This window comes from Mustela lutreola, chromosome 2, assembly GCF_030435805.1.
Source record: "Mustela lutreola isolate mMusLut2 chromosome 2, mMusLut2.pri, whole genome shotgun sequence".
NCBI lineage: Eukaryota > Metazoa > Chordata > Mammalia > Carnivora > Mustelidae > Mustela > Mustela lutreola.
Window position 1 is genome coordinate 132,293,841 of NC_081291.1, and position 144,179 is coordinate 132,438,019.

At 40.2% G+C, this 144,179-nt stretch overlaps 1 protein-coding gene and 1 long non-coding RNA gene across 7 annotated transcripts; one reads left to right on the forward strand and one right to left on the reverse strand.

The window, feature by feature from the left end:
* Window positions 1–16,969: 16,969 nt before the first annotated feature.
* LOC131824896 (uncharacterized) lies at window positions 16,970–24,918 on the reverse strand. The gene is made up of 4 exons (XR_009351030.1): window positions 24,891–24,918; window positions 22,618–22,670; window positions 19,611–19,739; window positions 16,970–17,260 (listed from the first exon to the last, which is right to left on the reverse strand). It is a non-coding gene; the product is annotated as an uncharacterized LOC131824896 (long non-coding RNA).
* Window positions 24,919–25,922: 1,004 nt separating this feature from the next.
* GOLIM4 (golgi integral membrane protein 4) lies at window positions 25,923–111,675 on the forward strand. Of its 6 annotated transcripts, none has more exons than XM_059163541.1 (16): window positions 25,923–26,111; window positions 78,133–78,207; window positions 79,381–79,430; window positions 80,727–80,780; window positions 82,114–82,264; window positions 86,186–86,268; window positions 86,776–86,859; window positions 90,452–90,610; window positions 92,934–93,266; window positions 94,954–95,222; window positions 95,930–96,012; window positions 97,386–97,495; window positions 100,848–101,015; window positions 101,346–101,414; window positions 109,561–109,641; window positions 109,949–111,675. In XM_059163541.1, the coding sequence occupies exons 1-16, from the start codon at window positions 25,925–25,927 to the stop codon at window positions 110,096–110,098; spliced, it is 2,106 nt and encodes a 701-aa protein (XP_059019524.1). In that variant the 5' UTR covers window positions 25,923–25,924; the 3' UTR covers window positions 110,099–111,675. The 6 variants fall into 6 exon arrangements, with proteins under 6 accessions (XP_059019524.1, XP_059019525.1, XP_059019527.1 ...); XM_059163542.1 differs by having other exon boundaries at window positions 95,930–96,009; XM_059163544.1 differs by lacking the exon at window positions 86,776–86,859.
* The last annotated feature ends 32,504 nt before the right edge of the window (window positions 111,676–144,179 follow it).

Here is a 144,179-nt window from a genome sequence, read left to right on the forward strand (position 1 = left end):
CTTAGGATTCCTTTTGAGCAGCTGTGCATCCTCCTCCCAGATTTCTTACTATGTGAGTAAAAAGAAACCCTTTGTGTTCAAAGAAGAATTGGCCGGGATCTGTGACATGTGGCTGAAAGTACTCCTAACTGATAAACCACTGAGTCCAGGGCCGCTGTGCCACACGAGTGCAGGGGTTGTCATTTGCTTGTATCCTGCACAACCACGGGGCCCTACAGCTGCCAGATGTGAAGCGAGTTGTGGAGATCCAAATATCTGCAAAGTATGGATTGTGCGTATCAGGAGGGTTCAACCTAATGAGACAAATTGGTAGACAGACAGTTCCAGAGTAATGTTATCCCTGAAGCTAGGGTTTCATAAAGGATGCACCCTAGAATGGCACTCAAGCTAAAAAATGTTCTGCTGTCATGTAAGTTTGGGAAACTTATTCTATTTTCAAATGCATTTCGGCATATTAAAGACTCCAAGGAGCCTTGTAACAAAAAGACTACTAACTTCCTTTGACCTACTGTGCCTTAAAACTAATAATTAAACCTTTTTTCTCTCCCTAGGCAGTACTTCTTAATAGCCTTCAGACTAGTGTTCAAAAAACACACTTGAGGAAATGCTGTACTAAATGATTTAACAAAGTTATAACCTTAGTACTGGGGCAAGTGTTACCCGTGGAAATAATTCAGCTTACTTAAATTATTTATATATGAGTCTCTTAAAAAAAAAAAAAAAAAAAGACACACATGTCTGTATGGTTTGAATTAGGTCCGCCTAAAAGATATGTAGATGTCCTAATAATAAAACCTGTGCATGTGCCCTCATTTGGAAATAGGATCTTCTTCAGAGATGTAATTAAGATGTAAATTAAGACAAGGTCATACTAGATTAGGGGGAACTCTTAAACCAAATCCCTAGTGTCCTTATAAGGAGAACAAAGGATACCTAGACAAAAAAGGCAGAAAGCCAGAGAAGACAAATAGACACTGCAGGGCTGCCTTGGCAAAGAAGGAATACCAAGGATGGCCGGCGACCACTATGAGCTCGGAGAAGCCCATAGGGCAGATTTTCCCCTGAATCCGAGAAAGAATCAACCCTGCTGACACCTTGGTTTTTGACTTACAGTCTCCAGAACTCTGAGAGAGAGAGAAAAAAAAAACCAACTTTGGTTTTTTGTTTGTTTTTTTCCTTAAGCCTCCTAGTTTGTGGTAATTTGTTATCTGAATCCAAGGAAACTAGCATGCCATCATGCTTCCTACTGGGCTTCCTTCAAGTCTGTTTGTACTTGAAATTTTTCTTCGTACTTTGTCTCTAGCCTAGCAGCTGTGGAATGGAAAAGAAGGGCTCCACATCCAGAAGAGTTTATGCCCTGACTCAGCCTATTTTTAACTCTTTTTAATTTAGGCAGGTCGCTGAGATGTCCTGAGTCTCAATTCTCTCACCTATAAAATAAGGACAGAAACTTGTATTCATTCATCAAGCCATCTCTTTGACGAGGCCTAATTGGCCAGTAACTGTGTGCCAAGTACTATGCAAGGCACAGGAACAGATAGCCCATAAGCCATTACTAAATCTAAGAGAAGGCGTAACCTGACTGCATAGGCTTCTGTCGGAGGTGGTGAGAAGTATGTGAATGTACCTTAAGTTCTGTACCTGAAAATACAGACAAAGGTATTATTATAAGTAGGACCAGAGGGATTAATGAGAAAGAATGTCCTTGTTCCCTCTGGTCCAACTGGTAAATATTAGGTAAAAATAAATGAATAAAAGCTCTGCTGGGGTTTCAGAGGACTGCCAAGAGAAACTGTTGGAGGATCCTAAGAGGGAATATGGAGCTCTAAGACATTTAAGCATTTATTGATCACTTATTCAAAAGCAGACTCTGTCATGCTTCTCTCGGAGTTTAGCCAAAACTTACCTATCATGTATTATAATTAAGTGAGATGGTTGATAATTATTCCTTTTTTTCTCCAAAGGAGGTAAAATGGATATTTGTGTTGACTTATCAACTGGTTCATTTAAGAAATATCAATATATCAGGGCCCCTTGGTGGCTCAGTCAGTTAAGTGACCAACTGATTTCACCGCAGGTTATGATCTCAGGTCCGGGGATCCAGCCCCACATCGGGCTCCACACTCAGCACAGAGAGTCTCCCTGTCCCTCTCCCTCTGCTTTTCCTCCTGCTCTCTCTCAAATAAATAAATACAATCTTTTTTTTAAAAGGAAATATCAATATATCAATAACAGAAAGGTAAAGTAACTATTGGTGTTACACCAGCAAAATGAGTAATAGAACAAGAGAATAAGTTGTCTCAAATATCTCTGAAATCACGCAGCTGAATATTTGAAAGTTCAAGCCACTGGTATCTGCATGATAAAATACAAAAAATCCTCCTCTGTAAACCTCAGAGGTCATCAACTAATTCCTCTGGAACCACCCAGCCATTTGAAAGACCCCTTCCTTGGCATTCAGAAGGCTTGACTTTTCCAGTTTCATAATGTAAGCAGCCAAGAGTTTTCCATGCAAGGGTAAGCACTTTCCTAGGAAAACTTTACAAAGTGACATAATAGAACCCTCTTCTTTCAGAAACCAATCATGCACTATATGTTAAACCACTCTATATTGAAATTCCCCACACAAAGGTTTATTCTGTAAAAGGACTATACTGGAGTACAGAAAGGGTTAGAGATGAAGCTCTGGATATGTGCAATGAGCAGCTCATTCTCCTGGCCCAAGCCAGGCTTCCCAGTTTCATGGGTCAATAGCTTACACTCTCATTTTTTCTTCTCAAAAGCTAAAACAGAACAAAACAAAACAAACAAACAAACAAACAAACAAAAAAATCATAGGAATAAATACAGAAATAATGATAATATGTGTTTTTATAAATAAATATAAAAAAAACACATTTCCTTGCTCACTTAAAAAAAAAAAAAAGCCAAAAACAGGTTTGGGGGCTCCTGAGTGGCTCAGTCAGTTAAATGTCTGTCTTCCACTCAGGTCACCATCCCATGGGTCCTGGGATCCAGCCCTGCCTAGGGCTCATTGCTTAGCAGGAAGCCTGCTTCTCCCTCTGCCCCTCACCCGGGCTTGTGCACACCCATGTGCGTGCTCTCTCTCTCTCTCTCGGTGTCAAATAAATAAATAAAATCTCCTAAAAGATATAAAAAAGGATTTGGGGCTACTTTTAAAAATACTGTTATTTTTAAGTATATTAAGTTTTAATATCACATATTAAGGTTTTAATACCACAACTAACATTCTCATGGCATAAATTTCATTTAAAAAACTCTTAAGTTGTATTTCTTAAGTCCATTCAAGATTCAAAGAAAAGTAATCATAGCTCCAAAGCTTGCCAGCAGTAATTCAAAATAAACTACCTAATCAGCAAAAGGAGATTTATTTCATGCACTCTGAGGCAATTCTGGCAAACAAGGTTCATATGTTTAATGAGCATCAAAAAATTATGGGGAAAAGATAGTGGCATGAATAATATTTGAGTTATAATTATATTTACCTAAGTCATGTCAATTATAATCTTGAGTTGTTCTAAGGTCATCTATATTTCTGAAGCTTTTCTGGGGCCATATCCTCATCTCTAGATTCTTTTCTTGAATACCTTCAAGGCAGCTCTCATAGGGTTAACTAGTCCAGCTGAAATTAAAGTGGGCTAATGTGTTTTGAATATGGGAAAGATATGATTGAATAATAAGAGACTATTTTAGGAGCGCCTGGGTGGCTCAGTAGGTTAAGCATCTACTTTTGGCTCATGACATGATCCCAGATGCTGGGATCAATCCCCACATCTGGCTCCTTGCCCTAGGGAGCCCGCCTCCCCCTCTGCCTGCTGCTCCCCCTGCTTGTGCTAATTGGCTCGCTTGCTCTCTCAAATAAATAAATAAAATGTTTAAAAATAAATAAATAAATAAATAAGAGACAATTTGAGAGCCAATCCATTCTACTTAGAGATGGAGAGGTATGGAGGAGAATATGGACATTTGGAATCATGAGGAATCACAACAGGATTTAGAAGGATCTAGGGACACACACACACACACATCATTCAGCTAAGAAGAGATGTAAATATGATGTCTGATCATTTATTTCAAACCTACGATTTCAAATATAAAATGTTAGTGATGAAAAGGGCAGAGAAGATTACCACATTTTTCTCATATTTTGCAGTCGTCTCCATCATTTGGGGACGCTATAACAAACTACCATAAATGGAGTGGCTTAAACAGCAAATGTATCTTAGTCCTAGAAGCTGGGATGTCCGAGAGCAAGGTGCTGGCAGATTCATTCCTGATGAGGGCCCACACTGATTTGTAGATGGCCATCTCCCGTGTCCTCACATGGCAGAAAGGGAGGTCTCTCGTGTATCTTCCTCTACTAAGGGCACCAATGCTACCGATTCAGGTCCCCACTCCTAAGACATCATTTAACCTCCTCATCAGCCTTATCTCTAAATACAACCATGGGGTGGGGGCACAGGCACACACATTCAGTTCCTAACAATAGGTATTTAACCAAGGACAGGAGAGGCAAAACTGCTTATTCAGGGTCAGGGAGTGTGCTGACGCCGTTGGGGATGGGCAAGCCAAAACCTGAAGAGCCCAAGGTTAGGACAGGAGCCTAATGGTGGGTAAGCTTAGAGAGGAAACTGAGCTGGGAAGACTGAGCCCCCAGGGAACCTCCCCCACTCCCTTTCCTTCTCTCCCCTTGTGAACCAAGGTCCCTTCCTTCCACTCCACAGGGCTCTTATGGACATCCCCAGGGGTCGTGTTTGCTTTTTCACTGGCAACCAGCATGTCAGCTAACAGCAAATCCCAGCAATCCTTCACTCATCTGTGTACATCAACAACTACAAAGACATGCTCATTTTATTTCTTTGATTGCATGATGAAGAGCCTTTTCACTCAGTTTTTCCTCCCCCCCTGTACATTAAAATTCCACATTCTTCAAGGGGAAATGTAAATGAAAAATGTAGATGAGGGGTGCCTGGGTGGCTCAGGTGGTTAAGCATCTGCCTTTAGCTCAATCATGATCCCAGGGTCCTGGAAACCAGTACAGAATTAGGCTCTCTGTTCAGCGGGGAGACTGCACTCTCTCTCCCACTGCCGCGCTCTCTGTTCATTCTCTCTCTCTCAAATAAATAAAATCTTACAAAAGGAAAGAAAGAAAATGTAGATAAAATAAATTTTTGATTTTAAGGCCACAATTAAGGTTTTTTCTATCCACTACCCATCTTTTTAAATTTTTTTAAAGGAAGGAATTTTTGACCTTCATATCATTAATATAATAAATTAAAGACACAGGGACAGCGTGTGCTGTTGCTCCCTGATCTGCGAAGAGCCTTGTCCTCTTGTTCTCCTGAGGTTGGCGCTTTGAAGAGAACAAAGTAGTTCTGGAGTTTTCTCCTCCTTCCCCAGAGTCATTATTATCTGAAGAGCAAAGAAAATACAGCTGAATGTTGCTTCACCCCAGCACTTCTCAATCTTGCGTGCCTGTTTCATCTTGTGGTAGTGATGGCATCGTTCCCGGCTATGGGGAGTATCAGCTTTTACCTGGAGTGCTTAAGCAAAGAGTAATTATTAATACTCTCAGAGGAGTCCATAGGAATGAAAAGAAGTAAACAAAAGGAAGAAGCCCTTTAGGCATGCTCACAACAATAAAGTCACTATTCTCTGTAAGGGCCACCCAAGGAAACGGCCTTCTCTCTCAGGCCCCTCCCACTCCTGACCAGCACCCCACCCTCAACTCCACTCCCATCTCTAAAGTGTCACACCTTCTACAGCTTTTTTCACAGTTCCAGTTTCCCCTGGGGTGAACTAGCCTGTCTCTGGTCAGTCACACAGAAGATTAGAATCAGTACTATAGGGTATGTCGTTTACTAAACTGTAATCAAATATGATGACTCCCTGGAGATGATCAAATGTGAAACTGGTTAAGATTTTCTGTTTGCAATGTAAATTCAGTACAGAATTGCCTATCTGGTGGTTTGTATCTGGTCACTCACCAAGAAGCTATTTTTTCCTCAGGTCTCAATTATTCTTTCCGCATAAAATTTTTTATTTTGACACATTTTATGTGGAAATCCTTCTAAAGTGAATAACAAGTTTTCATGACTCCACCAGTAGGGCAAACAAAATATAATTTAATTCGTTACCAATCTCAGGATTATTAGAGTGTATCCTGGTTTGTGGATCAGGACTTTTCCTCACCGAAGAGCTGCCCTGCCTCTCCGCCTCTCCTGAGTGAATTGTGGCAAGCCCAGCAGCTACTAGGTAGAGAGGACTCCTGAGTCAAAGGCTGTTGGTTGTCAGATACTTGGCCTCAGGACCTTCAGCTGGGGTCCCGACATAATACGTTCTCAGACATTCTGGGAAAGAGTTCTATCCAACTCCTCAGGAGCAAAGACTTGGCACACGACTGTAGCTACACCCAGAATTACAGATGGGGCTCTCTCGTGATTCTGTGGGAAGTTTGCTACTTAACTTGGCTTGTGCTGCACAGTATGTCATTTTCTGTCCACAACTTGGTGAAAGAGAACTTTTCTGAGCTCCTCTCCAAGCATACGTGTGCAATGCAAAGCAAGCTTTGTGTAACTTGATAAATGACAAAGGAGTAAGATTATCCATTCTCCAAAAATACCTTGAGCAATACAACCCAAAGAATGATACCTTCAAGCCTACGCCTATTTCAAGTAGATATAATCATCACCACACTTGAATTAAGTGGATAATAGAAGCTTCTAAACATCCTGCTTTAAAGTCTTAAAAAAGAATTCGAACTCAGTCGTAGTGATGACTGTTGTATAATTTGAACAAAGAGTTAATCTTTGAAGACAACAGATACCATAACTAATTAAAATATCTAGAAGAGAGATACTAACTGAACCCATTCACTTACTTGGATATAGTTTGCTAGAAGGATGTTTTATTGCCAGATGTTGATAATGATATTTAAGAAAACATTATGAACAAAAAGAGATTTACAAAGGTTACAGTTCATACCATCAAACCCTCTTTTGTCAACTTTCTGCATTGCAGACGGACTTCACTTTTCTTTTTTGGATACTAGGTATATTTTACAACACTTTGATCCTGTTCAAAATACCATCCAGGATTTTGGCTCTCCCTTTTTCCTAATGAAGCCCATATTCATTGTCTTAGCATTTTTGACTCTTTGACTCTTTAACCCCAATTTGTCTTTCCAGTTTAGTTTCTAACCCTCCTTATACAAACCTATACTCTCACATTATTAGACATTTCTTCATTCCTTAAGAAAACCTTGCACTGATCTTGTACCATTTCTAATGTCATCTTCTCTGTGAAGCCTCTGTGATCCCTCCAACTAAGAGATTGGTCCTTTATCTGCACTTCTGTAGTCCTTTGTACTTCCCATGTGGCATCCGTCACATACGGTGTTGCATTGTTATCTGGATCCATCTTATCTCTCTTACTACATTGTAAAGTACCTTAAAAGCAGAATGGGAGTTAATTTCTCCTAGGACTATCACTCACAATACCTAACATGGTGTTTTACATATACAAAATGCAAGATGATCAAGTGATATTCCCTGTGTATGCAGCAGGTCACTTTCAGTGGCAAAATAACAGAAACCTAATGCACACAGGCTTAGTTTCTAAAAGAGGAATGTATTGACTCATATAAATGGCCAATCCAAGGGATGCAGCTGACTTCATGTATAAAAGGATTGAGGGGCTCAAAGAATGTCATTACTGTTATCTCTCCTCAACTCTCTGCTTTTTTCTATATCTCTTTGTCTTCATTTTTCAAGGAGATATTTTCCACATGGTTTTCAGGAAAGGCACATACAACCTCAGGTCACACACCCCAGGGAAGAGAACTATTGGCTCTTCCTGGGTTTCATAAAGTTACACCAGATATAGAATGAAAGCATAGTTTAGTTACACCAGATATAGAATGAAAGCATAGTTTTTAATGGAACTCAAAGACAAATGATAAGAAAGCATGCTGGACAGTAAAAAACTATAAAATTACATTAAAAAATTACAAATCAACTTGCTAAGAGTCTTACAGAGTAATGTAAAGGTTAGCCTTACCATTTTTAAATTTTAGTGGAAATATCAAATCAGCAAGCATATATTATACAACTGTGTATTGTGCTCAATAGACACATATGATATAAAAGCCAAACTCAACCACTGAAGAAATGTAGTCTAGTTGGTGGCTAAAAAAAATTGATGCATGACAAATAAATGAATATAAGACATGGTATTAGCCAAATGTTAAAAATTGCAGCACCGGTGGCACCTGGGTGGCTCAGTTGGTTAAACATCTACTTTCGGCTCAGGTCATGATCTCAAGGACCGAGGATCAAGCCCAGCATGCAGCTCTCTGCTCAGAAGGGAATCTGCTTCTCCCTCACTCTCTCCCTCTGTGTTCTCTCTCTCTCACTCAAATAAATAAATAAAATCTTTTTAAAAAATTGCAGCACAGATGATAATTTTAATAATAACTCAGAGGGGCACCTGGGTGGCTCAGTCTGTTAATTTCCAACTTTGGTTTTGGCTCAGGTCGTGATTCTGGGGTTGTGAGATTGAGCCCCTCATGGGGCTCTTCACTGAGTGTGGAGTTGGCTTGAAGATTCTCTCCTTCTACCCCTCCCCCAACTCAAGCACCCACTCTCTCGATCTCTCAAATAAATAAAATCTTAATGGTAATAATAATAATAGCAACTCTGGAAAGACAGGGTGATTGTTGAATAGAATGCTCTTTGAAGGTTTTATAGAGGTTGGGAAAACTGTTTTGTTCAGTGAAAGATGGATTGTTTTTGAATTGTTGGAAGAGGGTAGGAAGAAATTAGGGTGGAAGGAAAGAAAATTAAATGGTCCAGAGGTAGGCATTCTATTTGGGGAGTCATAATTGTAGACAACAACTCAGATGGAAAATTTGTGTCTAGAATGAGGTGAAATGGTTATAGTGAAGTTAATTTAAAGCAGACTTTGTATAGTGGGAGTCTGAGTTTGAATTTGACCTAGTTCTAATTTCCACTATATGCAGGTTCGAAGAAGAGCTTAGAGGGAAATCCAGCTACAGGTCATAATAAAATTGGAGTTCAGTCTTTGGAATAATATTTCTACTGTGAAATAGGGGTCAACATTTCCATTTATGCAGGTTGTGAGCTGCACAGCACTAGTGGGCACCAATCACATTGCAGTCTCTTGCGGTTGTGCAGTGCACTACACTTATAACCGTGTATGGTTATTAAAAATAAACCCACAAGCCCAAGATTGAGTTATTTGACCCCAGAACAGCGAATGAGGACTTAACTGCAATTTCAACATCTCCAGGAGTAGAATTTTAAGCCAGTCAATTTAGAATTTTGTGGTCAGCACCAATGAGGTAATTCTGTTACATGGGCCCTCTCTATCCCCCAAAGGAAGATGAGGTAATGCACCTAATAAATCCCCCTGGCCTTCCCTGTAAGGGAAGGTGACCTTGCCTAGAACACTTCCTTCTTTTCTTTTGCTAATAACTTATTGTCCCACCCTCTTTCCTATAAAAACCTTCCATTTTGTACAATTCCCCTCAGCTCCTCTACTTGCTAGGTGGAATGCCTTCTGATAAAAGAATCAATTAATAAAGTCAATTAGATCTTTAAATTTCTCCATTGAATTTTTTTTTTAACTTGTCCAATCTGGATGACTTTCAAGAAACAAAAGAATATATCAGTTCGACATTGGTGGAACACAGGTAGGTGTTAAGTAGAACTTGAAGAGAAGGAAAAGTGGGGACTAGATTATGGATTGCCTCAAATTCCAGACTAAGAAATATGGACTTTGTTCTATTATTAATGCAGAGGAGGGATTGGGGAAGCCATTGAAGGATTCTGGATGGAATAGTATTTTAGGTGAATTAAATTTAGGTTACAGGTTGGGGATATATACAAGGAGCAGAAATTAGCAAATAGTGAACAATTAAAAGGTCATTCATGTAGTGCAAAGAAAGTGGACCATGAGATAGAAACCAAAGGAGATATTTGGGAGGTGTTTTGGTTTGGTTTGGTTTGGTTTGGTTTTTAAAGAAAAAGAAGGAAAGGCAAGAAAGAGGGATTTTATAAATCTTTTATGAAAGAAATATGTGCCCTGGAACCTATTATTATTATTTAAGTAGAGAATGAAGGATAAAAATTACATTTCTTTCAGATCACTCCCAGTGACTTTACTGCTGGCAGTTGTATAGGTTTTTAAAGTAATTTCAGATATATTATTCCATATGGATATAGATACTTCTTGAAATCATAAAATTAAACAATGTCCTAAGCTTATATAAAAAAATCACATCTAAAATATAGAAATTGTGATTCATAACCTACAATAGAGTGCAATGTAGAATTTTAGTGACAACTCTGTTTATTTGGACCAGAAAAGAATGAATGGGCAGTGGCACCAACATGTCAAAATCAGACTGTTCAAGTGTTTCGGATCCCATTATTTTTCTGGATCCCATTCTTCTTCAGGGACCTTGTTCCCTATCTTTCCTCTTCCCATCATTGAATTTGCTTTTAGCATTTTAGAAAAACATTCTTTAACCATCCTGGGTCATCTCCTTGCTGTCCATCAGTCCATGCTGCAGGCAGAGCAAGGGTACATTTCATGTCTCTGTCTCTTTCGCACTCGGTCACTTCTCGGTCCATCCCACCTCTGCAACTTTGCTCTCTAAAGATAACACAAACCTCCTATTTGTTATTTCTGTTGGACAGTTTTCAGTATTTACCATCTTTGACCTCTCTATAGTAGATAATAGTTTTCCTTTCCTTCATTCTTGAAATGGGTTCCTGGTCCCATTCTGTCTACACCCTTGACTTTCTCCTATCCCTTCATGTTAGTAATCCTCCAAGGTTCCATCCTTCACACACTACTCTTTCTCATTATACCCACTTTATCTGGGGAATTTCATTCACTCCTTCTAAAGCATATACACTGAGAGCTGTCAATTCTATATCTCTAATCCAGATCTAAAGTCATGTATTTACAATTGGATGTTCCATACACGCTCCACAAAACATGCCCAGCACTGAACTTCTTACTAGTACCTCAGTTCCATTCTTCTTTCCCTATTCTCTTCCAAATGTATGGAACCACCATTTATGCAAGGAACTATGATAGAAAACAGCTATCCTTGATTCTTTTCTTCTCCAACCTCCACGTGATTGTTAATTTTAGGTGCCAACATGATTGGGCCACAGGGTCCACAGATATTTGATTGATCATTTCTGGTCGTGTCTATGAGGGTGCTTCTGGATGAAAATAACATATAAATTGGTAGACGTAATAAAACATATTGCCCTCCTACTCCCCTTATCTAATCCATGAAAGGCTTGAATAGAATAAAAGGCTGAATAAGAAAGAGGTCTTACTTTTTGCCTTAAGGTCTTTAACTTGAAACATCAGTCTTCTACCTTTGGACTCAAAGTCGGGTTGAGACATATATCAGCTGCTCTCCTGGTTCACAGGCCTTTTAACTTCAATTGGAAAATTGCCCTCAGCTCTTCTGGGTCTCCAGCTTGCTGACCACAGATCTTGAACTTCTCAGTCTCCCTAAGCACATGAGACAATTCTTTGTGGTACAACTCTTTCTATAGAAAAGTGTGTGAATACACACACACACACACACACGCACACACACACTTTTGGTTTTCTTTCTCTGGAGAACCCTGACCAGTTCAGATTTTGGTACCAAGAGTGGATCTAGAGGACCACAATTTTAAGGATGAGTTTTCTGAATTAGTTCTGAGGTTTCAGAAATTGGCTCTCTAATCTCATTAGATTGGTAGATGGTAATGACCCTATTTCCAATAGTGAAGAGAGCACTGATAGTCCCCAACAAGATCTGGAATCAGAGATATGCAAAATATCTTCATTAGATATTCTAATCAACCACTTAAAAGAAGTAAGGAACTTGGTGCCTAGAGTTGCGATACTTTCAGACATTTTGGAAATCTAATGAATCTAATGAGGCTGGTTGGTTGATCATGTTGCTGGACAAAGTGATGAAAGAAAGGATGAGCTCAGGGAACTGAATTTTCAGTTCAAGTGTCACATAAATGACCTAAACACTTCTGTGTATGCCCTAAAGGTGACCCTTATCTCCTGCAGCCTCAGGGCTGAGATTCTTGAAAATCAAACACAATTTCATCCTGCAGTTGGCTGAATTACAGCACTAGTTGCACTCCCAGCTCCACAGGGTGATCACTGTTCAAATGAGGGCATCGATTGGGAAAGAATAGAATCTGGCCAATTGGAATGAGGACCTCTAAGAAGAGCCTGATGAGGCTGGGGACATTGAGCCTCTAAATTCTGGCCAGTCTTCTTTCCCAGTGGAAGTGGACTCCTTACTCCCAGTAGTATTGGCTTCTCCAATTCCCCCTACTTCCCTTTGGAGGGAATTAATTGTGCATTGCCCAAGGAAACTGTAATGCTCTGCAAGACAAAGCTGATTTTCCTTAGGACCCACATCTACTGCTCCTCTTTACTTCTAGACATGTAATTAGACTCAAATTCCAGAAGGTCCCAAGGATGAGATACAAAGCATGACCTATGAGGAGGTGTGCTACACTCAGAATTATGTGAATTTTCTAATTTATATAGACTAAAATATGGAAAATATGTATGGGAATGAATAATGAGGGTGTGGGATAATGATGGAAGAAGCAGAGTTGGATCTGGCTGATATTATCAATATGGGCTTACTAAGCAGAGATCCTGGATTTAAAATTGTAGCTCAGGGAGTTGGGAAGGGTTTAACAGTTTTAGTTGATTGGGTAAAACAAGGACCAAAATGGCCTACCATGAGGAAACTAGAAACACTTGACCTACCTTGCTTAAACGTAGAGGAAGGGATTCAAACTCTTATGAAGTTTGGAATGCGAATTTGTCAAATTAGTGGATTTTTCAGTTAAGACTTACCTACTCTGAGAGTCCAGGTGATATACCAGAGTCCAGAAGACACCTTTCACCACAACTCAGAAAAAAAATTGTGAATAGTGCCCTAGCATCCTTAAAGAGCTCTTCTGTAATCACTCTTCTTTGTAGGCTACTCTTTACAGTGGGGACTACAGTCACTGAATCAGGAAACCTAAATGCAGTGGGAGTAATTGGATCCTGGGTTAGCAAGAGCCAAGTGGTAGCACTCAACCTTCAAAGGCAATGGGCATGGTTACCATAATGGATAGCAGTCAAGCGGTAATCAGAATAGTCTGAGTTGCACAAAACTATGGCATTGGATGGTTCACCATGGTGTTACAAAAAATGGGATAGATAGGAAGTCTGCTAAATTCTCACTTGATCTAGCACAACAGAAAAGTTTTAGATCAAGTAGCAAAAGTCTAATCTGAATCATAAAAATGAGTCATGGCTTCTCAACCAATTCCTGCACTTGATCAGTTTTTAGACCTAGACCCCTTGAGTAGAGAAGACACTGAGCCCCCTTGAGACAGAGTCCCTGTACACCACCAAAAATTTATAATCTTTCTCCAAGCCTTCACCCAAGGGACCTCCAGGCTTTTACCAGGGAAACTGTGCATTGAGAAAATAATGAAAACTTTTAGAGACTATGAGACACTGGCTCTGAACTGACACACTAATTCTAGAAGACCTGAAATATTACTGTGATTCACCAGTTGGAGGAGAGGTTTAGGGAGGTCATGTACTCTGGGGGCTTTACCTCAGTTCCCTCTTATAGTGGGTCCGTGGGTCCTTAAACCCATCTGGTGGCTGTTTTTCTAGTTCTGGGATGCATAATCGGAATAGCTATAATTACCAGCAGGCAGACTCCCCACACTGGCTCCTTGACCTGTGGTGTAAGGATTATTATGGTGGGAAAGGCCAAGTGGGAGCCTCTGAAACTGCCTCTAACTAGGAAAATAGTAAACCAAAGCAATATTGCATTCATGAAGGGACTACAGAGATTGTGCCAATATCAAGGATACAGGTATGACAACCCCATGACATTTCCATTCAACTCACCTATTGGGTCTATGCTGAAGACAGATGGATACTAGAGCATAATGGTTGATTTTGTAGCCTTTAACCAGGTGGTGACTAACTGCAGCTGTTATACCAGCTAAGGGTTCATTTATTTATTTATTTATTTGACAGAGAGAAATCACAAGTAGGCAGAGAGGCAGGCAGAGAGAGAGAGAGGAGGAAGCAGGCTCTCCGCCGAGCAGAGAGCCCGATGCGGGACTAGATCCCGGACCCCGAGATCATGACCTGAGCCGAAGGCAGCGGCTTAACCCACTGAGCCACCCAGGTGCCCACCAGCTAAGGGTTCAAACTGCTTTGAGCAAATTAACACATCCTCTGATATCAGATATGCAGCTGTTGATTTGCAAATGATTTTTCTCCATATCTGTTAGTAGGAACAAGCAGAAGCTACCCGTCATGAACTGGATATTATCTGACCCACCAAGTCGTAAGGTTAGCATGTAAAACAGCTCTCCACCAACAAAGAGAAATGGTACGTATGTGGTGTGCTTTAAAATGTACTGAGGCTCATTTATATCTCAGAATATGGTCCACTTTGGTAAATGGTCCATAAGCACTTAAAAAGAACATGATTCTGTTGTTGAGTGGAATGTTCTCTACATGTCAATTAGGTCTTGTTGGTTCATAATGTTGCTCAGGTCTTTCATATGTTTACAGATTTTCTGGCCACCAGGAGAAAAGTATTGAAGGCTCCAACTGTAGTTGTAGATTGGTCTATTTCTCCTTGTTCCATTAGTTTTTGCTTCATGTTTTTAGAAGGTCTACTATTAGGCACATAGTCATTTTGGATTTTTAGGTCTTCTTGATAAATGAACCCCTTTTCATTATGAAATTATCATCTTTCTTCTTGATAATATTTTTTCTCTGAAACTTTCTCTAAAAAATTAGAAAGTAAAATAAAATCTCCTTTCTCTATTATTAACATAGCCACTCCATCTTTATTTTGATTAACATTCTCATGGTCTATATTTTCCCTTTTTGGGATTTTTAACACTTTTTTAAAATTTTGAAGTAATTTTAGACTAACAGAAAAATTGCAAAAATTGTTCTCGTGTACCCTTAACCAACTTTTCCTAACACAGAATGTCTCTTCAGTCTCCCGGGGTTGTCTCCTGTTGGGGACATGGCTGCACTTGCCTGGGCTCTTCCTTCTCTGTGTGGCAGCTTTCTGGCCAGACAGTAGTTAGAGCAGTCATGCCTCTTTTGTTTCCTCTCTCTCTGGAAGCACTCTTTCTGGATGCCTTATGGCTGAGCCATTGTGTCATATATTTTTGTTCAGTTTTTTAGTTACCTCAGGCTCTGGTGTAAATCTGGACCCCTTATATAGTATTTTGTACCCTGTTTTTGTTTTTTCATTTAGCATTCATCATATCATGGTACAAATACCATGGTACAAATACCACTTTAGTTACAAATACCACTTTTGTTACTGCCCCACGCATATAGGCTGGGAAACTTGCCATTTTCCTTCCCCTGGACTTCTGGTGTGCCTCACTGCCATCGTAGCTAGTACCTGGGCCTCTGGCTGCTGTGGCCACTTGGCTGTTGCACAGAGGACAGAGAAATTTCTGGGACTTTACACCCTTCAACCAAGCCCTGAATTAATGACTATATGGAGCAGTAATATGAATATAGCAGCTCTCTTGCTCCTTAGGGGAACAACTCTGAGTATGATCTACACTTTTTCCAGAGCTCTTCTGAGTGCACAAAAAAGTTCCTTTGGGATTGCTCATTTGCCATCTTTCCTGCTATCCTGATTTTTCATGAGAATTCTTCCTAATAACCTTCATCCACGTGAAAGCTTTCTTCAGGGTCTCTTTCTGAGGATTCCAAGCTAAACAACTAGCTTTAATGTCTGCTTACTATTTCTTTTAGAGATTCTGGACCCAATTCCATCATGGGACTGTGTTCTTCCCACCCACGACACCAAGCAATTCTTGGACACCAGCAGGCAGTCTGAAAATTCAGCTCAAGTCCAGTCCTATCTAGGGGAGCCTGGGTGGCTCAGTCATTTGGGTGTCTGCCTTGGCTCAGGTCATGATCCCAGAGTCCTGAGATCCAGTGCCGTGACGGGTTCCTTGCTCAGCAGGAAGCCTGCTTCTCTCTCTGCCTGCCACTCCCGATGCTTGTGTGCTCTATCTCTCTAACAAATAAATTAAATCTTTAAAAAATATTTTTAAAGCCAATCTTAATGTAAAATTTTTAAAAAACATTGCTATTGTCACTTGTTATGAGATTATTAGTATTGGTTTCATTTCTTTGATTACTGAGATTGAATACTTCTCACATATTTGCTGGCTGTTCATCTACTTATGAACTATCCATTTATGAACACTTTATGAACTATTATCTGTTTATGAACTTTGCAACTTTTTATTATCTTTGTTTTAACAATATACATACAATTATATAAAGTTGTTAGATCTATGTAATTTATGCAGTCTATTTAATCTATGCAAATATTCTCTATGCATCTGCTTTTAAACTTTTTAGAATTGTTTGAACTATGACGATTTTGAATTTCAAGTAATCCAATGTATTTATTTCTTTTCATTTGTTTTTCCTAAGGCTTCCCTACTTAGAAATTTCACTACATTTAAAATCAGATAAATTTCATTCTACCTTTTTCCCCAGATTTTTTTCTTTCTTTTCTATCTCGCTATCTTGTAAATTCCCATTATTTATTTTGGTCTTTGTCAGGGAACAAAAATAGATTTCATTGAGTGTTGTTTATTCACTCACTCAATTAAATTGTGTTCAGTGTTTATTAGGTACTAGATAGAGTGCTAGAGACCTTGTTGGTAAAGGCAGATATTGAGTGGGTCACATCTGAAGTTGATGCAGGCTGGCTGGGTCCGAGGACCGAGAGAGGTACCACAAGACCAGTCAAGAGGGTCCTTGGCTTCTCACACGCAGGACAGAAATCATACGGGAGCTGAGAGGAAGTGAGAGCAGAATTTATTTAACATATAGAGTGAGTGTAGAGACAGAGCATCTGAGAACCTCAGAAAGGAAAGAAGAGTGAATTTTGTCTTTGCTTGGGGCCTGGGATTTTTATTGATGGTTGTGTTCCAATGCACAGTGTCTTCTCAGGCATCTAGAAACTAAGATGAGGGTCTAGATGCTCTCCATAAGTCACTTATGCCCTGCAGCCAAGCGTCTTGATGAGTCTGAGATCTCAGGAAACATTCATGATGACCCAACCTAGTCACTCCTTAGATGTGCTGGAAGACTGCAAAAACAAAAAAAAAAAAAAAAAAGAAGAAGAAGAAGAAGAAGACAAAGAAGATGAAGATGAAGACGACGAAGAAGAAGAAATAAAGAAAGAAAAAAAAAAAGAAAAATCATTAAATCCTTGACTTTTACGAAGAGGACATACACCATCTGTTTTTTTTTTTTTTTTTTTTTTTCATTATATGAAAGATTCTATTTATTTGTCAGAGAGAGGGAGAGCATGCGCGTGCCAGCAAGGGGAGCTGCAGGCAGAGGGAGAAGCAGGCTCCCCTCTGAGCAAGGAGCCCAATGTGGGACTGGATCCCAGGTCTCTGGGATCATGACCTGAGCTGAAGGCAGATGCTTAACTGGCTGAGCCACCTAGATGTTTCACACTTTTTTTTTTTTATAAGGTAGATGTAATGTAAGGGTGAAGGTCCTAGCAAGAATAGAAGCAAGAAAAGGAGGATAAACAGTTTTTCATAGGGTTGCTTTAGTTTTCCCTGTCCCAAAGTCACTCAGTGAAACAGTTCACTTAATTCACTGCTGTTAGTGGAAGAGAGAGAGTGGGAAGATGTGTGTGAAATGGCTGCCCCAAGCTAGGTAGTCTACCCTCCTGTTCCATGTGTGATACCAACTCACTCTTTATAGAAAAACAGATCTTAGGATCAGGGATATGTTCAACAATGTTAAAACCAACATATGAGTAGAAAGCATCATTATTCTGAAGAGAATAGATTTTCATGAGTTATTGAAAATATCCACATTTTCCCCCTCTTTATCTAATTACTTAAAAGTAGCAGTATACAACAAATTATTTTTCTTTAAGCATTTTAACATGATTGCAATAATATCATTTGTGCAATTTCACATTCTCCTTTTTGCATTTAATGTTATGAAACATTTGTAAAAGTCATAAACTGCTTAGTAAACATATCTAACAGTTATACACAAAGTCTTTTATATACATAGAAGGTTTTATTTATTTATTTTTAAATATTTTTATTTATTTATTTGACAGACAGAGATCACAAGTAGGCAGAGAGGCAGGCAGAGAGAGAGGAGGAAGCAGGCTCCCTGCAGAATAGAGAGCCTGATGTGGGGCTCGATCCCAGGACCCTAGGATCATGACCTGAGCCGAAGGCAAAGGCTTTAGCCCACTGAGCCACCCAGGCACCCACATAAAAGGTTTTAAATGGGCCAATTACTGTTACTCAAAGCAGAGTCTGTTTTTCTTCTTAAATAAATACATACCGTTTTACAGATTCTCTATTTGGGATATTATCATACAATCATGCCCATTTTGGAGAGTGTGCACATTTAATCAGAGTGAATTAATACAAGTACACACAACCTTAGGCCTCTCAAACAAATTTCTTTTTCAGTTAGCCAGGTAGTCTTTTCAATTTTCTTCTTCTTAGTGACTCTTAAGACCATTCATTCCATAATTTATTGAGCCTCTAAAATGGAAAATGAACTATAATAGAACATTGCCTTAAGAAGTAACATTCCAGACATTCCAGTGTATTTAATGTGGCCCTTCAAATCTTTGACCTATCCCTCTCCACGAGCTCCTTGAAGAAATTCTTGTGTGTGCTAATCCAAAAATAAAAGCCCCCACAGCAAACTTTCCCTCAACCTCATCGCCTTTTCAAGCTCCACTCAATCTATCTTCTTTTGCAGGCAAATTATCAAAAGCAGAGTTAACCCTACTACTCCTCTTCCTTTACTTGTCCGTTGCCCATTTATTCCCTAGCGCACTGTAATCTTCCACTCCACCCCAGTCAGATCCTTCCAGGCCTCCTTGAAGGCTTTATCTCAACTTCCTTTGAGTTCTATCAACAAAGCTCCAAGTTCTCTTCTTAATACTTTCAGTTTCCCTGTTACTCCTCTTACACACCTTTTCTTGATCACCAGTTCCTCCTTTTACCTCACTAGTCATTTCTGTGTATGGTAGAATCCCTTAACTCGGCTGAACCAACTCACTGGATAATGGGAGGCTCTCTCCTCTGTCAGTGAGTCCCTTCCCTGTGCACTTCAGGGCTGAGGACTCCTGGCACTTAAACTAATCTCCGCTTGGCCTGTGTCTGCCTACCGAACTGAATGCCTCACAGAAACCAGTGGGTTGTTATAAAAGCCGCTTATGCAATTGCACTTGCTATTTTAATTATGTAATTTAATCAACTGTTATGTAAACTAATGAAATAGGAGAGTGAAAAAAATAAGAGTTGTTTCTATGAAAATCGAGATAAGTGATTTGGAAAAGCTCCATAATGGCTGGTATATGAAAGAAAAATTGTGGTCAACTTAGGTGAAAAAACCAAGAAAAGCTCCTTCCAACTAGACATATTTGCATTGAATGACCTTACCATACAAATATCCTGAAGATCTTGCCCCACTCAGTGAAGCAGAGACTGGAATCTGAACGATGTTCTTTGGCTTCAGCGGCTCAGCAGAGTTCCCACCAACAGATCTGCACACAAAACAAAGGCTTTGCCCTGCACCAAAAGAGAATGGAAGCAAAGTGATGTTTCTTTGTTTTGAGGGGTCTTTGCATCACTTTTCTTTTTCCCAGCTTGAACTGCCTCTGCTGATTAACCGATCCCATTGCCTGGTCTAACAGGAAATCATGGTTACATCATGAGGCCTCTTTTTCTCTTGCTTTGTTCTCTCCTTGAGTAATTTAATTTCCAGCCAGAGTTTTGATTTGGCCTTTAAATCAACAAGTACCAAATCCACAAGCTCTTCACTGGAAGGGTCCATGGTTCATTCATCATTATTTCCTCCACCTTTCATTTCGCTCCCCGCATTATGCCTTGCACACAATAACTACTTGAGAAAATTGTTGACATAGAAAACATAATGAAAACCTTAGTCCGTAAATTATAACCAAGGAATTAGAAATCTAGCTTGAATAAGTGGATTACAAAAGTCCCTTGGTTTAAGGCCATAATTCATCCATTCTCAACTATTAAAGAAGTTCAATTAATAAATATGATTGGAAAATTATCATTTTAAACTGGGTAGCTGATTTTTTTTTTTTTAATCAACTGTTAGTTTTCCAGAAAAGTATAAATAAATTTAGGTCGACAATGACAAGTATCACTACAAATTCAATTTTATCTAAATGAAATCTAAAGTTTATCTTCTTTCTTGAATCCTGTGGGTTCATTCTCTCTGAAATGAGGCAGCACAGATAGGATCATCCCTTGCATTTTACAGAGAGAGAATTAAGGTCCTAACTGTTCCTGACTTACTGTTGACTTCATAGATAGTTTGTAACTTAAACGGGATTTGTATCCTCCCAGTAGGCATCTTGAGTCACCTTTTGAATATTCCTGAAGCCCTTTACAATTGGGCAAGAGAATCAGGATCAAAGAAGCAAAAAGTGAAACTCTCTGTCCTTTATTATGACTCATCTACTTACCAGCCTATCTAGGATTATGCCATTAGGGTTCAGTCCTTTGGCTTACCCTATTTTCTCACAAAATTCTTGAGAACAATAATAAGCTAATAATTCATTCGTTAATATCTTCCTGTTAATTAATGGATCTAATTTGCTTTCCTTGGAATAACTGATTACTTGTAGGACAGTAATAGATGTTTTGAGGAAAATTATATTAGATTTTGTCCTTTGTCTTCAAGAAGGGAAAGACAGTGTGTGTATGTGGGTGGGTGATAGGGAGTGAAGGGCATAGTCCTAGACAAGGATCCTGGGAATCAAAAGATTCCTAGGATGTTGGATGCCAAGATTTAAAGAGCTGCACTAGAGAACAGAATGAGAAGGAGCAGAGCGAGGGAAGACATGTGTTTTTACTTCTCAGTTTTAACATGAGTAGAACTTAATGCTGAGGTAACTTGACTCTTAGGATCTTTTTCTTTTTTTTGAAAGTTTGGTCTATTTTATCTCTAAGTAAAACCATTGATAGTCCCTTTGTTTTGACTCAAAATATTCCTGAAACTAGAGCATAAAAAACATTTATGGAGCAGATTATGATTCCCTTAGGAATAGTTCTGAAATTGAATGTTAAATTTCTGACCAAGGACTTAGCATTGGATACGTCGTAAGTACGAAGAGCCATGTCCCATGACAATTAAGAAATTACTACATGTATCTATCATATAATACTAAAATTCTAATACCGATTCTATAAAATGGTCATGGATAAACCAAGCATGTCTTTTATACAAAGCAATCAACAAACTACACATTTTGGGGGGAACATTAAAAATGTCATATTTCATTGGCTACTGATCTTCCCACAGTCTATTTGTCTGAAGTCTCTGAAGACAGTGAGCTGGTGAAAAGCTGCCTGAATGAGCCAATAGAAGATTTGGGAAGTCCGCCTCACCTGAGTCTCACATACGGTCCTTTCCCATATATTCTAATATTCTATGAAACTAACTCTTTCCTAAAAGTGATATGTTAGCTATAATAAACATTAAGCAACAAATTCAAAATATTTCTTATGCCACCTTAGAATCTGGAAGAGTTTATGGTATGCTAGACTGTCCTGCTTTAGAAAGATGTTAAAGACATTTGAAATAATAGTTCTTATTTCTTTAGTCTAGCTACACATCTACAGATTTAGGGCCTCCTAAATATTTTTCATTTTTTAATTATGAAAAAATTTTCATACCTTTTTAATCTGCTAACAATTACCACCAGGTCATTAGCAAAATTTTGTGGAAAATGAGTTTCAAAATACCTCTTACAGAGTCCTCAAAAAAACAGAATACCTTAACTGTAGCTTTCTTTACTTCTCAAAACAGTACATGTAAGTGGCAAGCAGGAAGCCATGTGTTAATTAGGTGATAGCAAATGGGTGAAGTGGCAAAAAGGCAGAGATGGTAAGTATAGTTTTCTACAGAGGAAAAATGATAGTTGATTTCTGCAAAATTTACATGAAAAGGCTGAAGCTGTGCTTTATTAAATAACTGAGAAGTACTGAAACACCATTTACAATTTTATTTTTTAATTGCTATATAGTTGACATGTAACACATTAGTTTCAGGTGTATGACATAATGATTCAATTTAAATATTTATTGCAAAATGATCACCATAATTAGCATCCATCACCACACAGTTACAAATGTTTTTAAAAACAATTGTTTAATATTCATCACCTTTTCTTAGGTAGATGTCTCTTGCAAACTGTTGAATTCAATTTGTAGTAAAGAGATTTAATTCAAAAATTTCACAGACAATGGAAACTACTTAGTCTAGGATGGGTCATCTATTTTTACAAATTATACACCTGCTGTATCCCTCAACTATATATTCTTGCTTTTCCCTATTTTGAAAATGAACAAATTTTATTGAAATGACAAATTTAGTAAAACTAGAAAGAATGCTAAGATTTCCAAATATTACCTTAGTCCTTCTCAAATGTAAGGCCTTGAATCTTGAAGTTAATTTCTTCCTCCCTTAGAAATAAAATATTAAACTGATGAAATATCTCAGGATATATAACTTTTAAAATTTTATATATTGTTAAAAATATAGCATATAGAAATGTAATTATATAATACCATTTTAAAAATGATAAATAAAAATAAAATAGAACTAGCAACGGACCTCACAAGACCATTAGAAATAGTTCATCTGTTACAAGTTCTACCCAAAGGCAATGTTATGTAAATTCAATTTATAGACCCTGGATAGTTTCCCCATGTTGGCCTCTCAAAGGCTTTATACTGATATTTTTAAGAAACTAGCAGCATACTTCACCTTGGAAAAGTAATCTTATAAAGACACTGCCATTAGTGATTTTATATACTTCTACATACCCTTCCTGAATTTGAAATAATGGGTAAGTCCAGGTAATAATTTTTGTCCTCTTACAAATTTTATGACTAAAATATTGAGTTGTGTTTTATGGCCTACATTTATTATATTCTGTACAGTCAGCCAGCAGCTTTAGGCAAAGAATACCTTTGGAGTCTGAAATCAGATGCAAAGGAATCAGGGGTTTCAAATGAGTAATCATGTATTCCAGAAGCATAAGAATGTTCCAAAGATTCTGAAATACAACTAAATACTGCATACTGTGTAATGTGTGAGTAATAATTTCCCAATCCTCTGTACAATTTCTTCCTTCCTTTCTCTGTCTCTTTCCCTTCCTCCTTCCCTTTCTTTTCAGTTAAGATAATTTTGTCTCCTAGTATGGGCCAGGATTATTGCTATAAAACTTCATTTCCTCCAGAATAGTTTTGGTAGTACTTCTGGAGGAAGAGTTTATTTAGCAAATCATACTCTGATAATGGTAAGGACTTTTCATAAGGAATTTTAACAAGGTGGCAGGAATTACCCAGTCTCAATTTTTAAGAATAAATCTGAAAGAGGGAAATTGAAACAGTGGTAGATTGAGTAACAATTAAGACTATGGAGTATCTGTACGACAGAACAAAATTCTAAAACTTCCTTAAATAATTTTCTTTTTAAACCAGGTTCTCATTTTAACGGACCAGACACAGTTTGTTAATATTATTTGTTAAAAAAGAATGAGAATTTGGCTTCCACAGGAGAACAGCAGGATTCTAACCTAGATCCCCTTCTGCTGAACTCCTACATTTCTGCATGTTGTGGGTCCTAGAGCTATCACAGTCCCTTCAATAAACTTTGGTTTCTTTACCAAACTGTGAGGCTGATACTTAATCTGGGTATGATAAGTGAGATAGTGTTAATTGTAAATGAAAGCATTTGAACAATATAATTACTGTTATAACATTATTTATTAGGGAAAAGTAGATGCCTGGCAAACTTAGGTTTCATTAGGCTAGCATTTGTAATGAGGGTTATTTTATGGTTTTAGCATTTCAGAGTCTACCTAAAAAAGTTCTGCACCAGGGACCGACCATCTTTATGTTTAATGTGGCTACGCAGATCTACCCTCATTTTGAGCACTCGTCTATTATTGGTAGTGATAACTAAAGCCTGGTTAGAGTATCATAAAAACTATGCAGCATGAAATAAATTCCATGACACTTCTGAGGCATTTGAGAAATAATTTACTTTCTTAGAAGTTAGGTCAAGAGCAGAAACAAAATTATCATTCACGCCTAACCTGTATTCCCCCTCCTCAAGTACATAAAAAGAACAAAAGCACTGTTTTCTTTGAATTTGATTTTCTTTGAAGAGGTTTGTGATTATTACGTTTTACTTTGTTTTGCATAGGGAACCTTTGTTAGCCTTCAAAATGTAATTTAGCAAAAGTATGTACTTTTGCAACCAATCAAGCAAATACATATGACAAAATGTATGCATATTTATTTCAGCCTCTGAGATTTGTTTTCAAATTACTCTGTTTGGAGCCCGGGGAAGAGTATGAGATCATTCATTTCCCGTCTGCCAAAGGCAAGCTGATTTCCCCAACCCACATGGACAGTTGAGCAGTAAGTCTATCGTGTTAGCGTGCTTCAGTCTCCCGACTCGTGTCCTGCCATCCGTACACAGGCATTCATGCTAGCACGCGGATGGGGCAAGAGTCCACTGGCAAGACCTCTCCCGTGCGGCTACGCAAATTATGGGGACCGTATAGCCATCCCGTGTATCTGCTGCACCTGCCCTTTGGCTGGGGAAAGAAAGAAAGGGTATTCGGTAGAGTCTAAGCAGCGGCTTCCACCCATTCTCTCCCACTTACATACACGGTACTTTCTCCCCACGTGCATTCCGAGGGCTGGATCACACACATTCACTTGCACTCTCACACACGTGCGCACCATACCTCGCCCAGCCGCAAGCCGGGACACGTCGCCCGCGCACCCCAACCTCCCCGCTCCAGGCTCGGCGGGCTCTCCCCACCCACCCGCGCTCCACGTGGGCGCACCCCGGCGCCAGGCGGCCGCGCTGCCCACGGAGCCCCTCGCGGGCCCTCGCGGTGGGAGGGAAGGCGCGGCCCCGGGGTCGGACGGACAAAGCGGGCGTCCAATCGAGCCCCGCACTGCCTCCCCGAAGGGAGGGAGCGGCGGCTCTGACGGGCCCAATGAGCGGGGAGCCCGAGTGGGACTTCCTCCCGGAATCCCGTTGGCCAGAATAGCGGGGCCGTGGGTGACACGTAAGTTGGGTGGGAGGCGGCGGCGGCCGAGGTTCGGCAGCCCCGTCAGTGACACCGGCCCGTCGTCCCCCACACCCGGCCGGGCCAGCCGGTCCCCGCCCATCCACTACCCCGGCCGGCCGCGCGCGGAGGCGCCGCCTCGAGTCGGGTCTCTTTGTTGGGCGCGCACCCCCTCCTTTTGGTGGCAACAAAGTCGCGCAGTGGGAGCCGCCGCGAGGGGGCGGGGAGCGGCCGGGGCGGGACTCCGAGCGCCGCCGGGGGCAGCCGAGCCAAAAAGTGGGGAGGAGGAAAAGAGGCAGACGGCGTCTGGGGACCGGCGCGGGCACAGCCCGCTCGGAAGTATGCGGAGGGCCCCCTCCCGGGCCCGGGCACTCGCGGAGAGCCAGCCTCGCAAAAGTTTGCCGGCCGCTGCCCAGGCGGCGTCGATGGCTGCGCGCCCCGCGGCGCGCGGGGGCTGAGCGGGCGCCACTTCCCCTCGGGCCCCGCTTTTGTGTCTCGCGTCTCCTCCTCATGCTGCGTCCGGCCACCTCTTGCGGCGGCCGCTGCTGAGGCGCTCGCTCCGGCGGAGGGGAGGAAGGGACCGCGGCGGCGGGGGCGGCCGCGGCGCGGGGTCCAGGCGGGACTATGGGAAACGGGATGTGCTCCCGAAAGCAAAAGCGGATTTTCCAGACGCTGCTGCTGCTGACCGTGGTGTTCGGCTTTCTCTACGGCGCGATGCTCTACTACGAGCTGCAAACGCAGCTGCGGAAAGCCGAGGCGGTGGCGCTCAAGTACCAGCAGCACCAGGAGTCCCTTTCCGCCCAGTTACAAGGTACGGTTAACGGGACGCGCGCGGCCGGTGGCCAACTTCGCCCGGCGCCTGCCGCCCGGACTGGAAAAGTGGCTTTGGTGAAACGTTAGCGCAGCGGGTGCCACCTCTGACCATCGCGGACATCAGAGGCGAGCCCTGCTGGGCCGCCGGGTCCCCGAAGTGCCAAGGGAGATGACATCTCCACCTCCCACTTCCTCCGGCGGTTACGTTTGAAATTGGTGGCACCAGCCGCGGGTCCCGCGGGGCGTTGGATGGGCCGGCGCCCACTGAGCCTTTTACCCCATCACTTGTCAGTGGCCCAGCTCCAGTCTGCGCGGGCCGAACAGTAGCCTTTCCTCGGTTTCTGCCAACCCATCTCGGAGGGGCATGGTCTCGGTTGCTGTGTATTCGCTGTGCAGTTGACTTTGTCAGTAACATAAGAAATGGAGAGTTTGGCAGTGATTTCTCAAACCTTGCTGGGTTTTTTTCCCCCCAGGAGAAATTTAGCCGTGACCTAGCTGCCCAAACTAATGGCCCATTAGTTTCTGTTAACTTCATAGGATGACTTTAACGATGTTGGGAGTGTTGGAAAAGTCCACACTGCTACTGTTCACCATCCTGCTGGTGTGTTTTGGGAGGGGGGTGGTAAAAAAAAAAAGTTTATCTTGCTGAGTAACTTTTAGTTTGTCATAGAGGTGGGAGTGTATGTGTGTTGTGTTTTTTACAGTCAGCCTTGAGAAGCCCAAGAGAAGAAACACAGTTTTTCATTCTATCAGATACAGTGAACACAACTTGAGCCAGACCTGCGAAAGATTTAAAGTTCCTATCCTTCTATTTTAGAATCTCGTTTAATGTAAATTTCAGAAACATAAATGATGCATGACTGCAAAGTAAGCACCGTGTGGTCTTAAGAGCATAGTCACCCTATACATATTTTTTGAAAGCTTTTACTTGTGTCTAGTTTTCAACACTCATGCAGTCCTCTCCCCAACCAAAAATAAAAAAATAATACTAGAAAGCTGTGAGTAGTGAAATGTTGACACTCTTTGCTGATAATGCAAATATAGCTTATTTCATATTACTGGGAAGATACAAGCTGGATGGATGTTTGTGTCAGTGTATGTGTATACAAATAGAAAACAGATGCCTTTTCGTTGCTTCAGCTATTTTGAGTGTTTTCTAGTAAAAAAAAAAAAAAAAAGAAAATGACATGCTGCTGATTGCTTGGTCTTATTTTCTCTTCCCAACTTAGAAGAAAGGGAAGTATTTTTAGCTTACTGAAGCTGCATAGCCACAGGCAGTAAAAATATGTGAACTGGGTTTTTTTCTAAAGGCAAACCTGTTTTGATACAGACCTGGGTTAAGAACATTTTTCTTTAAACTTGTTGAAATTTACCCATGGCTTATCGTTGTTATTCAAATTCTGGATATTTATGTATTTACCTATTTACATAGAAGGCATTAGTGGTTTCCCTATGAAGTTCAGTACAGTTAGACAAAAGGAAAATTTTGTCATCTAATACTGCAAGGGCAGGACTGAATTTTCACACATATGGCTAGAAGGGGCATGTATGGTGGATTATGTGAGGTTGGTGCCTTAGTGTCTTAGTTTAGGGGACCCATGCAAACAGACACTGTCAAGTTTACCAGTACATCCTCAGCACTGCACAGTGCCTCACACTCATGAGGGAATCAATATATATTTATTCACTCAACAAATGAGCTGTTATCCTGAACTGTGGTGAGAAAATAAATCCTGCAGGCTATTGTCTGCTCTCTCAGGTTTCCCTTTCCTGTCTCTGCTTTTTGAAACAAAACAAAACAAAGTAACAGCAAAATATTTTGCCCAAGTAGAGCTTCTGCCTCAGCAGCCAATGCTGGAACTGTTTGACTGAGGCCCTGATTTCTGAGTCACCGCCTGTATTTGCAGTATGCTTGCTTGCTTGCTTTCAAATTTAATTTTTTCCCAGTGTTCCAATATTTGTGGTATTTCATTTTGAAAATCAATCTCAATTTTTTTTCTCCTTTGATTTGCCGCCTTTTGGTGGTGATGGTGGGGCGAACGTGGTGGTAAGTGACAATACAAGGCCATTAAAATCTTCAACATTTGTTTTGTTGCAGATGAAAAAATGTAGCTAGTTCAAGTGGTTGCTAGTTCAAGGCCTTAATGTCAGTTTCTTAAAGTATTTTGCCATTTCCTCTTGAGTTGTGGTGCTGCAACAATTATAACATGGTTATGCATAAAGAATTATTTCCTAAGCAGGCTGTAGTTTCTTCTTATTTTTTAATGGATTGATGATTGACTTCTGTAGCATTTATTTTGGATTTCACATCTGCATGCCATTTAATGAGGATTTTTCTGACAGTATGCCGCTTTTGCTTCCCTTTCCAATGACAAATGACATTTTACTCAGCAGCGCTGTGTTGTACCACCTGCATAGATTTGTTTTGAAGGCATTAGGCTCTCCATTCTTAGGACTTGTTTAGTTAAGGGAGATCTCTTGACCTGGCTTGGATTAAAATCAGAGTTAATTATGAGTGGCCTTTTTTAGAAAAAAAAAAAAATATGTTACTCTTGAAATGTTTACATTTTGGCCCCGTAATCTGAAGGTATACATTTGTTAAGTGAGCATTTTTAGGTCATCTTCAGTTTAAGGATGGGTTGTACTCCAGAGATTATTTTGAAAGTAGGTTATGTCTAACTCCAAGTGCCTTTTGCAGTAGACCTGTGCCATAAATAGGAGACAGTAAAGGGTGACCTGGGGAAAGTTCCAAGACTAAGCAGCCCCCTTTCCAGGAAAAACAAATGTCTATGTCTGCCAGGCAATATATCTGTTTACTTCTCTATCTCCCACTTCTGCCACATGGAAATTACACTGAGCAGTGGGGCAGAGATTATATATTGGTGGCAGAGGCAGTAGTTACAATCTTTGACCAGCACAGTGTTTCCTTAATCTCTTAAATTTTTTTAAAACTGCTTTCAGGTGGGCCATACCCCACTCCTGGTCATACACAGTGTTTCTTAGCTCCCATTGCCCATTAGAATCAGTGGGCAGATGCCAAACCAAATCAGTCACCATCTGGGGGGGTTGAAACCCACATGGTGCCCTCCCCAGGTGATTACAACATGCAGCCAAGGTTGAAAAGTGCAACCCTGTAATCTTAAAACTGAGCCACTTGACACATTTACTTTACTTGGCCGCAGAGACATCTGAGGGTTTTGTTGTTGCTTTTCCCCTAGCATGTGATTCAAATTCTAGCCCTGCAACTTTTTGTGTGAACTTGGCCCTCATTTTTCTTCTTTATAAGATGGAGATTAGAATGATCTATTTCACAGGGATAACGAGAGGATAAAATAATGAATGTGTAGAAGCTCCTAGCACATCCCTGGCACATAGTAGGTACTGCTCCTTAAAGATGATCTGTTACTATCATCATGGTCCCTGTGTGAGGTAAGGTATTTCACAACTTTCTCTTCCCACGTTTATTATGGGTAAATGTTTTAAAATTGACAAAATTTGTTTTTATAATTAGCTACCTCCTTTTATTTTACCTGATTGGACATCAAATGAAATGGGTAAATGGACATAAATCCAGATACTTTCCTCCAGAGAAAGGACCTTCAGTGACAATTTAAACTTAAAAAATTAAAGTAGGGTTACTGATTAACTCTCTTTGTCATACCTGATAAGAAGAGGGTGTATCTCCTAGTGGTAGGCAATAACCTTGTGTAACAGGATCTGGAATAGAGATGGAACTATTTACATTTTTTAAAAGTAGGGGCGAATAGCCCCTCATTTCTGAAACATTTTTGCAGTGCTTTTCGTCTTCCCAGTGATGGCCAGAAACCATTAAGAAAAGGTTTATTTAATGTTTCCTATGCTCCTGTTCCAGATCAATATCCTAGAACTATTTGAAGTAAAAAAAAAGGTGGGGGGCCCTGGGTGGCTCAGTGGGTTAAGCATCTGCCTTTGGCTCAGGTCATGATCCCAGGATCCTGGGATAAGATTACCGCTTTGAGCTCTTTGCTCCTCGGGGAGTCTGCTTCTCCTTTTGCCCCTCCCCCTGCTCATGCGCTTAAGTTCTCTTAAAAACCTTTTTGAAAAAGTTTGTTGCTTCTAAGGCTCATACTGTTATTTAAGTTAGTTGTCCCTTACATTGTGTTTTCCTAACACGGGATGGCACACTAGCCTGTGCATGAACATATCACATTGGAACTGGCGGCTTCTTTGTTTTCAGCCTCCCCTGAATCTGCTTAAAAAAGAATAAAAGTCTCCTTCAGCTCAGGGCCAGGCTTTCTTTCATCTCCAGCGCCTGGTGCCTGGCATATAGTCAGTGCTCAGTAGAGAGTAGGTCTATACCTCTGTGGTGTTTTCTGTCTGCTTATGAATGTACTTCGTACAGTGGGCAGGGAAATGTGGTGGATACAGGCTGAGGAGTCAGAGCACTTAGGTTTCAAGGCTTTCTGTCTTTTTTTTTTTTTTTTTTTTAAACCAGCTGTATGATCTTGGGCAAGTCACTTCTCTGGGACCCACTTTTATCGTAGGTTATAATCAGAATAATAATGCTTATAATAGGTTGTCATGAGGATCAATCATGTTAGCTGGCATACAGTGCTTAGAAGTATAAGGCTTACATTTTGGACTATACAACAGAGTGGTTCACAGAACTCAGTGATTTTAGATCCATGAGCAATGGCTGTGTGTGGTATTAGGTATTCTCATTTTCAAGTGCAAAATTAGGCCTTATAGACATCAATGAGATACCGTTCATTAGATGAACACTTTCATTTAAAAACCAGAACAGAATTTAAGTTCTATAGTTTTATTTGTAAATAAATCCCTTGCCCTAAAATGCATTCCTTGAATAAAAGATGAAAGCTTCTAGGTACTTTGTGAAAATCTGACTCATTTAAGCATTCTGTTAAATATATATGATTTGCACAGATTTGTATGATTCTACATATTGTGTCTGCCTTAGTCATTCCAGTAAATTGGAATGTGCCCATATTGGTTGACCATATAAGAGAATTTCTCATTATTTGTGAGCCTTTGGTTTAGGTCCCGGATAAATTGGAAGCTTTACTTTGACTTTATTCTCTTCTGCCTTTCTAAGGAGATTTTCTTTTTTTTTTTTTTTTTTTTTTTGACATTTTTTTTTTTTAATTTTTATTTTTTATAAACATATATTTTTATCCCCAGGGGTACAGGTCTGTGAATCACCAGGTTTACACACTTCACAGCACACACCAAATCACATACCCTCCCCAATGTCCATAATCCCACCCCCTTCTTCTAAGGAGATTTTCTTATAGGGCTGGGGCACCGGACAATTTCAGGGACTTAAGGAATGGGTGACTTGGAGTTGGAGAACTGATATGCAACAGATTGGAGAGAAACTAAAAGAGGGAAGAGAGGAACAGGGGACTGCTACCATTTTATGACTTTAAAAAACATTGAGGAATATTCTTGCTCACATGTTTATGTCTCAAAAAAGAGAAACAGGGACTAGCGAAGGGAGATTGGTTTTGGCATCAAATACTGTTTGAATACAGCTCTGGTGCTCATGGGTGGAGACCTTGAACAGGCAAGTAATACCTCCGGGCTTGAGTTTCTTTATGTTGAACTGGGGATAACAATGTCTATTTTGTGCACTTGTGTAGATTGTAAATAATACACCCAAAATGACGAGCATGGATCTTGGAACACATTACTACTGCATTTAAGTAACCAGGATTTCTGGGTTAGCATTGGGCTACTTTTTATTTTGCTCACTGTTTACTGCATCTAGAAGGTACTAGTGTTATTAGTTGTGGCCTAAATATGGCTCTTTTCAGAGCTAAGTCCCTAACTTGGTTGAAACTTTCATTTAAGACATTCTCACTCTGTCTTTTCTACTGTATTGACCCTTTCTTTTTTTTTTTTTTTTTTTTTTTTTTAAGAAAGAAAAGGCCTGCATACACTTAGGTGGTATCAACTAAGAGTTGCTGTTTTTCATTTTGACAAATAAGTGTTTCTATTTTGTCATTGAGGACAAAATGTTTTTGCTACTTTTGCCAGTCAGTGCTTTGTGGAGTTTGTAGCTTTGGAAGTAAAAGTTATATTATATATAATACAACTTTATTATAAGAGAATAGTGGCAAGCTGTTTTTCCTTTCAAGCCACTGTTATTTAAAGTGAATGTATTTTGATAGAATTTTGAAAATTTATTTGAAGAAACTAAATTATTTTAAATACATAACATTTGTTGAATGTCTGCCAGGTTCAAGGGCCCTGTTAAGCACGTTACGTGCATTTTTTTCTTCTAACAGTGACATAAGCTTGTTAATGTGAGTGAAAGATCTGAGGCTCAGAGGGGTTAATTAACTTGCTAGTGTCAAGGTCAGATCTAATGAAATTGAGCTTAGAACCCTAAAGTAACTTCCCAGCTGTGTTCTTTCCACAGCACTCCATTGCCCTCAAAATTATTTTAGCATGTCTCATGACAATATTGACGGTTCTGAGAAAGTAGGTTAGGTGGGTTGTATGAAGAGTCAAGATAAAATTTAGAATCAGAAGTAACAGGGTGATTATTTGATGAGGCATGTCCAGTGTGTAGGACATTTGCTGCTGTTACAAAAGGTAATTTTGGTTGATACAGAGTTGATTTTAGGTGGTACGTAGGTGCTGCATTAAATAACATTGAATCATATCTAATAAGAACCTTAAGCCCTTTTGAATTCACTTTCAGAGTTTTCTTGACAAGTAGAAACTCTCAGTTTGATGTTAGAATCTCTCAGCTATAGTTACTCGTTTGTTTTCTCTCAGAGAACTGAATAAGGGCAACCAACAGTTTGACAGTTAGAATTTAATAATTGTCGTTTATTGCATTTAAAATTAACAGTCACTATATCCATGAATACCATGTAAGTTACATTTTTCATTTACAAGGTAGTAGTGTACAGAAGTTTTGTAGAAGTTTATTTTAGGGAAAAAAATGAAATTTGGCAACTCATAGTACCTGTACAGTTCAAGTATGAGTACCTGCATGTCTGTAGTTCATGAATGCATTAACTGATTGAATCTGCTACAGACAATGAATTTTACAGTTAAAGAAACAATCCTGAAGCGGAATCATTTATCATTTATCTCAAGTCCACATATCCTGACTTCCAGTACAACATAGCATTCCTCTACTGTGCTCTGCTGTCCCTGGAGATCAGCACCCTCTTCTCAGTTTCAGCAGAAACTATTGCTATTTTTAAACAATGCTTTGTATTTCTGAATGGCATATCTGTGTTCTTGTTTTTATTGGCCAGTGAGTGCTTATTCAGGGGACATGCCAGTCATTGCCCTTCACTAATAAACCTCACTAAATAGGCTTTAGCCTGGAGGGATGTAGGCATGAAATAAATTGCTCTTTAAAATAGTATGACATTTTAAAAAATATTGCCTTAACTATTTTTTCATATATAAAATGTCACACTATGATAGATTGTGAATAGAAAAGTAAAAGATGGGCTGTCATTCTGAAAGATAAGGTATCACATTTGAATGACAGTTTCCTTTCTGTTGAGAGTGCATTTAAGAAAAATATATAATCATTTTAGAAGAGTCGAACATTTCCATTTCACATATCCATTTAAACCCCTTCTTTAAGTGGAGTTTTTGTTATAAACAACAACAAAAATTCTGCAAATCAGGATATTTTAAGCTTTGACATTGCTTGTATGATCTCGATAATAGTGATGATGTTGTATAATAGATACTGTGAGCAGATTAAAATTGCGCAGCTGTTAATTACTTATTTACTTAACTTGGTTAGTGTAGGATAGTTTATTAAGTTTTACATTAATGAGATTTAATCTATAATCTCTCAACCTATTAACACACATTGATTTTAAAAAGGATTTCATATCCTTTTTTAAAGGTTTGATGCTATAAAACATGTTAATTTGCACTGATGTCAAGCATCGCTTTCATGAGAAGATGAAAAATAGCTTGTCTTCACTATGTAGGTGAGCATCAGCTCTAAATCCAGAAGTCATCTAAGTTTGATCTGGGTATGGGTGAGGCTCCTTGGGTATAGTTCCTTAAGTATAGTTCCTTGTCATCTGTGAAACTAGAGTCAAGATAATGACCTCAAAACAACCAATGTACAGCAATGAAGCCGACATAAGATACCTACATGTTCTTGTTCAAAAAAGGGTAAGATGCATAGTATGTAGGAGTCACTGGTCCATAGCTGTTCTGAAATCCAGCTAGGCAGAAATTCCTTGACTAGGTTTCCAGACCTGGGGATAATTCTCCCATGTCTCTTGATTCTACTCCTTGGGCTATTGGCTCCACTCTCTGAGTCATTTTTCCTTTTTTCATGAAAGGTAGCATGTGTTTTGCAGCTGAGTTTTCTCAGCCTGCTTCCTGATAATAGAATATTAGGGGGATGTATGGCCTTTTTTCATTTATTACAGTCTCTGGTCCTTTCATTTTCTAAACTGGAAGGGTTTCTGCTCATAAAATCCTCTCAAAACTTTTGTCAGTCTCCTGTGAAACTTGGGGATTTAGTCTATTAGACAAAAAGCACACCCACATATTTCCTGGAGATAAATTCTTCTCTGACTTGGGGCTTCTGCTAAGGGATAGGGAGTGGCCTTTCACTTTCCAAAAGCCTTTTGATAGGATCTCTGTGTCATACCCTTATGTTTTTAGGAGACCTATGGTCTGACTGAATAGCTCTTTAAGAGGCCATATTTTGGGGACCCCTGGGTGGGTCAGTTGGTTATACCTCTGACTCTTAATTTCACGTAGGTCATGATCTCAGGGTACTGAAATCAAGCCCTGTGTCAGGCTCCCTGCTGGGTGTGGAGTCTGCTTGGAATTCTCTCTCTCCCTTTGTACCTCCTCCCAACCCCGCTTGCACATGTGTGTGTTCTCTCTCTCAGTAAAAGGGGGGGGGGAGTGGGCAACATTTCTAAGGTCTTAACAAGGATTTCTGAACAACATCTTTTGTCTCATCTTTAGACCGTGCATTCTCTGATAATTTTCTGGAATTAATCTTTGCATGGAAGCTGTTTCCTAACTTAGCATTGTTTGCGGTCTAGAGACGCTGAGAATTTTCAAAACTATCAAGTCCTTCCTCCTTTTTGTTTAGCAGTCCTTCCCTCAGTTTATCTTCTCACAGTTTACTATAATCAGCAGGAAGAAACCAGGTAGCATCCTCAGCACTTTGCTGGAAGATCTCAGCTCAATTACCCAGTTCATTCAGCACTTTTTTTTTTTTTTTTCACTTCTCATGTAACTGCAAGTGAGTGCAGGTCATGTAACTGTACATAAATGTGGGTTTTGTTAAACCTCTTGCCACTACCTAATTTCCAGTTTCCAAAAAAAATTTCCTCATTTTTATTTATGCCCTTCCTAGCGATCTCTTCAAAGTCCCAAACTCTGTGAACAATATGTTTCAGGTGCTTTGCACATTGACTCACACTCTTCTTCTTCTTCTTCTTTTTTTTTTTTAAAAGATATTATTTATTTATTTGACAGCACAGCAGGGGGAGCAGCAGGCAGAGGGAGAGGGAGAAGCAGGCTCGCAGAGCAGGGAGCCTGATGTAGGGCTCAATCCCGGGACCCTGGGATTATGACCTGTGCAGAAGGCAGATGCTTAACAACTGAGGCACCCAGGTGCCCAGACTCACACTCTTCTGAAGGCCCATTACACAGTTCCAAAGCTCTTCACCTTTCAGATTTTTGAGATGGCAGCACCCTACTCCAAAATCTATATTGGTTATCCTATTGCATAGCAAATTATCCCCAAACAACAAATGTTATCTTACAGTCACTATGAGAAAGGAATCTGGGCTTGGCTGGGTGATTTATTTTTCACGATCTCTCATGATGTTTCAGTCAGGCTGCTGAACAGGGTAGTACTAATCTGAAAACTTGCCTGGGATTGAATGATCTGCTTCAGAATTCACTGATGTGCTTGTTGGCAGCCTCAGAAGATCCGCTTTTAATCTCACTCATCTGGGCCTTTCCCTAGGATTTTCTACAGTTCTACCATGGAACTTAAAAAATGATAGCTGGCTTCCCTCAGGGCAAGAGATCCAAGGGAGAGCTAAAGAGAGAGTGTGCAAGAACCTAAGATGAAAGTGAAAGTATTTTAATAACCTCAGTTTTGAAAGTGATACCCCATCACTTCTGCCATGTTGTGTTCATTAGAATTGAATCCCTAAGTTCAGTCGATCCTTAAGGGAAGGGGTTTATGAGAGCATGAATAACAGAAGGTGGGGGCATTGGAGTCATCTTAGTAGCTGCCTACCACAAAGTGGTAGGTAATAATGTCATTACTGTCATTGTTGGCAGTATTATTACCAAGGTTGTCATAAACTCACATTCATTGCGCTTGCTCTGTAGCAGGCACTGTTCTGAATTATTTTCTTTGATGACCCAACATAATACTTTTTTAATAAAATGCGCTACTACATATTTTAATGTGATTTATTATTTCATTTGAGATATATTAGCAAGAAATGGCATTTGAAATCGTGGCACTTTAGAGAGAAATTATCTGGTATTTAAACCATTTGATCTCTAAGGATTGAAATTAAGAGTGTCAGGTAATTCTCTGAAATATAAACCCAACTAGTAAGCTGCCAAAGGAAATCCCACAGCAGACAGCATATGTCCTTGAGGAGTTTCAAAATCCATTGGCAATATGTGAAAAGTTCTCACTCATACAGTTGACTGTATTTCTTTGCCAAATACATAGGAATGCAGTGCACGGTGTTTGTTCATATAATATTTTTACTTCTGATTTTATGGACTGCAGTCCTTGGTAAACACCTTATTTGATGGTCACAAGATAAATTTTGAGGGGAATGAGGTTTACTGGTCTTAGAAAGATAATATCTTTGATTTAAAGAAAGAACATTAATTGCATCCCTGGTGATTTCAACTTGTTCATTGGTCTCTTTGAAAATCAAGTTTAAAACATTGCAATGAAAGAGTACACTTTCATGATATTAATAAAAATAGAGGGACGCCTGGGTGGCTCAGTTGGTTAAGCAGCTGCCTTCAGCTCAGGTCATGATCCCAGCGTCCTGGGATCGAGTCTCACATCGGGCTCCTTGCTCCGCAGGAAGCCTGCTTCTCCCTCTGACTCTGCCTTCCACTGTCTGCCTGTGCTCTCTCTCTCTCTCTGACAAATAAATAAATAAAATCTTAAAAAAAAAAAAAATAGATTATAAGAGAATATTATGAAAAAGTCATTAAATGTTTTCTAAACAATTATTATTCCAAATTCATAGTATGACCTCACTCTTCTTAACTCTTCTTAACTATGACCTCACTATTCATATTTTAGTAATTAGAAATACGAGATCAGTATTTCTCACAACTCTGAGATCAAGACCTGAGCTATGATCAAGAGTCAGACGATTAAGCAACTGAGCCAGCCAGATGCCCCAAATATTTCTATTTTCCATTTGTCTTCTGTTATACCTTCCTAAGTGAATTTCTATAAGAGATAGGATTGGGAAGTGGATAGAGAATATCTTGTCAAAATGTGTTTGAGGCCATGTTCCACTCAAGAATCAGGCAAGTTCTCTCTTTGTCAGTGAAATGTTGCTGTTGAATTTCTGTGAAATTCTGTGAATTGCTTCCTTCTGTGAAGGAGGGTGATTCTCTTCCGCTCCACTGCTACCTGTGTGGGTGCCAGATTGCTGCCATGAATCTCACTGATACTCTGGGTTCCTGTGGACATCTTTTCCTTTGTGATATTCACATGGATACCATTTAGTCCTTTGTGAAACGTTGTCGTGTTACAGGATTTCTTTTCCTTTAGTGCCCACCATTCTTGGTCATGCCACTTTGAAGAATGAGGAGGTAGACCAGACAGTGGTGGGCACCAAAGCTAAGTTTATTGAGTGATAGTATGATGCTCCGAAAAAGGGAAGGACCCCAAGAGGGTTGCCACTGGAATTTCTAAGTCTAGCAGGTTGTTATTGTTGTTGTTTTTAAGACTTTATTTATTTGAGAGAGAATGAGTGAGAGAACACAAGCAGGGGCAGAGGGAGAGAGGGAGAAGCTGGCTTTCCACTTTCCACTGAGCAGGGAGCCTGATGCTGGGCTGGATCCCAGGATTCTGGGATCATGACCCGTGCCAAAGGCAGATGTTTAACTGAACCACCTAGGTATCCCAGTCTTGGGGCTTTTATAGGCTTGTTGTCGGGCTGTTTTAATCTGATTAACCCTCCAGGATCCTGTTACCAATGAGGTTTTTATCATTTATCTGTCACATGGGAAAGGGTGGATTTCTTCTTCCAGGGTGTTGTAAAATCCTTTTAAGCATGGTTTCCTTTTAGAGTTGAGGTGGGGCTAGGAAGGGCCTTGTTCCTACCTGCCTTTCTTCCATCTGTCCTCATTAGTCTTCGTTCTATGTCCCAAAAACCGAAATATAAAAAAAAAAAAATTCTCTACATGTTCTACAGTGTAATGTTACCATGTACAGTGTGGTTCTTAGGGAGACTTAATAGGCTGCATAGTTTTTTTCCTCATATATCTTTTGCTCTCGGTTGATTATTATTCATTTGGATTAAGGTAGAGGATGTACTGTGTTGTTAAACTGTCTAAGGAAGCAATAGCTCCTAACCCAGTTAGCTAGAATGTTGCTTTTGTGAGTGATTATCAGACTCCTTTAGACCCCAAGAAGTCTTCATCTGAGGGTCCCATGGTAGCAGTACTTTGAGTAGAGGGTGAGTCTTTAAAGAAAGACTACTTTGTTTTATTGTAGACCTCCAGCTGTTCTCAAAACTGCCTCCTACCCAGCAACAACTAATTCCTAAGGCCACATTGTGTATCTCATCTGTGACCCTCTCTTCTTTAAGGATGGCATTTTCTATTTGAGATCCATGGGGGTCCATGAACTTCCTGAAAATATATGTCAGTTCCATATATGTGTCTTTTTCCAAGACGGAACCCATAGCTTTTTTTATCAGATTCTCAAAGCATCAGTGACCTAAAAAAGGTTATAGCTTAGGGCAAATTCCTTCTTCTGAGGTCTTTTTAAGTCCATCTTGGAATTTGACCTCCCTTGGTTCTACCCCATGAATCCTCTAGAAAGTGGCTGCATTTGTAATGGGGTAGTCAGTGCTCAGTGCTATTTCCCAAAAGCCCTAACCCATTCCACCCCTTTCAAATTTGAGATTTCTGATTAGGGACTTAAATGGCACTTTATAAACTGCATTCCTAGAATCCACTAGTAATTGCTTAGTAAATAATAAAAAATACCTTGTAATTACATGAGGAACTTATACCTTCCAAATTTATATTCATGATAGCATTTGGTCCTGGAAGTAAATACAGAGAAAAGCAATATGCTATATCATTACAATTTTAAATTTAAGGAAACAGAAGTCACACAGCGTGACAGTGACACACTTGGGATTGATATTCTTATTGTTTGAATCCTAACTCAGAGATCTTAGTTATCGTCCGTTTCCAAGGTCCCCTCACCCTGGAAATAAAATGAGGTTTTAACAATATTCACAAAACAGAGTTTCTGACTTCACCTTCTCAGAGGGAACTCTTATCCTTTTTAGATTCTGGCAAGCAGTGAAGAATATTCCCAGATGGTGACTCACCTGGACTTGAGAGCTGGTCTCCTTGGAGTCCACCTGTGACCGTAAATGAACCAATGAGAGTCTGTCCACCTGATACACAGCAAGCCCGTACAGACGGACTCAGGGCTTCTGCAGTGAAGAAAGGCTGTTTATTGGTGTGGCCCCACCCAGGAGAATGGGTAGCTAATGCTCAAAAGCCTGGAACTCCCTAATTGCTTGTGTGTGAGGGTTTTTGAGGACAAAATTGGGGACAGAGGTCTTCTGAGAAGGTGCATGTTGTTGAGTGAAGGCCCATGGAGTAATGGTAGCAGATGTTACTTGATAACTTAAGGCCCCACTTCATGTGGTTCCCCCATGGTCTGTTCCATCTCTGGAGACTTGGACTCTGAAAAATACCTTTGTTCTAATATGTGAAAGCTTTCATTAGTGCTGATTAATTACATATCCTACAGGTTCCTTTGAATGATAAGCAAGCATTCCTATCCCTGGAGCCTAGGCCTGTGTGTTTCTTGGTTGTCAGGTCCTTCCTGGGGGTGATATGACCCCTAGTGCTTATTCTTACCTCTGAACTGATACATTCTAGCTCCACTCCCTGCCCCTACTTTCCTTTTTGTCCACAGAAGGTACGACTGTCTGCCCAACCTGCTGCTTCCTGCTTCATCACTGCAGCTTTCTGCTGTCTGGCCAGTTAACCTTTTTCCAGTTTGGATCCTACATGCCCTGGAGGATCCAAGCAGGTTCCATAGGGCCTGGGCCCCAGGGTGAGAGGAATGATACTCACTGTGATACACTTGGCTTCATTACCCTTTCCAACCATCTCTGGTACATTGTCCTTGATCCAAAATTAGAGTGTTAGGGGATCCCTTACCTTAATAATAATAATAATAATAATAATAATAATAAAGTAATTATTTTTTTAGATTCCTCTGAATCTTGGGCTGTAGACAGAGCTTAAGCTCACTCTGGGATCCTGCTGACTTTTACCAGAGGCTGTCACCTCCTGATAGCATCTGTAGCTTCACCTTTACTTCACAGGGGGGCTTTGAATCTCACCACTCAACTGATTCTCCAGCTGTGCTTTTTAGCTTCCAGATGTAGAAGTCAAATCACTGCTAAATAAATCATAGATTAGTAGGGCAGGAAAGAATGTTTATAGAACCCAGGTTGCAAAGAGTAGCATATGGATATGTTTTGGTTTAGCCCACACAGCGCTCTGAAAAATTTCACGGTAGTTGTCTACATGAAAAAAGAAAGATATTTTATGTAAACATCCAGATTTCTGACTTTATTTTAAAAGCCCAAAAATGCCTGGACACTGTTCTGCATTCCTGCATGGTGAGTGGCACACATCTTGATTGGGTCATGTGGGCTTCAGTTGGCAGAAATTCTCCCTGGGATTTCTGTATCTTAAATAATAACTTTTTAGTTTATCAAGGAAGAAAGTGAAACTTCAAGAGATGGAAAGACTGACACCTGTGCTGTCCAACATGGTAGCCCCTGGTCACAGGTGGCAGAAGCATTAAAATGCAACTGGTATGACTGAGGAACTGAATTTCAAATTTTAACTAAAATTTGTTCAGAAGTTAAAAGTTCAGAAGTTAAAACTAAAGCATAGTTGGGGAGCCTGGGTGACTCAGTTGGTTAAGCATTGGGCTCTTGATTTCTGCTCAGATCATGATGATCTCAGTCCTGAGATCAAACGCTGGATCAGGCTCTACTCTCAGTGTGGAATCAGCCTGAGATTCTCTCTCCTCTGCCTGTCCCCCCTCCCCTGCTTGTGTTTGCTCATGTGCACTCGCTCTCGCTCTGAATAAATAAATAATTTTTAAGAAAATCACAAAACTAAAGCACTGTGAACTATTTTTCTGGAGAACACTGCTTTGTTCTGGTGGCACTACGTTTTGGTGACGTGCTATGTTGTATTAGATGTGATTGGTATATTGCAGTGCACATATACTTCTTTTTAAACTGTGGCTACTAGAAATTTAAAAGTCACAAATGTGATTCACAGTGTGCTTCTGTTGGACAGTGCTGATCTGACCGAGTTCACGTAGCTTGCTGGTGGCAGGTCTGGAATTTGTCAGCAGATATCCACAGCTCTAACTGTATTTTTTCTCCATTACTAAGGTAGTGTCCATTTTTTTTTTTCTAATTCTCAAAACCTTTTTTCATTATAATATATTCTCTCACAAATTCCTATGGGAATTTGTTTTTTCCTAATTTTTACGTGGTACATAATACAGAAGTAATTTTATTATTTATTTACTTATTTATTTATTAAATACTTTATTTGAGAGAGAGAGAGAGAGCATGAGAAAGAGAGAGCATGAGCGGGGGTGGAGGGAGAGGCAGAGGCAGAGGGAGAAGCAGACATGGAGCAAGGAGTCCATATGGGCCTGAATCCCAGGACCCTGGGATCATGACCTGAGCCAAAGGCAAATGCTTAACTGACTGAGCCACCCAGGTGCTCCAGAAGTGATTTTATATAAAAGAAAATTTAGCTCTGTGTATTCTCAGCAATTTAATAATAAGCCAACTTTAAATTAAATTAATATAATATATAGGCTATTTTTAATTTTTTTCTCATTGTTAGTGACAGTGACATTTTCTCTGAATTATTTGTGTTAGAAAGCATTTTTAAAAATACGTCTAGGGCGCCTGGGTGGCTCAGTGGGTTGGGCCGCTGCCTTCGGCTCAGGTCATGATCTCAGGGTCCTGGGATCGAGTCCCGCATCGGGCTCTCTGCTCAGCAGGGAGCCTGCTTCCTCCTCTCTCTCTCTCTCTCTGCCTGCCTCTCTGCCTACTTGTGATCTCTCTCTGTCAAATAAATAAATAAAATCTTAAAAAAAAAATAAATAAAAAATAATAAAATAAAAATACATCTAAAATAACATTGTATTTAATTTTGGCACAGATGTATATTAAAAAGTAGTCTAAATTAGTTACCTATTTTAACTTTAAAAGTAGGCAAAATTACTTTTAGAGGTTTATCTTTTCTTATATCCAACATGGTAAGAAAGAATCAAATGCTTTGCACATAAAACATTGGACATATAAATAACTCAGTCAAATCTAACACTTTTTTTTTGACATTTTATTGAACTGTGAATTGTAACTTACATACATAAAAGTGCACAGATTGTAAGTGTGTGGTTTCACAAACATGTTTGTGTCACCAGCGACCAGATCAAAACACATAACAGTATCAGCAGCCTGTGGTTTTGTTGAGCCCCTTCAAGTTGACAACTGCCCCTCCCTCTGTGGATAATCACTACGGATTAATTTGCCCATTTTTTTACTGTGCAACATGAACGAAATCAAACAATATATATTCTTTTTTTTTAAAAGATTTATTTATTTGAGAGAGAGATCACAAGTATATACTCAAACAGTATATACTCTTGTGTCTGGCTTCTTTTATTTAACATGGCTTGGGAGATTCTCCAAGCTGTTACATGTAGTTACAGATGGTTCATTTCTATTAGTATGCCATTAGAATTTATTCATTCCTCCACTGATGAACATTTGGGTAGTATCAATTCCGGCTGCTAGGAGTGTTCTGGTTCTTTTGCCTTTTTTAGGACTATCAGCTTCTTGATGTGCGTGCTGACTATTTTGAATAAGATATGCCACTTAAGGACTATTTTGAGTGTATTTATAAAATCATTACTGCTGCCCCTCTACTAGTGCTGATTTAATATTCTTATGCATTTTGTCTACAAGTGCTGGCCTATTATCAGTATACACTTAAAACTATGACCCAAGTAAGAGCTACTATAACTTAATATTCAAGACACAAGCAGTTGTACATTGTTCCGCCAAGTATACACTGCCCATGAGACTGCCTGGAATTGGCTTATCGTTTCTTGTGTTAACCATCATTCATGCTCATTTGGTACCTTTTTTTCCCATTTGTATTCTGTAAAAGGTCATTTAAATGTAATTAATTTTTTTTTAAAGTAGAAATTACAACAGGCCCAGTTACTGTCTTTTGCCAAATTAATTTACTGAAACACAGTAGCAGTCGCACTACTTTGGAAACACTGCCTTTCACTGGAGAGGGCCAGAATATAACCAAGCATTCCGGAGGGAGTTAACTCAGATATCTGGTGCGTTATTGAACTAGCCTTAAGATTCCGTCTAAGCTAAAATTCTGTGATTTTTAAATCCTGAGATGCTAGCTTAAGTGAGTAATAATGAAAATAAGAATTACCTGTAGTGACTTCTCCTTATCAACTTATTAACACACAGTTTTCACAGTATAGCTTTGCTTTATTACGTATAAGTGGCAGAAAGGGCAATGACATTCTTGGAATTGATCCATGAAAATCGTGTTACTTTTACAGTGTGATAACTGAACTTGGGTTAGGTTATACTTTACCTTTGTTCAAATTATGACAAAAAATTAGTAAGATAGCCGTGTAAACAAAAATCTGTCCCATTTTTTAAAACAACAGATTTCTAAATCCTGTAGGAATAGGAAAATATACTCTCTTAATCCAAGAAGTAACAGATCATTGATTCCATCCTAGTTTCAGGAAGGCCCCGAAAGTGTTAGTCCTCAAAAGTAATAAAATTGCACATATCAAAAACTTCTTCAAGACTTTGCTAATTCATACTGGCTTCTCCCAGCATGAGTTAGTTCACACGTGAGGTTTTGATGAGAAGCTATTCAGAAACTGCTCAAACAAAACAAAACAAGAACTAAGCAGAAAACTTCTACAGTATATCAGACATTCAAGGAGGTGCTTTATGTTCAGTCACTTGGAGGACTGCTTGTAAATTATAGAAACATCCGAGGTTACAAAATTATAACTTGGATGTCTTAAAGTACAGTTTATTTCATATATTATAGTTTATTTCTGGAAATTACACTTCAGTTATAGAACAAATGTCTTTCTGTGATGATCTTTTTCTTAAAAAATTCCTATATTTAAAAAAAAATCTGATTTTCTGAAATGGAAGAGAGCTCAAAAAAAATGACTATTTGTTTAGAGTAGGTAAATCAGGAAGGTCTGGTTCAATGCAGCTAATGTTATGTGAGTTGCCATATAAAGATACTGAGAGTCAGTACACTGGTTTTTGTTTTGTACTGATTTCAAAATCTCAGTGTCTTATAATAACAAACATACTCATGTTCAAGTTCTGCAATTTGGCTGTGGTTTGGCCATTGGGGACTGGGCTTGGCTGGGCCTGACTTGCCTGAACCTAGGCCTGGGCAACAGGTTTTTGGTTTGTTTCAAGTAGACTCTGAATGTCTCCTTTCTACAACCCGCTGAAAGGATTCCATCTACCTGGGGGTTCCCTTCTCAGTGCATTACAGGAGCACAAGAGGGTGAGTGTTAACATACAATGCCTCTTAAAGCCTGGGCTAGGCACTGGCCGGCTGTCAGTTTTGTCTACTTCACATTGGCCAGATAAGTCACATGGTCAATCCCAGCGTGAGTGGATTGGGATGCAGAAGAATCCTCTCCCTGTGGCAGAAAGCAGTAAGTACATAGGAGGGTGTGGCTGTAAAGCCAGAGTAAGGGATGATGGATTTAGGCTAATGACTCCATCTACCCCCATCCATCAATTTCAAAATTGATACAAAGTGAGATAAAGGAAGAAAGCTGCTTTTATTTGAAGAATCATTTTTGCAGTGATTTGTTGTGGACTTTTTAAAAGAGTAACATTAAATAACAATTTTAGTTAAAGGGATATGTTTATAATGAATAAGCACTTAGCAGAAATTCTAAAAATGCAGTAAGTAACTATATTCTTTAAGCAGCAAACTTCCTGAAGCACCTACTGTCCACAGGCTTTCTTGGGAGATATAAATTGGATTATACAGGTACTGCCATCAAGAGATAGAATATAAATGAAGTGTACAGTCAAGTTAAAGCCTTTTCTATTGGATTTTATGACTCTGCTCTTTCATTGACATAGAGTAAGTAGAACTTCTCTACCAAAGCATTTCAACATTTAATATAATGATTTTAGCAGCAAAAGCAGGTATGATAAAATATTGAATTATTTTTATATACTAATTTATGTGGGTTTAAAAACTAAAGCAATTTAGAACATGGGCCCATGAATAGGATTGGGCATTTTAATTCTTTTCATATACTTCTTATGAACATATATGTAATACTTTAAAAAAAATTTTTTTTTGTTGCATAGTCACTGAGATTCTTTTGTTAAAAAAATGAAAAATACTAAGTTAGTATTTATTTAAAGGTTCTAGCATCCACTATGGTAATTATATATGTTTATACCCAAGGCCTTGGGAAAAAAGTATGGAAAATTCATGCATACAGATGTTCTTTTTATCTGTCTGTCTGTCTTTTAAAGAACTTACCTGGTTTTAAACATTTCTTTTAAAAAGTTGCATATTCATGAGGTTCTTGGGTGGCTCAGTCAGTTGTGTCCAACTCCTGCTTCTGGCTTAGGTGGTGATCTCAGGGTCGAGATCAAGCCCTGAGCACTGTGGGGAGCTGTGGGGAGCCCTGTGTCAGGCTCTGTGCTGGGCATCGATCCTGCCTAAGGTTTTCTCTCTCCCTTTGCCCCTCCCCCTGCTCTGCTGGCATTTGAGCTCTCCAACTCTCTCTTAAAAAAAAAAAAAAAAAAGTTGCACATTCTTTCCATTTAGTGTGAGATTGTGTGTGTGTATATGATTGTATACGTATGTGTGTGCAATTATTATATTGGCCTCTTCAGTAAGCTAATCCTAATAGAAATTTGTTTAGCTTTTAACTTTTTAAAGCTTGATTTTTCATGTCTCAGCTTAAGAATATCAGAACTCTGTACTCAGAAAGGTAAGCTGAAGGTTGGTCCCTAGGTACACAAATGTGGCCTTGATTGGAAATGGATATTTCCTGTGAGTCGTCCTGACATGCTTTTTGTGCACATAATAGAAGAAGCAGTAAGAAAAGGCAAGGTTTTATCTGACAAGTTCATTTATGTATTTTTTGTGAACATTGCCCATTCAGAAAATTTGCAGAGTAGGAACATGTAGATTCTTGTTAAGCTCTAATAAGTGAAGCTCTAAAGTTCTATGAAACCACTGAATAGTCTCAAAGTTACTAATGTAAGTATTCTCTAACTTAAATACTTTTCATCATTAACTTTGTTCCTTTGGAACTACATTGATGTGGAAGGAAAATCAGGCTTTATTTTTGATCTTCATCATCTCTGTTATTACTTTTTTCTTTTTAACCTCACTAGCTGATTGCTTAAACAACTTTTTTTTTTTTTAACGGTCTGGTTGGTACCAATCAGAATAGACACTGAAAAGAGCATTTCGATTGACTGCTTAATTCTTTCCATTCCTCACTGAATTTTAACTCCCAAGAGATTAGCTTTTAACTACCCCACCTAAAATTATTTCTTGAATTTTCAGTTGTATTTCAAGTGGATCATATCTCATTGCCCCTCTTTTTGGAGTTATTCTGTTTTATCCAGGTCACTCAAAAAACCAGAACCTATTGACATAGTGTAATCTACATGGAGAAGTTTTTCATATAGTTGTGCTGACTCTTCTTTCAACATATGCATCCTACATTTTGGGGCAGCTGGGTGTCTCAGTCAGTTGAGCATCCATCTCTTGGTTTCAGCTCATGTCATGATCTCAGGGGTTGTGGGATCGAGCCCAGCATCGGGCTCTGTGCTCAGTGTGGAGTCAGCTTCAGATTCTCTCTCTTCCTCTGCCCCTTTCTCCTTGTCCCCTCTCTCTCTCTCTAAAATGAATAAATAAAATCTTTATGTATATATCCTGAATTTTACCAATCTAGAGTATTTCCAGCATCCTAATCTGACCACCATGTCTTGACTGGACTAGTTGTAGTAGGCTTCCACCTGGTTTTCTTTCCCCACCCTATGTCCCACATAGTGGTCCAGGAGTTTGCAAAGGTTATTCTTTATAAAATATAAATTAGGTATTACTATCTTCCATTTCTCTTTAGAGGAAAATTCACATCTTCTTTTACTACTTTATTGTACTTTAGTAATAAAATTCCAGCCACATGGGCCTTTTAGCTGTTTCAGGTGACACTGCAAGCTCACATTCTAATTCTTTGCGTCCTTATATTTGCTGTTTTCTCTGTCTGGATCATTCTTCCCTGAGATCTCCTCACTAACTCCTTTTTAATCAGGCCCCTGCTCAGATTTCAACTACTAGAAGGGTAGCTGTATTATCTGTTGCTGCATGACAAATTACCCCCAAATTTAGCACCTTCAAGCAACAAACATACAAATATTAACGATTTCACACAGTTGGCCGAGGCCGTGAATGCAGGAGCAGCTTTGCTGGATTTTTCTAGCTCAGGGTCTCTCATGAACCTGTGACTAGGCTGTTGGCTGGGCTTCAGTCATCTAAGAATCAGCTAGGGGAGGATCTCCTTCCTGGCTCACTCGAGTGGTTGTTGGTGGGTCTCAGTTTCTCCCTATGGAATACCCTTCTGTAGGGAATATCCTTGCACAGGATTGCCTGAGGGATCTTGTGACCCAGCAGCCGGCATCTCACAGGGTGAGGGGATCTAAGAGAGGAAGAGCCCAACATGAAAGCCATGCTCTTTCCTAGCCTAATCTTGGAGAACACGGCTTGTGCTGGATGCTCTTAGTCACACAGACCGACACATGACAGTGTTAGAAGGGAGTACACATGGTTTGAGTACCAGGAGGTAGGGAATCACAGGGAACAGTCTGAAAGGCCAGCAACTACTGCAACCCTGCCACCCATTGAGATTTCACTGGTTACTTTTCAGGAAGGCCGCACCTTTCATATTTCTTGCCTCTGAGCAATCTATAGAAGTAGTAACTACATCTCCTCCTTGATATAAGGTAGTACCCCACATAAGCAGAAAAATGGTAATAGTTCTGCCCAAGTACTCTATCCCATGGTCCTCCGTGATTTTCATATTTATCCTGAAATGTTGTATCTCGGAGTTGTCTGTCTTCCTATCTGTGAGATCATAGGACCTTGAATTCAGAAAACTGGTATTTCATGTCTGCTGTTTGAATCCTTGAGCTTAGAACAGTGTCTGAAATGTAATATTTGATACATGGATTTGCCTTTTCAAGCCCTAGTAAGTTTTTTTTTTTTTTTTTTAGATTTCATTCCTTTATTTGAGAGTGGAAGAGTGAGAGAACGAGCACAAGCGGGGGGAGGGGCGGAAGGATAAGCAGTCTCCCCACCGAACATGGAGCCTGAGGAGGGACTTGGTCCCAGGACCTGATCTGAAGTCCGATGCTGAACTGTCTGTTCCCCCAGAAGTCCCTGAAGCTCTAGAAGTTGTATGTTAACCATTTTACATGGAAGTATTTTTCCATGCCTCCTTATATTATAAAATTGAGTATATTGTGCATAAATTTACTTAGTTTAATATTTGCTGTGTTTATCTTATGTAGAAGACACTGTGTTAGAAACTCTGAAGTTACAAACACAAGTAGACATGGTCCCTGCCCCTACAAGAGTCGCATTAGGAAGGAAGGGCAGACTGTGGTGTGGGTCATACACAGAGGAGAGGGAAGAGTTCTAGGGTTCTGGGAACACCACTTGGAGGACGCTACAGAGTGGAGTGCCCTCTACAGATCTCAGGGTCAGTACAGTTATTTTACATTGTAATACTGTGGTCCTTTTAGCACATTCAGAAGGTAGGAAGCAAAGAGACCATATGTTTTAAACAGCAACAACAATGACAGATCAGGAAAATGGAATACCTAGAAATGGCAGGTTTATTTAGTTAAATATTTGTAACAGTCCTCTTGCGGAAATGACTAAAAGTTTATGGAATTTTGTTTCATTGTCTGTGGCCGTATGTAGAGCAGTGTGCCAGTGCATCTGGCCGCTCAGGGCCAGGGTGTCTGTGGAATTTGTTCTCTGGGTAATGATTATTTTGACAGTGTTCTTTGCTCTTAGCGTGTTCCAGTTGTCCTTCTGTCTCCCTCTTCTTAAAGTTGCTCCACCTCATTGCTGTGGATTTGAAAGCCCAGTGACCAAACTTGGTAGAATTATATAGAAGAAGAATAAATAAGGGTCTTAAAGTTTTCTCTTCAAGTAAGTTTTCAGGTGGTTTTATTTTTAGTTTAACCATTTGCGGCACACTTTTACATCTTTCTAGTACTCACCTATCTGAGTGCCACGTCCCCTTATAGACAGGAGGTTATTTTACCTAAGGTTTTTATTAAACTTTTTGTCTCATGCAATATATCAGAATTGGCTTTAAAGTCAGGTCTGCCAGATTTTAGTTTATGTCCTTAAATGAGTGTTGGATCTTTCTGAGTCTCATTAAAAAAAAAGAAAGAAAAAAAAAAAAGAGAGAGAGAAATAAAAAGGAAAAAAGTCAGATCTTCCTCAGAGGGTGAGTGAGAAGAGTAAAAGAATAGGGCCAGGCCCAGGAATGTGACTTGGCAGTCAGTTTCCTGCTTTCCTCCTTTGCCAGTTACTTCCCAGCAGGTTGAATGGGCTTCATGCTCTGTCACCTAGTGCCTGGTGACAGAGACCTTGGTAAGAGCTCCATAATGCATGATCCTTTTGACAGGGATGTCCTGGCTTATCTCTGGCAGCGTAGGGCTGGCCCGGAAGACCAAGCCTGCGGGTAGATCCCTTTGTTTCCTAAGATTGGCAGCGTAAGTCGGAGTGACCCAAGGTTGGGTTTCACTGCAGAGTGGTACCAGTGATTTGGCTGTGTAGAAAATACAGGCCAAGACTGGCCATAAATGTAAACACACTCTTTAGGTATCCAGCAGAGATTTGATGCCCACAAGCAGGTTTGACTGCTGTGTCGTTTTCATTCCCTGTCCTAGGTTTATAGCAGTGGAACCCAGAGGCAGCTTAGCCTTCGAGAGGATAAGACTATGGAAGTTTCATGGGAGAATGAATCACTCCTTGTACATACTCAAAGTTAACAAAGCTTTCAAGAGCAAGGAATTTTTTAATTAAAGTGAGTTCTACAGTATCCTTGTAGTTACTTACATTTTTCTACTCCCTCGCATGTTTTCTCAGCTTACCCACCCTTGTGACTCATACAGTAGCAAAACCAGTGAAATCAGCATTCTCTTCTAGTCATCAAGCAAAAGTGGGTCATCTCCCTGGCCTACTGGGTTGTCGGGTATGCCTCAGAGAATCTCATCTGGGCCTCTCCTTGCTTCCACGTTTCCTTGCTTTCCACTTGGACTGGATTCCACTGACCATCAAGAACTTCTCAACATGGCCAGCTCCTTCACTTCCAGATTGCTCTTGCCTGAGTGTTGCATGTCCTGTATTCACTTACCTCCATGCCCTGAGAAAACTGCTAAGATTTAGCTTTTTTCTTGTTGTAAATTCAGCTGAAGTTCACTGAGTACCTGTTAGGCGCCACACACTGAATTAGGTCCTGATACTTACATTATGGATTAGAAGGATGAGGTTCTGAAAGGTTATGTGTCCTGAATGACAAAGGTGATAAATGGTAGAAGGAATCTGAATGCAAATCTGCTGACTCCAAATGCAGTTTTACTTCTGCTTGAGCACAAGCCCCCTTTCCTTCAGGCCAGTGTTGAGAAACACTGATGATGGGAGCTAGAAGCTTTCATTAGGTCGTGCTTCAGTCTGTACCACAGAAGAGGGCCATTCCCTCTTCTCCAGCTTGGGGGACTGCTGTAAGCAGCCTGTGTCAGATATCCAGGGGCTAGGTCTGTAGAATGAGGAGAAAGATAACTTCACCACTGATTAAAAAATAATAATAATAAAGATTGGTATTAAAAGTAGATTTAGTAATTCAAGATAGAAAACCTCCTTTCACTAAGGAGAGTAAATTTACCAGATGTAAAGAAGTTGTGAGAACACCTTGACTTCAGTTTATTTAGAATATGGATTTAATCTTCAATTAGAAAAGTAGAAAGGTGTTACCTGTTACACTGAGTAAGCATTCCAAATTTTAAAGCTATATGCCTCTGTCTAGACTGGTCACAGAGATTGTTTTTTCTTGTTCTTTTTTTTGACTTCTTACATAACCTTAATGAAAGTGGTTTCTGTGAGTGGAAAAACAGATAGTTATTGATTAGTTGTATTACTGGAGGGTAGTATTAAAAATAATATATTTTGGGTTTCATAATGTGATTTTAGAGTTTCCTTAGAATCTGTATTTGGTGACATGGAACATTACCTCGGAGACTTTAATGAAGCCACAATGTGAACACCCAACTCAGGAAGATGAGTAAACTATACACTTCCCCAACATTTGGAATGAATGTAAACCTGGGTGGAAATTTGGACTCCATAATTAAATGCTTGGATGACCTTTGGCAAGTTACCTAGCCACTTAGCCTGTTTCATTTACATGTTCAAATAAGAGCTACACTTGCCTGCTTTCTGGAGTTAGGGGTCTGATGAAGACATCTGTCTTGTGCCTAGCACATGGTAGACATATTGCAAAAGTCCACCGTTTTGATAAGTTGATAAATTACAATTACAAGAAAAACAAAGTGTTTGCCTTACTAATTGTGAATTGGTTAATTTCATCTTGAAGGAAATGCTTCATAGTTCAAAATTTGCTACATTATATTAAAGGTTTTATATAATACTAACTGAGAAAGTGAAAATAGAGCTGGCCTAAAGCTCTGACACCCCCTTTTTTTTTGTTTTAAAGATTTTATTTATTTTATTTGACAGAGAGAGATGACAAGCAGGCAGAGAGGCAGGCAGAGAGAGAGGAGGAAGCAGGCTCCCTGCTGAGCAGAGAGCCCGATTCGGGGCTAGATCCCAGGACCCTGAGATCATGATCTGAGCCGAAGGCAGTGGCTTAACCCACTGAGCCACCCAGGCGCCCCTAAGACATGATGTTTTTAACAGGCATTTTTATTTTTCTCAGGATTTTTGTGTTTTGGAATGATCTTTGAAGGGCTTCCATTTTAATTGTTAATTCATTTTACTCAGAGACTTTGAAAATCAAAGCAGCAAAACTCAATTAAGTGAAATAGTCAGGAAATAGAATATTCTGGTGAATTTAGTTGTCAGTGTTAAATAGGAAACTTAATTACGTTCTCCACTCATGGTTTCTGGTCTCTGTATTTCAATCTGAGTTTATACTGAAAGGACTGTGCCAAATTTGTTTGCTTGTTTGTTTTTCTGGACAAAGGAAGGGAAATCAAAGAAAATCATTTTTGCTTAAATTATATTACTGAAAAGCATTCCAAAATGCTTTTTTTGGAAAAGTTTAGTGCTTTACTGCTTTACTTCATTGGTAAGAAACATCAATTTTCTGCCAGTGCCAGAAATGTAGGTTAGATATAAAGAAGATTCAACTTAAACCAGCATAGCTGACTTATCAGTGGATTTTGATCTTTCCTTTTCTTCTGGAACTCGAGTACAAAAAAAAGAAAGAGGGGGGAGGAGTCAAGATGGCGGAGAAGTAGCAAGTAGCCCAAGATCAGCTAGATAGCTTATCTAAAGATTGCAAACACCTGAAAATCCATCGGCAGATCGAAGAGAACAGCAGCAATTCTGGAAACAGAAAAACAACCACTTTCTGAAAGGTAGGACTGGCGGAAAAGTGAATCCAAAGCGACGGGAAGATAGACCCCGGGGGAGGGGCCGGCTCCCGGCAAGCGGCGGAGCAACAGAGCACAAAATCAGGACTTTTAAAAGTCTGTTCCACTGAGGGACATCGCTCCAGAGGCTAAACCGGGGCGAAGCCCACGCGGGGTCAGCGTTGCCTCAGGTCCCGCAGGGTCACAGAAGGATCGGGGGTGTCTGAATGTCGCAGAGCTTGCGGGTATTGGAACAGGAAAGCCGGCTATAGAGACAGCCGACAGTAAGCTCACAGATCGGTGTTACCTTGAACCGGTCGCAGGCTCGGTGAGCTCCGAGCGCGGCCGGAGGTCAGGCAGACGGGAGTAACTGGGCGCTGTTCTCTGAGGGCGCACTTAGGAGTGGGGCCCTGGGCTCTCGGCTCCTCCGGGCTGGAGACCAGGAGGCCGCCATTTGTATTCCCGTCCTCCGGAACTGTACGGAAAGCGCTCAGGGAACAAAAGCTCCTGAAAGCAAACCCGAGCAGATTACTCACCCCGGCCCCTAGTAAAGACTTTGCAATTCCACCTGGGGCAAAGACACTTGAGAATCACTACACCAGGCCCCTCCCCCAGAAGGTCAACAAGAAATCCAGCCAAGACCAAGTTCACCTACCAAGGAGTGGGGTTTCAATACCAAGGAGAGCAGCAGAATTCCAGAGGAGGAGAAAGCAAAGCACGGAACTCATGGCTTTTTCCCTGTGATTTTTTTTAGTCTTGCAATCAATTTAATTTTTTTTTCTTTTTGATGTTTTTTTTTTTTCTCGCCTTCTGTTAAAATTTTTTTTTAACTTTTACTTTTTTCTTTTTTAACGTTTTTTTAACTAGTTTATCAAATATATATATTTTTTCTTTTTTATATTTTTCTTATTTGTTTTCTTTTTTTAAAATTCTTTTCTTTTTTTTTTTTCTTCTTTCTTCCTTTTTGAACCTCTTTTTATCCCCTTTCTCCCCCCTCACGATTTGGGATCTCTTCTAATTTGGTTAAAGCATATTTTCCTGGGGTTGTTGCCACCCTTTTAGTATTTTACTTGCTCCTTCATATACTCTTATCTGGACAAAATGACAAGACGGAAAAATTCAACACACAAAAAAGAATAAGAGGCAGTACCGAAAGCTAGGGACCTAATCAATACAGACATTGGTAATATGTCAGATCTAGAGTTCAGAATGACAATTCTCAAGGTTCTAGCTGGGCTCGAAAAAGGCATGGAAGATATTAGAGAAACCCTCTCAAGAGATATAAAAGCCCTTTTTGGAGAAATAAAAGAAATAAAATCTAATCAAGTTGAAATCAAAAAAGCTATTAATGAGGTGCAATAAAAAATGGAGGCTCTCACTGCTAGGGTAAATGAGGCAGAAGAAAGAATTAGCGATATAGAAGACCAAATGACAGAGAATAAAGAAGCTGAGCAAAAGAGGGACAAACAGCTATTGGACCATGAGGGGAGAATTCGAGAGATAAGTGACACCATAAGATAAAACAACATTAGAATAATGGGGATTCCAGAAGAAGAAGAAAGAGAGAGGGGAGCAGAAGGTATACTGGAGAGAATTATTGGGGAGAATTTCCCCAATATGGCAAAGGGAACGAGCATCAAAATTCAGGAGGTTCAGAGAACGCCCCTCAAAATCAATAAGAATAGGCCCACACTCCGTCAACTAATAGTAAAATTTACAAGTCTCAGTGACAAAGAGAAAATCCTGAAAGCAGCCCGGGAAAAGAAGTCTGTAACATACAATGGTAAAAATATTAGATGGGCAGCTGACTTATCCACAGAGACCTGGCAGGCCAGAAAGAGCTGGCATGATATTTTCAGAGCACTAAACGAGAAAACATGCAGGCAAGAATACTATATCCAGCTAGGCTATCATTGAAAATAGAAGGAGAGATTAAAAGCTTCCAGGACAAACAAAAACTGAAAGAATTTGCAAACACCAAACCAGCTCTACAGGAAATATTGAAAGGGGTCCTCTAAGCAAAGAGAGAGCCTACAAGTGGTAGATCAGAAAGGAACAGAGATCATATACAGTAACAGTCACCTTACAGGCAATACAATGGCAGTAAATTCATATCTCTCAATAGTTACCCTGAATGTTAATGGGCTAAATGCCCCTGTCAAAAGACACAGGGTATCAGAATGGATAAAAAAACAAAACCCATCTATATGTTGCCTCCAAGAAACTCATTTTAAGCCCGAAGAAACCTCCAGATTTAAAGTGAGGGGGTGGAAAAGAATTTACCATGCTAATGGACATCAGAAGAAAGCAGGAGTGGCAATCCTTATATCAGATCAATTAGATTTTAAGCCAAAGACTATAATAAGAGATGAGGAAGGACACTATATCATACTCAAAGGGTCTGTCCAACAAGAAGATTTAACAATTTTAAATATCTATGCCCCCAACGTGGGAGCAGCCAACTATATAAACCAATTAATAACAAAATCAAAGAAGCACATAAACAATAATATAATAATAGTAGGGGACTTTAACACTCCCCTCACTGAAATGGACAGATCATCCAAGCAAAAGATCAGCAAGGAAATAAAGGCCTTAAACGACACACTGGACCAGATGGACATCACAGATATATTCAGAACATTTCATCCCAAAGCAACAGAATACACATTCTTCTCTAGTGCACATGGAACATTTTCCAGAATAGATCACATCCTCGGTCCTAAATCAGGACTCAACCGGTATCAAAAGATTGGGATCATTCCCTGCATATTTTCAGACCACAATGCTCTAAAGCTAGAACTCAACCACAAAAGGAAGTTTGGAAAGAACCCAAATACATGGAGACTAAACAGCATCCTTCTAAAGAATGAATGGGTCAACCGGGAAATTAAAGAAGAATTGAAAAAAATCATGGAAACAAATGATAATGAAAATACAACGGTTCAAAATCTGTGGGACACAACAAAGGCAGTCCTGAGAGGAAAATATATAGCGGTACAAGCCTTTCTCAAGAAACAAGAAAGGTCTCAGGTACACAACCTAACCCTACACCTAAAGGAGCTGGATAAAGAACAAGAAAGAAACCCTAAGCCCAGCAGGAGAAGAGAAATCATAAAGATCAGAGCAGAAATCAATGAAATAGAAACCAAAAAAACAATAGAACAAATCAACGAAACTAGGAGCTGGTTCTTTGAAAGAATTAATAAAATTGATAAACCCCTGGCCCGACTTATCAAAAAGAAAAGAGAAAGGACCCAAATAAATAAAATCATGAATGAAAGAGGAGAGATCACAACTAACACCAAAGAAATACAAACTATTATTAGAACATACTATGATCAACTCTACGCCAATAAATTTGACAATCTGGAAGAAATGGATGCATTCCTAGAAACATATAAACTACCACAACTGAACCAGGAAGAAATAGAAAGCCTGAACATACCCATAACCAATAAGGAGATTGAAACAGTCATTAAAAATCTCCAAACGAACAAAAGCCCAGGGCCAGACGGCTTCCCGGGGGAATTCTACCAAACATTTAAAGAAGAACTAAATCCTGTTCTCCTGAAACTGTTCCAAAAAATAGAAATGGAAGGAAAACTTCCAAACTCATTTTATGAGGCCAGCATCACCTTGATCCCAAAACCAGACAAGGATCCCATCAAAAAAGAGAGCTATAGACCAATATCCTTGATGAACACAGATGCAAAAATACTCAACAAAATACTAGCCAATAGGATTCAACAGTACATTAAAAGGATTATTCACCACGACCAAGTGGGATTTATTCCAGGGCTGCAAGGTTGGTTCAACATCCGCAAATCAGTCAATGTGATACAACACATCAATAAAAGAAAGAACAAGAACCATATGATACTCTCAATAGATGCTGAAAAAGCATTTGACAAAGTACAGCATCCCTTCCTGATCAAAACTCTTCAAGTGTAGGGATAGAGGGCACATACCTCAATATCATCAAAGCCATCTATGAAAAACCCACCGCAAATATCATTCTCAATGGAGAAAAACTGAAAGCTTTTCCGCTAAGGTCAGGAACACGGCAGGGATGTCCATTATCATCACTGCTATTCAACATAGTACTAGAGGTCCTAGCCTCAGCAATCAGACAACAAAAGGAAATTAAAGGCATCCAAATTGGCAAAGAAGAAGTCAAATTATCACTCTTCGCAGATGATATGATACTATATGTGGAAAACCCAAAAGACTCCACTCCAAAACTGCTAGAACTTACACAGGAATTCAGTAAAGTGTCAGGATATAAAATCAATGCACAGAAATCAGTTGCATTTCTCTACACCAACAGCAAGACAGAAGAAAGAGAAATTAAGGAGTCAATCCCATTTACAATTGCACTCAAAACCATAAGATACCTAGGAATAAACCTAGCCAAAGAGGCACAGAATCTATAATCAGAAAACTATAAAGTACTCATGAAAGAAATTGAGGAAGACACAAAGGTATGGAAAACTGTTCCATGCTCCTGGATTGGAAGAATAAATATTGTGAAAATGTCTATGCTACCTAAAGCAATCTACACATTTAATGCAATTCCTATCAAAGTACCATCCATCTTTTTCAAGTAAATGGAACAAATAACTCTAAAATTTATATGGAACCAGAAAAGACCTCGAATAGCCAAAGGGATATTGAAAAAGAAAGCCAACGTTGGTGGCATCACAATTCCGGACTTCAAGCTCTATTACAACGTTGTCATCATCAAGACAGCTTGGTACTGGCACAAAAACAGACACATAAATCAATGGAACAGAATAGAAAGCCCAGAAATAGACCCTCAACTCTACAGTCAACTAATCTTCGACAAAGCAGGAAAAAATGTCCAATGGAAAAAAGACAGCCTCTTCAATAAATGGTGCTGGGAAAATTGGACAGCCACATGCAGAAAAATGAAATTGGACCATTTCCTTATACCACACACGAAAATAGACTCAAAATGGATGAAGGACATCAATGTGCGAAAGGAATCCATCAAAATCCTTGAGGAGAACACAGGCAGCAACCTCTTCGACCTCAGCCGCAGCAACATCTTCCTAGGAACAACGCCAAAGGCAAGGGAAGCAAGGGCAAAAATGAACTATTGGGATTTCATCAAGATCAAAAGCTTTTGCACAGCAAAGGAAACAGTTAACAAAATCAAAAGACAACTGACAGAATGGGAGAAGATATTTGCAAACGACATATCAGATAAAGGACTAGTGTCCAGAATCTATAACGAACTTAGCAAACTCAACACCCAAAGAACAAATAATCCAATCAACAAATGGGCAGAGGACATGAACAGACATTTCTGCAAAGAAGACATCCAGATGGCCAACAGACACTTGAAAAAGTGCTCCATATCACTCGGCATCAGGGAAATACAAATCAAAACCACAATGAGATATCACCTCACACCAGTCAGAATGGCTAAAATCAACAAGTCAGGAAATGACAGATGCTGGCGAGGATGCGGAGAAAGGGGAACCCTCCTACATTGTTGGTGGGAATACAAGCTGGTGCAGCCACTCTGGAAAACAGCATGGAGGTTCCTCAAAATGTTGAGATTAGAACTGCCCTATGACCCAGCAATTGCACTATTGGGTATTTACCCTAAAGATACAAACTTAGTGATCCAAAGGGGCACGTGTACTCGAATGTTTATAGCAGCAATGTCCACAATAGCCAAACTATGGAAAGAACCTAGATGTCCATCAACAGATGAATGGATCAAGAAGATGTGGTATATATACACAATGGAATACTATGCAGCCATCAAAAGAAATGAAATCTTGCCATTTGCGACAACATGGATGGAACTAGAGCGTATCATGCTTAGTGAAATAAGTCAGGCAGAGAAAGACAACTATCATATGATCTCCCTGATATGAGGAAGTGATGATGCAACATGGGGGCTTAAGTGGGTAGGAGAAGAATAAATGAAACAAGATGGGATTGGGAGGGAGACAAACCATAAGTGACTCTTAATCTCACAAAACAAACTGAGGGTTGCTGGGGGGAGGGGGTTTGGGAGAAGGGGGTGGGATTATGGACATTGGGGAGGGTATGTGCTTTGGTGAGTGCTGTGAAGTGTGTAAACCTGGTGATTCACAGACCTGTGCCTCTGGGGATAAAAATATATGTTTATAAAAAATTTAAAAAAAAAGAAAGAAAGAAAGAAAGGAAGAAATCCACTCAGTTAAGTTATGGTGAAGTGAGCATCAGCATAATTAACTGATAGGGTTTCAACTTGGAAGAGTAGCTTATGTTTGTGTAGAAATTTGGAAAGTGCAGAAAATTTTTAAGAGGCAAAAGAAAGAAGTCCTTGATAATCTGAACAACCAGAGCGATCTTGATACACTGCAGTGTTTAGTTGGTTTTGGTTTATTTGTTTTGTTTTTAGATTTTATTTATTTACTTGAGAGAGAGAGAGCAATAGAGAAAGAGGACATGAGAACAGCATAAGGGGCAGAAGGAGAAAGAAAAGCAGACTCCCTCTTGAGAGGGAAAAGCAGACTCTCTCTGGAGCCTGATCCTGGGATCATGACCTGAGTCAAAGGCAGGTACTTAACAGACTGAGCCACCCACGCACTCCCAGTATTTAGGCTTTATAGAATCAAAGGTAAATGGATATACAGGTTTTTTTTTTTTTTAAACAAGTTTAAGTTCTTTTAAGTCAGCTTAAGTTGGCATTTTGCTTTATGTATTCTTATTTCTGAGTTTTAGAGAAATTGTAAGAAAACATGGATGAAAAGAGCAGAAATAAAGCTCTCCTTTTCATGCTTTAAACAAACAAACAAACAAACAAAAGAAAATAACTTTCCTGAGTCAACACTGCTGTATTTTAGTGGGTATACAGAAAAAGATAAATTACTTTCAAAAATTTTTTGTTCCTGGGCAGCTGAGCGGCTCAGTCAGTTAAATGCCGGGCTCTCGTTTCAGCGCAGGTCCTGATCTCAGGATCATGAAATCAAGCCCTGTATCAGCTCTGAGCTCAGCAGGGATCCTGCTTGAGATTCTCTGTCTCCCTCTTCCTCGTCCCTCCTGCTCATGCGCACTCTCAAACAAATAAATAAATGTAAAAAAAAAAAAAAAGGTTTTTTGTTCTACAGAAAGTGGTATGTAAGAAGTAAATCACATGCGCCTTTCAGAATTTAGTAGGAAAAAAAGGTTCTAAAAAATAGTAGCATTCAGAACCCAAATTTTGAGTTTGTTTTTCTGGGGCTTTTTTTGTTGGTGTTTTTTTTTGCCTTATGTTCTTCCTCAGTGTGTTGAATGAGTACTTTCATCATAGCAGTATTTTTTTGGCTTACTTCCAAGTGTTATTTTTTAATGATAGTTGGAAATGTAAGTTTAACAGGAAAATGAATCCATGAATTATCAATATATACTAACAGATTAATTCTTGATCTTTGGCTTTGTGAGGAAAATTTTGTGAAAGTTATTCTATAATTCTGTAATGCAGTGTTATCAGATATGTATTTTCACCAGATACATATATATATACAGTGATATTTTATAAACTGATTAGGTTTAGAATAGAAATTAAGCTCATGGCATCCTTTATTTCTTAGTTCTATAGTTAAGAAATTATAAAATTATTTTTGTATATTCCTAGTGAAATAGCAGGCCAGAAAATCATATGCTCTGTAAGATTTCATCTGTATTCTTTTCAGATTCATGGAACTCTGGAAGACAAGATGATAGAAATACTCACTTTCTGATGAATATCATGTATATTTCCATATTGATAATACAGAATTGTCCTTTCTGCCTTAAAGGGACCTTCCCCCCCCAAGTCCTGGCCCTTTTGTTACTTCTCAGATAGCTGTGTTGTATTCTCTGTTGCATTTAGCATGGGGATGATTTACCGAATTCTGTCAATACCTTGGAAACTATGTTTCAGATCTGAGGCTGTTTGGTTTTGGTTTTGCTGTGTTACTGTGAGAGCGTGTGTGTGTGTGTGTGTGTGTGTGCGCGCGCGCACGTGTGTTTGGCAGCCTTGGAGGAAAATCTAGTAACTATTACATTTTTTTGTTTGCCTACGTATACTACTAATATATATATTTAGGTAACAGCTTAATGTGTATTCCTAGTTTTATTGCTTTGGATCAAGGGCTAGAGTTCTTATTTAATAAATTTGTGGTGCCAAAGGGATAGACTACTTATAAGTACTGTAGTTCTTACCCTGCCGTTGAGTAATAAAGCAGGCACACAATTATCCTCATTGAAAGTAGCCCTCAGAAGTGGGTTCTTTAAAATGGTAAGCAAAAAAATTTACCTAGTGTGGTATCAAAATTCTAAAGCAAAGATGAGAGAACCAAGCATGACTCTTAAGTACAAATTGTCCTCATTTTTCTATGGTGATTCATACTCAGCAGTAATTACAAAATTTTTATTTTCTCTGTATACTTCTATTTGTACAGCTTGATGGGGGGCTATGTTGTATAAATGATTTTAAGGTAAATTTATATATAATAGTCCCTTTTCTTTCTCACAGTCTCTTGAATAACACCCACAGAATTACCACAGTAAGTGGATTCTTTTTCTAATGAAGTAACTCTTAAGGAATTCAGAATAATGGAAGAAGACTATTCTAAATCACCAAAAAGCTTAGTGCTTTTTAAGTAAATGCATTTTTAAATATTGTGGATGCAAGATGAACTAATGGCTAAAGAAAGGTCACTGTAACTTCTAATGAATAAATGGAAGTAATTTCTAATTAGCACATTGTTCCCTCACAAATTACATATGAATTGGAAGTAAAAGCTCTGTATATAAACTGTAAAGGACTATAAAAACATAATTTATTATGATTGCTGTGCAAGTAGGTTTTATTAAGGGACCTTTTCCCTCCTGAAGATACGAACCGTCATCTACCAATATTTTTAACCTCTTAGTAACAGGTTTATTCACAGGATGATAAAGAATAGAACTGAGATCTTCAGTGAAATAACTGTTTGCTCTTCCTGAGTAATTCTGATTTACACTTTGTCAATGGAGAAATAACATAAAAATCAAAGGCAAAGTGTCTAGTATGCTAATGAATCTTATATTAAGGGCTGTGGTTATAATTAGTTTTGTTCTCTGATGCTTGAAAAAAACTATGCAACATAATAATAAATGTCAGTTACTTAAGTCCAAATTATTACAAATATTGAATTGGATGAATCTGGAACTAGTGAGGTTATTCTGTGCCTGCACTTCCTGTTTCCACCTACCTCCCAATTACTTGCAGCTGTCAAAATAATTTTAATCATTTTCAGATACTTTGTAAAAGAAAAGGGCCTTGAGCCCTTCAGCCAAAAAGGTGTTGCCCCTAGTCTTCTCATCTTCCTTTGTAGCCCTGCTGGGTCTCTCTGTTGTAGTCTGGCCAGCATTCTTTCTGAACATCACCATTATGCTCTAAGATCTTAAACATTTATCCAGGTCATTCCACAATTCTGATCCCATGTCCTTGCCTGCTCAACTACATCAGGGAATCGGAATCTTAGAGCTAGGAGAGGCCTTAGTAATCAGTTGGTAAGCCCTCTCATTTTACCAATCATGGAACATATGACATTTAAATAAATACTTCTCAGATTAAAAATTAAACTGAAATCTCTGGACTTCTAGCCTTTGACCCCTTGCCCCATCACACGTTGCTTGCAGATACATGTAAGTAGGCATGAGCAGAGGAACACCTAACACTTGCATTCTCCCAGCGCTGTGTCCAGGCTGTCAACCAGATATTCCTGTTTATGTCCCAGTGTGTAAGAATTATTACGGGGATTTTAAAAACATTATTATGGGGAGAGCACATTGAAGCATAAATTGGGCAGGGGGAAAAGGAGCAAGCACACTTAGAGTAGCATTTGTACTTTGCTGCTTTTATTATTCATTCAGTGTCAGAAAAGGGTAACTTGTTTGTATTTTTTTACAGCCAAACCTGTAGAAAAGGAGAACCCCACTAGAGGACACCTTAAGTATGGTACAGGGGCTTAGCTTATATATGCGTTTTCAACTTTTTTGAAAATCATGGGAGACAAATCTGCAATCGTCTTCTTCTGTCAAGAGCTTTTTCCTGAAAAAATCAGAGCCTTTCTCAACATACTGCTAAACTGGGTCCTTTCTCACTGTGTTTAATGCATTGAAAATATGCATTACCAGTTTGAAATGATTTATGTATTGTCAGTGTCACCACTCTTGTAGTAATTACTGCAAATACACATGGTTAGAATTTTAGCACTGGAAGGATCTTGGCCACTCAGCTGTTCAACTGCATTTTATTGCTGAGGAAACAGACGCAGAAAGGTGAAACTTCTTGGTTGTGAGCAAAGAACTGGTTAGTGTCAGACAGCATGGATCTCAGGAATCTTGGCTCAGGCCAGTGGTATTTTCCCTAAATTATTTGAAAAATCCTCTTTAAATTATCTCTTGTCTCCATCTAATTCTGTTTGTCAGCCTGTCTCCTTTTTCTTTGTTGCTTTTTTCTTTCAGTAGAATTCACCTCAGTCCTACTTAAGTTATTTTCAATAGATTTAATCTGAATTCTGACTATGGAATGAGGTTGAGAAGAAAAATCGGAAGTCTGACTCTAATTAGAATGCTGATACCATCAAAGATTTTGTCTTTTTTTTTCTTTCAGCATCCATTCCTGCTCCTTTGTACAGATCAGGGCTGTTTATTGATTTTTCTGTGCTTTCAAAAGTCCCTATGTACTTTGTTAATTTAAACAGTATAGTTATATTGTCTCTACCTTTGATAGAGAAACTTTAGAAGTTGCCAGTGTGGGGCGCCTGTGTGGCTAAGTCGGTTGAGCCTCTACCTTCAGCTCAGGTCATGGTCCCAGGTCCTGGGATCAAGCCCCACATCGGGCTCTCTGCAGAGCAGAGAGCCTGTTTACTCCTCTCTCTCTCTCTGCCTGCCTCTCTGCCCACTTGTGATTTCTATCTGTCAAATAAATAAATAAATAAATATTTAAAAAAAGGAAAAGAAGTTGCTGGTGAATTCCCATGCTTCTTTTGGTGCAAGTTGGCTGTATCAAATTTGAAGTGTCTTAAAAGAGGATCCTTGGAAGTCCACCATGATATGTAACCATTAAGACTTTGCATACATACATTTTATGGAACAGTTGATACGCAGAGTCCTTCGGCTCAGGTCATGGTCCCAGGGTCCTGGGATCGAGCTCTGCGTTGGGCTCTCTGCTCAGCAGGGAGCCTGTGCTTCCTCCTTTCTCTCTCTGCCTACCTGTGATCTCTATCTGTCAAATAAATAGATAAAATCTTAAAAAAAAAAATCTCTCACCATCACCCTCAAGCCCACAGTGTGCCCTTTCTTAAAGGATGAAGAAAGGATAACACTTATATTTGACCTTTGAGGGTCTCACCCAGTGGTCCCAGACTTCTAGTTTAAGGACTTCTACATTATATGCCATGATCATTGACTAAAAGGTAAGCCCCCTGCCCTGAGCTGGGCAGTGTCCAACATCTCCGTGCAGGAGATAACATCTGATTAGAGCCACATGTGTTCTTCTTAAACCATTAGGAAGGTATTCATTTTCTGTAGCAGAAAGTATAAAGAATATACTTAACTATATTTTATCCCAAAGGAAGGCTTAAAAATGAATGGCCTCAAGTGCAAAGAGAATTGAGGCTATCAGCAAGAGTTCCAGTGAAACTGGTGAAGTAACTTTTAGACGTTCTGTGCTGACTTAATTCCCACAGTCTCTCATTTTATTTTATTATTATTTTTTTAAGTTCCCTTCAGTTGTAACCGTGAGTATTCAGGCAGTTTGGTGACGGTAGGACGAAGATATGTCAGGAAGAGTACGAATGGCTGTGGGGAATAGGCTGAGGGTCCCCTCAGAGGGTCCTTATGTTGGTCTTAGTCCTGGAAGAGGTGGTGAAGGGGCCCATCCCAGCAAGGATCTTCTTGCTGCCAGCAACACAGGTGTTTCTTAGATTACTCTTTAAGTTTCTCTGTGCTATCTGGATATCCCTGTCAAACATTAAACATGTCCAACAGGGGACACATGATTTGCCCCACCCCAGGCGTCCTTGATCCTGGATCCGTCTTTCACACGGTAGCCTAGGTCAAAAATATTTGTACCATCCTTGAATCCACTCTCATGGTGTACTTTGAATCAGTCACTTGGGCATTTTGATTTGATTTCCTTAAATGTATTTGGTTTCTGGGCATTCTTCTCCCTGTGTTAATGATTATTGCATATGCTTGAATATTCTAATGCAAGGTTCCCTTCATCCTGCAAAATTACTCCTCAGAAAAAGAGGGAGACTTGTATTGGAGGCAGCACAAAGTCTCTGCTATTTCTGGGTGCTTTCCCAACTGCTTTATTTTAAACAGCAGAGTACTGTGTGAGGAAGATACATTAGCCCCAAATGACCTTGTTTGATGTGGTTAGGTATTTATGGAAGGCACCTGACCAAAAAAAGTTGTTTTTGTTTTTGTTTTTGTTTTTTTAAGGATGAAATAGCACTTAGAATAGTGTATTTATTCCCAGGACTGTGTCCTCCAATTGCAAATGCAGAATGTTTTTATAGACTAGCCTTTTTACCACTGGCCCTCCAATGGAACCCCAGTATATTCGAGTTAGTGATACACGAAGCATGAATATACATACACCTACAGGACAAATGAAACTGGCAGCTTTCCTGATTTTTACCAGATGTCTGCAGCTCAGGACATTAACATTGATAGCCTCAGACAGAGATTTTGCAAATGCTGCATTTCCAGTGAAGATGGGTACCCTTCGGAAAACTCAAGAGGACAAAAATTCTGACTTGTGGTACTGTAGACACGGTCGTCAGACACACTGGTAAAGGGTTTGAGTCATGGTGTTTGGAGAGAAGTGGGTTGAAAAAAAAGTGACATATCTAAATGTCTTTTATATTTCACTATGACTTGAACTGAAAACAACAAATACCCTTAACTTTATAAACAAGTATACATTCGGAACGATAGAGGAATCCTAAGTATAGAGGTCAGTGGATTTTTCACAAAGCAGACAGTGTATCCAGCAGTCAGACCAAGAACCGGAGCATTTCCCTCACCCAAAAATGCTGCCTCTTGTTCTCTCCCCGTCACTGGCTGCCCGCCTCCTACTGCCATATGCAAGCTGTGAGCAGCATCCCATCTCTGGCGCCACGGCTTCGCTTTGCTTCTGTTTGAACTGCTCATAAGTAGAATTATTTAGTAAGTACCACTTTGCTGTCTGGCTTCTTTCCTCAGCCTTAGGTCTGTGAAATTCATCTGTGTTCTTACAGTCAGTTTGTTCACATGGCTGAGCGAAACTCAATTTCTTTGAACAACTGCAGCCCATTCGTTCTCCTACGTTAGATGACTGTGTTATTTCCAGTTTGGGACTATTGTTTCCAGTTGAGACTTGCTCTTAAGACTCTCTTTTGTGACTTCTGGTAACTAAATTAATATACTTGGTTGGGTACATGCCTAGGCGTGGGATTTATTGGTCCCAAGGTCTGCGTTCGTCAGCTCTGGTGGGCACTGCCAAACAGTTTTCTAAAATGGTTGCACTGACTCACACATCCATCAGCAATTCCTGCCAACCTTTGGTATTGTCTGTCTTTTAAAATTTTAGCCATTTTGAGGGGAGAATGGTAGTATCACATTATGATTTTAATTTGATTTCCCTGATGATGAATTTAGTTGATCACTTTTTCATGCATTTAATCACTGTTAGAATATCTTTAAGTGTCTGTTCATCTTCTTTTTCACTTCCTACTCCTGTTCACGGCTCTAAAATTTTGTATATTCCAGTTGGGAAAGCAATCAACTTTTTAAAATTGGATTGTCTTATTGGCATAACTGGAGATCATCTTAAATTGGGGCAATATGGAATTTTAACCTTCATGTTCCTTTATTTTAGGTCGTTGCAATGACCTCCTGACTAATCCATCAACCTCTACACTCTCTTTGATTCTCTGTCTTATGCACCACCCATAAATCTTATTTTCCGGCAACCGTGCAGATCTGACCAAGTCAGTTGCATCCCTGTCTGACTCTTTCTCTCCCCACCCTGCTCACTTTCCTATCATCCCTTTGCTTAACAGTGTTTCCAGAACTCTCTATAAAAGCACGGGGGGGGGGGGAGCAGGTGGGTGCACACTTGCTAAATATTCAGATTCTCAGGTATCTTCTGAGAAAGAAGGAAATTTTGATTCAGTAGATGCAGGTTGGGCCCCCATCTGTGCTATTAACAAAGTTAACTCTTACTCAGTTTGAGTCATAGAATAAACAGAATTTTTTTTAGATTTTATTTATTTGAGAGAGAGAGAGAAAGCACAAGCCAGGGTAATAGCAGATGGAGAAGATGAAGCAGGCTCTCCACTGAGCAGGGAGCCCCGTGTGGGACTCAATCCTAGGACCCTGGGATCATGACCTGAGCCGAAGTCAGAGGCTTAACCAGCTGAGCCACCTAGGCCTTGGTGCCCCCAGATTTTTTGATTTTGCCTCAGTGCTCTTGCATGGTCTTTCTCCACTGTCTGTATTTTTCTGTGTTGTTTCCTCCATCATCATCTCTCAGCATCCACACAAGATGTTACCTGTAGGAGTCTGTCTTGATTCCTGCAGGCTGAGCAGATCACTCAGTCATCACTAAATTACTTATTCCAGATCTTCCTCACAAACCGATTCCACTGGTAGCCTTCCCCATCTCAGCTGATAAACATGCACTGGTTTTATCCTCAATATAAATGCAGAATTTCCCGTAGCCTGCACCTTGGTCCTATTCTCCTGTACCTCATGCCTGGATTACTGCAGAAACTTGCTAATAACTGCTCACATCTTACACCTCTGCAGGCAGAGTGATCATTATTTTAAGATCTAAGTCATCACTCTGTATTCCTGCTCAAACCCTCCAAAAGGTTTTGGAGTAAAAGCTAGAGTCTTCACTAGGTTTCCGAGGCCCAGCCCAGTTTGTGGGAAGGTGCCCCTTCCCTACCTTCACCCTCTGATCTTCCAGCTCACTCTATCTCAGCTACACTGACTTCCCTGCTTTTCTTAGAACATTCCAAGTATACTTTCCCCGTAGAGCTTTTGCATTGCCCACTCCTTATATCTGGAACATTTTCCCTAGATGTTGGTAGTAGTAACTCTTGCATTTTTTTCAAGTCTTGGCTCAGATGTCTTCTCCTCAGTGAGTCCTGCCTTGAATAACCAATTTAGAAATGTGACGCATCCTTCCCATACCTCCAGTCTCTTTTACCCTGTCCCTCTGCGCCCTTCTGACACTTGTTAGCTCCCAGTCATTTATGTATCTGCCAGAATATGAGCTCCCCAAAGGCAATTTTTTTTTTTTTAACTGTTGTGCTCATAACGTATTCCCAAATATCAGAACCAGTGCCTGGCACCTAGTAAGTGTTCACTGAATACTTGTTTGATTTGTTGGATGAAGCATTTAGGATATAATACATATGTACCCTTAGATAATATCTCTGTATAAGCCAGATTTTTATGAAACCTTTTCCAGGATATATTGCATGTTTTCACATCTTGAGGTGGAAACATGACAAAGGGAGTTTGGATGAAGATGGGGTTGCTTGTGTCCTGCTATGTTGATTTGAAAGAGAAGTCACTTGTGGCCTGGCTCATTCTGCCCTTCTTTGGTTACGTTCTGTGATGCAGGTTTATACAAAGTGGACACCTCTTAGTGGTTGGTACTTGAGTACTTGAAGTGGTTTGTTTCCTCTTTGGTGGAAGTGTCCGTGGAGACAGGTTCCCATGATGAAATCAGATCACTTAAGAAAAGGAAATCTCTTTTCTGGTTGGTTCGGGCACATCGGTTTTGAAAAGTATATGCATAAATGCACAGTCCTTTATAAAACCAATGTGCTTTTGCATATTCTAGCCCATCTGAAGGTCATTCTTTTACATCCTTGCATCAGTTTGGGGTGACCAGAAGCCTCTCTCCCTCTTTCTCTTTCTCTCATGCATTATTTCTTAAAACACCACGATGCTGTTTGCTAAACTCTGACTGCTCGATAAGAAGAATATTACTGTACAGGGTCTATTTATATACATCTAATTTTAGAATAATTTTGCTTCTATTAACTATGAGTCCTTAAGTTTATAATATATATGCATATGTGTATGTAATTTACATATATAATTTTTGCTTTGTAGAGTACAGCATTTTCATGGGACAGGAGGATATTTTTCTTCTGCTTTTATAAAAAGAGTCTGTTTAAAAATCTGCTGGCTCAGCAAGTCATTATGTCAGCTCACCTAGCCTTTGGTGAGCTCTGATTGTCTTCTTACTATTTTACCTGACTTTGCCTCTTCTCACAGCCCAAATTTATTTATTATAAACTTTTTATAAGAGTCAGTCCTACACTTTTGTGTTTTCCAAGGTGCCTGGAACATTGCTGGGCTATAATATAAGTCTGAGGGGCTAAGAGAAGAATCCTTTCATGAGAAGTGAATAGATTTCATCTAATAATAAGAATGATTATTAGTAGCTCACCACTTGAAAGAAGACTCGTATAAAGAAATATATCTTAAGTCAGCTAATGTAATACTTATTTGAAAAAGCCGACTCTCCGAGAGTGTCATGAGGGAAAGCCTGGGGTATAGTTTTATCCAAAATAGAAAAGGCAGTTAAGCACCATTCAAATCACGGTTAAAATTTCCATTTAAACAACTTCATAAACTGTATGCATTAGCAAACTTAAAAATAGACACTTGTGTGAGCTATTAGAGGAACTTTATTGTGCAGCCAAAAAAAGGAAAAACTTCAATTGCCATGCAGTAGAAAAATACCTAATCAGACTGTCCTTTTTTTCTCTCAGCATCCTGAAAGCATCTATATTCCAGGGCCATGATTTAACTTATGCTAATCTTATGAGCCTGCACATCAACAGATAAATTTATATTTAATCTCTATTCTGTTACTTCTCTCTTCTCTGCGATATGCAAACCCTAATGAGCCAACAAATGTAGAAATTTAGTTTAAAAGTGCCCGGACATAAAGGATGACAGACAAATGAGCCAAAGTGTGAAATATCTTCTAAATGTACTCATTCATTTAACGGCTATGGAATACCACTAGATATTAGGAACTGGGGTATTGAGACGGAAATAGTAATGAAGGTTTGGGATATAGGCAAGGAATATTAAGGAACTAGTCAATCCCAGCCTTCAAGGCACATATAGTTCATTCATTCATTCATTTATTCATTTATTACCTATCGAATGTCTGCAATCTAATGTGCCAGAGATACAGGAGTGAAAGACGGCAAACCGGAAATTCTTGCCCTGACTAAACTTATATTCTAGTGGCATAGATAGGCAATAAATAAGACAAACAAGTAAAAAAATATATATACATATATGTAATATTTATTAGAGTGTTATAATATATAACACATATATAATATATAAAATATATATTTTATATAAGTATATAAAATATAATACATATAAAAATATATAAAATATACATATATGTTAGAGTGTTACATGCTAAGGAGAAAAATTAAGTAGGAATGGAGACCAAAAGTATTGAGGATGGGGACAAGGTTGCAATTTTCACTGGGTTGTCCAGGGAAGGACTTGGTGAAGAGGCACCTTTTTCGTAAAGATCTGCAGGAGATGAAGGAGTCAGTCATGCAGGTACCTGGAGAGGGAGCAGCAGAGGCCCCAGCAAGAGGCAGTACAAGGTGCCAAGGTGAGAGGGTTCCTGGCTCATTCAAGGAAGGACAGGCCGGAGCAGGACAAACAGTCGGGTAAAACCTTGAGGTGGATTGGGTTTCACTCAGAGCGTGATAGGAAGCCACTGCATGGTTTTGCCCCCCCCCCGCCCCCCCCCCCGGGACCTGGAATGTGAATATGTAATTTAGTAAAGGGAGCTAACCATAGGAAAAGGTTAATTCATAATTGAATTCAGCTATAAATTGTCAAGCAGACTGGAAAGGTTAAATTGTACTAGAAGACGTAAAATTAGGATGAGTGAGAAGTACAAGTTGGATATAACTGTGAGGTCATAGCGGAGTTAGGAAGATGGTGCAGGATTCGGAGAGACTTTGTTGAAGGAGCTGGGCTGAGACGGAGATGCTGACTACAGCCTTAGGGTGCCCTTGCCTCCCCTGGGGTCTGGAGGGAGGATCCAGGGAGATCCTCAAAATGTCGCCACGTTTGTGCTTTTACTTAGTTGTTTTATGTGGGTCATTTTCCAAGGAGAGTTCCTCTGTTCTTTCTCAGACTCCTTATAAGGTAAAATTATGAAGGAAGGAAAGGTAATTGGGAAACTGTATCTATGATGTTGTCTTTGTATTAATTACCAAGTCCTTGTTTTATGGTAGAGGGGGTAGCTGTCCTCCACCCCACATCTGGGGAGTTAGAACCACAACAGAAAACTGTTCTTAAGACCATAATAAATATCTGCTATTTTAGGCCTAAAAACAAAGACAAAACAAATCTTTGAAAGTATTCTGTTCTGGGAACTAAAGTGATTTCAATATATCTTCCTTTTTGTCATCTCTTTTGCTGTTCTACTTAAAAATCTTTAACCACAGGGGCACCTGGCTGGGTCAGTCAGTTAAGTGGATGAGTCTTGATTTTCTGATCAATATGATCATGATCTTGGTGTTGTGAGATCGAGCCCCACGTCCAGCCCCTCATTCAGCACGAAGTCTGAGTTTCCCTCTCCCTTTCCCTCTTCCCTTCATTCTCTCTGTCTCTCTCTCTCTCTCAAATAAATAAATAAAACCTTAAAAAAAAAAAAGACCTTCAACCACAATTGTCAAAAGCACAGATTTGTTCATTTTAATCTTTATAATCTGTAAAGTGATAAAGGTACTTGCAATTCTCAATGTTTTCACAAGTTGAATTGTGTGACTTTCATACAATTGTTTGTTTTTTTTATAAAGTTAAAACCTTATGTTATCGTCAAGACTGAAAGCAAAATTTTATGGGCTGTTGCTTCTGGCGAAGAAACATTGCCCTCCCTTGGTTTAAGGTGTTAAAACACTTAGCAGTGTTTTCTGTCTAATTTTGGAGTGTTGTTTTTTAATTCTGCATTGGAGCAGTCCTGCCTTGTCATGGATATGTATTTTGCCCAAAGTGGATGGATACAGCTAATTTCTCTTGTGACTTTCAGAGGAAGTCAGAGTTAAAATGGAAAATTGCTGTAGGAAGTTAGCATGATTTTAAACTCTAGAGTGCTTGAAGGAGGAGTAAAACCTCTTTCCATTCTCCACTGCATGGAAAATATTAAACTCCTTTTCAGAAAGCAGGGGAGATGATGAGTATTATGCATTCTCATCTTTTTCTCATGGGTTCTTGTGATTCAAATCCTATCTCCATTGCAGTGTTATTCTGTATTTAAAATCTTGAATGCCAAGATTAAATCATTATTTCTGTCCTTATTTTTCCTTTAACTTATCTGGTGCTTTGAGAATATTCATTATGTACCTTTTTTGTTGTAGAGGTTCTAGCAGTATTAGTTTATCTTGACTGATGCCCTTGACTTCAGAATATAAATAGAAAAATAGAGATAGGTGACAAGGATTGATTAGCGATCTTCGATCTTCGTTCTAAGTGAAACAGTAAACCTATCTAGATAAATCACTAGCTCAAAAGCCTGGAGAATGCGTGGTAAAAGAATTAAGGGTAGTGTGGGTGTATGTATGCGTGTATTTAGTTGATAGGGAAATTTTCTAGAAGAGCTATAGGGATACAAAAATTCTCTCTGGTCCGTTTTACTGTCTTCCAGTTTTTATTTAAAAAAAAAAAAGGTTTATGAGTTTCAGAGCTGTGGGACTGATTATTTACTTCTTTTTTTTTTTTTTAAGAAAAATTTATTTTAAGTAAAAGGGAAGCGGGATTAATGTTTTATTACTTTTTCGAGTCCCCTACCCTCTCTCCATATATAACTGTGTGTGTGTGTGTGTGTATCCATCTATCTATCTATAATATATATAATTACTTCATTATTATTAGGCTTTAATTGTAGAGTTGAAAGGGCTCTGGGAATCCTCTGATTCCTTCTCTGGCAATTTTAAGCCACCACAGATAGGAGAAAACAGTATTTTCGGACTTTCGAGCATTTACTCGAAATAATATGTGCCAGCACTTGGCACATATTAACTCATTTAACCCTGACATCCACCCAGAGAGAAAGATACTGTCATTATTCCCACATACCATGTCAGGAGACTGAGGTACAGAGACGTTCAGCGTACCCCATATGGAGTAGATGTGGAATTTGAATCTAGACGCCAGAGTCTGTGCTCTCAAGCATTGTTACTGCCCGCCTCTTTCCCTCTCCCTTTCTTTCTTGAATTTGCAATTCCAAGGGTGAATTTTCACTCTCACCTTCTCTGATGTGGTGTCCTCAGCTTATCTTCTAAGGCTCCTTTTGGCCTGGTTTTCCTTTTTCTGTACTTGCGGTAGGAACGGCACTTCTCCCACATCCCACCTTGGTCAGTCGCTGCCACTACCTTTTCTCAACTCCCCCTTGCTCATGTTCTTCCACCCTGAAACTCCATTCCTGCATTCTTCGGTTGTTTTACGTCAGGACCAGGAACTGGTGCTGTAATAATGGCTTGACCAGTTCTGAGGAAGAGAACATTCATAGTACAGTTACCTCATGGTGTGTATGTATAACCTCTATTCCCGTTTACCACATCTTTTTTTCACTGTCTTTGCAAAACCACATTCTTCATGCCTTAGATCTTGCTATTAGTGATGCCTTCTTATTCATCCGTGAATATCTCAGATTTCTCAAGAACTTTGAATTTTGACTGTAATCCACGAACATGTCTGTCTCTTTGTAGATACCGTGTAGCATCTGTTTAGGTTACTTTACGAAAGTTTATAACTGTGTATCCTAGGATTTTCTGGCTCTTGAGACAACACTGCTATTAATGTGTTGAGTGTGTAAATTCCCAAGGAGCATAAAACTGTCAAAGACAGTTGTGTGATTCAGTATGATAAATGGGTACTTTGGACTGGCTGTTGGCACATTATTTACCTGACTGCATTGCAGGGAAGAGGCTAGAGAATGGAGCACGGTCTCCCACCCTCTCATCCCATCCGCTGTAGTCCCTCTCTCTACTTGGTGTAATCAAGTGGACCCTCCACTTTTACTGAAGGTGAAATAATACTGATGAGTTTTCTGCTTCCCAGTGCAAAGACAATCATTACCTGATTACCAAGTCCCATACACGACTGACTTTGCAACAGCAAGTTTGCAGTGATTACTGCTGTATATTAAGTAAAGAATTTCACCAGATTGTAATGTGCAGACGTAGCGTTCCCCCTCTGTTATTTCCCATCTGTCATTACCATTCCATAATAAGGTTGAACCGCTCGGAGTCTGAGGTGGCTGGCGATGGTTGGTGAGCAGCCCTGTCCTGTTTGTCTTGTTGACTGTGCTGCTGTCTTTTAAAATCATGGATGTTTCTAGGCTGGAATCATTTCTCTAGTGGTCCTGAACTCCTTGGAGCCACTAAACTTGGGCCCACCCCACCCCCCACTGCCACTTCAGTTCCATTGGAAAAAAGATCTTGACTGTTCTTCCTGTTCCTTTCTTTGAGTGATGATATACGTGCTTGCTGAAATCATCTGTGGTGTATCCACTTCGTGCACTAAAATTCCATTTTAACTGGCCTATTTATGTTTCCATGACCCTCCACCCAGACCTGGGAGCTTTGGCCAGTGGATTAGAGGACAGGGAGTGTATTTCCTCCCAGCAGGAGGGCTCAGGTGTCCCTGTGGCATCTTGTTGTTGCCTCTGGAATATCAGGATGGCATTGTAATATACCTGTTTCCCTGTACATTTTTCCCACCCGACTGAAATTCTCAGAGACTGTAAGCATCAAGTTTTGAGCTTGGCTTAGTGAGATCCTTATAGTGCTAATCTTTTTTTTCCTCCACCTTGTTCCAAACATCATTCCAGATGATACTGTTAGTACCAATTCAAGGAACTCCTTGGTTTTAATAGGCTTTTAGAAATTGGCAGAGGGACTTATATACCATATAGATTTATTTAGAAAAAAGTGTAATTTCTCATCAGTGGACTTACAGCTTTTTGGAGTTCGGCTACCTTCAGCCCAATTTCAGACCTCTGTGCCTTTGCCCTGTTATGTCTTCCAGAAATGCCTTTCTCCCGTGGCACCCTTTTCTACAAAATTGCTCTTCATTCTCTGGCTAAAATTAACAAGTCAGAAAATGACAGATGCTGGCGAGGATGTGGAGAAAGGGGAACCGTTCCTCCTACACTGTTGGTGGGAATGCAAGCTGGTGCAGCCACTCTGCAAAACAGCATGGAGGTTCCTCAAAAAATTGAAAATAGAACTGCCCTATGACCCAGCAATTGCACTACTGGGTATTTACCCTAAAGATACAAACGTAGTGATCCGAAGGGACACATGCACCTGAATGTTTATAGCAGCAATGTCCACAATAGCCAAACTATGGAAAGAACCTAGATGTCCATCAACAGGTGAATGGATCAAGAAGATGTGGTATATATACACAATGGAATACTATGCAGCCATCAAAAGAAATGAAATCTTGCCATTTGCGACAACATGGATGGAACTAGAGCGTGTCATGCTTAGCGAAATAAGTCAAGCAGAGAAAGACAACTATCATATGATCTCCCTGATATGAGGAAGTGATGATGCAACATGGGGGCTTAAGTGGGTAGGAGAAGAATAAATGAAACAAGATGGGATTGGGAGTGAGACAAACCATAAGTGACTCTTAATCTCACAAAACAAACTGAGGGTTGCTCGGGGGAGGGGGGTTGGGAAAGGGGGGTGGGGTTACGGACATTGGGGAGGGTATGTGCTATGGTGAGTGCTGTGAAGTGTGTAAATCTGCGATTCACAGACCTGTACCCCTGGGGCTAATAATATATGTTTATTTAGAAAAAGTATTAAAAAATTTTCTCTTCATTCTCAAAGCCAGCCGAGAGTTGATGACCTCTGATGTTTACCTCACTGCTCTCCCACCCAGAGCTCATCCTTGTCTTTCCTTGGGCTTAAATATACTTTTATTATTCTAAATGTATTCAGCTCTAATTATACAAAAAAATTACCTTACCTATCTACTGTGTTAAACTTGAACTGCTTGTGGCCAAGGCCCGCGTCTCTTTTCCCATTTCGGCTCAATAAACACAGAGTTGCATTGGATCCTTTAAAGTATCAGCACTGGCAGGGAAAGAGGTCATCTGGCAAAGAAAATAGAACCCAGGTGGAAAAGGGACTGGGGCAGGGATTGTTGGGTTCACTAAGTGGGAGGCTAAGGCTGGTGGGGAAGCCGCTGCCGGCGGATGACACCGTGCCAGTCTGGGTGGTGGCAGCATTCTGAGGGGTGTGCACAGAGGTGTTAGCAGAAGTGTGAGTAGGGGGTCGGGGCTGTGGTAGCTGTAGAGGGAACCCGGGAAACATAAGGTTTCTGTGGCTTGACAAGATGAGACATGAAGCGTGGGGAAAAGGTGGGGGACGCAGGAGATGCTGGAAGATGCAGGAGATGTTGGAAGGAGGACAGCAGTAGCTGGTCACTGGCAGCTGTGACCCTGGAGAAAGGGCCAGAGGGACAGGGCATCCCTTCGAGCAGCAAGGGGTTATAGCAGGTGTGAGGGAGGGGAATGGCTATGACCGTGGCACTTTGGGAAGGCCAGTAGTGTTAGGCAATTGGGTGTGTTGTGCCTGGTGAGTGAGTGAGTGATGTTTGAATTTTGTCTTAGGTAGCTAAAGGCAGCTGAAGACTGGTAGGAGAACCAATTGACAGCTTTGGCTTAGTTTGGCCAGGAATGAGATCATATGTGACCATAATGCTGCACAAACAGGACTCAAAGCGTGCATCAGAAATTCAGGGTTTTCCCCCCTTCTTCGCCTTTTACAAACCACTCTGTGAGGCTGGGTTTTCTGTCCTGGAATGAAATATTTACAGTCTTGGATACTTCTCGACTTCTCTCAGATTAGGAAAAAAAAAAAAGTATTAATAACTTTTATCCATAAACACAGTCTCGATCTAGTAAGTATTACATCTGGTTTAGTCCATATTCATACATTTTATTATATAAATAAAATGCCCATCTTATTATTTTATTCTTTCAAAGGCAGAGCTTTTCCTACTCTTCCAGCTCCTGTTTGCTGTAGATGTGCAGCCTGAGGTGGGAAGGAGAGATCTGATAAGCTCCTCCTCCTCCGTTTTCCCCCATGACATCCATACTTCCTCTCTGCTCACCAGGCAACACTGGCTTCTTCAGTGTAGACAGGGCAGGTGAGGATAACTGAGGACAGGAAAGTCTGACAGCATGGCATCAGTTTGCCACTGGCAGATGTGAACCTGACCTTCATAGGTTCTCTTTTGAGTCCCTCCCCACTTCATTCTGTGGCTCTCTCATGGTGTTTTCCTTCATGTGGAATGCACCATCTCTTTCATGCCAGTAGGGTTGCTGAGGTTTACTCACGGGTCCAGCAGCCTTAGTTCCGGCTCGGATCATGTGGACTTGGCAGTACTCATGGGATAAGTAGGTGGAAAAACCCCGGAGTCTTTAGGAAATGCTGTTCTAATACCTAAGAGAGAGGTGGGAGTTAGAAATATGGATGTGGGGCTGACTGCGGTGCAAACGGTGGTAGAAGTCAAGAAAGTAGACACATTTGCCCAACAAAAGACAGGGAACCTCACAGAGAAGGTTTTGAGAAGGAGCCGGCAAAGAAGGTGGAAGGAGGGAGCATTCTTTCAGAGTATTGCTTCTATGAAGGAGTGGACTGTGCAGAAGTCAGCTCAGACTTGTCATTTGTGGCTGTTTTTACCCAGAATATGGAACTTACAAATGCACGCCTTTTATTTTATTTGTGAAGACTCTATCAAGTGTTGTTTCCCCTCCGTGTTGAAAATTGATATACTAGTTTTACTTTGGAATTTCTAATTATTTGCAGACAAATTTTAACTTTTTTCTTTCAGTTGTCTATGAACACAGATCAAGATTAGAGAAATCCTTGCAAAAGGAAAGACTTGAACATAAGAAAGCAAAGGAAGGTAAATATAAATGCAGTTTGTGTTCTTTGTTTTTTTATCATACTTCCCTTTGAAACATTGTGTGCTAGCTTTACTGTTTTGTTGTTGTTGTTGTTAACAAATTTCTCAAATCAAATCTAAGTCACTTTTATAGGTAGACAGAGAAAGTCAAGCACTATATTATGCATCATACAGCACAGTAATTTCTGCTCAAGACTGGATTCCGAGTCTTTCATTCAGTGTGTGCCGCCTTGAGGCAGTTCACGTTACTGGTTACACATATTGTATCAGAAGTAAACAGCTTTTCACCTGAATATTACACACATTATGTTACTCATGCCTGAAAGTTCTGTCCATAAAGAACCAGGAAGTAACAGCATGTGTTTCTGGAATAGGACAGATTTTATATGTTCATATACACACACACATAGATACATACATACATACAGATATGTGCATTTACAACATAATAAATTGATCACATTGTATGGCGTCTCTCTCTCTCTCGCTCTTTTTTTTTTTTTTCTTTTTGCTGTTGGTATGGTATCTTTTAAGTTACGCACTTGTTTTCATCTTGTGAAGGCTTTTATTGGCATAGCTGATTGGTTCCGTGTGAAAAATTAGTATCTAGCATAGGCTTTATGCAGCATGTGATTTGAGATGATCCATATTCTTACTTTTATTTATTTACTCATGTTTTGTGAAATCATGTGAGGAAATATTAATTGGGTATTCTGTTTAATTATGTTGGTGTGGGGTAGAGGGAGGGAAAAGAGGAGGGCAGTATGGGTTAGGATGTTTTACTGACCTTTGGCTTAAACCTGTAGGAAGAATAGGAGTTTAACATCATTAAAATACTTTGATAGGATTTGGACTGTTCTTGTCTTGAAATGCAGAGTGATTTTATAGAGCCATCTAGTGGATAATAAAGCTTTAAGAGCATTAAGATGGTTTTCATGGTTTGAGGTCTCTTTCAAAGTCCTGAGTGATTTTAGCGTGCCATCTAGTGGAGAGCAATAAATCATCTCTGTCTTTAGATGCGCCTTTTTTTTTCTCCCCTCAATTTCAAGGAGAGTTAATCACAGAGTGCACGTTCTAAATTCGTTTTTAATTATTTTTTTAAAATGCATATTTTCTTTATTCAAGATATGAATGAGTTAATTACACTCAATTTTCTCCACTTTTTATTTTCAGATTTTCTTGTTTATAAGTTAGAAGCCCAAGAAACACTAAATAAAGGAAGGGTAAGTTTTCGATTTTTTCCTCAATTATTTTATGAAAAGGAGAGGGAAGTAATAGTTGTAAAATCTTTTTGTTGTAAAAAAAAAAAAAAACTATGTTGATCATTGGGGCTGTAGGGCTGAAATACACACACATACATACACACACATATATTATTTATTGCTGCCCAAAAATCTTGCAGTGTTACTCTCACAGTCCAAATTAACTGGATAAAAGCAAATTTTTCTCTTACTCTAAGAAAATATATAACCATTCGTTCAATGAAACACTGACATTTTGGGGGTATTAAAACTGAGAAGAGTCAGTCCCTCTGAGAGCTGGGAGGCTGACAGCTTTCAGCTCTTCCCTCCTCCGAAAGCCCCAGCTAAAACTGTATGCTTTCTGTTTGCATTTCATAATATAGCTTCTTTGTATTAGCAATAAAACAAAGCAACAGAGCAAAAATGCAGTTCATTTTAGAAATGGTAAAAAAAATGGAAGAAACAACTGGTTGTGGGTATGCTTGTATTAAAGCCAAAGCAGGGGTTATGGCACATCAGGTAGATGACCCAGCGAGGGGAGAAGATGGTTGGGTGTCTTGTGCACAGACTACTTATGGCTTGCCCAGGACTATGGATGTGTGTAGGGTCCGTGGAGTCCACATGTCAGGATGTTCAGCTGGGACTCTCACCTATACCACCGGAGCATGGCTTAGGCTCGCTTCAGCCCTGGCTCTGCTACTAAAGGAAATGTTTGCCCTTGGCTTATTCTTCATCCTTTCTCCATCTCTTCACACTGTGAAATGGGAGTCTCATTTGGGTAAAGTAATATGTGGAGAATCCCTTATCCACTGAAGCACAGGGAAGAGAAAGCACCTTTTCTCTCCACTTTCTTAAGCCTTGCAAAGCTTATAGGGCCTGGACCTAGTCAGTTTACCCCCACGTCCCCTCGGAGCACTGGGCACAGTATATCAGCCGTGCACAGTGACTGTCTCAGGACAAGTTCCTTGTGCAAAGAACCTTAGCTCTGCTCAAGAGGGGAAGTAAATCATTTCCAGGGCCCCTGCTACAGCGCTGTTTTATGATCCCATGTCTTGCTATTTCTTTATTAATCTCTAGCAAGCTTACAGGAATGTTAAGGCTTCATTCCTGCCATTAAATAAAGAGATGGCCCCAGAGACATCGTGGTTCAAGCATAGAGTTCATTGTAGCTTATATAAGTGAAATAAATGGAATTCTTCTGTTAAGTGCTTTAAGATATGTTTAGCAGAGAGCTAGATTCGTTATCTTTATGTTAACTATTTTCTTTTCCATTTACAGCAAGATTCCAATAGTAGATACAGTGCGTTGAATGTGCAACATCAGATGTTGAAAGTGAGTAATTAATTTAAAGTTGTTCTCTATGAATGAATGAGTGAATGAAAGAGTTAAGTAACTCAGGTGATTAAGGAAAGCTTACAGAAAATTGATTTGTGTGGTAGGATGGTACATTAAAGTTATATTTCACTAAAAATGACATAGAATTGTAATGTTCCCTCATCTTACCACCCAATTTCAACAATTTTAGTTAGCTTGTTTTACATTTTCTTGTAAATCAGTCTCTCTGGTCACAGAATTTTTAATTTTATTCTTCTCTTTATCCTTTAAGGCTTTTTTGTTCGTGTTTGCTTGCTCAGTTTCTCACAGTGGTTTTCCTTAGATGTTTCTTTTATCTTAGGCACACTGGAGGCAGTAGAATGATTAAACGCCTCCTTCACGTTACTAATATTGAATGTGTCCTTTTACCTACCAAAGGAACACGATTTATATTTAAAGATTCTCCTTCCTTGGTTCTTGGGTAAAACTCATTATTGTGTGTCAAGAAGACTTAGAAAGAGAGGGAGAGTGGAAGGGAGAGATTCATGATTTCCGTCAGGATAGCAGAGGGGAGTGGATGCCATCAAGTGTGTTGCACAGCAGGCCAACCCTGCCATGATCTCCATGCCTCCAGCCTCCCTCCCTTGCCCGCCTCGCTTTTTGTCTGGTGTTGTCTTTCCTCCTGTATCAGGAGAGCGAATGCTTTTCATTGACTCCAGAAGTTTTCGTGGTATCAAGAAAGCAGTGCATGGATTAAAACAGACCATCCTTTAACATTAGCATTTGGGGACTGTGGGATATACCTAGATTGTCAGTTCAGTGTCATATTATGACTAGGAGTAAAGTAAATAGGAATCATTCCATAAACAATGTGTATTACTTGCCCCAAAGGGAAAGAAATCTTTTTCTTTTTTTTAAAACTAGATTACCAGGAAGCCTGAAAATTAAAGAAAGGAAATAAAAAGTGTTGCTGGGAAAACATCAGATTGAAAGAGGAAGTCTGGAATAGCTGTGGAGGGGTAATTTTTCTGATAGCTTTACCTTGTCTCCACAGCAATTTGAGCTGCTGGGAGTCTCCCCATTCCTTCCCCTTTCCATCTCCCATGGCTAAGTTCTAACTTCTTGTTGTTTTTGCCGACAATCAAAATGAAGGGGAAAATTGTTTTTGGCCATGATCCCAAACCCTTGATTTGAAATGTAAGGGAAATGGAGGGGAGCTGCCCCAATTAAAAGCAACCCAAGGAAAACAGAGCCTCCTGCTTCATCTGTTCTTTCTTGAGAGAGAAAGGCTGTAGATTCTGTGGTATAATTTAGAGAATGTACATCTCTGCTCAGGTTCTCATCTTTGCAGAGTCAACACGAGGAGCTGAAGAAACAGCACAGTGACTTGGAGGAGGAACATCGCAAACAAGGAGAAGACTTCAGTAGGACGTTTAATGACCATAAGCAGAAGTACCTGCAGCTACAGCAAGAGAAAGAACAAGAGCTTTCTAAGCTAAAAGGTACTTGGAAGTCGGATTAGCTAGTTTATATGAAACTAACTCCTCAGTTTAATGTTTCAGAAAAGCAGTAGAATTGGGTTTGTTTGCACCACATTTCCAAAGTGGTGCTTTACCCGCCACTCACTTATTTGTAACATTTCACAATTATCCTTATCCCTTGGGGTTTGTTTAGGAAACAGAATAGAATACTTGGTGTTTCTCAATGGGGCACATTGGCCACACCAGGCAAGACAGTTCTCATTTTACATGTGTTGTAAGATCTTTAGATTTCTGACCCCAACTCACAAAATGCCCTCAGTGCTCCACATTCAGTGTGATGAGTGATCAAGGTCATCCCATGCATTTCCTGATCTCCAAGGAGCCAAAGAAACTAGTAGTAGCTCTGAAAAGCTCAGAATCCACAGTCAGAGCCTGGTGACCCCTGGCCTCTTCAGTTAGTAGTTATATGACATGGACAAATGGTATGATCACCACAGGTCATCATCTGTAGAACTGGGATACTCATAAAAAGTTATCAACTCTATGGTGAGTTCTGTGAAGTGTGTAAACCTGGCGATTCACAGACATGTACCTCTGGAGCTAATAATACAATATATGTTAATAAAAAAATAAAAAGTTATTTTAAAAATAAATAAATACCCCCCCCAAAAGTTATCAACTTCATAGGGTTGGTGCGAGGGTTATGTAAAACAGCTAGAACAGTTACTGACATAGGATCAGTGTAAGCTTGAGGTATTTTCATAGTTTTTTTTTTTTAAAGATTTTTTTTTTAATTTTTTTTTAAAGTTTTTTTTATTTTTTTTTTATTCGACAGAGATCACAAGTAGGCAGAGAGGCAAGCAGAGAGAGAGGAAGGAGGAAGCAGGCTCCCTGCCGAGCAGAGAGCCCGATGCGGGACTCAATCCCAGAACCCTGAGATCATGACCTGAGCTGAAGGCAGAGGCTTAACCCACTGAGCCACCCAGGCGCCCCATAGTATTTTTTTAATAAAGATTTTTATTTATTTATTTGACAGAGGTCACAAGTAGGCAGAGAGGCAGGCAGAGAGAGGGGGGGAAGCAGGCTCCCCATGGAGCAGAGAGCCTGATGTGGGGCTCCAACCCAGGACCCGGGGATCATGACCTGAGCCGAAGGCTGAGGCTTTAACCCACTGAGCCACCCAGGTGCCCTGAGGTGTTTTCATAGTATTAGGTAACAAATTGTATCACTCTGAGTGTATGCAAATTCTGAAAAAGGAAAATATTGTGCAGTCACCTATTCAGGTGCTAAATAGGTTTGAAGTGTGAGAATTGGTTTAAAAAGTCACATGGTGCTTGTGAAAACAACGGTGGAATCCAAGGAAGGTCTGTGGTCCAGTTAATTCTACTGCGCCAAACAATATTTTGATTTTATATAAGATACCATCATGGAAGAAAGCTGAGTGACAAGAACTTTGATCTTCTCTGTACTTTCACGTGCAGTTTTGTCTATAAGTATTTTCAAATAATAAGTTATAACAAAAAGGCACACAAGAGTTGAGTAGCCATTGAGGCAGATTATGAAAGGTTAAGGTGGTCTTGAGTGAGTTGGGCCATGTCTACGCAAGAGCTATAGACATGCAGGGACGTTGGTTGGCTGTTGGTGATCTGGCAGACGGTAGGGGTCATTAAGATAACAAACAGAGAAACGTCGTCACAAAGGAAGTAATAAAGCATGTTTTCTAATGTCTACTCTATAGTCCTTTCTTTGAAACAAAGTGCATTTAGAGTAAAATTTTAACAAATTATGTGTAGAAGTTATAAATCAGAACCATGGAAAATAGGAGGACACAAGTATGTGAGTTCTGCATACTAAAATAATTTAAGCCTCATAACCTGGTCTGAACTTTCTGGCCACCAGGACAGAAAGGGAAAGGCAGTAAGTTATGGGGCTTTTATCATCAGAAAGGGAACATACCTACCCTGTGTGGAGGGAGAAACAGACAAAGGGGAAGAAAGAGAAGAGGCGAGAGAGAAGAGTATTTCTGGTCTCAGTTGATTTTTGGAAGAAATTTCTCAGAGGCCTTAACAGGGTGTGACAGTGCTTTTGATGACAATTTTATGAGCAGTTTCTCCGTCGGCACTTGTGCTTGATTCTGATCTTTGATGAAAGCTTCGGACGGTAAGTTAAACGTATGGTGATAGATGCAGGTCAGTGGTGGCAACTCAGACATATAATCCAGGTAGTCTCTGGTCAAGTTTAATGTGATACCAGGGGAGAACTTAGAATTCCTGGGAGAGAAACTGGTCGCATGGAAGCTTAGATAATTATTCTTTTCATTTCTGTTATAATAATAGCAGACACTCAACAAATGTTTACCATGTGCTAGTATCAGGTGAAACTCTTCATGTAGTTACTTTATTTTAATTCTCATAAGAACGTATAAGCTAGGCATTGTGCTTAGCCTAATTTAACAAAGGGAGAAACTGAGGCTTTATAAACTTAAATAACTTACTCAGGGCAATACAGTTAAGGCACAGAAGCAACTGCCATTAGGTTTATGATCTGAAACTCTTTTAGAAGCTAGCAGTTTGGGTATTTGTGTGTACATACATGTGTATGTGTGTATGTGTATGCCCGTGTGTGTATGCGTGTGTGGTGTGTGTGTGCGCGCGTGTGTGTGAAAAGCCCTATCCGGTCAACAGTACACTGACAGTCCCCTTGGATTGCCAGTGGTGTCCTATTTTGACCTTTGAGATAGAACCTTCCCCACCTTATTCTTGACCTCTCCCCTACACCCAGTTAGCCACCCAGAACTCAGGGGTGAGGCAGAGACAATAAAGGCATAAAAATGGGCAGGAAATGTGATGAGAGACGGCGATGGGCACTTCGCTTCAGTGCTGAGTGCCGCACTGGAGAGCTAGTGTTTTGTCTGCAGTTAGTGACTGCCACTCAGGGACAGCTTGCCCAGCACAGCGCAGACTCAGACCTGCTGTCTCAGCATCATTATTAACAGCCACTGAAAAATGAATTATGTTGTCACCTGCCACCATTCACCTTCTGCTGAGTCATGTCACCTGAGAATAGCCTCATGTTGCCAGGTCTTAGTAAGCCCAGATTTTTGATTTTTAAATGGTGCCAACTCTTCATATGTGGAAAACTCCTCATAGGCCAACACTGCAGGGGTCGGGGGGGAAAAAATGTGAATTGGATTCAGACTGTCAGTTTATAACAGCAAAAGTAAGAAATTCACCAAGAGGGTAGGAGAGGTGGGCCTGGAATCAAGGTTCCAAGTCACTGAGGCTGTTCCCTGAACAGTAGGCTTGAGATTAAAGAGATTATAGGACTTTTCTGAGACAGCTACAACCTCACATTGCTGCCCTGGAAGGAACTGTCCTATTGCTGTTGGGAGAGGAATTTGTATCAGGCAAGAACTCACTGGTAGGAGAAGGAAAATATACTGAGAATTTTTAAGCAGGTAAATGAGGTTTCTTTCTGTCTCTTTGTTTCTTGAGTTCTCTTTGTAATTAAAATACTTTTGGGGTCTCTGGAAATTATTCATGCTATGAGAAATAGGATTTGTACTTTTTGTTAACTTTCTTTTTAATTTGTGGAGAAACTCAAATCTTACTCCATCCTTGCCCGTTACATTTTATTCCTGAAGACTTGCTTACAGAAATACTTCATTTTTAACTCCTGAGTAACTAGAAATCATTGCTTCTGCACTGTGTGTAGCTTCCTTAAAAGTATTTAAACTGCCGAACCAGATTGCATTAGAATGGCAAGCTGAATCCATGTCACATCCCAAAATAATAGAATTTTTCTTGATTTGGCATACAATACTGTCAGAGTTAAAAACAAATCCTAAAAATAGTTGTGTGAAGGTTTAGATATGAAAATAATGGAATCAGAAGCCAGAAAAATCTCAAGGCTTTATGCATGATTTTTTCCCCCCACAAATAGAAACCGTGTACAATTTGAGAGAAGAGAACAGACAACTCCGAAAGGCACACCAGGACATCCATACACAGCTCCAAGACGTCAAGGTAAAACAAAACCTGGCATCTGACTGCTTAGTATTGCCCTGCTTTACCTTGTAGAACAGTTTTACGTGTCTTTCCCTAATTGACCTCCATTACAAACCCACGTTGTTATTTTGGGCTTTGCGTAAATCTGGGAGTGTGCCCACTGCGTTAGAAGCTAAAAGATGGTCTGAAAATCCAAACATTTTCATTAGTACCAAAGTGATTCTTTGGCTAGATGGTTGGATTTTAATAAGCTTTTTATTTACAAAGGTTTATTAATAATGAAGTATTTGTTCCTTTAGTTTTGATTTCATTGTAAGGGATTATGATACTTAGAAAGCTGTTTTAGATTTCAGAATACTACCTTATCGTATTCTCTCTACAATGATTTTTACACTTAGCAAGTGCTTCAAGAACAGCGAACAAGCAGGCAAGCAAACTACGTTTGGGTGCTCATACCACTGTCAGCCGAAGAAGAATCTGTCTTAGAATGTTAAATCTCAACATGTAAAATTCTTTTTTGTGTAGCAACAGCATAAGAATTTACTCTCCGAGCATGAACAACTTGTAGTGACTTTGGAAGACCACAAGAGTGCGCTAGCTGCTGCACAGGTTAGAAGGGTAGCAGCCTCTATGGGTTCTCGTTACAATCTGCTTAACACTTCCAAATTTCTCCATGCATGTAGTCTCTTACAAGCCAGTCTTCAATGAGTTCTTAGGACAAAGCTCTCCTGATCCTGAGGATCATGCATGCTTTCAAAATTCAATCAAGAGACTATAAAATAAGGTTTTGATTATTTTTTTTGCACTGGTCGTATGGTACCCATGACGGTTTGTACCCTCCACCAGCTTCCACATGCCATGGTCAAATGCTTGTTTAAATCACAGATATCAATCCATATGTATGGTCTTCTGCCCCTCTCTGACCTGTGGTGATTCTTACAGGATCTATAGGATTTTATGATGCTAGCTACCAAACAAATTATTGTCAGACTTTTTCTCCCATTCCCTCCCTCCCTTGCTTCCATATCCCAACCTACACGGACTCTTTTTAGGACTAGCCTTATGTGTTCTTGGCCAAATTACAGAAAATAAGAGCTCTCATGTCAGTGGAGAAGGGAAAAATGAGTCGTAAATTCCGTTTTTCAAAGCCTAGAACACTCCCTGGCACAGAGCAGGCCCTCAGGAGTTATTTATTGAATGTACAAATGAACGATACCATACTGTGTTTTACAGCTTTCTAGAAGAAGTAAACAAACAGGAATGGCTAGCTTAGTCACTAGGTTTGTGCTTTTTTTCAGTGGGAGGAATTAAGAGGAAAACCAGCTATCTGTCTTATCAGAAGACTATGTGTAATTTTTTTGTCTTTGTAAAATTATAAAAAGTAGAACACGCTGGGCCCTGACCCATCTCACAAACTATAGAATCTTTGTTCGTGGGACTCCTTTTCAAGGTAGCCATTGAGTATCCCTATGAAACTGTAGCTGTGTGGTAATTTTTTACAGGTGTACAAATTAAATTGTCTTTAAGAGATCATTTCATTTAAAACCTTCTTTATAAAATTTTTACCAAATATTATTTTATTTGAGGCTGTTTTTCATGCTGAAAAATGCGACAAACCAATTTGAATATTCTGTGTGCTGTCATGGCCTCAAATATTAGACTAAGCAACAGTGTGAAAATCAGAGAAATGTAAGTAAAATTGTGCATTTAATGACCAAAACCAAATTCTGTAGTAAGCACATTGGCAGTTTTACAGACAAGATTTTGTAATAGAAAAAGATTTTATTAATGTAACTGATGTGTAGTATTCTATTTCTTTAAAAATATTTTCTGCTTCTTTGAGAAGGGGCTCAAGTTGGCCTGACCACCACCCCCTTTAAATCATTCTGCCAGAACTAGGTGTAGTACTTAATAGTCCCACTTCAGATCCCCATATTAATACCTTTCCCTGGATCTCCTTAGAAAAGAAATGCTGCTTCAAGTGCCTTTACATAAGAAAGGTAAATCATCTTATGAGACTGTGACTTGACATCCTGATGTTTTTTTTAAAGATTTATTTATTTATTTGAGAGAGAGTGAGAGAGTGCACGTGCATGGCGGAAGGGGCAGAAGGAGAGGGAGAGAGACAATCTCTAGAAGACTCTGAGCTGAGCACGGAGCCTGATGTGGGGCACAACCTCACGACCCCGAGATCGTGACCTGAGCCGAAACCAAGAGTTGGATGTTCAACTGACTGAGCCACCCAGGTGCCTGACAACCCAGCTGAGTGAGGGGACGGCAGGAACAGAATAGAGGGACGCCTGGGTGGCTCAGTTGGTTAAGTGTCTGCCTTCAACTTAGGTCATGATCCCAAGGTTCTCAGATGGAGTGCTACATCTGGATCCTTGCTCCTGGGGAGCCTGCTTCTCCCTCTGCCTGCCCCTTGCCTTGCTTGTCCTCTCTCTCTGACAAATAAATAAAATCTTAAAGAAAAAAAAAGAACAGAATACAATTTGAGTTTATAGTGTGTCAGGGATCATCATAAGAACTTTTTATACAGAATTTTATTTAATGTTCACAGTCTACTGAGTTATATTACATTGTGTTCTTTTTATAACTAAATAAAAGGAGGTCGAGGGGAAATAAAATAGCTGGCCCAAGATCAGCGACCAGAACGGAGCTTAGAGTTTAAGTCCTCTTGACATCCTGGTCATGTGTACCTCTTCAGCTGGTGTTTTTGGAGACTTTCCTGTATCACCGTTACCTGTGTAACTGTGTGGCCTTGCCCCACACCTACTGAGTGATCATTTCTGGGGTGGGGGCCCAGGAGATTGCACTTTTAACACGATCCTTCTGGGATTCTCAGGGCACACTAATATTTGAGTACTGCAGCATAACTGCTTTCAAATATATATCTAGGAGGAGGGAAAAGAAGAAATATTCCTTAAAAGTATCACTATGTGGATGTCTTTTTAAAAAAATTTTCTTTGACCACCAAAGTTGGTTTGCAGATGTTTTGATAGATTTCTGGGATAAGGGCCATTATTAGCCATATGACATACCTTTATACAAATTGCAAGGATGAATTCCTCTGAGACAGATTTAGCAAGAAAATTACTGCACCTTTGTGTGAATTGGATACAAAAGTGCCCCCCCTTTGCTGGGGTGGAAGAGTGCACGACTGGGGCGGTGGGAGTACCAGCTGGATTTTAGCCTCCACTCACCGCTCTGCTGTGCCCACTGGCTGGGAAACTTGTCCAGAAGAGATTTCTGTGTTTTTCATATGCGTTTATGTAGGTGTGTCTTTACACACACAGCATTTCTGTTTTAGGATAACAGTGTTGGTGAATGTGATGAGCTAAGTATGAGCAGTGTCTATTGATTTTCTTAGTTAAGGTATTTGATTTTTTTTTTCCTGTCTTTCTAGCTCCTTGTATTAAAGATACTGTGCATGCACACACACATACATACCACCACCGCACAGACACAACTGGATGAGTTAATTGTACTTCAATACTGACATCAGTGACTTTATCACCTGAGAAGAAAGGAGGTTCACAGTGGAGGAATAAAAATCTAGGCTTGTTTCATACCAATGCTGTTGCTTTCCTAAATCTGCAGAACACAATACCAGAAGGGTTCTGGAAAGTTAGGGAACCCTATTTGAGCACAGATTGGTGGGGATTGGGGGCATGGCCCAAGTGGTTTTATAAATAAATAACTAAATATACATAAAGATTTACTTAGTTGCTTATTTTAAACTTGTGATTCCTTTTCACTGAAAAACGTTACTCAGACCATATTGGTAAAAGATACCTGCACTTGTATTTATATAATTATGTGAATTTTTAAACAGACTTTTTTTTAATGCTATAAAACTGATGGCAAACTATCTTTTAATAATGATATTTATACCAGAAAATTATTTATAAAAATTCTGACTGTTTAACATAGCATGAGAAACTAACATCTGTCTTAGATCTTTTTTTTCCCTCCGTTCCCTTTATATCTAATTCTCATTTGCATGTGCTTAAAAATGGTTAAGCGTGTCCAAGTGAGAATAGCTAATGCATGGAAATAATCTGCATCTTTTTCCTAATTTGTACTTGGGTATAATATTTTAGACTTGTCTTCCAGTGAACCCTAATGTCCATCCATGAACGATATCTCTTTCCCTCCTCAAATTGTACAATTTGCGTCCAATTGTGCAATTTACACACAGACACAAGTTGCAGAATATAAACAGTTGAGAGAGACTCTGAATAGGATCCCAAGCCTCCGAAACCCAGAGCAAGCAGAGCAGCAGAATGTTACTCAGGTGACACATTCTCCACAAGGTGACAACACAGTGAGGGAGAACGCAGCCGGGGAGCCACGGGAGGTAAGAGGCGTGAACTGGTGTTCTGTGATGGGGTCACTTTCCCTGCCAAGCTGTCATCAGGTGAACTGCTCTAAATATTGCCAACTCTTCCTTCAGAACAGTGGTTCTCAAATTTCGGCGTATATCAGAGTCCCCAGCAGAGCTGTTAGAACGCAGAGAGTTGGGCCCTAGCCCAGAATTTCCAGTTCAGTTATTTTGGGATGAAGCCTGAAGATTTGCATTTCTAACTGATGCAGCTGGTCTGGGGAGGACAATCGGAGCTACTGCTACAGTATTTTCTGGGAAAGACTTCACTGGCTTTATTTGTTCATGTGGGTTTATTTATTTATTTATTTATTTATTTTTGAAGGGGCTGTTGTGTCTGAATTTTTAAATTTTCTTTTTGTTCCTGTTCTTTGGTTTTTTGGGGGGTAGAGTAAGAAGATTAAATGATCATGAGGCTGTTCTATAAAAGCCCATTCAAGAATTAAAGTTGGTAGTATAGTTGAACTTGGTGCAGTGCTAGGTCCACACAGAACAAGCCAAAAATTGTATTTAAGAGGACTTTATAAAACTGTCAAAAGATATGAGTGCTAGTCTCTTAATCCACTTTTGTTTGTTTGTTTGTTATTCCTGCTTTCATATAAGTTGAGCCTTGCTTAAGAGTGTCTTCTAAGTGGGACATCAAAAGTAGGGTCACCCCTGTCCTCAATTCTAAAGAAGTTGTTTTAATCACATGCGTAATACAAATGACAAATATGGCTATCTTTCTCCCGGAGAAAGTTGTTTTTAACAATGAATGTTTGAGAAGCTGTGTCCTGAGTTACCATCTTAGGGGAATAATTAAGTCTCCACAAGTGGACTTCATAGAAGTCTTCAGTCTGGCAGAGCGCTCCTTCACAGGCAAGACCGTCTCCGTCTTCATGGATCCTTCTTTGTTACTATTAGGAAAACATGACCAGATCCCTGGCCTGGGAATTGGTTCGATTCCCTGTCTGAGTCTAACTACCCATTTACTGAATTAATTAATCTTTTAATGACTTAGACCTTTAGTTTTTCATCTGTGAGGTGGAGATAGTAGTTATCTTCTATAACCTTTCTCACGGTAATGCTGTGGAGATAAATGGCAGGTATTTGAAAGCACTTAAGGCCCTCTGGAGAAATATTTCATATAAAGCCAGAGCAGTATTATGTCAAACCTGACAGGTGTGTGAGGATGTTGGTAAGCCATACATCTCCAGAAGTTGTCCTCAGATGTCTGAGAGAGGACTTTTCTTCCTCCGTTTGTTTTTCATTCATTCTTTCATTCATTTATTCATTCTAATTTCTCAGTTATAGTTCTGCTAATTTAAGAGGGCTTCACATTTATTTCAATTTGGAGGAACAATCTGACCAAAAATTTTTTCCAGTGAATAAGGTTGCAGTGGGGGAAAGAATGATAAACTTTCTTATGATATTATGTCATCTTTTTTTTTTTTAACCTCTCTTTTCTAATCAATGAAGGTCACATGGTAATCTCTGAAACTTTAAATCCAGGAAAACCAATTTAAACCAGTCAGTTTAGAAGAGGAGTTCTCTGTAAAAAGACATGTCTTATGTTGAATTTTATGTGTTACCAATACAGAATATTTACCAAGGATTTCCTCTAATTTGAAGAAATATGACTCTAATACGTCTTTAAAAATATTTTATTGTATCTGGCTTAATGGACACTACTTTTAGCTAACATGGATGCCTGTTAGTAATGGCATTCTTTTCTCTGGGTCAGTAGGAAATAAACCCAACTCATCATCAATTTGATCTCATCCTTCTTTTTTCAAATCATATTTTTTTCAAGTTCCATTCATTTAAGTAAGCTCTCCACCCCTCCTGCACCTGTGGGGCTTGAACTCATAACCTGGAGATGAAGTCGCATACTTTGTGACTGAGCCAGCCCAGTGTCCCCCTTTCCAAATCCTTGTTGAAAACAAAATTTACATTGAAAAAAATTACATAAACTCTTCATCACTTGAAGATTGAGGGGGTTTTCCTTTTTGTCTTAAGGGAAAACAGAAGTTAGATGGCTTTCCCTACTGAGATGTGGTCACATACAGGCTTTACTCTTGGGTTACATACTGTGTTCTTGCCGGGATGAAATCGTGCTTATGTTATCTCTATTTTATAAGTGAGATTACAGAGTGAGAAGAGTTAAGTGACTCCACTGCAGCCATACTTTTCAGTCAGGACTGTATTTCTAGACTCCAGGATTTTGCTTATGTTGTAACCCCTAGATGTGGTAATAAAGAGCTTTTATCACTGCTTTGAAAATTGAAGAGTGTCATTTCCAGTGATGTGCTTGGCCTAGGTGTCTCGAAATAGGGACAGGTGGCAGACGCATGAAGCAGTTCCTCGAAGAATGGAAGAAACAAAACTTGACCCTCCCACCCAGAAGGAGGCAGAGTTTCAGGCTCCAGCAGAGCTGAAGCCCCGTGGAGCCGAAGCCAGAGAGCCGGAGGAGCGGCAGGTGGAAGAGGAGCACAGGAGGGCCCTGGAGGAGGAAGCGATGGAGCAGGTCGGGCAGGCCGAGCGTCTGGAGGAGGAGCACGACCCGTCCCCCGAGGAACCGGGTCGGGAGTGGAGAAAACAGCATGAGCCTGGAGAGGAAGCCAACCTTCTGGGAGGGCATGCTCCCGCCCAGGTACAAGGTCATCTGCTTCCTGTCCACCAGGGTTATGTTTGGGTGGCTGGGACAGGGAGCATGGCTTGGCTTGTCAATATTGAAAAAGCCTCCCCAGAGCTGATAGTCCCTCAGACAAAATCTGAGTGAGTTCACTAAATGTTACATGCTCCTAGCATAGCTGATCAGGGTAGCTCAGAAAGATGCCTGCGGGAAGAGAGGGAGGGCAGTTGGTGAGTGTATTTTCATTGTCAGTAGCCTCACACGGGGGTGGGGGGGTGGAGGGGTCAGGGGGGTGGGGGGGTGCTCTGTGCTGCCCTCCATTGAGCAGTGAGAGGAGAGAGGAGTGCCTGACTGGGCACTTCCTGGCGCTCAAGTCCCATGGGCCTCGTGAGGCTGAGAAAGGTCTCATTTTCTATGATCAAAAGTCTACTTATCCCCGTTCATTTACTATCAAATGGTAGGTTGGCTTTTGCACATTCATTTCAAGGTGGTTATTAAGTTGTCACAAGGCTGATCTTATCACTGAAGGATGCCCCACTGGGGGAGGATGTTTACCCAGTCTCTGCTCAGGCTCCCCCTGCAGAGCACTTCCTTCTCACAGAAATATGGTTTTTTTCCCTTTAAAAGATCCATTATGTTAGAAATCATTCTTGAAAAGAACTTGAAGCAACACTGAACAAAGAGAGGTATCTTTCTTCCGCTGTCTGTCCGCAGATACCTGACAGCGGGCTACTTGGCCTTTACACAGATGCTGATCCCCTTTTACTTACGACTCTGAAGTTGTGTTTGCCCTCAGACTTTGTAAGGCTTCAAGCTGGTTGAGGCTTTGGGCTGAGTAGATGCAAAGGCCTCGACTGCTTTTCTGTATTGTTGCCAACTTAGCATGGAGAAGCCTCTTCCTTTCTTGTGTCCCTCATCGCTTTCTTCAAAAGCAGTCCCCACTGTGGGTTTGATTTCCCTTACCCATGTACCGTCTTTCTGTTAGTGAAAGTCGTGTGTGCTTACGTTGGTTGGGACAGAGGTTGGCGGAGGAGAGAGTGATGGGTAGCTCTGTGGGCAGCAGAGTTTAAGAATTCCTGTATCTGTTTTTCCTTTCATTGAAAGGTCTTATGTTCTCACCTATTCTCTTTGTCTTGGAAGAAATCAGCTCTCTGCCTATCGACCTTTACCTGAAATTTGGCTGGCTTGCTGGCTTCTCCCCCCCACCCCCGCTATGGTTAACCTGAGACTGGTTGTGCATTCCTAGAATTAATTGGCATCCCTGCATCTTAAACTCTTCGTGGAAAAGCCTTAGCCACAGCTTCAGCTCACATATGCCCCAGTTACTGTGAGATCACCCAAGTGCCCACTTGTGCCAGAGCCTTTCATTTAATGAAAGAGCCTAACATTGAATGAAGGTCCAAAACTGATTTTGTCTGTGATGCCCTCTTCCACATGAGAGAGAGCACATGGAAAATAGGCCAGAGTGCCAGCAAATCAGGGAGATCGGATGCTAAAAAAAGCCGAGGGTGCCTCTGGAGGGTTGGGAAGTAGGCGTTCTGGCTCTGGGGGACCTTGGGGTCAGGGTGTTATCACGGTGCCCCTGACAGACAGGGATTAATTCAACAAGCCAGCCCTGCCCCCTGACTTTGTCGTGAAGAACAGAGGATGAGAGAATCCAGAGGTCCCGACTGTTCTTGCTCAGCATCTGCTTGTTGTGGCTCAGGTCTATCCGTCGGCCAAGCCGGTCAGCAGAATCCGGTCACCATATGAGGAGCAGCTGGAACAGCAGCAAGTGGCGGCGCGGCCAGTAGAGGAGGCGCAGCCGCCGAGGGAGCACCAGGAGGCGCTGCACCAGCCGGGGCTGCAGGGACCCTTGTGGAGGCAGCGGCAAGGGCAGCAGCAGCAGCAGCAACTTCTGGCCGGAGAGGGGGCCCGGCAGAGGCCAGCCAGCCCCGAGGAGGAGGGGCGGCCACAGCCCCCGGAACAGCTCCGGTAGCCTCCTCCTGATGGGTCGCAGAGCCCCTCTTCTTGTTCTCCTTATTTTCATTTGCTTATTTATTTTTAAAGATTTTATTTATTTACTGGAGAGAAAGAGCACGAGTGAGAGAGGAGGGCATGAGCTGGGGAAGGGCAGGCGGAGGGAGAAGCAGACTCTGCACTGAGACGGGAGCCCGTGGCTGGACTCGACTCCAGCACCCCGGGACCAAGGCCTCCACCAAAGGCATACGCTTAACTGAGCCACCCAGGGGCCCTGCGACTCTTGTTCTTGTTTGTATAAGCAGATGGCAAACAGCTTTGTTACCCATGAGCTTGCGCGTCTCCTATGGCCGGGGCAGAACAGCCGCTTGAGAATTAAATTTCTAAATACTTAATTTTTAAGATAATCAACATTTTTAACCCCTAATTAAAATGTTAGGGCTCCAAGCTTAGTTTAGGCCTCAAAATAACCTGGCAGTTTTGGGGCTCACTTTATTTTACTTTATCACTTGAAAGGCGTTTTCTCTCTTTTAAAGTATTCTTTGAAATTGTGTCTGAAATCTTTCTGAAACCTACTAGCACAAAGTTTACAAAAAATTTGATTATGACTTTTTAAAAAATGTTGAGAACTTTGTTGATTGCAAACTTTAAATATAAATGAGGTACGGCCAGTTGTGCCACTTAATCTGTCACTGAATTGATGCTGTTTGTGTCCCTTCCAGGCAGCAAGCTCGTTATGATGCTGTGGATCATGATATTGTTCAGGGAGCTGAGGACCAGGGCATCCAAGAAGAGGAAGGAGGTGGTGAGACTTCTTAGATGATGGATATGTTAATGAGATTACTTGGTAACATGTGATATCCACTCAGAGTCATGTGCACATCTGAGTACACACGGAGGACGTCTGTGTACCGTGCATCTTCTGCTGCTGTTGGTGTTATGTTTTTGCGTGCTGGGGGTCCAGACAGCTCAAGATCATCTGTTTCCTTTCTGATGTTTTTCCTGTCGCTTAAGCTTCTTGTATATTGAAATATTATTTTTGATACATTATCATAGGGCTGTTACACTCTGGGAAATGACTCCATTTTCACCTTACCTTGGAAGCCTTTGGATCATTACCTTTAAAACTTTTTTCAGATTAAGGCAATAGTAGCTTCCATTTGTGGTGAGCATCTCCTATGTAATTTATCAAATGTCACTTACTATATAATAGAACTAGAAAGTAACAGCCTCTCTAGCAACTTTAACACTCAGATATGTATCCTTTCTTAAAGAGTCTAAAAAAGAAGGTGATTACCCAAACTCCCCCTATAGCCTGTTCTGAAATTTTATAGCCCTTCTAGTCATGAAATTGTTTTCCTTATGTCCCCGTGTACAGCACTTTAAGCTTTTATGTTCCATTATCAGTAAGAGGAGAGAACAGTTTGTTCTCTTATTTATATAATGAATCCCTTGGTGCACTTGAAACCTGATGGTAAGTTACCTTGCATCCCTATTTCCTATAAGCTAAATACTCTCCATGTACTTAACCTTTCCTCTTACATCTTACTTAAAAAGTTGTTTGTTCTTCTCTTTGTATGTTCTTATCTAAATTCCGTTTATGGAAATAATTTTTTCCAAAAGCAGTGAGGAACTGTCTATGCGAGCTGAAATGTGAGCTGTGTCTGTGGGGCAGCAGCCCTCAGCACTGCCATATCAGACGACAGGGGGTGGGCGGGCTTTGATCTGAGCTCTGCAGATGGGGTTATTCTTTCTTTCATTTCCTGAGACGTTATCAGTTTCTTCCTTTGGTACCTTGCTGCTTCCTCTGATATTAGCGAAAGTTAGCTGATAATTTTGGCAGTGTCCAGTTGACTGGGCTTTCTTTTATTGTGAAAGTTTTGATTATTGTTTTCTGCATAATAAGGGGGAGAATGCAGCTTATGTTACAAACACTGGTTTGAGAAGGTAAGAATGGTGTCACTCACCCACGCTGTGTCCTTAGACACATGGTCTGGGAAAGGGACATAGTTTTAATCAGAAAAGCTGAGATGTATGCCATATGGTGAATTAATCTCTCTGGAGGAGAGATTGGGTGAAATGGTCTGGAGGAAAGCCCACCAGTGGCTTTTCTTTGAGTGAAAGGGCAAGATCCTGTCTGGTTCATCTGCACTGATGCTAGTTCCTTCAATTTGCTAGCCTATGAGAGAGACAACCAGCACCAAGATGGGGCAGAAGAAGATCCAGAGAATGGACATGAGCCTCAAGATCAGGGGCCCCACGAAACCGACCTGGAATCTGAGGCAGATGTAAGTGTCCTTTCTGTTGGTCATGACACTTGGAAACCCCCAGGGTTTTGGGGGGCAGAGGAAACTTGAAGGTTTGCCTGACACCATGCCTCTGGCTTGAGCCCTGGCTCCAGATGTGTCTGTTATTTCGTCAGTGCAGAAGGAAGGGGACTTGTGTAATGGCATCAGCAGTACTGTTAACTGTAAACTGGGGTACGTGTGGGTGATGAGACTGGTTCAAAAGTTCCGGGAAAACATAGAAGGACTTTCCCTCTGTGAACTTCTAGATTAATAAAATTAAAACTGAGAAAAATGATATTGAGAGGTATTGAAATATGTAGTCATTTTGAAAGATGGCGGGGAGGGGGACAAGTGCAGGAGTCACAGAACCAGAGAAGGGAAATGGACCATCATGGATCCTGTTGAATAGTCCAATAGAGTGTTTTGTATGTCTTGTGACTCTCATCTCCCAGTAGTCAGGGGCCATTTTCATCAGTACATGGGTGGATAAGGATGTGTGGCTTGAGAAGTAAAAGAAAAATCTGCTCAGGTGCCAAGGTGCTATAGAAAAATTAGAATATAAATTGGTAGAGACCTACTAACTGGGAATGTTCTTTGTGTTTACCAAGAAAGGACCCAGCCTCTCAGTCATAGCTGTGTGGCCCAGAGCCCGAGGCAAGCAAAGCTCCATGGGGCATGTTCTTATGCAGACGTGTAAATAAATTCTATGACTTACTTTAGCTCTCTTGTCATCTTGCTAGTAAATCAACCACCATGTTTATGAAATTCAGTCTGTGCTTTCATATGGGTCCTGTTTGTATGGGAAGGAGGATCCATATCCTTCCTTGAGAATCGTAGAAGGAAGGCTTCCTGATAGCTACCTGAAGTCCCTTGGATGGAAATGGCTTTTCTGCTTGTGCGGGGATGTGACAGATACATTTGCCTGTGGCCCCTGGATCAGCATTTGGGAGAGGATGCTCAGGAAAGAGCAGGAGCTCCAGACAGCAGGAGAGCAAGGAGGAGCTAGAGACTGTGAAAGGGCAAAGAGCTTCTTGCAAAAGGAGCAAGGAAGCAGGTGTGCGCCTGACAAGGATGGAGGGACAGCAGAAGGATGCCTATTCCAGTCACCCCCCTCTGGGAGGTGCTGTGTACATTGAGTACTTGATTGTGTAACCCTTTACTCTCCCATTAGTGGTTTTCATGTTCTGGATGACACACTGGTGGCTTTCCCCCCCTTCCTTCTTTCAGTGAAAATTGTTAGCCTACTTGCTCTCTCTTTGTCTCATCTATTTTTTTTAATTAAAAAATTTTTGATTCACAGACCTGTACCTCTGGGGATAAAAATATATGTTTATAAAAAATAAAAAATTATACTTAAAAAAAAATACTTAAAAAAAAATTTTTGTCCAGCTTCATAGAATTATAACTGATTCATAACTGATTGTCTGTTTTGTTTTTTTTTAAAACTTTTTTTTTAAGATTTTATTTATTTATTTGACAGTTTTAAGATTTTATTTATTTATTTGACAGAGAGAGAGATCACAAATAGGCAGAGAGACAGACAGAGAGATGAGGAGAAGCAGGCTCCCTGCCGAGCAGAGAGCCCAATGCGGGACTCGATCCCAGGCCCCCGGGATCATGACCTGAGCCGAAGGCAGAGGCTCAACCCACTGAGCCACCCAGGCGCCCCTCGTCTGTTTTGTTTGAATGTAACAGCTGTGCCTGTTAAACTGCTACTTGGTTAGAGTTGGACCTAGGGTGTACATTTTGTGGGTTTTTGCAAAAGCTTTCCATACTTTTTTTCTGAAGAGAATGTGTTACATAATGTCCACACAAATTTGTTGGTAATGCACAGAAAGAAATCTGTCTAACGAGATTGTGGGGTAATTGGGGATATGCGAAGGTGATGATTTGTCACTCTGGATTCCCAAGAAGAGCGTCATCTGCACTGGCGTGAAGTGTACAAGCAGGGGTGTGCATATCGTAGATCAGCTGAGACAGCGGTGTGAACCCTTGACTGCGTTCAAGGCCCTGGAGTAAATTGGAGTCGAGTCCTGTTGTCTGGAGAACAGGGATAGAGACCAAATCTCACTCTGAGGCCTCATCTATTAGAAGCCTTTGCTGCTTCCCTTAAGTGTACTGTTGGTGACCCTGGAGGCATTGGGAAGCTCCTGCAAGCATTACCGTCTGCCCAGCTTGGGCTTTAAACTCTGAATCTTTATGAGGACATGGATTATTTTGAAAGGTGTTTTGGGAGTTTGAGTAGAAAATAGAGATAAATCTCAAGTTGATCATGTGAAGGGCATTTGTTGAACATGGACACTGAGAGCTGCCAGAAAAGGAGTTGGGGGAGAGGTTTTTCATGATACACTGCCAGAGACTGGGTTAGCCCGTTCTTGTCTCCTTTAGAGCCTATTTCTTACGTCATTTCTGGTGGCGCCTTCTTGCTCTTTGAGGGCTTTCTACCCACTTACTGTGAAAAATCCCTGGCAGAGGACAGTTTGCCTGTATAAAAATCAGCATGCTCATGGAAGAAGTTACAATTTGCCTATCTAAATCTCTCATTTTAATGATCTCTCCTAGTTGGTCTTTAGCTTTTTTTTTTCTTTATTTTAGATTTTATTTATTTATTTGTCAGAGAGACAGTGAGGTGGGCACGAGCGTGTGAGCTCTTACAAGCACATAGCAGGGGGTGTGGAAGAGGGAGAAGCAGGCTCCCCACTGAGGAGGGGGCCTGATGCGGGGCTCCATCTTAGGACCCCATGATTATGACCTGAGCCGGAGGCAGTCATTTAACCACCTGAGCCAACCAGGTGCCCTGTCTTGTAGCTTTTATTAACTGTTTTTCTTGTTGTCTATTTAGTTATGCTCACATTTCTAGATTTTTTTTTTTTTAAGATTTTATTTATTTGTCAGAGAGAGAGAGGGAGAGAGAGCGAGCACAGGCAGACAGAATGGCAGGCAGAGGCAGAGGGAGAAGCAGGCTCCCCGCCAAGCAAGGAGCCCGATGTGGGACTCGATCCCAGGACGCTGGGATCATGACCTGAGCCGAAGGCAGCTGCCCAACCAACTGAGCCACCCAGACGTCCCATATGCTCACATTTCTTGTGATAGAATTTGGAGGACTGTTTTGGAATCGCTTGCAGAAAACAAGTGTTGTTTGTACAGCATTCTCATTCATTCAGCCTCTGACGAATAATGCAAGGAGTTTTCTCTTGACAGTGGGATGTGTACTTGTGAGTCTTGGCAAGGATAGATCTGAACATGCTGGTGGAGGACGATTTCATTTTCTGCCAGTGTGTGGCCTTTCAAATGAAATTAAATTTGATCCTGGATTTTGAAGTAGTGGTTGCTTTTTATTCAAATTTTGCAGAGGGCTGCTGTAGAGGATATAAACCCAGCAGATGACCCTAATAATCAAGGTGAAGATGAATTTGAGGAAGCCGAGCAAGTGAGGGAAGAAAATTTGCCAGATGAAAATGAAGAGCCAAAACAAAGTAATCAAAAGCAGGAGAATGCCGAGATGGAGGAACATTTGGTGGTAAGCAGATGCTAGTACAGAGGTGGTTCTAACCTGGATGTCTTATTAACTGCCTAGGTCTTGCAAAAGGTCAGTCTAATGCACCCTGATGGAAGGTTTGCCTCTTTGGATGGGTTTTAGTCCATTATGTGAAACAATATATCCATACTCAGAGAGAGAGAGTAACACGCCTCCTAGGTTTTGTTTTCGGAAGGGTTATTCATCATTTTCTGACCACTGATGCATTGAAAGTACATTTTTTATGGCAGCAAGCTTGCTCTTTGTCCCAGCGTACTGTGAAACGCATCTCCAGTGTTCAGTAACCTGAGCTTCCCCCTTTTGTTTCAACAGATGGCAGGAAACCCAGACCAGCAGGAGGATAATGTTGACGAGCAGTACCAGGAAGAGGGAGAGGAGGAGGTAGGGAGGCGGAGTGCAGGAAACTGGTCAGGATGCTTGGTGTATCGCACTCCCCTTACGTCACGGCATGGGCTTTGACACACCTTCTGTAGACACCTTCAGAAGGACAGAGGTGGGAGGAGAAAAGGTGCTTTCAAGAAGAAATGGACCATGGGGCGCCTGGGTGGCTCAGTGGGTTAAGCCGCTGCCTTCGGCTCAGGTCATGATCTCAGGGACCTGGGATCGAGTCCCGCATCGGGCTCTTTGCTCAGCAGGGAGCCTGCTTCCCTCTCTCTCTCTGCCTGCCTCTCCGTCTACTTGTGATTTCTCTCTGTCAAATAAATAAATAAAATCTTTAAAAAAAAAAAAAGAAGAAGAAGAAGAAGAAATGGACCATGGAAGTAGAGTCGTTTGGTTAGGAGGCAACGAAAACAGGGTCATAAATCCTTCCTCCTGCTTCTCACTAGAAATTTTGAAATGAAAGAAGACATGTGGCCTTCTAGGAATGGTGGACCTAGGTCTGTCTGTTTTTTGTAAGAAATACTTTCTCCTGTTTCTTTCCCCCATAAAAGAGAGAACAACAAAGCTTTGCCTGTTGAGGGGTTCTGGAGTGACCCCTGTAACTTGTAGACATTGTCACTGTTCTGCCTCAAGAGGGTACCTCCCAGTATCTGTCAGAATACAGTTAACACTCTCCAAAAGAGTTTTAAGTGTCTCCTTTTTGCCTCTTCTGTCCTAGGAATTTAGAGTCATAATGAAATTTAATGATAAAGGAAGGGAAAAATATGTAAGAAGCTCAGCTGCATAAAAAGCATTTGGGTAGAAATTTTATTTTTTTTTTTTTGAAGATTTATTTTAGGGAGAGAGAGAGAGTGAGCATGGGGTGGGGAGGAGCAGAGGGAGAGAGAGAGGGAATCTCAAACAAACTCATGTGAGCACATAGCCTGACACAGGGCTCCATCGTACAACCTGAGAGCATGACCCAAACCGAAATCTAAGAGATGCTTTAACCAACTGCACCACCTAGGTGCCCCATGGGTGGAATTTCTTTCTTTCTTCTTTTTTAAAATATTTTATTTATTTATTTGTCAGAAAGAGAGAGAGAGAGCACAAGTAGCAGGAGAGCCAGGCAGAGGGAGAAGCAGACTCTCGCTGAGCAATGGGCCCAGTGTGAGACTCGATCCCGGAACCCTGGGATCATGACCTGAGCCGAAGGCAGACACTTAACCAACTGAGCCACTCAGGTGTTCCTCCATGGGTGAAATTTCTTAAATTTCATTTTAGTTTCCTTTTTATTATAAACTTCTGGCAGATGATTGCTGACTAGGTTCAGGGAGCACCTATCGTGATGGCACACCCATGTAAGTGAGGGACAAGCACATCTGGTTGGGGCTGGTTAGTCACAGTGCTCTACTGTATGGGACCCCTGAAGCTCCACACCTGGGGACATGCTATGAATGAGGCACAGGCCTCGACAAGTCCCATGTTGAGTCTCTCTCTCTGGCCCAGGAAAGCTCTGGTTTAGAGGGATTTCTCAGCCAGGCTTCTTGCTGACATGAGGCTTTAGCCCTAAGGGGAACTGCATGAATGGATGGACAAGTGTCAGCCCAGACACTGGGGCTCCTGCTCAGAATCCACGTGCTGCTGTACTCGTGTGGGTAGTTTCCTCAACTAGCCCTGCTTTTTCATTTTTGTAGCGTTTGTTGTCCACTTCTCAGAGCTAATGTTAATAAAATTTGTGCTTATACCTGAAAAACAGAAAGGGATGTTGCTCTTTATAGCCATTGGCAACATACAGCTCTACTCCTGTACACTCTGGCTTGATCTTTTTATTCTTTCTCTGTTCTCCTCCTGCTGTTCATCCTGATCAAGATCCTTAGCTATGGTATCACAGGAGAGCATTAGAAAAACTAGCAGCCTTGAATATTAAGACATTTGGCAAGGAAAAGGTATTCATCTGGACTTCTCTTGTAACAGGATGTCTAGACAAATATTATTCTGTCTCATTATGCCCGATGCCCGATATCTTTGAGGGATTAAAAGAGAGGAGGTTCACCTTGACTTTTTTTTTAAATGCAGAAGGGTAAACATAAAATTTTAATCTGTATTTACTGATTTTTTTTTTTTTTTAACCTTCATGTTATGTCAGTTAAGGTGGAGAGAGCACTCCAGTGATCCAAGCAGGTTCAAGGATAGGGAAAAAAAGAAAGAGAGAGGAGGGGAAGAGAGTGGTGACAGGCCGGGGTGAAGACTGCTGCTCTTTGTCCCTTGGGTGCGCTGAGCCCACTGGAGCCCTTTACTCTCCCTGCAGTGGGCCCCGGGTCCTGCTCCTCTTTCTCTGGTTTCCTGCTCTGAATTTCTCTCTGGAGTCTCTGCCCCTCTTGCTGACCCCCTCTTGCATAGGCCTGAGGTCTGAGGTTGTGCACCCTCCCATGGAGGAATGCTCTCAGCCTGCCTTTCTTCTTCCCTGGGTGACTCCTCTTTCTGTCCCTGAGGGGCCCTTGCACAGACTGTGGTGCCTTCCTGAGATGGTTAGCTCTTGGATCTTCCCACCTTTTCCCATTGTTCCCCGCTCTTTCCTGGAGGAGGGAAATACCAAATACCATTTAAGGCTAGTAATAGTTGAAGATGAAGTTCTCACCAGACTGCAGCAAAATGGGAAGGAGAGGAATGCAATATATGAGAGCCATTTCACGTTTCTAAGTGATGCTTGTGAGACATTTGTGGGATGCTCCAAAAGCCATGAAGTGATGTGTCATCTGTGTCCTTCTTCTCTGCACTGAGCCTCAGAGTACACTGACCAGAGGGATGTATGGCCCATTGCTTTCGTGTCTTCCCCTCCCACATCACCTGACTTCCGTCAGCATTTGCTCCTAGAAATGAAGTCCATCTTGCCAGGGCCCTCCCTGCTTAGAGGTTCAGCCCGTCAGACTTGTGACTTGAGCTCAGAGAGTGGAACCCAAGACGAGTGTGCTTTTTGGAAATCTGCACTATCCCTGCCTTCTTTTAGTGCAATAGTGTTATCCTTCTATGATATACAAATGATGGTTATGAACAAGTATTCATGGATTATTGTTTGGGACATTCATGTGGGGATCCCATCCTTGTGTTGCTTACTTTCCAGACTTTTTATCTACTGATGAGCAAACAAGACAAAGTATGGCATTGCCCAAAGGTGCTATGGTGCTTAAAAGTGATTTAAATGCTCAAAAAAATATGTTAGTTAAATGACTGCTTGAAAACACTCTCAGTGCTCATTTTGTCCAAATATAATCGAACATAGATGGATCTGTGCACTCGTGGGAGAGCACGCACAGGGTTACTTGGCTGCCTTTAGTGGGGCTGCCAGCCGGGAGTCACCCTAGCACGGAGCTGGCCTGGCAGCACCGCTCCCCTGTTCACCATGACCCCAAGAGCTGCTGGTGCTGAAGGCCTTTCCTTTGTCACATTCCTTCCACATCTTTGGATCTCAGCATCCTGATCTACTTCACGTTCAGCCTTCTGGTTCCTGTCTTATCCCATGACATCTTTGATGTGTAAAGCCAAAGCCCATTTCGGACTCAGTAGATCTGTCTTATTTTGGCGATTAAACTTTGCTACATCACATAGGGACCGTTTCTAAAATGCCTAAGACATTAGATTTCAGTGAATAAAAATGAGTAATGAGGAGCAGTGTTGGGAAATCTCTGACAGAATGTTTGCATCAGCTTTATCAGTGTACTAAAGAGGGTCGAATGTGGAAGACGTAATTGGTGTGTCTCCATTATAAAAGTAACATTTGGCTTCCGTTATTAATCTAAGCATATTTAAAAATTAGAAACTCTGTGTATCATTTTGTTCCTTTTCAGTAATGCCTTTTTTTTTTTAATAGTCAAGGTTCTTTCTTTTTTTTTTTTTTTAAGATTTTATTTATTTATTTGACAGACAGAGATCCCAAGTAGGCAGAGAGGCAGGCAGAGAGAGAGGGGAAAAAGCAGGCTCCCTGCTGAGCAGAGAGCCCGATGTGGGACTCAATCTCAGGACCTTGGGATCATGACCTGAGCTGAAGGCAAATGGCTTAACCCACTGAGCCACCCAGGCACCCTATCAGTTATGCCTGTTAAAACAAGTTTGCATTACTTTTGTTCCAAACACAAAGAAGATATTACCAGAATAAAAATGTCTATCTATAAGTTTGAAAATTACAAAATTTGCATTTGTGTGTTCCATAAATTGAAGAGTAATTTACGTCAGGGCTTCTTTCCTCAGATTCTATTGACAACTGATAAACAACCCAGATTTTCTGTAGTAGATCTCCAGGGAAGAGAAGAAAGTATGTATGCAAGGGCATTTATTTCTCTAGTCAGAGACATTCTTAACCCTACACTGCCTGTCACTCAGACTAGTAGCTCTCAGTCTTTACCATGGCTAAGAATCCCTTTGGAGAGAGTGTATGAAAGGTACAAACTCCTGGATCGGATTTTACCCTCGGAGATTTTGATCTTAACCTATGGTGGGGCCTAGGAATCAGAGTTCCAGGAACATGCTGTTTGGAGAAGCATTCCTGGAACAGGTGGCCACATGTGGACTCAGGAAAGTCTGAACCTCCTGAAACTTCTGTGTCAAATGAATTGTATCTGTGCCTTTTTGCATACATTTGCATTTCTTCCCAAAATCTTAAAAGGGTTCATGACCCCCCCACACAGAAAATTAAAAATCACTGATTTTTATCAAACCCTTTTATTTGACAGATAAGAAATTTGACCCTTAGAGAGGTTAGCCAAGTTTCTGAAGATCACATAGCTGGTTATTGTTGGAACCATGATTAGAGCCCATCCAGATCCGATTTTATTTTTATTTTTTATCTTTTTTTTTTTTTTTAAAGATTTGTATTTATTTATTTGACAGACAGAGATCACAATCAGGCAGAGAGGCAGGCAGAGAGAGAAGGAGGGTAAGCAGACTCCCTGCTGAGCAGAGAGCCCGATTGGGGGCGTGATCCCAGGACCCTAGGATCATGACCTGAGCTGAAGGCAGAGGCTTTAACCCACTGAGCCACCCAGGCACCTCCAGATCTGATTTTAGAGGCTATCATAATTAAGTATACCAAGGACAGTAACTAAATAATTGATATGGGCAAATTCTTCCTGATAGAAGTTAGTGAATGCAGAAGGAATGATGGAGTTAGAAAGTCATCATTTTTGTAGCCCCTAATTAAAACAAGTGACTTAAGAGCCAGTCATCAGTGGATGACATCACTAGATGAGTGGAGGTCAGGGAATTTTATCATGGAGGGTTCAGGCAGTTACCTTCTGAGCTCACAACCAACTTCAGCCTCACAAAAAATGGGGCAAGTGTTATGTGCTTCCTAATGTGATGAAAATACAAAAATCTGCAGCATCACCTTTGAAAAACTCTTGCTTTGCACATTGAATCTGAACTCACATAAATCTTTAACTTCCTTTTTTAAGAAATGTGAGGGCTGGAGAAATGAATTAAGTGAGATGTTAAAGAAGCCAGTGAATCCAGAGTGTGGGTCATTCTACAGGAAAACAAGTCAATAGCATTAAGGAAAAAGGGGAGCAGAACCGCTGTTAGGTCTTTGGATGATGTTTAGACCAAACCAACTATAAATGGACAGTTTGGGGTTTTTTTTTGTTTTGTTTTTGTTTTTTGATTTTTTGATTTTTATTTATTTGACAGAGAGAGCGAGAGAGAGAGAGAGAGCATGAGTGGGGGAGTAGGAGGAGAGGGTAAAGCAGGCTGCTTACCGGGCAGGGATCTCAGGACCTGGGATCATGACCTGAGCCAAGGGCAGATACTTAGCCAACTGAGCTGCCGAGGTGCCTGACATTTTGAAGATGATTAGGAAAATGTTAAGTCGGAACTAGACATTAGATAATACCATGGAATTATTTATCAGGTGTGATAATGGTGTTGTGGTTATATAAGAAAAATCCATTGTTTTTAGAGATACATACTGAGTTGGGTAAGAATGAAATTACATGAGATCTAGAATTTTTAAGACTAGGTCATCAAAATAAAGAAAGAAGAAAGAAAGAATGAATGAACGAACAGAGATAGGTGATGCAAGGGTGGCAGCATTGAGCTAACTTCTGAACCTTGGTTATGGCTATAAGGAGTTCCCTGAATTATTTGCTTTATTTTTATGTGCCGGCAAATGTTCAGAATAGAAACAGGTGACCTTATTTTTATACAGCCAGCATTTTAGAGCCACAGTTTAAATCCAGGTCTGTCCGAATCTACAGCCTGTGTTAGGATTTGGCACACTACAGGCCTCAGTCCATTTTGTAAGTCAGGTCTCTTTCGAACATGCCTTTTTGTTTTACCTATTGTCCAAGGCTGCTTCTGCACCCCAGCAGTAGGGTTGAGTAGCTGCTCCAGAGACTTTATGGCTGAGCAAGGCTGAATATTTACTAAATCTGGCCTTTTACAAAAAAATTTTGTGGACCCTGATTTATATATACTTTCCCACCACCTTGCAGTTTCAAGGCAGTTCCTTCCCCCAGCTAAACCAAGTTTGGTGTTCGCTAGTATATTTTTATTATTAAGGCTGCAGAAGACATACTTTTGTTCACTGAAATTGATGGGGATACTTCAGTAATTTAATGATGTTTTAGTTAGTGAGACTTTAAGTATATATGTAGTCTGAAATTTAGTAATTCAGTGTTTTCAACTCAAGTGTTACTATGAGATTGTGTGACAGAGGGCAGAAAAGGGGTTATGGACGACTGTTAAAGAATCTGTAGGTGAGACTAGGGTGTCTTCTCTTTAGCTCTCACCACTGGAACATGTGAGTACAAAGAAAGCCCTATGCCACTGTCCCCAGAATGTATTTATTTAGTTGCATTGTAGTTTAGGGGCTCTTTAGAAGAGGTTCAGGAAAGCTGGGCTCCTTGTAGGCCTCTTTGAAGGGTCATCTTTGTTAGCTCTTAACAAGTCAGGTTCCTGCTGGTAGGTTGTGGTTCTTTCCTGTCACACCTGGACTGGACACTGTGAGGCAGCCCTTAATCTGTTCCTCTTTATGTGTAGCATCTGTTTGCTTTCCTACCTTGCCCATTTCTGGGACTTCTAACACCCTCTTCCCTGTCTCTGCCCCCAATCTGGTAATTCTGTGTGTTATTCAGGAAGACCTACTTTTATACCAGTATCCTAGGACAGCTCAGCTTTTCTTTTAGTCCAGGATACTACATAATGCTTAATGGATGGGCAGCAAAGTTTTTTTGAAATTCAAGTGACTTCAATCTTTTGGCATACATACACGTTTAGAAAGTATTTTACCTTGTATTTTTGTGGAATGGAATCAATAAATAGAGATGATTTGGGGCAAATAATCTCTGTTTTGGGGTACTTTCTTTGATTTACATTTTGAAAAAAATAATTGGGATCAGTGACATGTAATTGTAATAGTGCACATAAAAGAAAACTTGAAACAGAAGTGTCATAGTAGAACACTGGAGAGATGTAGGGATGTGGGGTAGCTTAGTAACTATCTCATGAAGAAATTGAAATGATTGTGTTTTATGTTTTAGGTATTTTAGCCAGAGAACCTTACTCTTAATTACAGGATTATATATACACATTTTCTCTGTTTTCTGCTACCTCATGTATAGGTAATGGTGTCTGTTTTCTGTGCCTTCACAGAGCAGGTGTTTTTTGCATTGATTCACTTATTCATTCATTGACTGATGCATTTCACCAGTATATATTAAGCAATTGCCGTGTGCCAGGGACACACCTAGGTACTGAAGACAGTTGAGTAAGACAGGTGGTTCCTGTCTTCCTGCAACTTACATTCCATCAGAGCTTTCAGACATCTGCAGTTGTCCCAGTTTGAAATGGGAAATTTTTAATTTTATAAGCTGAATTTCTGCAGGTTTATACTTGCAGGGTTAATGCTTATTCAGAGAAAGAAACTCAAACAGAAAAGTCCTAGGCTCCAAATCGATGGCATTGATTTTTTTGTAGGAGGTGTATTGTACATCTCTTCCTAGCTAATGGACAAGTTAAATCTTTGACTCAAAGAGACTTTTGTCTTTTTTCAAATTTAGTTTTATTTTACTTTGTTTCTGCTCATTTTAATGAACTATTTGGAAATAAAAATCTGTTGTTGCAAGTGTTTAAGTGATATAAAAAAGGGTCATCTGGTATCCCTGGTTTCTTTCAGGTTCAGGAAGATTTGACTGAAGAGAAAAAAAGGGAATTGGAGCATAATGCCGAGGAGACATACGGTGAAAATGAGGAAAACGTAGGTATAGGACAGATGGCTACTGCGCGTGTGCGCATGCGTAGGAGACACGTCTGGCTGGTTGGGTAGAGGTACCGGCGGGTCCCACTCGGGCGCCGAGCAGTTTTAACCGGCCAGCCTGGAATTAGGAAACCCTGTGACACCGTGAAGGTCAGGGAAGACCAGCGCTGTTGCCTGTCGAACATATTCCTCCACTCGTTTCCTTCCTCTAAAAATGAGTAACTTCACACTAATTCTTTAAAGGGGGAATTATTTATATCACTAACCCTGTGCCCTGTTCGTTTCCCCTTTTCCTTTTCCTTTTAAGGCCGACGAAAAAAACAATGATGGCGAAGAACAAGAAGCTCGGGATGACCACCGCCCTAAACGCCGAGAGGAACCCTATGAGGAGGAGGAAGAAGAGGAAGACGACGGGGCTGCGGTGGCGGAGAAATCCCAGCGAAGAGCGGAAATGTAGCGGCGCCGACCGCGTGGACAGGGCTCAGCCGACGGGCTCCTTTCAAGCTGCTCAGAAGTAAATCTGCCTACTGAACTCTAGGATATTTAATTACAAAAGTTAAGAATTTAGACTTTTTTTTAACTTTTATATTAGAAATGCTCATACATTTATATGAATATATTTTGATAACCTAGGTTAGAGCTTCTTTTATATTCAAGCTAAACACGAACCAGAAGAAAAACAATAAAGCAAACCTTAGCCTTTGAATCTCATTTTTCATAGATTATGTGATGTTGAAAAGAGCACCGATTTTGTATATTTCAGCTTGTTACTTTTCTGTCTCCTAGTTTCCAGGTGTTCTGTTGTTTGCCTTTAACAAAATACAGGATTTCAAGTAGGGAATACTGCAAAATGCTGTATAGTCTTTAAGAACAATGGCCAGCTTATTATTAACTGCTGCCTTTCTAAGGTTCTTGTGTATAGTTGGGATGGAATGTTCACCCCTCTGTCTCTGGAATGAGATCTATGTACAGACTGACATATGATTGGAAAAGCATTTTGTTTATAAAGACATTGTTTTTCAGGCTTTTTGTGTCAGAAAAATGTTTGGCTCTGCTTCAAATCACAGCTGTTCATGAAAGGAATTAGATTTTAAAATGAGACGGTACTCAAACTTACGCCACAGTATTCTGGACTTTGATAGTCCAGTATTCAAACAAGGTAGGATGCATCAGTGTATTAACCTTCTTGAAGGACTGAAACCTTGTTTCATAACTAATTTAGTGTGTGTGGGTGGCATTTTCTATGTGAGCACCCATTCAGTTCTTTTTTTTCTGAAATCATCTAGTAATATCCTTGTTTCAATATCTGGTTCTCTACTATAATATATATTTTCTCCATAAAGTCTGGTCCTCAATATGTAATCACTTTGATGACAAGTATGAATATGAAGGCATTCCAAATTACACAATTGAATAGGGTTATTTCTTGTAAACTATACAGTAAAATACCCATGGTGATATGATAGACCCTCATGATCTTTCTGTTTGCTAGGATTGGAGCTTGTGTTATGCCCATGTATGGCATTTTAATGACTACAAAAGTCCCCTAAAATAAAAAAATTAAAAATCAAAAATTCTTCTGGGATCAAGACATATTTGTCTCTCTACATAAAGATTTTTAAATATTAGAATTAGGTTATATAATTCATATGTGGTGTGTGGTTTTATAATAATACTCTCAAGTTAATGAAGACATTTAATTTCTACCACTGTTATATGAATGTAAAGTTAGTTTTTAATAACCACACTCATGTATGGTTTTGATTATTATCCCAGTGGAGTGATTATATGTATGCATAGGAATGTTTTGTTCAAATATATTTTGGATTTTCAATAATCATAAATCAAATTTTACCTTTATGTATAAAAACCCTTTATGTAATGTAAAATGTATAATATTGTACATAATATTCAGAATACAATTATTTTGGTAAATTAGTTTGTATTTTTAATGTCCCAGTTGCAGTATTTAATTATTTGAACCATATTGAAACTTGGTAATAGTCAATAAAGCTATAAAAAGCAACTGGTAAATCTTGTAAAGTCTGCGATATCTTATTAGTTTCTGTTCTTATTCTTCAGTTCTTTTTTAGGAAAGGAAAAATTTTAGGAAGTACCGGTATAGATTAATGAATTATAAAATGCCTTTCCAACCTTTTCCTACTTTCCTTATCTCTCTCTTTCTGATTGGATTGGTACTTTATTTTCTTTATCCCTCTCCTAAAGAAAGAGCCAAGAATTATTTTACTTGAGCTAGTTCCTGGAGAAGAAAATAGAAATAGGTACAGAAATGTCAGAGACTGTCATGTGAGCACACACAAAACAAAGAAATACATTTTAAAGCCCACCTAGGAAAGCAACCAGCCCAAACCATTCTACTCTATGGCGCCAAGTTCTAGTCCCATCCTAGCTACTGTTTGGAAGAGAACTAATCAATCAGAGTTGAGATACATTAATGAGATGCGCAAAAATAAAATGTCACTTGTATTTATCTTGCCAATTAATCTGTGATTTTTGGTGCAGCCAATAAATCAAAGGATTTGGTCCCAGTGACATGTTCAGAAGGGGGGAAAAGGCACATTTATTAGGGACAAGTACAGTGAACACACCAAAAAACTACATTAGTACAATGTAATGTCTAGGTATTTGTAAGCGTGACTTTAAAAGGTCCTGGAGTAAGGGTATAGTCTGAACCACAGGTAAGTCACAGCAACTCACTTTGATAAAAAAAAAAAATTTATTGACATTGAATGTCTTCATGATGCACGCAGTGTGTGAATAGGACCCACTTGATCCCCACAGCAATCCTCTTTAAGGTTGATGAAATCCCGCTTTTCATAGCTGAAGAATTTTGCCCTCCTGGAGCATTTGACATTATTTAACTGCTCTGAGTTCTGGTTTGTCTCATGACATTGTGGTGTATCCATACTGTGGCACGTTGCACAGCCATTAAAAAAAAAAAAAGGTTCTGTTTCTATTTCTGTTCTCAAATCCTCTGTTGTCTTATATTGTAGTATCTCTTCCTACTTTTCTCCTGGCTACTTCTTCTCAATCTCTCTCTTTTTTTTTCCAGAATTTTCTTCGTATACATGCACATAAATATTAGTATTCTTCAGCTCTTATCCCGGAGCTCTTTTCCTTACAGCCCTCTCCCCATCCATGTCTTAAGACAAGTGTCTCCCAATCCATTGCTTAAACCTAGCTTGTTATGACCCATTCCACCTCAGATTTATAATTTTCAAAGCTGAATTTGCCCCCTCCACACACCTAAAACCTGCTTTTAGGTTCAGTATCTCAATTCACTAAGCTTCCCAAAACAAAGTTTGTCCTTGATTCTGTCTTCATTCTCTATGGATGCTACTAAAATATCTTTAAACTTGCCCATTTTTTTTCCTATCCCTAGTATCCTGGTTCAGGCCACTGTTACCTTTAACCTGTGATGAGGGAACAGAAGGCAAGCTGAGGACAAAACAGAAACTGACACCCACAACCACCAAAAACCCCCTCCCACCCCGGGATACATGTGACATAGCTCACACACTCCTGGCTGCCCTAAAGCTAAGGAAAGGAAAAACAAATTGTTAAACTTATATAGAGATCACAATCCTGAAAGACCTGAGTCTCCCTCAGTTCACAAGTATCTTAGCAATTTACAAGAACAAAGCATTTCTACCAATAACCTAGCTTCCAGAAGGAAGTGCAGGTACAGTTAAATGCCCTTCTAACCTGCAGTCCATTGACAGATACTTGAAGCGGGCACAGTGTAATGTTCCTCCAGGAAGTTCCCAACTATATTCATGTTACTGCCTTGCTAGAGGAGTAAACAACCTTAACTTGACCATGGCAAGGCCTCTGGTATCTTGTAGGTCGCTCCCCCTAAAACTTCATCTCCTGGACAAGTCCCTGGACAACAGTCCCTTAACTTCTCTCACTTGCTATTTCCTACCAATCCCTAAAATCTGTGCCAGTGTGATCTTTCTAAAGATAGCAATAACAGTCCTCCATTATAAAATTATTTAATAAATAGCTATTCCACATAGGGAAAATTACAAACTTTTTAATATAACCTACACAATCGTGATCTGGCCCCATCTTACCCCTTCAACCTTCTGATTTACATTCTAATACTGCATCATAATAAATCTGGCTCCTTTTTGTGAGGCACATTCCTCTCAATATCTTAGTAAGGAACCTTGACCAAGGTGTTGTTAATTTAGGATAGCTGGTGTCCATTTTCTCAGTTGTGTGGAGAAAACAGTCTACAGAAGTAGAGAACAAAGGTAACCCACAAAGAGAAAACAAAAGCACAGAGTCATGGCATTTTTTCAGTCCCTATATCTTGCCATCCTTGATGCCAGCCAAATCTACCCATAGCTTGATTAATGAGTAAATAAATCCTACTTTTTCATTTGAGCTACTTGGAAATGGATTTGTCTGTTACTTGCCATCTGAATATTCCTGACTAATAATTAATTTCAGTCCCTTTAAATCATCGTACTCTCTTATATTATGGTAAATTTATTACCTACTCTCTCCAGAAACATTGTTCAATCCTTATTCACTCTCTTCTTTGTCTGACTCGTTGCTTAGGTCCCCCTGTAGATACCATTTCCTCTGGGAAGGGGATACCTCCCACTCACCCACCCCAACTTAGGTTGCATACCTTTTCTTTGTCCCTCTGTAACATCCTGTATTTCATACTTACCACAGTGTATGGAAACAGTCTATAACATATCTATACTCTTCTTGACAGACGTGTTCGGTGAGAGTGGAGACCTTATTTCTCTTGATAATTGTTGCAACCCAAATACCAATACCTTCAAATATTCAATATTCACTGGATGAGTATCTTACAGTCCTATCTAAGAATATTCATCTCATTTCAAGATTGTACAATGAACAAATGGCAGAGCTGGGATTCCTTCCCAGGTGAATCTGATTCCAATGTTAACTCCAAATACAGCCAGGGTTGAATGGATCACTATCTCATATTCTGAGTTTCATTTATTAAGAAGGTGTGCTTTAAATCTGCAAAAACAAATCTAATGGGAGTCAAAAATTTAAAAATGAGCAAAATCTCAGCTCTACGGTCTTGAGGAACCAAGAAATTGGAATTATTTGATCAGAGAAAGATACATGGTCAAAGGAAAATGTAACATTGTATGTCTAAGAAGCATTGACTATAGCATGAGAAATAAAGAATTTTTCGTGAAAACAGGTTGGTGGAGTTATCAAATCTGAAGAGGTTTTCAAATCAGAATACATTAACCAATTAAGACTTACAAGAGCTCCACCTAAGCCAAGGAATAGATGCACTCTTCTCTTGGAATGTTTTTGGGTCTTGTGTCTGTCTGCTGTAAGGTGGGATTGTGGGGGGCAGTTGGTATGGTGGAGTAGGTCATGTGTTCATCCACTGGTTGTCCTTTTGTCTGCATACCATTCCCCTTCTGCTCTTCATTTGTGGAAAGGCCTAGTCCTGTAACCACAGAATTGGACCCCAAACTCCTAACCACCCCACATTCTCTTCTTAATCAAGCTCTATATACTTTAAATTTTTAAAATCTCTAGGCTGATGGTGCCTCCACAGCTGACCATTTGTGGTCTCTGCCTGGAAAACATTATGCTGAGGCGGGGTGGAAGGATCCTTCAACAAATCAATGGTCTGGTCTGTTTTAATTTGGGGACAAGGGCATGTGTATTTTTCCTAGGAATGCTGATGGACCATCTGGCTCCCCAAGGGCCTCCTGCTTACCTGCAATGGATCACACTCCAGAGGAACTTCTGGATTCATCTCAAACACCTCATCCCACCATTCTGGAGGCTTAGGATTACACCCCTAACGCCTGCTCCTCCACGTTGGCCACCTCGTGTGAAAACAACCCACCAAACGACGATCCCAACTTGGGGACAACTGAAGACCCTCACAGTGCAGGCACGGGAATTGTTGGAGGGCCGGAAAGTTAAGAATGAACCCAAAAGGCTTTTCTAGCCATGACAGCGTTTGTTGCCTGCCAGTCTGCATCCGAGCGAGATTCCAATCCCTCGGGCAGCTCCAAACTGGCCTCCGTGAGCTTTGTCTAAAAAATAAAGAAGGGGAACTGTGGTGACCAGAGAGCAACTGTGGTGACCTTGAGGTCTTAGGGCCAGGTCAGAGACCAGCCCTATCCACCAGGGTTCAGCCCTAAAGTGCTGCCATAACCTCAGCTTGCAGAAGCACCGAAACCACACAGCAGATTTGCCCTTAAGCTAGTTGATCTGATTCGAGGCTGTACTGAAACAGCGGTACTGTAACAACGCTGAATGAGAAAACTTATTTACCGGTAGTTTGTTGATTATTCTACTGAATTGTAAATGTAACAATCAAGGTGACACCCATGTGATTGTATTGTGCTTGAATCCTGTAACACTGCTGTAAGCCAATAAAGTTGTCTTAGCAGCACTGGCTGTGACCCTCCCGAGCCCATCTTTTGTGTCTTCTTTCTCATTCCCACCCCCAACTCAGGTTAATCCGTTCAGTCAAGGCTGGTTTCTCAGCACCAAACCAGCCACTGTGCCCATCTTCTAGGATTTCTTTGTTCTTCCTTCCTTCCTTCCTTCTTCTTCTTAAGATTTTATTTTTTCATTTGAAAGAGAGAGAGAGAGGCAAGAAGTGGGAGAGGGAGAGGGAGAAGTAGACTCCCTGCTGAGCTGAGAGCCTGTGGAGGGACTGGATTCCGGGATCATGACCTGAGTCAAAGGCAGAGACTTAACAGTCTGAGCCGCTCGGGCATCTGTTTCTAGGAATTCTGTATGAGGCTTAATTAGAGAAATGCTCTCTGGCTGCTCTGACACTGGCAGGAAATGTACATCTGGAGCTTCCAGGAGTCATACTGTAAGGACCTATTTAGCCAGAGCACTTCCATCCGGTTAAACAGTAACTTTATTGTTTAACCTTTAAACTGTCCCTGCCCCCCTTCCCCCAAGGAACTTACTTAAAAACAAGTCCCGGAAACCAGTCCCAGGTAACAAAGCCCAAATACAAGGTCAGGCCAGGTGGAGACATCTGATCAGTGGGGGGTCGCGTACTTTCTCCTTAGCTGCCAAGCAGTGTGGGCCCCACCTTTTGGGCGCCAATTCTGACCAAGGTGATAGGCTAGTTCAAATATTTACTAGGGTAAATTGTAATTCAGTTGGTCACTTATATGTGATCTAACATGACTGTGCAGCTTTCTCTGTGTGTTACAATTTCATTGGCCACCTATGTGTGGCCAGGCCCAACCACACGGCCTCCCTTAAAAGCTAGTCTGTGAAGCAGAGAGAGGTTGCCCTCTCTGTAAGAGGCACAGCCCCAAATGTTCGGTTTGATTCTTGATGCTTGGCAGCAAAATAAAGCTTTGCTTGACCACCACTTTGTATCAGTCTCACTCCTTTAATCACGGACGCATTATTGGGGGACCTAACAATACTCCTCATGACCTGGAGAACACCCAGTTGCAGCAGGAAGAAAGGAAGTTAATATAGAATGGGTAAGGATTGGGATATCAGGGAGGAAGAAGAAAGTGGGAAGGGGTGAGAGACAGAGACAAAATGATAAAGGGAATGGTATTCAAACTCCCAGGTTCTGACTTCCTGCGGTTTCCCTCCCTTTCTTTCTTTAGTAAGTGTGAGGTTCTTTTCAATCACATGCAATCTAAAGGACATTGATTACTTCATCTTCTATTCAAATTACAGTATTCTATTTTAGCTTCATTTCTTCCTGCTTCTACTGGCTATTCTCCAGGTCACTAGCAGTAAGACTCCTAGAAGCTCCAGATGTATATTAGATGATAGGTAGATAGATAGATGAAGAACAGGATTAGGATGAGAGGAAATTCTTGGCATTAACTTTTAGTCATCTTACCCTAAAGGTAGCAAGTTTTAATAAAAAATAACATACTTTTTGCCAGTCCCTTGATCTTCATGCTTTCTCTTGAATCTGTCTTTAAGGCCAAGAGAATGTGTTGAAAGCTTTGGGGTTATTTTAATGAGGTTAAGAATACTCATGGATCCTCCTTCTTTAGTCTACACCAAAGATTGTCAACTTTTTCTGTAAGGGGTTAGACAGTAAATCTTTAAGTCACCATGGGCCAGAGAGCCTCTTTTGAAACTACTCACCTCTGCCATTGTACTGAAAAAGTAGCCAGAGACAATACATAAAGGAATGAGTATAGCTGTATTCCAATAAAACCTGGTTTACATAAACAGAAAGCATGCCAGATTTGGCCTGCAGATTGTAGACACCTGTTACATATGATCTGAATGCTTGCTGTAAAAATAATAATTTCAAAAGAAAGTAGAGCATTTGGGGATTTCAGGTATCATAAGGCTTTCTATTTCTTTCCTCTAATCCCTTCTATTTTGAGTTGGCAAGCACTCAGTATTATCTCAGCTGCTGCATTTGTACACTATTTTAAGTAATTGGAATGAAATACTTTTGTCCTTCACTATCTTGGCTGACCTTGTTCTTACCATTCCCTATATGTTACTAATGGAGCTTGAAATTAAATGTCATTTCTGTTTGTCTGTTAACACTTACACAGAATTCCGTATAAGGTACATGCCTTTAAAAGAACCGATCCACTGGAAAACATGGGTTTGAGCAAGATGAGATGACTTCTTTTGGTCTGTGTGTTCATTCTCATTTTAAGACTTAAGGAATGAGAACCACTTACCACAACTGCCCATTAATACATTAATGATAATCAAATTTTATCTTTTTGGGGGGGAGGGGGTTTGTAGGTATTCCAATTCTTGTTACATTTTTTCATCCTAGTGGAGTTAGACTGCTTTTTTCCATAAGGGCAATTCAGACCCTTTACATGCCCTTAGCCATGGCCAATTACATCCTGTGGTGGTTTTAAGGTCTATCTACAAAATCTTTAATAGTCATCCCTTTAAGAGGTGGAATCTAGGGGCACCTGAGTGGCTCAGTGGGTTAAGCCTCTGCCTTCGGCTCAGGTCATGATCCCAGGGTCCTGGGATTGAGCCCCGCATCGGGCTCTCTGCCCAGCAGGGAGCCTGCCTGCCCCCCCACCCCTCCGCCTTCCTCTCTGCCTACTTGTGATCTCTCTCTTTGTGTCAAATAAATAAATAATCTAAAAAAAAGAAGAAGAAGAAGAGGTAGAATCTAGTTCCCATTCCCCTGAGCATGGACTGGACATCTAACAAATAAAGTTGAAGGAAAGTGATGGTGTGTGCCTCAGAGGTTAGGTCACAAAGACAATGCGGCACCCTCCATGTTCTCTCTTAGAAGCCAGCTACCGAGTCATGAGGATACTTGAACAGCCTTATGTTGAGACATACATTTGTGTGGCAAGAAACTGAGACCTCTAGTTAGCCAACAGCTAGTGAGAAACTGAGGCTTCTGTCCACAGCCACCCGAGTGAGTTTGGAGCAGACCCTCCAGCCCCAGGCTAGCGAGCAGACTACAAGCTGAATGTAACCTCATTGGAAACCCAGAACGAGAACCACTGAGACAAGTTGCTCCCAGGTTTGTGGCCCACACAAACTTGATACCATAAATGTTTATTCTTTTAGGGTGTGGAGTCACTGGTTACACAGCAGTAGATACTACTACGTCTTCTAAGGAGTGGTTATAACTCTAAGTGGAGAGGCCATCGGTGAAGATGATGTGAAGATGATGCAGCCACATGGTGGGACTGGGCAGCTAGCCAGTTGCTTCCCTGGAAGCCAAGTCTAGATGCAGTGGTGACACAAGATGAAGTTCAACTTAATGAGTTAAATACCTCTAACCCAATTTATTTGTTCAAATTATTAAGATTATTTTTGGCAGATGTTAGTAGCTTCCAACATGGTGTCACTCAACTTGGATTCACACCTGAAGAATTTCTGAGCTAGTGATACCTGGGCTCTACTTCCAGGGACCCTGAATTACCAGCCCTGTGGTATAGTCTGGACATCAGGATTTTAAATTTCCTCAGGTGTTTTTAAAGTACAGCTAAGATTAAAATTAAGTTAAAAGTAGGAAAGGGTAATGTTCCCTCCCCAAAGTCTCCCTACCAGATGATAAACTACGATTTAAATTCTGGGATTTCTATATGAGGCTTGATAAGAGAAATGCTCTCTGGCTGCTCTGATGATTAAAACAAGTCTCAGACCAAATCTGCAAAGCAAATATATAGGCAAGCAGACACAGACATTAAGCTTTCCTGAAGTCTGCATGAAGCACAGATCCCTATCCTTTTAGGCATTCCAGATAGGCAAAGGTGTGAAAGAGTTGCTCAGGACAGATTCTTCAATACCGCAGGCACAGAATTCATCTAGATTTCTGGCCAGATCTTGGCCCTGACAGTCTTCCTTAAGAGGCCCAAGTCCTCTTGCTGTGGGTGGGCCTCCAGGTGCTCAGATTTCTCTTGGAGTGGGGGAGGGGCCAGGCCAATACCTGTACAAGACTTCCTTCAGCTCACCACCAATTTTGAATACAATTCATTCATTTCTAGAATTTAAAAAAAAAATCTTTAATACTGAATGGAGCTGATTTAAGTGAAGAGAGTAAAAGATCTTGTGACAGTGGTCTCAGGAGTGTAGGCCCTGATGAGACCATCAGTTTCTCAGCCCTGGATGCACATTAGAGCCACCAAAGACACTTTTAAAAGAGTCTTGTCCTGACTCCAGTGTAATTAAATCAGAAACTCTGAGGGCAGAACCTGGGCATTGGTCTTTTTAAAAGGTCTCTAGGTAAGTCATGACCACAAGGGGTTAAGGGTGGTGGGGAGGTGTATCCCTAAAGGAGTAGTACACAATGGAGTGTTCTGGGTGGTGAAACTCTTCTCTATTCTACGAGAGTGTTATGCAAATCTATACAGGCACAAGGACTCTCAGAACTGTACAGCAAAAGAGAAGCTCAAGCTTATTGTATGATTTTAAAGATAAAACGCAACTCTTAAATTCTTTTTTAAATCTTTTCTTTTAAAAGATTTTGTTTATTTATTTGAGAAAGAGAGCATGAGCAAGAGAGCACAAGCAGCAGAACAGCAGAGGGAAAGGGAGAAGCACATTCCTCACTGAGCAGGGAGCCCTTGTGGGGATCCATCCCAGGACTTTGAGATCATGACTGGGGCCAAAGGCAGTTGCTTAACCAACTGAGCCACCTAGGCATTGCACTATTAAATTCTTTCTAAACACCTCAGATGATTCTAATGTACAGCCAGCCTTGGGGCCTCACTGGATTAGATTCCTTCCAGGGATGACCCACCATCTTTGGGACATATCTTCATAGTTTGGGCACCAGCAACATGAACATCCTGCATTAACGAGCTGCCCCATCCCACACATGCGCATATCCATGTAGCTGAGCACACCATACTGTCTGTGCTGAAGTATTCTAAAGTAAATTAAAAATGTTATAGTTCTGAGATACAGTTGTCTTTCCCACATTCACGCTCGGGAAGGTGAAAACACTGCAGTGGAGAATTGCGCAAGTCAGCCGTTCTATTAATCTCTGCTCTTGGAGAAAAAAATTCACAATGCAATTGCTTTGCCTCAAAAAACACTGTTTCTCAAACCCATAAACTGTGGTTTTTAATAGAACAACAAAGAATCCCCCAAAAGAGAGGAGTTTAGCAGTTTAATTTGCTTCAGTTTTGAGTATCATCATAGGCAGAAATAAATACATTTTATATCACAAAATAGTGTGCATGTATATGTGTGTGTATATCAGTGAAATAAAAGTTTCAAGAAACAGCTCATGCCTTTTCTATTTTATTCTATTTCATGGCAGTGTCAGTCATGACTCAGTATCTTGATATCATGATGAACTAATGGTGAGAAAATCACAACTAAAATACTCTGGGAGAAAATAACCCTGTGTCTGTGCTTCTTCCTGCCACGTGACAGAGAAACAGACAGGAAGCTGACCCCTGGCTGCACCATTCTCTAGCTTTCTGAAGTGAGCAAGTTTCTTGATCTTTGTGCACCTCCACTTGCTCACACATGAAATGGAACAATTGCAGCAGCCTTGGGGAGTGGTTGGGACCACTGATTCTTCATCTGAAGCACTCAACTCTGAAGTTTCTCTTCCCTTCTTTACATTTAGGACTCACTGAGAAAGAGGACATAGAAGTCCTGAATTGTTTCTTTAGCTTAGAGACCAGAAGACTAAACTTAACATTTAAAAAAAATTTTTTTAAAGATTTTATTTGTTTATTTGAGAGATAGAGCAAGCACAAGCAGGGACTAGGAACAGAGGGAAAGGGAGAAGCAGATTCCCCGTTGAGTAAGGAAACCAATGTGGAGCTCAATCCCAGGATCCTGGGATCGTGACTTGAGCCAAAGGCAGACGTTCAGCCAACGGAGCCACTAGGCTCCCCTGAGACGAAACCTAAACTTACTGTCATTTGTTTTATGTTGAAAATCAATTTTTTAAAAATATTTTTTATTGTTTTTATTTTAGTTCCAGTATAGTTCATGTACAGTGTTATATTAGTTTCAGGTGTACAATATAGTGATTCAAGAATTCTATACATTACTCAGTGCTCATCGTGATACGTGAACTCTTAATCCTCCCCACCTATCTCACCCCTCCCCCCACCTACCTCCCCTCTAGCAACCATCAGTTTGTTCTCAAGAGTCTATTTTTTGGTTTGCCTCTTTTTTTTCCTCTGTTTTGTTTAACTTCTACACACAAGTGAAGTCACACGTTATTTGAATTTCTTGGACTGCATTGATGTTATTCTTTTTTTTTTTTTTTTTCAAGATTTCTTTATTTAAGAGAGAGAGAGAAAGAGAGAGAGCACAGGAACTCTGAAGAGCAGAGGGAGAGAATCTCAAGCAAAATCCCTGCTGAGCACTGAGCACAGAGCCCTACACAGCGCTTGACCTCACCACCTAGAGATCATGATCTGAGCCCAAACCAGAAGCTGGCCGCCTAACCCACCGAGCCACGCAAGTGCCCCTTACTGTTTTTCTTTACCAATGGTATGCGGTAACTAGGTCTTATCAGAGCTTTCAATGTATGAAATATTCAAATATCTTAAAAACAGTATATATTCTTCAGTCTCCAATAATTCAGGACACTCTGGCTGGAGTCAGAAAAGTAAGTTAAGCAGTTGTTCTGGCTAAAGAGAATTGAGCAGTTAATACAAACTGATCAGCCCCACTCTTATCCTTACTCTAACCAGGAAAGTTTCACTTTTATGGGTTTGTCTGAAGGATAACTAGTAGTATACGAGGGAAAATAAGATGATCATCCTAGTTAAGGAATAAGGTGGGCCAAGAGTCTCAGTAGAAGTTCTGGGAACACAAACAGCCTCGCTGGACTCCTCACGGTTAACTCACCACCTCCATAGCATCCCAGGGCATTTGAGGACCTAGCAAACTAAGCAAAGTATACTCAAATATTCACAAAGGCACTTCCTAAAACTTTAGAGATTGGAAACATATGCTATATGTACAGAAATATCAGTCACACAATATGCATTAGTACCATGAAGTAAACCACAAGACAAAGCAGCTACTTGGTTCAGCCTCTAGCTTTTGTTGAGGCCCAGATAGAGCCTGGGTAGGGGAGGAGCAAGGTAGGGGAGGGGCAAGGTAGGGGCGGGGCGGGGCAGGGGCTATTTATTCACAGTGTGGACAGCAGTTGTAACTCACGACTGTGCGCTGTTTAGTGACTGTTGAAGCCAGGCCAACTTTTCTGAGAAAGGAAGAAAGCTCAAATTTTGTGGTACACTTCAGGTATGTCTCTAGACTTCGATCACCAAGCTGGCTTTTGGATAGCAAAAGCTGTTGAAAAGGCTGCTGATCCTGAGAGAAAAGCAGGTGTTGGTTCGAGACCTTAGGAGTTCTCCCAGTAAACTCTGAAACGCCCCTCGCGGGGAGATCAGGGAGGGCGGGAAGAAAGAGGCGGGCCATGCTGGTAGGTGGCCGGTTTAATAAGCGAGGGAACTTCCACAGGAGGCTTGTCTTCGGCGCTGCAAGAGGAGAAAACGTTCACACCTGCCCACCAAGTCTTAAAGGTGTATCCAGAGGCCTTGACTGGTTTCAGTCACGCATACGGTCCACGTGATCTCAGCAACACATCACTCTGCGCCGCATCCTTGCGAATGGCCCCGGCGGTGGGAACTGCGGGCAGAAGGAACATTTGCAGGGCAGGGGCAGGGCGAGGAGCCTCCTACTGCCTGCATCCCCCTTGACGGTCCATCGTGGTCACAGCCTCTCTCTGACTTCCTCCAACAGCAGGTGAAATACGTTATCTGAAGTGCAACAAAATCACTGGAGTGCCTAAAGAGCCCAATAAATGCTTAATAAGAATGAAACTGGGTTGGGAGGAAAATCAACCATTACCAGATATTTGGAAAGGGAAGTATCCTGCAACCCGTAGGTTTAATCTGCTTGGAGGCCAGCAGGAGGGGACTGCAAAATGAAAGCCCGGCTTCTGACTTTGAAAATGCATTTCCATTTCATGTGCACCTACACGCTTAAGTTTTGATTTTCTCATACTACCAGTTAGTCACACCGCAGGACAGCCTGCGTCAGGAGCATCCGCGTGAATGCCCTGGGAACATCTTTCTGGCCTGAGTCTCACCCATACAATGTTCCACAGGAGTGCTCTAACTTTAGCGAACCACACCAGGTACTCCCCTGTCATTCTTCTTCCTTCTCATAGTTGTTTTCCTCTTCTTTTTGTGCTAATCAGCTTACTCATATTTGAAATGCCTTAACACTAGGGCTTGAAGACTTGAAGATCTCAAGGAGGAATGAACAACTTGGCCCCCGGTTCTGGATGAAGTCGTTTACCCACCTGTGGAGGATCTCAAGGTAACTAAAATGAGTATCACATGTGTATGTGAATCTTGGTGGTGTGGGGTTGGAATGCTACTGGAGAATATGCCAAGAGTCTGCAGGCTGCCTTGAGGCTGGGGAAAGAAAAAAGAGCACTGCAGAGCAACCCATTTGCCTAGAGCCGGCCTGCCTTGTTTGTCTTTAGCGGTGAGGAAAGTAATGAAAATATTTTGCATTACAGTTCAAAGTTTATGACTCTTTGCAAACTCTAGGATTAGTTACTTTCATCCCACCAGATTGTAGACTTTGACTCCTTCGGTGGCTTAGTAATTCTGTTCTGTACCTCTCTTTGGAACGAGTTTTAAGAGCCCCTGGGAGCTCTTCTGTCTTCCCTTTTCATAGCGTCTTGGCTTCCAATACCTCAGAGCTGCAGGAAGGCACACAGGTACGATCAAGGCTAACAGAATGGAAACCAAGATTCCAATTCCTTTCCTCTACTTTTCTTTCCTTCAGCTCCACATTTATAAATATTCTTGGTTTTTGAGGACCGACAGCTGAATTAATAAACAATGCGCTAGTGCAGATAGCACAATAAGGACATATCTGGGCTTTCATCCTTCTAGCGTTTCCCAGTGGTCTAGTCTCAGCTCTTGAATTCATGAGTGCTCCCTGTTTATAGGCAAGCTTGGCTGTGGCCCCCCATCCTCTCTGTCCTGTTTTCCATTCTTTCACTAGCAGTCTGGTGAAGTCTAGATTTTGTGAGTCAAGATTCACTGCAAAGAACCAGCTGGCCCCTGGCCAACATCCCATGGCTTCCTGGCCTACTTTTTTGTTTTATTTGCTATCATAAGAATAACAAATAAGACAAGGTTTGCACTAAGCCAGTTCCTGGAAGGAATCTTAATATTATACTTTTTCTTTTTACATAGCTTAGAAAAGCAAATATTCTATGGCTGGATATCAGTACTAATTTTTTTTTTTTTTAAGATTGATTTGAGAGAGGGAGTGTGTGCCCTCACACACGTGCATGCAGGGTGACAGGGGTGGAGGGGAAAGGAAGAGAAACAGGCTCCCCGCTGAGCAGGGAGGCCAAAGAAGCAAGGGTCTCCATCAGAGGACCCTGAGATCATATCCTGAGCCGAAATCACGAGCTTGACACTTAATAGACTGAGCACCCTGGTGCCCCTCAGTACTAATTTTTATGTAATGTCTATTTTCTAGAGAGTGTCCTATATTATATAAAACTCTCAGTCATTTAAGATAGCCATAGATGATGGTAAGCATATTCTACGAATACTTCAAAATATAGCATTAATTTTATGGATCTCTGAGCGCCTGATATGTGTATGATCTCTTTTAATGAAGAGGTAACTCAGCAACCTCATCCATATGTAGAACTGTTGAATTAAGAGGGAATACAATATTGTATATATTCCCTAGCCCACAATTTTAAGGGAAATCATTCAACTAAACTGTCTCTCTGATATTTTTTCTGCTTTAGAAATTATAATTATGCCTTTACCTTACATATGAAAAATTAATGAGCTCTCATTTCTATTTTGATGGCTCAGATAAAAAACAGCACCTTCATCTCCTATTCTCTTATAGCTCTCTGTTATTTCCCCAGGGGTATAACTCCAGTATATCTTTAAATCTATAGGTGATGCCAACAACAAGTAAGCTTTTCTGGTAATTCAAACACACTTAAGTCCCAAATGTAAAATTTGAAAAGAATCCTAGCTGTAAATATTACTTTTGGGCCAACTGAAAATCATATATTTCTCCTTGTTGCTTAGAAGTATACTTAGCCTCTAAAGCGATATTTCTTAGAAAGTGCAGAAATTACTAAAATTTAAAAAAAATTGGTAGTCTGGTTCTAATTAATATTGTCATTATTTTCAAGTATATTTGAGTTACGTTTTCAAAATTTAATGTACTTACCAAGTGATAATTAGAAACAAAGTCCAAATGAATAATTTTTTTGTCCTTTTTTCAAACTGAAAATATTCTTGGAGTAAAAGGGAGGGAAGGCTCATGTGTTTTTGTATAATCACAAATGGCTTCATATAGTTAGAACTGACTTTAGCAATTTTTTTTCTTTTGTCAACTTAGTAAAATAATTGCCAAATTCATTATTCAACAATTTAACATTTGATGTTATGAATGGATTAACTGTAGCTTTTGAAATTATTTCCAAAGCTGTTGAATATTTTTATGAACAACCCAGAAGGAAAGGTCATCATTTTGAAAAGATAGTAGGAGAAGGTCTGACTTGTCTTTCACTAAAGGTTCTATCAAATTAATTGTACAATATGAGAAGCTTAAAGTATCATCTGTCAGGCAGGAATTTAATGGCCTATTGTTAATGGAAAAAATATAGTATTAATTTCACATCACCATGTAGCAACAAGTAATTAACTGGCAGAGGTAGTTTATTCAAAAACTTAAATAAAATATTTACATACTGTTTTGAAAAGTGATCATTTTAGATAAATGAAGATCATGTATGTTTACAGTAGAAAAGAGTGATATTGTAAAAAAAAAAAAAAAAAAGTTTTTTCTGATTAGTGTCAAAACAATTGAGACATCAGCAAATTTCTACCTAACAATGAACCCATACCAAAATTTGACATTAGTGTCTCCATTAGCTTCCTAGGGCTGCCAAAACAGATTAGCACAAACTGGGTGCCTTAGAACAACAGAAATGTATTCTCTCACAGTGTAGAGGCTAGAAGTCCAAAGTCAGGGTGTCTGCAACATTCCTTCCTTTTGTTCTGAGGGAGGTTTTGAAGGAGAATCTGTTCCAGGCCTCTCTCCTGCCTTCTGGTGGTCGCCAGACTCCTTGATGTTCCTTAGTTTGTATGGGCATTACCTTCACATCTGTCTCTGTCCTCATGTGGTGTTTTCCTTGTAAGTGTCTGTGTTGTCACATGACCTTCTTATAAGGGCATGTGCTGTTGGATTTGGGTCTGATCTAGTACAATTTTGTCTTAACTTATTACTTCTCAAAGACCCTATTTCCAAATAAGGTTATATTCTGAGGATCTGGGTAGACAGGAATTTTGGAGGGACAATCCTGTAAAGAGTCTTAACTGTTGGAAAGAAAAAATGAACAGTTAAAAAAAGTGGCTCAGAATATGTTTTTGGTATTCATGGGCTTAAACTGACAGTTAAGTAATTTTATTCAATTTTATCAGACTGGATGTGAGGGCGATCTGGCTGCGACATCTGTCACCCCATTGATCGCCAGGGTTGATTCGGCTGATCTGGCTGGCTAGGCGGGTGTCCCCTTCCTCCCTCACCGCTCCATGTGCGTCCCTCCCGAAGCTGCGCGCTCGGTCGAAGAGGACGACCTTCCCCGATAGAGGAGAGGACCGTTCTTCGGTCAAGGGTATACGAGTAGCTGCGCTCCCCTGCTAGAACCTCCAAACAAGCTCTCAAGGTCAATTTTATCAGACTGAAGAACTAGGAAATAACTTAATAATACCATTTGTAGAAAATGTTGGCATAGTCTCTGTACACATTATCAGAAAGAATCAATAAATATTTATTGAACATTTACTATCCCGCGGGCACATCTTTGTAGAATATTGGTCTTTCATCTCTCTGAAACATAACTACTATTGATTAAAATATTTATTATATCCATTCTTGATTGCTTGTAATACATAAAGTAGGGCATGAATTGTTGGAGAAAGGAAAACAAGAAAGACCTAGTACTTGTCCTCAAAAGCTTTCAAATAAAGACCTATTCTATTGTAAAGAAGCGTGCAGTTTGGTAAGTGGGGGAATGACCGGCTGTTTACCTACTAGCCAGGTAATCATAGGCATGTTAGTAGACTTCTCTGCATCACACTTTCTTTGTCTGTAAATAGGGATGGTGATATTTTTATCTCAGAAGATTGTTAGGAGGGTTAAATGAGTACATGCATCAGAAGTGTTCAGAACCATGAGTAGACACAGGAAGCTTTGTAAAGATGTTAGCTACTATTTCAAAAGGGGAAAAAAAAATCTAGTGATATCAATATTTAAGGATGATGTGGGACAATACTGTAAAGTTGTTGGGGACCCAAACAGTCTCCAGAAAATGGTTTCAGGAGAACATTGGTTATTTTGGTAGTTATAAATAATTTATTTGAGATGGCAATTGACTTTCTTATTGGCAGGAGTCGTTTTTCTGTTTTAATGTAATGAGTGGGTTTTCCTTGGGTAATGTAATGATTTATTCTGGAGTTGAACTTGCTGTTAAAAGTGAATCAGGTGGAAAACTTAAAATACTTGAAGAATTTGAGTTCTGTGGGTGTGTTTTTGATATCTGTGGGTTTGAATGTTTCCTGCTGAGATGTTTTGGGACAATGGTTGTGACAGAAATCTGTGCTTTCCTCACAAAAAGAAACACTGGCCCAAGCAAAATAGGACAGTCATCTTGAGAGCACCCTTGTCATGGGTTCCTGTCTCCAAAGAGGAGCCTTCTGCTGACCAACTACACTTCCTGGGACATGGATTGCCACAGACAAAAACACACCACCCTAGAGCAGTTAAATTACTCTGATTCTGATGTTTTCCTCTGCCAGCCCTGCTAAGGCTAGTAGGGGAATGAATGGAGACCTGGTGACCACAAAGCTTTTATGAGTTCAGGCCTACCATTGAGTTCTAGGCAGTGGTTTTTGGTTTTTGTTTTGTTTTTTGGCATTGACCAGCAATATTCAAGGAGGTTTATAGGTGGTAAGTAGTGGGAAGAAGTGAATTTAGGTGCTTAAGATAGTAGCATGCAAAATCAGCTATAATCTACCCAGTGCATTCATGAATGTGCAACTGAGTTGAGAAATCAATGGTAGACCTGGTTCCACAAGCCCCTGAAGGATGGTAGACCAGATGCTCCATAGCTACAATTTCGCAATGTCCATAACCTGAAACAGAGGCTGCACACTTCATCTTTCTCCTATGTTTCAATGTGCCTGCAGTTTCTTCTATTATGACTACTTCCTGCAAGTGATTTTTATGGTTCCTATGAAAGAAAAGGGTAACTAAATTTTTACAAAATTAAATTCATGGCAGAGACTGTCTAAAGTATTAATTAGGAAAGCTGCAAAATATCATTTTTTAGGGGGTTGATACATGTTCTAGGTTAAATGTATTCCATGGTAAAATAAGTTTGTGGAACAGGTTAAACTGTGTTAAACTAAAATTGTTAGGGTGCCCCTATATTTTGTTGTCCAAACTATGATACTTCTGAGACAGAAAGGGAGCATTGTTGATAATTATGCCAGAACAAAGACATAAACTGGGATTGTCCCAGACAAAAATTGATGTGTGGTCACCCAACTTATTGTACATCATATTAGAACATTTAGAGTACTAGTAAACATTTGCTTAGGAAGAAAATAATATGGGGTGTTCCCCAAAAAATGTGTGCAGAGCATGTTAAGAGTCTGGGTTGAATAGTACTTGTGAGATATCTGTTTTAAATGTGTAGTTAGAAACAGTGGACTCTGCATCCCCAGCCTCATTTCAAATTTAAAAAGAAACTACATAAAAACCAAAGGGAATTACCATCTCTATATAAATTTAAATGTCTATGGATGATGTTAAATTCTTTAATGAGGACTTTAATTGTATAATATAAATCCTTGGGATTAAAGGTTTCTAAGGATGGCTGATATCCTATTAACTTTTTAATAATGTTATAATACCCCAGGAGGAAATTAGTTCTCTCCCTAAAGAGCATTAGAACAGTCTGCCTATTTTGCCTACATTTTTATCATGGTGACTTTTGATTCTAAGAGTCTTTTAGGTTTGTTTCAGGAAAATGCTTTATTGTAAGTTCCATTCATTTATGGGCATAAGATCATTTAAGTGCAGATTTCCTTGTTGCCAGAGCTATCCCTCTTATAATCCTAGCAAATGTTTCCAACTTTATAAAATGATAATGAGAGTTTAATGACTTTCTTCACCCTCCAGGAAAAATGGTTTCTAGCACATTAGAGGTATAGGACTTTGCTTTCTCTGGAAAGACAAAAAACAAAATCGACCCCAGTTCTCAAACTTTAATTCACCAGTGGTTAATTGGAGATTATTCTTAGCATGTTTCCATCTGTTTTCAAGGAGCCCCAAACTCACTGATTAAAAACCAGCAAGTAGAAGGAAAGAGCAGAGAATCATGGCCTGAAGCATGAAGAAAGTAGGACACTATAGTTCAAAAGAAAATTAACAGTCTTTCAAATAATGAAACGGCATGAAGAGACTTGTGCTATTAGCAAGACCTAGAACACTGGCTTAAACCAAGGGAGATGAAGGAAGGCCAGCAGGGTGGCGAGAGGCAGGAACATGGGAAAAGTTAGAGGGTGCTGGGGCAGAATAAAAGTTACAGGGCAAACTCAGCCTGCCTTGGATTAGCAGCTGGAACATTGTAGGTACTCCACAAACTGGTCACTATTGAGTGAGCAGCTGTTGAATGAATGAACAGCTCACGGTAATCAGATCTTCCCTCAGTGTTTTACTAATGTTAACACATTGATTAGGAAATGCTGTTTGAATACAGAGATAAAATGAGAGTTTAGAACAGTTATTCTGACTTTCTGAAGATCCTGAAACAAAGATAAAATGAGCATACATACCCTTTTTTTTTTAACCTTGAGCAAATTATTGAGATTCAGTGTCTTTGCAATTTTAGAAATGATATTTGCTATCTCTTCCTCACCTGTTTGTTTGAGGATCAAATGAGATAGTTATAAGAACATGTTACAAAAGCTTATTGGATTTTGACTCTGAGGGAATATCAATGATTTCCTTTAAAAAGCCTTTTCTCATCCAGCAAGTGATCAAATCTGCACACACAGGAGATCCAAGGTAGAGCTGTGTGGTTGCCCCATGTGTATGTGCTATTAATGGAGCAGCATGAATCAGTGGTTCTGAACTTTCCAGCATGCATTAGATTCACCTGGACAGCTTTTACAGCATACCTGTGTCTGTAGCTTGCTCCAAGATATTCTGATTTAATTAGTCTGAATAGGGCCCAGAAACTGGTGTGTTTCTAAAGCTCCCTAGATAATTCTGTATGTAGATAGAGTTGAGAACTACTGTTTCAGACCAAAGTTGGGGGTGGAGAGAAAGGAGAGGGAAATAGAACCAATCGTTTTTTCCTATATTAATTCAGCAAATATTTACTGACTGTTATGTGCCAGACATTGTTCTAGGCACTGAGCACATACTGATGATTAACCAAAACAGAATCCCCACCTTCCTTTTGAGTTTATGTTCTAGTTGGGAAAGGCAGACAATCAATACATATTTCATTGATTTTAAGACACCTCTACTTCCTATAATTTAAAATCTCTAAAATTATTATGTAGTTCACAGTGGATATGATGATAAAGCATTGGAATGTATAGTTATTAGATCATTTTTTCCTTAGTGGTAAGTAGAATAATGGTACCTCTTATCATTTTTGAGATCTTAGTTTCAATGGAATATAATTATATAATAAAAATTTAGATAGAGTCAAGGAGATGAACCTCTCTATAACCACAAAACATCATCATATAACCCAAAAGTTGAAAATCTTAATTAACATAAATAAATAATCTTAATTATTAACCAAGCAATCATTAATAGATTATTAACCCAAATAAACACTGTGATCCCTTCAACAAGGTTTTACTCCCATGGATCAGCACTATAATGCTTTCAGAAATCTTACATAGCTTACTGAACAAATATCATGAACATTTTCCATATATGTGATCAGTTTGGGGACACAATAATCCATGAGTTTCTTGTGTTCTCCACATTTTGAGAAGTGAGGCACTGACTACCTTTTGTTTGAACTATTTTTTAAAGGATGTTTGTATAGTAAACAGCCTTGGAAGATAGAAGTAGTGTTCCTTTCCAAAGCAAACGGCAGGCATGCTTCCTGTCTAGTGTAATCAAGATGATATTTCTCTCTAAAACAAGGAACAATTCTCTTATTTTTCACTGTAAAATATTCAAGTTCCCTAAGCTTAGGGAGGAAGTAAAACCCTTTATGGTCTTGTCCGCAACAACATAGTTCTGGGGCATGTTGGGTTATCCCCTCAGAAATAAAGAACAGGGGTGCCTGGGTGGCTCAGTGGGTTAAAGCCTCTGCCTTCGGCTCGGGTCATGGTCCCAGGGTCCTGGGATTGAGCCCCGTATCGGGCTTTCTGCTCAGCGGGGAGCCTGCTTCCTCCTTTCTCTCAGCCTGCCTCTCTGCCTACTTGTGATCTCTGTCAAATAAATAAATAAAATCTTTTAAAAAGAAAGAAAGAAAGAAAAAACAAATTGTTGCACCTCCCACCGTTTAGAAAGAATCACAGTGCCTGGAAGGCCATTTCACGTCTAGGGACATCTATTCCAGGGTAGGAAATGGTTCTACCTTAGCTACCAAGTGATATAAAGGCTGGGAGCATTGAAACTGGCAAAAGAAACACTTAAGAAAGGAATGGAAAGAAGGGAAAGGAGGGAAAAGAGGGGAGGAGAGCAGAGGAGAGGGGAGGAGGAAGAAGAGAAAGACCCAGAGAAGGAGATGATCTTGGATTTAGACCTTCCTCACAATATATTGTTTTCTCGAGTATCTAAGCACTCTCCTCTTCACCATGGCTTTGCCAAAGCTATCCTTTTACAAATTAAAACAGGCAAGGTCAGTGTGATATTGGACACATGATGACATTTCCGGAGAGTTGAGCTGCTTGGCCCTCAGGCATAAATAGTATGGCCAATTTAACTACGGTTGAGAGTGGGAAAGAAGAGAAGTTTTATTAAGTAGACTTTTTGGAGATCTATCACAGAATATTTTCTCACAATATTATTCTTATTATAAAAAATTTAAAATGGTTTAAATGCCAAGGAAAGAAGAATGACTAAGCAGATTGCTTTGACCTACCATGTAGTAATTAACAATAGTATTTAGGAAAAATGTTCATGTTATAATAAATCTGTCTCTATATATACATATACATATATATCACACAATGTATACAGAAGGTACATAATAAGTCATAATCAGTAGTAGCAACATCAACATATTCATAACAGTAAAAAAAAGATATCAACCATTTATTTATCCTACAAATAGTTTATTGGGAGCACTAATTGTTAATATATCCATGAAAGAAGAGATTTTTTCTTTTTCATTTCCATATTCCCAAAACCTAGAATAGTGCTAGGAGCTCAATAAGTATTTATTAAAAGATTTTTTGTAAATTTATGATGGTATATGGCATAGTTTCAATTGTTCATATTGACTTTCAAATAGTGAGTCATGGGACTCCTGGGTGGCGTAGCCAATTAAGCACTGGACTCTTGACCTTGGCTCAGACCCTGATCTCAGGGTTGTGGGACAGATTTTGTGTCTCCTGCACAGTGGGCAGGGAGCCTGCTTGAGATTCTCTCTCTCTTTCCATCTGCCCCTCCCTCCCTGCTCTTTCTCTTGATTGTTCTCTCTCTAAAAAAAAAAAAAAAAAAAAAAAAAAGAAAGCAAAAAACTTTGCTTTTTTTTAATGCATGTATATATAGATGTATATATATATACACACACACACATATACATATGTATAAACACACCACCTTTTCTTTATTCATCAGTAGATGGACATTTGGGTTCTTGTCATAGTTTGGCTATTATTGTAAATAATGCTGCCATAAATATTGGGGTGCATGCACCCCTTTGAATCATATTTTTTAATTAATTTTTTTTATTTTTTATAAACATATAATGTATTTTTATTTCCAGGGATAAAATTATTATTATTCCTCTCTCTTGAGGAGGACAGCTTTGTAATAGAGCTTGAAGTCTGGGATTGTGATGCCACCAACTTTGGCTTTCTTTTTCAATATTCCTTTGGCTATTCGAGGTCTTTTCTGGTTCCATATAAATTTTAGGATTATTTGTTCCATTTCTTTGAAAAAAATGGGTGGGATTTTGATAGGGATTGCATTAAATGTGTAGATTGCTTTAGGTAACCTAGATATTCTCACGATATTTGTTCTTCCAATCCAGGAGCATGGAACATTTTTCCATTTCTTTGTGTCTTCCTCAATTTCTTTGCCAGGTTTACACACTTCATAGCAAGCACCATAGCACATACCCTCCCCAGTGTCCGTAACCCCACCCTCCTTCCCCAACCCCCCTCCCCCCAGCAACCCTCAGTTTGTTTTGTGAGATTAAGAGTCACTTATGGTTTATCTCCCTCCCGATCCCATCTTGTTTCATTTATTCTTTTCCTACCTCCCAACCCCCCCATGTTGCATCTCCACTTCCTCATATCAGGGAGATCATATGATAGTTGTCTTTCTCTGATTGACTTATTTTGCTAAGCATAATACCCTCTAGTTCCATCCACGTCATTGCAAATGGCAAGATTTCATTTCTTTTGATGGCTGCATAGTATTCCATTGTGTATATATATCACATCTTCTTGATCCATTCATCTGTTGATGGACATCTAGGTTCTTTCCATAGTTTAACTATTGTGAACATTGCTGCTATAAACATTCGGGTGCATGTGCCCCTTTGGATCACTATGTTTGTATCTTTAGGATAAATAGTGCAATTGCTGGGTCATAGGGTAGCTCTAATTTCAACTTTTTGAGGAACATCCATGCTGTTGTCCAGAGTGTTTGTACCAGCTTGCATTCCCACCAACAGTGTAGGAGGGTTCCCCTTTCTCCGCATCCTCGCCAGCATCTGTCATTTCCTGACTTGTTGATTTTAGCCATTCTGACTGGTGTAAGGTGACATCTCATTGTGGTTTTGATTTGTATTTCCCTGATGCCGAGTGATATGGAGCACTTTTTCATGTGTCTGTTGGCCATCTGGATGTCTTCTTTGCAGAAATGTCTGTTCATGTCCTCTGCCCATTTCTTGATTGGATTATTTGTTCTTTGGGTGTTGAGTTTGCTAAGTTCTTTATAGCTTTTGGACACTAGCCCTTTATCTGATATGTCATTTGAAAATATCTTCTCCCATTCTGTCAGTTCTGTCAGTTGTCTTTTGGTTTTATTAACTGTTTCCTTTGCTGTGCAAAAGCTTTAGATCTTGATGAAATTCCAATAGTTCATTTTTGCCCTTGCTTCCCTTGCCTTTGGCGATGTCCCAGGAAGAAGTTGCTCTGGCTGAGGATGAAGAGGTTGCTGCCTGTTCTCCTCAAGGATTTTGTTGGATTCCTTTCTCACATTGAGGTCTTTCATCCATTTTGAGTCTATTTTCGTGTGTGGTGTAATGAAATGGGCCAATTTCATTTTTCTGCATGTGGCTGTCCAATTTTCCCAACACCAGTTGTTGAAGAGGCTATCTTTTTTCCATTGGACATTCTTTCCTGCTTTGTCGAAGATTAGTTGACCATAGAGTTGAGGGTCTATTTCTAGGTTCTCCATTCTGTTCCATTGATCTAAGTGTCTGTTTTTGTGCAAGTACCATACTTTCTTGAGGAGGACAGCTTAGTAATAGAGCTTGAAGTCCGGAATTGTGATGCCACCAACTTTGGCTTTCTTTTTCAATATTCCTTTGGCTATTCGAGGTCTTTTCTGGTTCCATATACATTTTAGGATTATTTGTTCCATTTCTTTGAAAAAAATGGGTGGGATTTTGATAGGGATTGCATTAAATGTGTAGATTGCTTTAGGTAACATAGATATTTTCATGATATTTGTTCTTCCAATCCAGGAGCATGGAACATTTTTCCATTTCTTTGTGTCTTCCTCAATTTCTTTCATGAGTACTTTATAGTTTTCTGAGTATAGATTCTTTGCCTCTTTGGCTAGGTTTATTCCTAAGTATCTTATGGTTTTGGGTGCAACTGTAAATGGGATTAACTCCTTAATTTCTCTTTCTTCTGTCTTCTTGTTGTTGTAGAGAAATGCAACTGATTTCTGTGCATTGATTTTATATCCTGACACTTTACTGAATTCCTATACAAGTTCTAGCAGTTTTGGAGTGGAGTCTTTTGGGTTTTCCACATATAGTATCATATCATCTGCAAAGAGTGATAGTTTGACTTCTTTGCCGATTTGGATGCTTTTAATTTCTTTTTGTTGTCTGATTGCTGAGGCTAGGACTTCTAGTACTATGTTGAATAAGCATTGGTGATAATGGACATCCCTGCCATGTTCCTTACCTTAGCAGAAAAGCTTTCAGTTTTTCTCATTGAGAATGATATTTGCGGTGGGTTTTTCATAGATGGCTTTGATAATATTGACGTATGTCCCCTCTATCCCTACACTTTGAAGAGTTTTGATCAGGAAGGGATGCTGTACTTTGTCAAATGCTTTTTCAGCATCTATTGAGAGTATCATATGGTTCTTATTCTTTCTTTTATTAATGTGTTGTATCACATTGATTTGCAGATGTTGAACCAACCTTGCCGCCCTAGAATAAATCCCCCTTGGTTGTGGTGAATAATCCTTTTAATATACTGTTGGATCCTATTGGCTAGTATTTTGGTGAGAATTTTCACATCTGTGTTCATCAAGGATATTGGTCTGTAAATTCTCTTTTTTGATGGGATCTTTGTCTGGTTTTGGGATCAAGGTGATGCTGGCCTCATAAAATGAGTTTGGAAGTTTTCCTTCCATTTCTATTTTTTGGAACATTTTTAGGAGAATAGGTATTAATTCTTCTTTAAATGTTTAGTAGAATTCCCCTGGGAAGCCGTCTGGCCCTGGGCTTTTGTTTGGAGATTTTTGATGACTATTTCAATCTCCTTACTGGTTATAGGTCTGTTCGGTTTTTCTATTTCTTCCTGGTTCAGTTGTGGTAGCTTATATGTCTCTAGGAATGCATCCATTTCTTCCAGATTGTCAAATTTGTTGGCATAGAGTTGTTCATAATATGTTCTTATAATTGTTTGTATTTCTTTGGTGTTTGTTGTGATCTCTCCTCTTTCATTCATGATTTTATTTGGGTTCCTTCTCTTTCCTTTTTGATAAGTCTAGCCAGGGGTTTATCAATCTTATTAATTCTTTCAAAAAACCAACTCCTAGTTTCGTTGATTTGTTCTATTGGTTTTTTTCTGTTTCTATTGCATTGATTTCTGCTCTGATCTTTATTATTTCTTTTCTCCTGCTGGGTTTAGGCTTTCTTTGTTGTTCTTTCTCTAGCTCCTTTAGTTGTAGGGTTAGATTGTATATTTGAGACCTTTCTTGTTTCTTGAGGAAGGCTTGTACGACTATATATTTTCCTCTCAGGACTGCCTTTGCTGTATCCCACAGATTTTGAACCATCGTGTTTTCATTATCATTTGCTTCCATGAATTTTTAAAATTCTTCTTTAATTTCCTGGTTGACCCATCCACTCTTTAGAAGGATGCTGTTTAGTCTCTGGGTATTTGGGTTCTTTCCAAATTTCCTCTTGTGATTGAGTTCTAGCTTCAGAGCATTGTGGTCTGAGAATATGCAGGGAATGATCCCAATCTTTTGATACTGTGAGACCTGATTTATGATCCAGGATATGATCTATTCTGGAGAATGTTCCATGGCACTAGAGAAGAATGTGTATTCTGTTGCTTTGGGATGAAATGTTCTGAATATATTTGTGATGTCCATCTGGTCCTGTGTGTCATTTAAGGCCTTTATTTCCTTGTTGATCTTTTGCTTGGATGATCTGTCCATTTCAGTGAGGGGAGTGTTAAAGTCCCCTACTATTATTGTGTTATTGTCGATGTGTTTCTTTGATTTGTTATTAATTGGTTTATATAGTTGTCTGCTCCCGTGTTAGGGGCATAGATATTTAAAATTGTTAGATCTTCTTGTTGGACAGACCCTTTGAGTATGATATAGTGTCCTTCCTCATCTCTTCATACAGTCTTTGGATTAAAGTCTGATTGATCCGATATAAGGATTGCCACCCCTGCTTTCTTCTGACATCCATTAGCATGATAAATTGTTTTCCACCCCCTCACTTTAAATCTGGAGGTGTCTTTGGTTCTAAAATGAGTTTCTTGTAGGCAGCATATTGTTGGGTTTTGTTTTTTTATACATTCTGATACCCTGTGTCTTTTGATTGGGGCATTTAGCCCATTAACATTCAGGGTAACTATTGAGGGATATGAATTTAGTGCCATTGTATTGCCTATAAGGTGAGTGTTACTGTGTATTGTCTCTGTTCCTTACTGATCTACCACTTTTAGGGTCTCTCTTTGCTTAGAGGACCCCTTTCAATATTTCCTGTAGAGCTTTTTTGGTGTTTGTAAATTCTTTCAGTTTTTGTTTCAGTTTTGCTTTTTATCTCTCCTATTTTCAATGAGAGCCTAGCTGGATATAGTATTCTTGTCTGCATGTTTTTCTTGTTTAGTGCTCTGAATATATCAGGCCAAATCTTTCTGGCCTGCCAGGTCTCTGTGGATAAGTCTGCTGCCAATCTAATATTTTTACCATTGTATGTTAAGGCTTCTTTTCCTGGGCTGCTTTCAGGATTTTCTCTTTGTCGTTAAGACTTGTGAATTTTACTATTAGGTGACAGGGTGTGGACCTATTCTTATTGATTTTGAAGGGGGTTCTCTGCACCTCCTGGATTTTTATGCTTGTTCCTTTTGCATTATTAGGGAAATTCTCTACAATAATTCTCTCCAATATACCTTCTGCTCCCCTCTCTTTCTTCTTCTTCTGGAATCCCAATTATTCTAATGTTGTTCCGTCTTATGGTGTCACTTATCTCTCGAATTCTTGCCTCGTGGTCCAGTATTTGTTTGTCTCTCTTTTGCTCAGATTTTTTATTTTCTGTCATTTGGTCTTCTATATCATTAATTCTTTCTTCTGCCTCATTTATCCTAGCAGTAAGAGCCTCCATTTTTTATTGCACCTATTTAATAGCTTTTTTGATTACAACTTGGTCAGATTTTAGTTCTTTTATTGCTCCAGAAAGGCCTTCTATCTCTCCAGAGAGCGTTTCTCTAATATCTTTCATGCTTTTTTCGAGCCCAGCTAGAACCTTGAGAATTGTCATTCTGAATTCTAGATCTGACATATTACCAATGTCCATATTGATTAGGTCCCTAGCTTTTAGTATTGCCTCTTGTTCTTTTTTTTTTTTCCTTTGTGGTGAGTTTTTCCACCTTGTCATTTTGTCCAGATAAGAATATATGAAGGATCATATAAAATAGTAAAAGGGTGGCAAAAACCCTAGGAAAATGCTCTTTAACCAAATCAGAAGAGATCCCAAATCATGGGGTAGGGGAGAAAGGGGATAAAAAGAAGTTCAGAAAAAAAAATTAAAAAAAGAAAACAAATAAAGAAAAAATATAAAGAAGAAAAAATATGTATATTAGACTGGTGACTAGAACAGGGTCACCCACTTAATTTTGGGAGTATTTTGGTCTTTTAGAAGAAACTATCTCCCAAAATTTTAAAGAATTAAAAACATACATAAGAATAAACACAATGAAGGGATGGAATATGCCTATAAAGATGAAAAAATTTTTTTTTAATTTCTAAGAAAGGAGTTGATAAAGTAAGTTGGTTGGGAGAATAAAGAAAAAGGAAGTGGAGAGATTTTGCTTGGGCTGGAGACTAGAACAAGCCTGGAGCTAGATTTAGGGTATATTTTTATCTAGTAGAAGAAGTTGTACCCAATTTTTTTAGAAGAAAAAACCCTATGTTTATACAAAAAATAAAGTTAGATACAATGAAGGATAAAATATGACTATAATAATGAAGGTTCAAAAAAGATTATTTTTTTTATGAAAGGTATTGTTAAGATAAACTAATTAAAAAATGTTAAAAAGGGAATAGGTAAAAGTTAAAAGAAAATTTAGAAGAAGAAAAAAATAAAATGAAAAAAATTAAATTAACTGCAAGACTAAAGAATCATGGGGAGAAAACCATGAATTCCGTGCTTTGCTTTCTCCTCTTCTGGAATTCCACTGTTCTCCTGGGTAAGTGAACTTGGTCTTGGCTGGATTTCTTGTTGATCTTCTGGGGAAGGGGCCTGTTGTAGTGATTGATGCTGAAGTGTCTCTGCCCAAAGCAGAATTGCACCGTCCTTATCAGGGGCCGGGATAAGAATCCGCTTGGGTTTGCTTTCAGGAGCTTTGTTCCCTGAATCCTTTCCATAGAGTTCTGGAGGACGAGAATGAAAATGGTGGCCTCCCAATCTATGGCCCAGAGGAGCCAATAGTTCAGGGCCCCACTCCTCAGTGTGCCCTCAGAGATAAGCGCTCAATCACTCCCGTATCCCAGGCCTCTGGTTGCTCTCTGAGCTCACCCAGTCTGTGACCAGTTCAAGGTAACCCTGAGCTGGGAGCTCACTCCTCCGCTCTGTCTCTGTAGCTGGCTTCCCCGCTCTAATACCTGCGAGCTGTGTGACACTCAGACACCCCCAATCTTTCTGTGACCCTACGGGACCTGGGGCTACACTGACCCCGCATGGGCTTCACCCCGGTTTAGCCTCTGTAGCAATGTCCCTCAGTGGAGCAGACTTTGAAAAGTCCTGATTTTGTGCTCTTGTTGCTCTGCCACGTGCTGGGAACTGGCCCCTCCCCCCGCGGATTCACTTCGCTGCTGTCCTACCTTTCAGAAAGTGGTCAATTTTCTGTTTCTAGAATTGTTGCTCTTCTTCTCTTTGGTCTCCTGTTGGATTTGTAGGTGTTCACAATGGATTGATAAGCTATCTAGCTGATCTCCTGCTACCTGATGTAGTCTCAACCTGCTACTTCTCCGCCATCTTGGCTCCTCCTCCCCTGAGTCAGTGTTTTTGTGTTCTTTGGATAAATATCTGGTAGTGCAGTTGCTGGGTCCTAGGGTGGTTCTATTTTTAATTTCTTGAGGAACCTCCATAATGTTTTCCAGAGTGGCTACACCAGTTTGCATTCCCTGAATGGTGTATTAATTGTTGAGAGCCCATCAGACCAATGTCCCTGGAAGAGTGCTTTAGTTTTCATTATCTATTCTAATTAGAAATATCACTGCTCACTGTGAGGGCCTGGTTAGCCAGAGGAACTTACTTGCAAACACCGGATACAGGGGTGGGCCAGGCCCGATGGAGACATCCAGTCAGTAGGGCACACCAGGCCGGATGGAGACATCTAGTCAGTGGGGCACGCCAGGCCGGATGGAGACATCTAGTCAGTGGGGTGGGCATGTATTTACTATGGTAAATTGAAATTCAATTGGCTACCTGTATTGCCGACCTAGCATGATTGTGCAGTTTTCTCTGTGTATTGCAATCTCATTGGCCACCTGTGTATAAGCCAGGCTCAACCACCTCTATAAAAGTTAATCTGTGAGGCTGGGAAGTGTTGTCGTGGGCATCGTCAGGAGCAACATTGTCGGGGTAGTCGCCAGGAGCAGCGCCAGGAGCAGCATCGCTGGGAGCAGCATCATGGGGGGTTGTAGTTGTCGAAGCGGCATCATCAGGAGCGGTGTTGTCAGGGTCGTCGTCATCATTGGGGTCAACGTCCTCGTCATTGTCGCCTCTTTGTAAGAGACAGCCCTGACCAGTCAGTTTGATTCTCAATGCTTGGCGTGAAATAAAGCTTTGCTTGACCTTCGCTTTGTATCAGTCTCTCTCCTTTGATCACGGACCCTAATACTCACCACCTTAGAATAGGGTGCCTATCTCTACTTTAGAGTGACATTTCCATGAAGATCGCTATGAGGTTTCCTGGAGATAGAGAACTGGTGATCCTGAAAGTCGTGGAATGTTTGCATGTCTGGCAGAAATCACTGAGCCTTGCTCTCATCATACTGATCCTGGCAGCAAACTAGCCTGAGAGGAATTCTAATTCCTGTAGGTCCCCAGTGTTCACCAATGAGAACCTGACCTTTGTGGAGACACATTCACTTGGGGATCACCTCAGACATACATCAGCATTATCCCCATTTCATAGACAAGGAAGCTAAGGCTTAGAGAAATAAGTGATTTGTCAAGGTGATAAAAACCTGTCAGAGGGAGAGGAGGGATGGGAATTTGAGTATCATTCTAAAATCCCTTTCCTTGTATTTGAAGCTGTTGGGAAGTGGATACCAAATTGTGATCTTACCATGATAGAAAAGTAACACCAAATAAATTTTGCATTTAAGAAAAATTATAATTATAATTGCCTAAGAAAAATTATAGCAAAAATGCTTCTGACAGTAAGTGGGAGAATGGGTAATTGGTTTTTTTTTTCCTATTTTTCTGTAAAATACAAAATTTCTGTAGCATTTTAAAATTTATAAAGAGAAAGGAAACCTAAACTTTATTTGATTTCTCTTGAAAAGATTTTTGGCTGAAGCAAATGCTCTATCAATGTTCCTCAAAATAGAATATGTAGAGATAAAAATATATTTATAAGCCAAATAAAGTTCTTGTGTCATAGCCCTAAAATATATTTACACTGTTGGCAGAATTTTTGAAATACACAGAATCCCAGCCAATGTATTACATTTTCTATTAGTAGAGTATTTTTTAATTTTCTATAATTCATTTCTTAAAAGCAGAATATTGGTTTTATTGACTAAAATATAGTGTTACTCATTATTTTAGAGTCACGTCAGAAGAAATGTTGAAAAGAAGTAGAAATAAATCAAACATCTCTGTTTTGCTTTAAATTTTCTTCTGCATTGTTTATGTGAATATAATAATAAAATGCATTGCAAATCTTGCTAAGGATACCCTGGATGAAAGGAGGTCATATTTATGTTTCCTGTTGTTAATAATGGGAGAGCTGTAGTGTGTTTCACTTATATGCTGGCTGGGTTTTTTAAACTGATAAATTGGGACATTACAAATATGTATATGACTGACACCATAGATGAGTAACTCCAGGATAGTGACAATGGTTATCCAAAATTTTCATTAGAGCAATTGCTCACTAAGTTTTGTGTTGTTACTTTTCAATGCACAAGATATTTTGAAACACAGGCTTTTAATAAGCTAGGAACACAAATGGAAGCCAATATGATAGTGGGATCTTGTTTGTAGAGGAAGGGGGAATGGACTGAACAGCCTTGGATTCTCTGACTCTTCTCTCCTCGCTTGTTTGTGTTCATCATCATTTTGGTTTACACATGTGTGTTTGAGCCACACTTTTGTATTATTATTTTTTAAAAAGATTTTATTAATTTATTTGACAGACAGAGATCACAAGTAGGCAGAGAGGCAGGCAGAGAGAGAGAGGGAGGAAACAGGCTTCCTGCTGAGCAGAGAGCCTGATGTGGGACTCTATCCCAGGACCCTGGGATCATGACCTGAACTGAAGGCAGAGGCTTTAACCCACTGAGCCACCCAGGGGCCCCTGTATTATTTTTGATTGATTTCAGTAAACATACTGCCTAATGTTTGAGACATGTTCTGATTTTGGTAACAAAAATCAACACAAAAATGTTATAAACAGCAATTCCTGGGGTTGCATTACGTTCTTATATAGTGGACTCTTTCTATTTCTTTTACACAAAAGTAAATTAATACATTGATTAATTGTATGAAGGCCCATCTTTCTGGTAGTATTGTTTGTAAGATATGAAACAGCTCATCTGAGACTGACAGAGAAGTACATAAAATTGCCTTTTAGCACGGCCAGGGAAGGAGATTTTACTTGGTCCAGCTGACGGATGAGGAGTGCCGCAGTAGCCTAGAGAGGGCCCTGAGGCCTCTAGCTTAGATTCCAAAGATTAAAAGCCATCTACTCCACAATGTGGGATTATAAACCAGAGAAAAGGCAGTCTTTTGGATTATTAAGGTCAAAAATGTATACTGGACTGCTAGGTATGCTAGATAACTTCTCACCATTTCACTGTAGTGTTCCTTTTTTAAAGTTCTTCCATATGAGGCAAACATCACCGTATAA

What these genes read in the sequence shown, in the direction of transcription:
- GOLIM4 (XM_059163541.1), top strand. Translation starts at nt 25,925, where the DNA reads ATGGGAAACGGGATGTGCTCCCGAAAGCAAAAGCGGATTTTCCAGACG. An exon ending in AGATGGAGGAACATTTGGTG is followed by an intron (nt 101,016 to 101,345) that starts GTAAGCAGATGC and finishes TTGTTTCAACAG; the next exon opens with ATGGCAGGAAACCCAGACCA. An exon ending in ACGGTGAAAATGAGGAAAAC is followed by an intron (nt 109,642 to 109,948) that starts GTAGGTATAGGA and finishes TTTCCTTTTAAG; the next exon opens with GCCGACGAAAAAAACAATGA.